The sequence below is a fragment of the Cygnus olor genome, chromosome 3 (assembly GCF_009769625.2).
Source record: "Cygnus olor isolate bCygOlo1 chromosome 3, bCygOlo1.pri.v2, whole genome shotgun sequence".
Lineage (NCBI taxonomy): Eukaryota > Metazoa > Chordata > Aves > Anseriformes > Anatidae > Cygnus > Cygnus olor.
In genome coordinates this window covers 60,756,905-60,901,083 of record NC_049171.1, presented here as the reverse complement: position 1 = coordinate 60,901,083, position 144,179 = coordinate 60,756,905, and the positions used below count along the sequence as shown (strand labels likewise).

The window sequence follows — 144,179 nt, the reverse complement described above, 5'->3', positions numbered from 1 at the left end:
CAAAATCTATTTTCCATAACACTTAATCACCACAAATGCCTAGACTATTTGTGAGAAAAACTTCCTTGTTCATTTTTAATATTCTTATCTTTCTTCTCAGGCTTGAGGGAGCTCAAAACACAAGGAGGACTGCTAACAAGGGAAAGTCTGATCTATAAAAGCAGGAAGAAAACAAAGCAGGCAAAAATTTGCATGAAGTATATGTTCTTTTAAAACAGCAGGGAGAAACATACCATGCCATATTTTTTTATTCTTACAGAACATGTTGTACAGCAATACTCAGAGCCTCCATTACAAATGATAATAGCAACAATATTAACATGGGTCCTTATCTGAGACCTACTGCAGTCAGTTAAGGACTTCCATTGATTGCAGTGGATACTAGATCAGGCCCTTTCAGAACACATTCTGGTCAACTCTTGTCCAACCGTTATTTCATATGAGAGAAATGGGTTTTATCTCCTTTGTGCACTCCGGGCTTCTATCAGTAGAGTGACATCCAAGCGAGCGATCCAAGCCCAGGAGAAGCCCAGGCTGTTCCGCTAGTGAAGTGTGGAGGGAGTGGCAGCTTTTAGGGAGCATCAACATGACACGCGAGAGAGAAAGGGAGGGGAGACAGAAAGAGCGGGGGAAAATAAATCACAGAAGGAGACTGGAAGATGAGGAGGTAGAGAGGTATGAAAGCAGTTCTTCAGTTTTTCTAAAATAAAAATAGTCCAGTCATGTTAAGACCTGAGCAGGTGGGAAAGTACAGCTTCACAGCTTTAAAATTTTGTATTGTTATTCAGCTGTAACACAAAAGAGAGTTTGAAAAAAGTGAAAAATGTTCCAGCAAGTTTCAGAACAGGAAGAAGGCCATGCCAAATTACTGCTGATGTTCAGCCTTTACAGGTGTGCTGTCTTCCTCACCTTGATGGGAAATCCCCACGTTTAATCTCGTAAAAAGTGGCAGAGTGATTGCAAGCAACTTCCTACCTGGTGTCCTTTTCTCCTGTATCCCAGGCTGCAGTGAGGACACAGGAGTGAAGACCCTTCAGGCTGCAGCAGACAGATGAAGTCCCCTCGCCTCGCTCAGCATCAGTGGCAGAGCGTGCGAGAGGCACCGAGTGGGGCAGGGGCCAGTGTAAGCTGCTCCTTGTGGCTCGGTCTTGCCCTGAATACTTTCTCCCATTTCTCTCTTTAGTAGGGAATTGTTGACTGTAAGAGGAATGGGCAATTGCATGGTATTATATTGGAATGAATATGCTTCACAGGGAAAAAATACTTTAAAACTCTATCCTTGCTTGTCCTTTCTCCGTTATACAAGAGGAACTAGATATTAGTATCTCCAATTGCACATTTTGTTGTCCAAAAACCAAAATGACAAAAAAAAATATTGGAAAGGACAAGCTAGAGCCAAATATATCACTTCCTTATGATCCTAATTATTGTATTCCTTCAAAATATCAGGACATTTTTATCAGACAATACCTTTCTGCTGTCAAAATACAAATATTTTACAAGGTATTTTATTTATTTAATAGTTTGAACCTTACCGGCAGTATCAGCTTTTATATGTTATTTCAGTTTTCTTGTGCTATTTCATTTTTACTTCATTCATTTATTTTTTTTTTTAATTTTACATTAGTGCTAATAGGCTGTCTGTATTATGTTTAACAATAAAAGAAAGAATAATAGCACATATTGTCAAACTGACATCACGTAGCAGAAACTCTAATATTTAGTGTTTCAGTACAGTTGTTTTGGTGTTTCTGCAGAAACCTTTTGGAATTTGTTTTATACAGCAAACCTCATTATTTTGACTATTAGCCCCAGATTTAGAAATGCAATTTCTTTTTACCTGGCAATAAGATGCTAATTTTCTTCTCCATTTTCTTCTCAGTTTTCATGGGGTGCATATGAGATCAGACATGCTTCTTGTCTCATTTTCATTCCTCTTACCCACTCATTTCCATCCTAATGCTACAGCTGTAAAACCAAGATCAGCCCAAGCCTCTTCCCTGTGCAGTTGCTCAACAGTCTGGGATGAGAGTAGAAACATTTTTCTCCTTCTGTAGAAGCTTAGATGCCAGGATACTGATAAAAAACCTAGACGGTTGAAGCAAACCAAGGCCACATCTTATTGATATAATTTTGGTGAGATGGTATCTTATTTATTTATTTTTATGACATATTAGTATGAGGGAAAGAATGGAAGATGAGATTCAATGAGCTCTTGTAGTAATTATGCAAACATACCACAAGAAAATGTATGCTTCACAATGGTTGGTAGCAATGCACATATACATGCTACTCCTGCATATGCAATGAAAACATACAACATATTTCTCTAGCACTGTCATTGGAAAATGTGAGTTGTTGAAGAGCTTTTTCTAAATACAGAGAAAAATTTTAATTTATTTTTCATTATTGTTTTTCACTGTTTTTGCACAGAGTAAATAGAGTATTACAAATGAAGTGTTTGACTAACATGAACTAAACAACAAGTTAGAATAGTCCTTGAGAAAAAAAAAATCAATTATTTTTGATTATTTTATATATCTTGAGATTTTTACTATGATGAAAGATGTAATTATTTTTTCACCAAGGGTCTCATTCAAGGCTTGTGAAAGGTTATAGGTGATATCACAGTTTCATTAAAACTAATTGGCAAGACTCCTCTGTCAGGAGCAGATTTTGAACATGGTAACTTGCTTGAGTTTTGAAAATTCAAGCCTTATATTTTGAGATTGAAATTCCTGTTCATGCAAGTACAGCTTGTAAAAAATAATGAATGGAAAGTTGGGTGGAAATCTTGTAGTGCTTGTTCAATTAAATCAAACTGTTTTCAAATTAAATTTTCCTCCTGTTTAGGAATGAAACAAAATGTTGGCATCTCAGAGCCTCATGGGGTGACAGCACCGTGATGTCCCACTTTCTTTAGTCATATGTCTGGCTTGTCAACAGGTTGTCTTGCTGAACCCAATGGAAATTTTACTATTGAGTGAAATAGGGGGATAGCTAGGAATTTTATTTTCTTTTACTTTTGAATAAACACACACCTTCCTTAGCTGTTCCTTTTACCTCACCATTTCTCTTCCCTGTGCATCTCCACAGACTTCTTGTGTTTCATACAGCCATGGCCTTTTCATACTCGATAGACCATGTGCCAAATGGTGATCAAATTTTCTCACTCCCAGCAAAGGTTGTCTTTTTGTGATGTCTTGTGGACTGCCATCTCTCTGTGATCAAAAAACATCCCTGTTATGTGAATGTAAGCTGATTCTGACCAGCCAGGAGGAAGGACAAAAGAGGAAGGATGCTTGTGTGGTTATGGTGTTAGCCAGAGCCTCTGGGGATGAAGGTGTATTTCCTGCTTCTGCCACAAATGGCTGTAGTGGCCTCGGACAAATTATTTAATATGCTGTACAAGCCCCTAAAATGGTAATTAGGCAAGAGAAAACACTTTAAAAAACACGGCCCTGAAACCCTTGGTTTAGCTGCTTGTGGTCTGAAATTCATCAGGCCCCTAAATTTTTGTTTCTATCTGCTTGTGTAAAAAAATACTGCAGTGTGGACATGACCGAACAGCTCGATGCCTGGCTCGTGCCTGAGCCTGCCTGGCCAAAAAAGCCTTGGCACTTCTCCACTCATCTCCCACTGGGGACGCGGTCTGCTTGGCAGGCTCACCTGCCGCCAGCCCACTGGGCTGAGTCCCCCGTGAGGGGTGCCTGCTGAAGCTCCAAGGGGCTTCAAGTGGCACCCCCACAGCTGAGGTGCTGCTCCAGCCTTTGGGAAGATGAAGTGTGAGGCCCTTTCCTGGGTGTCTCCCCCCATCACCCAGCCCCATGTCCTCTGCTCCTGTTTGTGCTGCAGAGTGTCCCGGGAGCGCATGAGCTGGGTTTTTCGTTCCAGGTGGAAGCAACCTGGGTGCGTGCAGCAGGAGCACACCTAATGCACTGCTGTGCTGAGGACCTTTCGTGTGTGGTGCCAGACTACATACAGCTGCTCTCGATTAAATCCTTCTGAAACGCTCACCGGTTGGACATGGGGTCCCCACCTTCAACTTTCTCACGCAGTTAATTCATTCCCATTGAGCTGCTCTGCTTGCTAACGTAGATATGGAGTGGGAATTAGGTGCTTAGATGCTCAGCTATGTCCCTTTTTGTACCCAACCTTAGAGTGCTCTGTATCTCAGCTCTCCATCCAGAAAGGAGGATGACAATACTTTTTTACCTTTTGAGTGTGTAGTTACTGGATTTCACCAGTGGTTGTAAGTCAGGTGCTACCTTGCTTTAGAAAAGATTTCATGAAAGTAAGAAAATATGTTTTTTCTCCTACAAAGATAAATGTTAGGTCAATTCTGTACTTATTTAAATACATTGAGCAACCAAGGTCTTGGAGTTCTCTTCCTCTACTTAAACCTTCGCGGAGTCAGATAACCTGTTATTTCTTCCCTGATTTTCTTTACTAAAAGGCAGGCAAACACTGTTTTTCTTTTTTTTTTTTTTTTTTTTAAGACGATGGCTGAGGAAGGATGGGAGCTCTACAATCTGTTTTCAGTGTTTTATGGACTTTTACATTTCCCCAGTGTTTCTTAAGTGAACTATTCTCCACACCTCCTTTTTCACAGGTGTAATTAACTGATGTACATTTGACCTCTTTGCTTATCTCTCTTTGCACTTTGCCACTATCAGGTGGTTAGTCTAACTTCTCCAAAACTGTCTTTCTGTCTGTATCATTAAAATCTTTTATTTTCATATCCTGAATCTCCTAGTAATAACATAAAAAAAGGAAAAAAAAAACAGCCTTTCTTTTATTAAAAAAGGGATAAATTTCAACCCATGCTAATTAATCTTTGATAAAATCTTGAGGAAGACAAGACAATTGGAGTGTTTAAGCCCTTTTAGCCAGTGAGGAGGAGCTAGGGATTTTAACAGAGCTGTACATTCAAAAACAGTTTAAGATGTTTTGAGTATTTAAATCTTATGAAGTAAGTCTTTGACAGAGATTAAAACTGAGGTAGAAGTCTGGCATCAGAACACTTGAATGGCTGGTATCCAAGTGACGCTGGTTTTCCAGATATTTTTAAGCTCCAGAAAGTCCAAAAAAATTCAAAAAAGAAATAGGTACACTTCCTAGATACCAGTCAAAATGATTGCAGTAGGTTCCTTGGGCACTTGTTGACTGCCTGAGAAAGATTAAAATTATACTTTCCTTGGTTTTGGGATTGTAGCATAGATCATGAATGAACTGGATTAAAAACAGCCTTCACTTTTTTGTGTGTATCTATTCCTTTTTAGAGAAGACAAGGTCTGTATACTCAGTAACTAGGCAGGTGCATAGAAAAGCAATGTATAGTTTCAATATGAAAATGACCATCTCTCTGCAGCAGCACCCTGTAATATATGCTCTATATTACATGATCCGGAATATGTTGTGATTGTCACTTCCACAGACTTCAGAGTTGTACCAGCCTACTGTGCCCTTCAGTAAATTTTGGATCAGGTCCTTGGTTTCCTTTTCTGAACTAAGCACTGTCTCACTTAAAATCCTTGAACAAGGCACTTGGGGAAATCTTTTTCTAAAAAGTCCCCCACATTTTGGGTTCTTCTTTTTTTAGATAGCCTAATTTAGACACCTGCTGGTAAGTGTTTAAAGCCAGACAACCGTAAACAGAGGCATGCAAAGTCAGTGAATACTTTTGAGCCCTTTCAGCCTTACCTCTATATGGCTGATTAATTTCTGGTATGATTTGGGAGGCCCAGATGAGTTACATCAGGGCTGAATTGTAAAATACAAGTTAACAATTAGAAAAAAATATTGATTTTTTTTTAAGCTGATCAAGGTTTTTAAACTGTAAGGACTACAGGTAAATGCACTCAAATGCACTCGTCTATCTGCCTATGAAATATGGCCTGCTTGGATGAGGTTCTGTGGCTCTGTTGACCACAGATGAACAAGACACGTTTATTAGCTTCCATAACTTTAGGCACTTCAGTTAAAGACTGAAGGCAACCTTATGACTTACGACTTATCACTTATGACTGTTATTACCAACAAGGAGTCCTGAATTGCAACTTAAATTGAAATTACTAGGGATGATATAATGAGAAGAAAGCATATTTGGTTGTTACTGATTTTCAGTGCTAAGCTCATCATTGTCACATGGAATTAAAAGCAAAATCAAGAAATAAAATATTGAAAACAGAAATCCACAAGAAAAAGAATCTGACTCATGAAAGGGATGCCCTTACTTTCCCTGTTGGTAAAAATGAATCACTTCTGTGTGTGAGCTAGGTGAAAAAAAAGATCAACTGTAAATATTGCTTTCTTTTTCCCCCCTTTAATCCTGTTCTTGCACATACAAGCTGTGGTTGCTATGAAAAATAAATGACATTTGCTGAAGTGATATCCACAGAGGCAGAGTCCCAGTGATACTCAGCCAGCTAACATGGAAGTTAATCTACCTTCCCTTATTTTGTTCAGTCATCCAGGGTTTAGGCCAGATAGCATGAGACTAATTTTTAAGATTCAGTTGATCTGTGTTTGAATTTAAAGACAGTATCTTGCTATTTGGAAAGGTTTGTACTCAGCTAAGATGTAGGTGTGTTTTGCCTGAGCAGGCTTTTGAATCTTTGATGCAGAAACTTTGTGCTTACCATTTGAGTTTATTATGTTTGATCAATCTTTATGGCACCTTGGTGTCCATGAATAAGCCTCGTCTTTTTCTGTATAATCTGTAAGAGTAAAATAAAGAGATGCAGAACTAAATGTAATTTGACTGTGAAGTTGACAAAAAGCATGGGTAAGTGCTTAATGGAGATCCTGCCTCTCAGCTTGACTTCAGTAGATGTTGGTCTGATATAAAGCCCTAAGAATGGGATATGTACCAATGTTTGGTAAAAACCAAAACCAAAACCAACTCTATTGATTAACAGTTGTTTTTTTTTTTTTAAATTTTAATTTTACTTTTTTCGATAAAAGATGACATATAAAGCAGAAATGTGTATTTTTCTCTTTTTTTTAAGAGACAATAAAACTCAAAAATACTCCAAACAGAATATCACCAACAATTCTGACTAACAATACTCACATACTACTGACTGTCATATTAACACTTGAACAGTTTGGGGCCAAACCACAAACCAGCTTATAAATCTGGCAAACTTATTTTTCTCAAGCAGGGTTATAGATATTTTTCCCTCTCCGAGCATCTGGACTACTGTTTCTAAACTAACAGAGGGTAAATGAATGATGGAAGCGTGGTGCCATCCCCAAAAGTCTATTGTCAGTGAAGTAGAAACAAGTGTAGTTGTCAGATTATTGTCCAACCTGCTCTTGAAATACACCCATTACTCTGGCAGTGAAGTGACTAAAGTCTTCTGGAATATGCCCAAAAGACTTTACCATCCATCTTCGTACCAGCACATAATCACATGTATTAACTGAAGTGGCCTTTAAGTCAGATCTGTAGCATTTGTCAACTTCACAATACAATATGCCTCATCAAACCTCTCCAGCACAGGCAATATCCTTCAACCTCTTATTTAACAAGAGAAGCAGGATGGCTCCCAGGATTTGCAGGAGGATTGAGACAGACAATACATCTACTGTGTGCTCTGGATGTGACTAAGATACTTTTGGGAGCCCATAATATAAACACAGATAGGGCACTGTCAGAAGTCTCCCTAGCAGAGAGTAAACCAAGATTTGCTTTCTGTCCTAGCCATGTGATGTTGTTGTCTCTCCTCCAGTTTCTGGTCTGCCACACTGCCAAGACAGTTCCTCCTTTTGTGTTTGTGGTGTTCTGCTTCTGTGTAGCATTGGGCAGGTTTCTTGTTTGAATTTTGGTTCACTAAATTTTCACCATTCTTCCCATTTAAAAAGATTAGTGTGAGTTGTGATCCTACTTGTGGCTGCCCACAAATTTCTTTAGGTTGGATTTCCTTTATACTGCGCATGTCATTATGGAAATATTAAATACATCTAGATTTGGAAGAACCATGGCAGAATATACTTGAGATACTTTCTTTCTGTGCTGGGGAATTGCTGGTAACTAGATTTGAAACTAATTTTTCAGCCAATCTTATCTACCTGATGGTCACTGTATCTAGATTCTACTTCCGTATGAAAACACCACATAGACAATGACAAAACTATTGTGGTTGAGATACAGCATATCTTCTCTCTCTCCCCTATGTGCTAGGTCTGTTAACCTATCAAAGAAATAATTTACTTTGGTTTGAAGTGAGCTGTTCTTGACACACCCTCGTTGCCTGTTTTTATCACTTTATTATCTTCAAGGCACTTGACATGGATTGTTTAGTAATTTGTTCCAGGATTTTTATAGACTGATTAGTTCATAATGCCTTGCATCTTCACATCTTCCTTTTCCCTTCTTTAAAAGGTGTATGTCCTTTCTCATTTTCTGGAGCCTCCTTTGTCCTCCCCAGGTTCTCAAAGGAAATCACTCATATCTGGGAAAGTGTCTTTGTTAGTTCCAATATCAGCTAGCCTGGTTACTTCCAAGTTTTGCTAGTTTTCTTCTAGAGTAATTTTCATCTTGCTCTGCCAGCTAGAATGCAAGTCACTTATCTAAATCTTCTTTGGAAAGAATAAACTTGCTCTTTCTGTGCTCTGCCCAGTATTTTTCTGTCTTTGTTAAAATATATTTTCAGACAAATGTCTTGATTGCAACTTATTTTCTGTGTCTGTGTGTGTGTGAAGGCAATGGATCTATGCATTGTTTTCCTCTTTTTCTAATACATTCATAGCTACTTCTTTTCTTCTTTTTTTTTTTTCTTGCCTTTTATGCCTCATGATAATTTAAATCTCTATTTCATCTGAGGTTTTCTGATTTTTTCCCCCCACGAACATGCTTAGTAAATATATTTGTAAAATAATATGCCTCTCAAGACTGCTTGCTGTAACTGTGGAAATCCTAACCTGAAGGCCAGGAAATACAAGTTTAAGTACTACTTACCTTGCAAAATAAAGCTTCAAAATCAATGAGAATGAAAGCAAATAAGAAACAGACTACAATCACTGTTCAAAAAGAAAGTGACCTCTTCATCTGACTCAAAGCCGAAAAACAGTAACTATATGTTATATGGCATTATGAACTGACTCAAAGATATTGGATAAAATATATATATATTTTATATATATATATTGCATGTGTCTTCTAATATAAGGAAATTCTACAAAAAAATAGTGACTGATTTTATTAGGAAAATTGTGTTAAGTGTATAGTGTGTGTTTATATATATATGTATATATATACTATTGTGTTTTTTGTTTTTTTTTTTCTTCTTTTCAGTAGAAGATCATATTGTAGATTTGACAGGGGAATACCATAGCTATATTATGAGATGGGTTGTACTGATCATGTAGCTGACCTAAAATGTTTGGAAAATATCATATATACTTCACAAATAGCTTCTGTGAATACATATTGTCCCTTGCATGATCATGCACCTTTCTCTCTTGTCTTTAGAAGCCTGTGTTTTTCTAAAGAGGATGTGTTTTCTTTTAAAAGCTGCTGTGATATGCCTTTGAGCATGTTTCATTTGCTGTTTTGACTGGCTTGACTTCTCACTTCAACAATGCAGCTGAACTACAAGTCTTGCATTAATTTTAATTCATCCTTTTGATAACATTAATAAAAAGAAGTCACTCTTATCAGGGATGAGGATCAAGGAGGATTAAGAAGCTGAAGCTTGTGGGATAGAATAGTGTGTGAATCAAGTTTGCCAGATGGGAAATGAAAAGATGAAGAGAGAGGAGTAGGGGGAGGCTCATGAAATAGAGGAGGAGGAGGAGGAAATTGGGCGTAGAGTGTTACTGTGAAACTTCAGGCTTTGTGGGAATTGATGGTTATCAGACTTGACTTCAAATATCCCAGACTTTTCTTAGGAGCACTATGATTATAGACAGTACAGTTCTGACACTGATTGCAACAGAGGAAGGTGGCTAGCCTCGTTATTGTACTGCATGAAGATGGGAGTGGGTCACATGCGGCTGCTGTGGTGAGATCATGCGATATGAGTCTGTGCAGGGGTGTGAATCGCTAAGTACTCCAGGATGCCTAGAGTAAAAGGCAGAGGAGGTTCAGACGCAAGCTGCCCAATGACCCAGCTCCAAACCCTTTCCCACCCATTCCACAGGGCAGTGGTGGGGCATCTGAAGGAAAAGTTGCTTTACCTCTCACCTGTCACCACATCCTCCCCCAGTATCCCTCTGCCTGTTCTCTGGAGATACATACTGAGTTTTCTTGCTCTTGGCCACACGCAGATTATTTTAAGTCACCTGAAGGAGCAAGAAAATTGACTGCAATGGATGGGTATCAGGAAAGCCAGGGAGCAGACTGGTTATGAATTAGTGAACACAGTTGTGGCCACATTAATTTAAAATAGAGACAGAGTTATTAGCATGTTACTATTCATAAAAGAATTTGCAAAACATTGAAGGGCAGTTGGTGCCTAGTCTGCGGTGAAAGTCAATGATGGCTAGACACCTGACTCTCTTCCTTCTGAATCACTTATAAGGGCTGAGAGAAAATAAAATTAGGGAAGAGGTAGCCTAAGGAGTGTTGCAGGGGTGACTGGAAATGAAAAGAGAGAGAAAAGGAACAACAAAACTTACCCACAGTTTGGGTTTAAAGGAGTAATATCTTGACAGGGATTGGCAATTGGCAATGTGTAGTATGTGAGGCAGGAAAACACATCTGCATGCATCTGCAGAGAGAAGTATTTTTATTTTTATTTTTTTAACAAAAGAGTATTTCATGTAATTGCAGGTTTCATGTTAAAATAAGTTGTTGCTTCATTAGAGCATTTTCAGTGTGGCTGGTCAATTTGTAGATATATATAGACATCCTCTGGAGTCCAAGAACCTTTTCTCTGTCTTTCAATGCTATGTTTAAAATAGCTCTATGGCTGTTACTATAACACAGCTTTATCATGTGCACTATTCAGTCTGCCAAAATAAATGGGGATGTAAAGGAAAGAGAGGGACAGTGGCTGACTGAGTAATGTTCAAACTGTCAAATTCCTTATGAACAAATTAGCTGATCTTAATCTAGTTGACATTGGGAAACTGTCCAGGATTTTTTTATTATTATTATTATTATTATTATTATTATTATTATTTTTACATATAAGATGACATTTTATTGGAACTGAAACAACTGCTTCCTTGGCTTTGATTACATCCTTCCTCATCAGAGTGCTTGGAATGGCTATCAGAGAGAAGTCTTATTCCTTGTCTTATGCATCTTGCATGTACATCAGTACAACAGGTTGGGGAAGCGGATAAGGCGAACCTCTTTGCTGAAGGCAGCCCGGAGAAGAAAGCCTACAGCAGTAGAGGTGAGAATGCCAAAGGGTTGCTAGAAGGCTAAGCCAGAACTGAGCCGTTCCACCATACAACACCAAGCAGGACTTTGTCATGGTCTTTCTCAAATGGGGCCTTTCCTTATCCATCAGCTTGGAATAATTATGTACTCATATTTTTCTTCTCCTTGAGCCTGTTGGAATCAAACCTGACAACAAATGCAAAGACGTGAAAGACTTCTGTTGTTGAGTTATGTGGGTGAACTGTGCCAGTTTTCAGAGTTGTCATGGGAAATCTCTCGGTGTGCATATGATGTGCTTAAATGTGGTGCTTGGGAAAGCTCTTCAGAAGTCTGTTCTCCAAGTTTTGTTCCAGTTCCAGCAGGCTGGTCCACAAGCTCAGCTTTCTGCTTGAAGAATGAACAATTTGTTACTTCAAATACCTTTGGGTTATAGATTAAAAGTGAGGTTTGGCTAAGTATCAGTGGATGTTTGCTGGATGCTGGGGAACTAAAAGGCCACAACCAGAGGGAAGAGAAGGAACCTCACGTCTTCTGTTCAGAGACAAAGACAGAGGAAAAGAAAACCCTTGAAAGGGGAAAATTAAGAGTTACAGCAACCACATATTAGAGCTAATTGCCCGGACACTTTACGAAATTTGATTTCAGTGTGGGGGGAACTTAATTTGCTCTTGGCAACAGGGTAGAATGCTTAATTCAACTTAACAAAAATACGTTTTTTGAAAGAGGAAACGAGACTGACAGAAATTTGGCATGTCAACAAAAGGCAAGAATACAAAAAGAAAAGGATTAGTGAAAATGAAGATCAAGAAGGGATCAAAAATATATTGGCTAGAGTCCAGGAAACATTTGTTACATTTTATAAGCAGCGCTATTCTTCCCAAGTGTGTAGAACAGAGGAACTAGCTGATCTTTACCTAAAGCGATATTGGCCACCCTGCGTGCTAATGAACAGATGTCCCCATAGGAATCAGAAAAGCGTTGATCTCCATACTGTAACTGAAATGGAATAAACTGCCAGGTCCACGCGCATTAAAAGCAAATGGCAAATTCAGAAGGGACTTGCACTATTATATTGATTTACAAGTAAATATTAATGTCTAATACATTAAATATGACACAACACACTGGTTTTACACTTTGTAAAAGCTTTTCTTGACTTTTATTTCTATTTCTTACAACACAAGGACTAGAGCCACTCTGTAAAATTATCTGTAGAATTATCAGGCAACAGGTTTAAGTGAAGGAGCATATTTTTTCCAGGTGATACCCAAGTGCCATAGGATACCAAGGTGTCCAAAGTATAGATGACTTAAAAGAGATCATATAGATCCATATAGAATGTGCCCCTCAGGAGGTTTCAGCTTTCACCAAAACTGCTGATTGCTGATAAACACCAGCATCACTCAGTACTTGGCCTTGTTCCTTATGTTCTCCCCTTAGCATTTTTGCTGGTGGCTGACACACAGGTCCAATACTGAACTAGATCAGTCTTAGGTCTGATCCAATATGCATATTCTTACAGTCTACAGTCTAGACTTGCATTCCTATGACCTGATCATATTTCTGCCCTATTTTTCTAACAAACAATTTAGAGAAAATTGACACCCAGCTGAGATTCCCAGGTGAGACTTGGTAACCAATATGTAAGCACTCCTTTAAGAAGTTGAGTGGATTAGCTCAAATGAAGCTGAGAGTGTTCAGTTAGCCTCTCTGAAATGGACTAGGAGATGGACTAGGATGGACCATCTCTCATATGGTGAGAAACGATGTCTCAATGCAGTGCTCAAAGAATAACCCAAGACCAGCTTTTATTTCATGTGGTTGCAATCACTGATGTATGCCTTGGAGTAGAACGAAAATTTGGAGCAGAATTACTGGAAGAATTATCTGACTATTGATGTTTCCCATCCCAAATTTTCATATTTTTTCTGTGTAATAAGGTGCAATGGAATGAATAGACTGGAGAAATTCTTCCTGCGGTCTCAACTAGGAAGTGTGTCATTTATTTTATTCAAATAATTTATCTGCAAAGCAGATTTAACTTGAATGACTTTCCAAAACTATTCAAAGCTATTCCAAAACTGTATAATGTCAATTTTCAAACCTGTTGCCTGCACAATTTGTCTGGGTACTGTGAGACTGTGCCTAAATTCCAATCAAGAGAGGAAAGAAAAGGTTTAGGACGGAATGCTGTGAGGACTGTCAGACGGACTAATAATATTAGAGCTGAGTCTTTCACTGCTAAACCCTGTCTAAATGGACTTTGCTGTATGTGTCGACTTACTTTGATTTAGCTAGACTCAAACAACCCACAACTGTCTTTTTCTGATATGGAAAAACTTTTTTTTTTTTTTTTTCAGTTTATGTTATGTCATTTGGAAAGGGATTCATGCTTGACTGGAAGAAACGTTCTCATACCTGACAGAACGTCCATGGTTCTATTTTTATCTGTGCAATGATACTGGTGTGAGCAAGTGATTAAACATTCCTGCATAAATAAGGTATGAGTCACTGGCTCAAACAGAGGCCATGTTAGCAACCAAAAGATAGAATCAGATGGCATTCCAGTGGTCTCCAACCATGAGCCCTATTCCCAGTTCCTAGGAAATGACCATAACCACCAGAAGTAAAAGTAATTTATAGTGGGAGTTGGAGCAGTCAAGTTCTAAATGTACCACACTAGAAATGGCCTTCCAAGAGTTGAGGAACAAGAAATGTAAGCAATCTTAACCTAATACAACCCTAATATGCTTGTTTTGGGGCTTACAAAGATGCAGGCTTGTGACATGAAAAGCTGTCCAAGCCATTTGTTTGAAAAAAACGTTTTTGGAAACAACTAGAGATTGTTATCAGAGCTTTTAAAAAATGGCAATGAATCATCAGAAGTCATTTGCAATGACTCATAATGTGGTCAGAGTTTTCATATGTCAAGCAGGTATTTTTCTTAAATAATACCTTTTGGTGTTTCTTTTTTATTTTCAGTTATTCAGGATATTACTTAGTATTTAATCTACAGCAGTTCATACTATTAGGACATTTGGTTCAGACTGCCAGACTAGCTCATCATGCAACACTACCTTCTGTACCCCTTTCAGTTCAACTCTTACATGCTTTGAATAGTCAAAACAAAGAGAGCTGAACTCACCTTTGGGTTCCATTTATTTGAGAGAGAAATCTATTGGTAGGTACCCAAGATTGTGGACTGCCACAAGATGGGTTTCATGGGCTTCTTCTCTTCCAAGGCCCTTAGTGCAGCTTTTGTGCAACTGGGACCTAATCCAAAGCCCACTGAAAGCCCATTCATGTTTGACTTCACTGAGCTTTGGATCTGGATTCTTGCTTAGAGCTAGCAGCAATATTGTTCATCGACATTACTGCCTGTCATATTGCCAGGATGATTTAGCTGTCTGCTGGAGCAGTGCTTAAAACTCTCAAAGCAGAGGGATGCAGTTGAGCTCCAGACTTCCTTCTTAACTCCTGTCTTGTTAAGCACCTGTGCAATAACAGTTCTTAGAGGTTCAACAGCAGCTAGGTGGGTAGGATTTCATTTTCCTGTAATGCATGATTTAGTGTGGTACTCTACTACTTCCTTCAGGATACTAGCCTAAAACCACTCCACCCCAATTTCAATAACACCTGTTAATTATTCAGTAGAATTTTTTATTTTGACTGTACTCAGTCTCTGGGGAAGATTTGTGCTGCTGATTTTAAAGGTGATTTTCCATTTGGCTTGTTATTTAATCTTCTTTTCTCTATTGTACGTGACATACTTATCTTAGGAATTTTTCATTATTTTAACAATTAGTGCAGAACTGTAGCTAATAATTATGATCTATAAATGTTATTGCTTATACCTGCAGTCACATCAGAAAGATGTGAACATATGTAATAAAAGTACTAGAGTTTCCCCACATTTATTTCTTTAGAAATCAAAATAAAAACAAATGCATGTGTAAAGTTGGTGTACATAATCTTAAAGTCATCCATTGTGTGTTAATTTAGAGGTAATTACTTCATTTTAGAGCGTTTGTTGATCCAGGCAGAAATATTCTTCACCAGTAAAATACATTTTTTTTATATACAGGGATGGATTCTTTATGCAGGTTCAAATTAAAATCAGTAAGATTAAATCTGTAATGCAGTTTTGCCAGTAGTAGCCCCCACACTTCTCCCTCCTGGCATTCTCGGAGTGAAATCCAAGCGTTTGCTGTAGGTGGAATAAGAACATCTTGGGGAACAGTTCCTGGGACACCAATACATCTCCGCTGGGCAGAGCAGCTGGGATCATAGGCTAATCTGCAGCAGTGTCCAAGCTGACTGCCTACTGCCCTTGTTAATGCTAATCTTGTTTGCAGACAGTTTTGCCCTTTTGTCCAACTCACCAAGGCTTGCACCGAGTGGCGCGTGGCTGGATTTGACGAAGCAGTCATTTTGATTCTCCTCTTCTGGCATACTCGAATAAAGCTGTGGAGGCATGTGTGAAGTAGTGTGGTCTACGAATGTGTTATCTCCTTTCTGTTGTTTGACAAACTTTTGATCCCCTGCTGACTCATAAAAAGAAGAGCTGGCAGAGAAGCCACGGTGGGCCATGTGCCCCACTGGTGATAGCAATAAAAAAACAATGTCTTGGACTGGAAGTTTTTTTCAGTCTTTGTTTCAGAAGATACCTTTCATTATCAGCCTTTACTTTGAAACATATATTCTTTCAATTAATTATATTCAGTTTTGGTCTTGTAGCAGTTTTAAAATTGTTGCTTTGGCAAATAAATAAATGTATATACAGCATACTAAAATACTTTGGGATAGTTACTGTTTTTTAATTTGACTTGAGATTTTTGTCACTAGTCTTTGGAGAAAATTGATAGTGTTAATCAAACTGAAATAATAATCAAATTTTCTGGGTGCCTATATTACAACAGTTGTAATTGTACATTGTATTTGTATATTCAAGTAAGCATTTGAATGTTTAGAATTGGTGCATAAACATATAAAATATGCCTCAGCTATTTTGTACACATATTTAATTGCATTTAAAGATGCATTTGGGGTACTTCTTCATGAATATGCTTATTGAAAAGCCTACTGCATACTGAATATTTCTGGTGATTGCAAAGAGTTTTTGTATGCGTAATTAATAGGTGGTTCTATCAGCAGAGGAATTACTGTCTTTTTACAGATTTGAATCCTTTGTTCCTTAACCCTTTCCACCACAATAGTCCCTCCTCTACAATAGTTCCCTCAGTACCTCAAGAGGGAAGGAGATGTTGATACTGTGGTTGACTTGGAGGCATTGCTGTGCTTAGTGGCCAGCCACTATGAGTGGGTACATTGGCCAATGAGGCAAATATTTTTTGTATCTGCCAAGTTCTCCTCCCCTGTGCTCTATTGCAGTATTTATGTGGGATGCTATTCCACCTAGAAGCTGAATTCCATGAAACACTTAAAATCATAATTATCATTAAGATACTTATCACGCTTAAAAGTTTGTAGAAACTGGTCAGTGAAATCAGAAGATATTGGGCAGGAGGCATACAAAAAAAGGGACAGAAAGACCTCTGGACAGATAGCACAATCAAATCCTCATTACATTAGGAAACCAAGCTAAAAATAAACTGAAAAAATTAGGGCATCAGACTCAGAGTATTTTCCCCAACTATTCATTAATTCTGGGAGTGAGTTTGCCACAGACAACCCTATAGTTGTCCTGAAACTAAGTTTTCACTGAAAAAGTGAAAAAGCTAAAACAACAACAAAGTGTTGCATGGTCTTACTGTTGTAAGCACAGTCTTCCAAATAAACAGCAGTAAATAATTTTCCTACTTTATTCCATAAAGTCTGGAGTAGGGAAATAGAGTAGGTAAATAGAGTAGGGAAATTGTACAATCACATGAAGATAAGGGCTATAAATATAATGTTCTTGCACTGTGTTTCCTCTGGTCTAGCTAGAATGACCTATAATTCTCTTGGTTTGGGTTCTTTTTGTCTCAGAAACAATTGTTAAAACTTTTGGTGCTTTTGTATCCTCTTGGCTTAACTTTAGTGTTTCTTTCTTTTTTTTTTTCTTTTTTTTTTTTCTTGCTCCTAGTCTTCAAGGTCTCTTAGCACCTGTTGACTGTCTCATTTCCCACACTTTGTGTCATCATGTGATAACACCAGCTGAAGGGCTTCTTCTAAAACAACAACCACAGAGGCAGTCTGTGGTTTTGAGAAAGGCACATCTTGCAGAGGGTGATATCCAACACTGTTGTGATGCCACCTGCATCTGTGTTTGAAGTAGTCTCAAAAGTAATGTGAATCATGTGTGACTGTATGAGTTCCAGAGGTCCAGTGTAGGACCTTGAAAATAAAATTAACTAGCTTTAGAGAAGTTAGTAACTAGCTAGCAAAAATGAACAAATTTTAAGCATTGAAGTCAACTACCTCCATTAAGGTAATTTGGGGCCCTAGTTATCTCCTCACATGCCACAACTCCTATTCCTTAGCTCTTTCCCAGAAACTATGGCTCCAGTCTCTGTACCACATTCCCATCCCACCTTGAGATCCCAATAGAAGCTGTATCCATAGAAGGTCTTTTTTATTCGAACTGCCCCTGATTCAAGGGCTGTGAACATCTCCTTTCCTAAGATCTCATTCCCTGCCTTCAGACATATTGAGTGAAGAAGGAAGTAACATCTCCTGCTTATCTGAAAAGAAAACTCACCACTATCATGACAGAATTATGATTGGACAAGAACAGTCAGGAACTCCCTCCTTCCTCCACAAACAGACAGATAAAACTAGGATGGTATCAGTAGCTGCCTCTCAATATTCAAGCACCTCAGCTTGGAGGGTTGGGCTTTCTCACGTCATTAGTTTTCACTAGAGTATATGATGCTTTCTGAAAGATAGGTACTGCCAAAAAGAATACCAAACCATGAGAAATACTGACAAAAAACAATAGGGTATATGATGACTATTTAGAAATTTCAACTACTTCACTAGCCCCCAGAATGAATGGGAACCTGAACCTGTGGAGAAAATTCAATGCTGTAAAGATTAACAGTGTACTCAAATTCATATTGAAAGATCGTCTATGTAATAAATCCTGACTTCTCCTCTCACAGTCTACAATTGTGGTTGATTTTAAGACAGTCTCAGAAGACAACTGTATAGAGTTATGATTAGTTTGTTTCCTTTACATTCATCTTTCCGTAAGTCCTCAGATTTTTCAGTTATCAGTTTTTTAAAGATTTCTATCCGTCTTGTTGTTTTATTACATTCAACAAGATCTTATCATTGTATACATCAAAGCTGTAACTTTTCCCTCACACATTGTTTTCATTTGGATAAAACCAACGTACCGTCAATCAAGATGGCTACCTCCTCCACATTTTCTCAGCAACTACGGTCAGGTTTCCATAGCTAAGGCAACTGCTCCATCCCACTGCTTTCAGCTAGCCATTAGCCTGTTGTAGAGGATAGCTATTACATCACATTTTTATCTGGGGGAACAAACAGGAAACAAAATATGCAAGAACTGGGATGCAGGTTGAAACTGCAAGAGCACTCATCTCGGAGACCCTGAGGCCCCCAAACTGTGGTAGGGTGTAGCAGATAAGGTTTTTAGACACATAAAAGTCAAGACAAATAGAAGGGAGGAGTGAAGGGATCATGACACAGAGAATTGCATAAATGACAAAGAAGTACACTGCAGATGGAGAAACCTAAGAGAAGAATGCTGCAAGCTTAGATAAAGGTCACTGAGCTCTTTTATCCTTGTAAATAAAACAGGGTTCAGGCTCATACTCATGCACCCTTCTGGAGTTGCTGATACTTTACAGTTTTATCACACTTCCTAGCATGGTTTTGACCCTAGACAATTAGCACTAACCTGGAAAATGTGTGGGTATTACTAATTGGACAGCACGTTATATGAACGTTTCCCTTTAGGATGTTTGGATAAAATGGGTCTGTCTGAGATTTTCAGACCTGGATTGAAGCCACATTATGTCTACGGTTTTCAGGGCAGCCTCCAATCTGTTTTTCTTAGTTGTAGCCTGTAAGACCTGTCTCAAAAATGGAGGTAGAACAAAGTGGCCAGGGATTTTTTGATGCAGGCCTTAACCTTTTTTCTCTGATTTTGAAGCATTTATTCATGAGATTATGATAAAATAATACAGTCTAAAAGTCATGCACCAATTCATGGAAGAACTCATTCAGATAGTTAATGTAGGAGGTCAGATTATGTGATAACAGCAGTCTCCTCCTGATTGATAACCTGTAAAATGATCAGTATTCCCGGAGAAGACAGAAAAGAAGTTTGTCAGAAAAGAATAATAAACCTGCAGAGAAAACATGTACAGGTGAGTTTAACTAACTTGAGGATGATAGCTGCCTCAAGTTTAAATATAGTTCTATTAGTACAGAATGGAAGAGATGAGTAGAAAATCAACAGAAACTTACGTGTGGGTCATAAAACGTAACATGAACATAAAATATTGTCTTCTAGCTCTCACTGATGTTACCAGGAAAATCTCACAGTCTTCACCAGCTAGTGGATGAAACACAAATAAATGAAATATTTCCAGTTATATATTAGTTTTATATATTATTCTTGATAGATTACTTTCTGTCTTTTGTACACAGATCAGAGATTTAATTAATAGTTTTGTAAATGTTCTCTCGCTTTTATGCAGATCACTGTTTCCTTTTAGGAATTTTTCAGGGGAGAGCTTTTGATTTTTCAGAATCAGGTGGGTTGTGAGAGCAGAGATGGAAATAGTGAAATCATCTCATTTTTGTTTCTCAGTGGGAGGCCCACAGGGAACAGTAAAAACAAGTTTCCTCAGCCCAGACAAGTTTAGCAAGATAATGTGAGGTGAGGGTTGAAATATATTCTCTGATCATCTGCAGGCCATGGATTTGATGAGCATAGAGACCTTATTGTTGATGCTGTACAAATCCACCAAGAATCGTCACACTCAAATTGCATAACCAACCATTCAGTGTTGAGTGTAACAAATTTACATTAATGAATGGGGAAACTCTGAGAAATATTGTTATGTGAATTCTCACGTCCATGAATCAAGCAGCTAAAAAAATGTTTCTTATGTATAGCTAATTTTTTTGACTGATAGTGGCTTAGCTGTAATTCCTTATCAGAAGGGAACGCCATAAGTCATGATTGCATGGTTAAGACTGTGGTCTTACACAGCTGCCTGCAGATCACTCCCAGACCCACTAAGACCAGTGTCTGACCCTAGCTTCTTCCCCCAATCTCCTTTGACTCCCATGCTAGTGTCACCACCGTTTTCGTTCTACCTTCAACCACCTCACCACTTGAAAAGCTCTGTGCTGGCTTCACTTCCTGGTTTTCCGTGCTAAGTTTAGTTCATGAGAAGCTGCTGAACTGCTGTACACAGGTAACATGGAGCTGGGGTTCACCACAATTGCTAAGGGTGAAGCCAAGGTCACCAAGAAACAGGAAATCATGAGCTGAAGGAGCAAACACCATTGACAGAAGAGCTATTTGTTCATCATCTAGGAATGTACCTGTAGATGTGTGTGTTCACAGAGGCCGGATCCCACTTCTCCAGCCCACACAGTGCATTCCCCAGCAGGAGCACTGCACTCCAGCCTGCCTCACCGCTAACCTGCACTGCCCTGGCACAGTATGAGCCTTCTTCCAGCTGAAGACATCCAACTTGTACCAGCAGAAAGCCTAATGAAGAGCAATTTGAAGCTAATACTTGCACACACTGACAATAGTGCTCTATGGTTTGAAATATGTACTCTGCACATCTGCTGAGCTGTGGTTATACAAATCCCTCTGCATTTTTTTATTAGACATTTAACCCTCTTCTAAAGTCAAGAAGGGGAATAGCATAAAGAGTAAACAAATGCAGGCTACATATGGACTGCAGAGAACTGGTAGAAATTATCGATTTTTCAGTAGTGTTTAATTGGCTGGCTTTCCAAAGGTCATTATTTAAAGATTTGGAATCTCTGTTATTACAAATGTCCCTTTTCCTTGAAGATTTTGTCGTGGGGAACATGAATATAGAAGAATCCATTATTCCCTCCTTCCCTGGGGCTGCAATTATAATCTTAGTCCAGATAGTACCTATTACCTGCCTGCTTCCTGTTATTTTTGGAAGGATCTTCAACAGGGTGAAAGTGCTTATTCAGGGTGTGGGAATAGGAAGGTTTTATTTCACTTCGAATATAAACTCGGTATTGAGCCAGTATTTTACATGACAAGCTAAGGACCAAAAACCATTGAATTTTATGTGAGTCTTACAATAACATCAAATAGATTTGGAAGACACCCTGAAATAATAGGAATACACATCCTGTGAGGATCTGGAGACGATGTTGCATTATCATTCTCAGCAAATGCTGTACACCATGTGTCAGTGCTTGCAAACAGCATTTTTTTCACATAACCTCACAGAGTACTATTCACACAGTTAAGCGTGTTAGGTCTGTATCAGGCTTGCACTATAAATAATCACATTTGCTTATACCTTGAACAGATTGTTTGTTTGAGCATTCTCATAGGAATAAAACTTGTTACATCGAAGCAACACTTTCATCCATTCACCAACTAAAATAGTGTAACTTTCTCCTCAACCTTGCTGATGCAAAGAGATCAATTTTAAACTGTATTAAAACTCTGTCTGTGTTTTACCTCCTGCTACTTTTATAAAGTGCTACAAATGGCAGCTTTAGCTAACAGTCAGAGAGACAGGATAGCAGAAAGACTAGCAATTTGTTTGGGTAAAACTTACGTACGCCTAGTTTTACATATTTTGCCTTTTCTGAAGGAAATATATGCAACCATTTTGACTTTCCTCAATTTTTATTTTCCTTTCTTGATATATACACCTCTTTTGTGGCAATTATTTTGCCTTCCATTTTCATTTGTTTGAGTTATGTCCCTGGTTATCCCCAAAAGACTCCAAGACCTGATTTTGTAATTTGGAATAGACCATAATCAGTGTGATTAATTAAGGCTTCTTTAACTTCCTTTGGTGAGCAATATGGTTTTCTACCATTTCACATGTAGCTTTGGATACTTCTAAAAATGAATGCATGATGTAGAAGACAGGAAAATCAATTTATCTGGGCCTATACGTAAATAGGATTTATTTATTTATTTATTTTTAAAGCATGTTTCTTGCATCCAGGTTATCAAATGGAATCCTGCAAATTTAATGTGCAAGCACATTAAAGGTGTCTGTAAATTCATTAAATGATTCTCATTTGAACAACGTTAATATATTTCAGGGACTTACATAATTCATGTATCTCATACAAATGAAAAACTACTCTAAGATCAGAACAGGATTCTCAATACAATCTATTGGTACTTGGTCATAAATTTGTATGTGTTGATATCTGCATTTGAAATACCACTGTTATATCACTATTACTTTTGTGGGCCAGACTTCGAAAAGGAGCACATTGTACTCACCAGGGTACAAATACAGAAAAAAGTAAAGATGATCCTTTTTCCAAAGTGTTTATAACCCAAGACAAGCATTCTTTCTGGTTGAGGAATAGTTAGTTACCTTTCAACATAAGTTATTTTAAAAAAACTTCAAATCAATGGATCACAAACAATCTCTTTTTCCTCTTCTGTTTGAGAAGTGATCATTTTTCATGATATGCACTCAAAGATAATGTGTCAAGTCTGCTTTAAAATACTGGAAAGTGTCATGTCTTTATTCCAAGGTGAAGGAAGTCTTGTACAAGCACACAGTACAAAAGCTAAGCTCCTATATTTTTGTAAACTGGCAGGCTCCCTCACGAGCCAGGGAAAAAATCCGGCACCACACCCAAGCCTCTTTACGGCCCTTCCCTCAGGCACAGTTTATTATCTGAAATGCAAACTTTACCAAGCAGCACGACACAAGGTTATTTCCCCTGACTAAAACTACCCCCAAGGGCCCCTGCAACCAGGAGTCAACGGATCCAAACGAGTTTCTCGGGCCTTAGGAGGCCTCACTTGATGCCTTCCCTTGGGTCAAATAACTGCTCAGGACAGGCTGGTTCCAGTGCTCCTCTCCCACCCTTCTCTGACTCAAAGGGGCAGCCACAGTTATTCGCCTCCTCTTTGCTACGTTCTACTCTTTTTTTTTTTTTTTTTTTACTCAATCTTGTGTTTTCACAGATAACATCCATTGACATTTTCTCACTGCCTGAGAACACAGATAAGAAATTTTCTATACCTATTATTATCTTTTGTTGCTCAGCTCATGGTTCCTCTAGCAGTAATAGGGTGCCTCTCTAAAACAATTTACTCCACTGGAACTCGAAGTACAATTTTGCAGTTTTGTTCTACCCAAATCCTCTCCTTTATATGTTTTATTGGTCTGGTTAATGTCAAATTGATTCATGAAAGCCAATGCAATTGTCTCCATTGACTTTCATGAGGTTTGGACCAGGCCCCAAATGCATTTCTATAAAAAGATGACCAGAACCTTCTAGCTGGAGAGTATTAGAATTCTGCTGTGGCATTTATTGAGAATGAAATGTGGATTTCCACATGAGCACAGCTGAATTGAAATGAAGTAGGAATATCTTTTGTTTCTTTTGATAATAATCCTTGTACTGATCCTGTTTGTAACATTTTAAATCATTCTAAACTTTCTTTTAACAAAGCTAAGTGACCAATACAGGATACTGACATTGCATCACAGCTGTAAATTCTGATGTCAAAATTATGGCCTGTAATCCAGCAAAGCACTGATGCATCTGTCTAATGTTTCACCAGAATAAGGTTTCTGAATGGCAAGTAGATACTAAAATTTATTACTACGGGTTAAATTCATTCCTGATTAAATTTCATTGAAGTCACTTTTACCTGCCTTGCCAAATAAATTACACTGATTTAATTCATCTACTTTTAATACTGCTGAGTATCAATTATTAAACACTGAATAGAAGTAATTTCATTATCTCCTGAATATCCTACCATCAACTTAAGTAATGTGGATAGTCTGTGACTATTTATGTTAAATACTTCAGACTCCAGGAACAGTTTCTGCCAAAAGAGACAGGCTGTTCAGCAAACTGCAAAGTGATGAAACCCGGATTCTTCTGCACAGTAACTGTTGCACCCCAGATGCCCTTCACAAATGAAACCACGTCTGTCTCTGCATCTCTGTGACACTATCACTGGGCCCATGAAATGGCTGACTTAAAACCTGGTACATGCAGGACATGCAATTGTTCAGTTTTGGATGTTTTTTCTGTCTCAGTGAGCACTAATTTGCCTCCTTCTCTTGTATCTATCTCACCACCGAATTTATGACAACTTATGAATATATGACAACCATTTATCCATAGGAATGTCTTCTACAGAAGCTTGTGAAAAAAAATCAAACAACAACAGCAGAAAACAACCAATCAACCAAACAAAAAACAACCCACAACCACCCAGATTACTGATGTAGAAAGAAAAAAGAACTTCATTATTGATTTCCGAGAGTGAAGAGCAAAGAGAGGGATCAGCTTCAGGGACCAGCTCTGTTCATACATGATGTTGTTGTTATCGGAGCTCAGATGTGTTAGCCTCTTCAAGGGTTGTCTGCAGGAATGATTTGTGCAAGGTTCACTTGATTCAGCATGAAGTCTTGTGGGAAATGATTTTATCCAGAATCACAGAATCACAGAATCGTCTAGGTTGGAAGAGACCTCCAAGATCACCAAGTCCAACCTCTGACCTAACACTAACAAGTCCACCACTAAACCCTATCACTAAGCTCTAAATCTAAACGTCTTTTAAGGACCTCCAGGGATGGTGACTCCACCACTTCCCTGGGCAGCCCATTCCAATGCCCAACAACCCTTTCAGTAAAGAAGTTCTTCCTAATATCCTACCTAAACCTCCCCTGATGCAATAAAAGAGGGATAGAAAGAACTATTTCTTTCCATTGTGTACACTTTTTTTTTTTTTTTTTTGGGGGGGGGGGGAATGACTAGCTTTTATGGAAATCTAGCTTACACTACAACATTGTTATCTTTTTCAGTAAATTTACTGCATGAATACAAATATTAAAAAGATGTGGACTTCAATGCAAAGGCAAACATTGACACATCCAATCAACAATAAAATAATGTAAAGCATGTTATAATTTTAAGTATATTAAGCAAAATTTATGTGTAGTTAACCTATACTCAGAAATAGCTTAGAAAGTGAGAAAATAACGTTTCAGAACAGGGTACTTTGGAGGTAGAACAAGCTATATCAGTTAAGCTTTTGACACCATTGTTAAAACATTGATTCATAAAGCCTAAACCATGTTTGTTTTTATAAACAGTGTGAGTATGAAGACTGGGCAGATGAGTTAGGTACCTGCAGTTAAACTGCCATTGCACACGAGGTAGCTGCTGCAGCACCATAAAACCAAAAGTTTAATGTTCATTTTTGTAATATACGGTGTACAGACTAGAGAACTTTGGGCTGGTACTGTTGTTTTTAATTGGTGTTTCTCCTTTACACTCTGTGGCTAATGTTTTCCTATTATCAAGGTCTTGCATATTTTCTGCACCCACCCAACTCTGTGGTATTATATGTATTTTTTAAAGGTCTGAGTGACAAGTACATTGATATAAGTGAATCATCATTTTGCAGGCATAAAATTTTATCAGATTGGTTTTCAAGTAGATTTATACATTTAAGAAAGTGCATCTGCCATACAAGATTAGCACATGGAAGATAGGACATTTGTTCTAATAGCAAGTGATAGAATTTTATATTTTATACATGTGAAACAAACTAGATAGTAAGTTAGCATCTTGTTAAGTACTTCCTGGTTATCAGATACATTAACCAAAGCTGAACTAAAAGGATATTACTGTGCAAGATTAGGCCAAGTTTCCATTCCCTGCTTTATGCTCCAGGACTCCATTCGACCCTGGGATAAACAACATATCCTAGGTTGATAACCTAATGACAAAACAAGAAAAGAAAAATAAAAGAACATCTGAAGTGCAGTATTTTCTTTAATTGTATGATGAATTAGCAATACCTGCTATGGGATTCTTTAGTCTGCAGTACATGAGAATTAATCAAGGGGAAAAAAGGGATTTGACAATTTCATGTAGAGATACCCCTTTAAAATGAAGATTCTGGGGGAAAGAAAGTGAAGACTTTAGTCAAAGACAGACTACAATGTCAGTCAGAATGACTTACTCATCTAGTGATGCTCCCTGTCACACTTCATAATACCATGTAATGCTTTTCATCCTGACATATCCAAATTATAAAGATTTTGCAATGTGGACACATGTCAATGCTCCATGGTGTGGAGGGCAGCAGGCCATGCAAGCCCTGCCATGCTCACTGCTCCATGCTGCCAGTAAGGGTGTACTTGAAATGAGCCTAAAAACCACTGTATAGCTGAGATTTTTTCTCTTTCAGGTTACCCTATGACTTGCCTAGAGCCTTAGTGTGAGTCTGCACTTCAAGTAAAACCAATACAGATTCACTGAGTTTGCCAGAGCCACAATTAATATATGACTATCAAATGACGATTCTTCTGGATGTCTTCTGGCAGTCTGAATTTATTTTTCCTCTGGGAGTCGTTGTGATGTTTTCCATGTATTAGCCATGTATTGTTTGTTTGTTTGTTTAGGGCAATAGAGAGAAAGGGCAAAAATTAAGTCCCAGCGAGACTAGTACATGCAGTTTCCTTGACAACACATCCAGTCCAGTCTGCCCGGCTTATAGTTTATATAGTTGGGTTTGCCGAAGGCATGTCCCAAAAATTCTAAAGTGTAGGACATAGAAAACAAATTCAGAGTAATTATGAGATAATATTCTAGAGTTTAACAAGCTGCCTTCCAACAATTTAGCTATAATTATGCTTCCCTCAAGCATACGTGTGTCAGCATTTCTTTTTAATTTAAGGCCTATATGTCTATATGAAGAGTGTTGATATATATGTCTATATCAACAGTGGAATGTCCTGGTAAGATTTGCATGATGAATGACTCTAACCAGCAAAGTGAGGGACTTTTCAAACCATGTTAGTCCTGCTTTGATTTGCACCTATGTTGCTTAAAAGATATTTTCCAGAATATAAGTTCTGTTTTTCTGCTGAGTAAATAGAGTAAGATCCCAGTGGTGTTACTGGAAACTTGACTGAATCCCTATGTTTAAGAAATGTATTGCACCACAGATGTATTGGTGAAGACATACAGTTTATGATAGTAGCAAGGATCCATGACAAACTTGTGACTGCTAAGTTAATGTACACAATCACGTACAAGAGAATGGTGCTACAACATAAGTGCGTGAGTCATTATAATATGCTTTAGCACAGGCACGTGCATCTTGTTTAACTCTGAATCATAATGACAGCCTCATGTTTTGTCTCTTCCTTATGGCTGTAGCTCTCAATAATTTATTCTGTCAGTTACCTGTAACAATTAAAAGTGGACTGAATTGTTTACATGAAGATTTCAAACCCTTCCAAAACTTTTATACACATTTTTAAATATTTGCTGTGAACATGTTTAAATATTCTCATCATCTACACAAGTATCTAAACTTTTTGAACCCTGCTAAGTTTTTGACCTTGATATTTCTTCTGGAAGTGAATTTTACAGTCCAATTCTGTGTTGAATGAAAATTGTTTGCTTTTATCAGTTTAAATTTGGCCTCCTTTCAGTCTTGAGTAATCCCCTCTTTTACTATGAGTGGAAGAAACAAAAAAAAGAAACAAAAAATAAACAACCAATGGCTATTTCTGAGCCATTCCCTAGCATATGTTTTGGTCATGTCCCATTTTCTACATCTCCTCTGTAAGACAAAGTCTTAATCGTTTTAATCTGCATGTAAGAAATTTCCCATGCCTATGATGATTCTCATCACTTATCTCACCCTATATCAACTGTACACTTCATAAACCAATTAGAAGTGAATGCAACTCTCCATTGTAATCATGTCATATCTCAACTTTTCATTTGCATTCAATGGTAAAAACAATTGATCTAAGATTTTCAGTGAGTGCTTTACTGTGGCTATGTTTACCATGTTTTCAGCAACTGTCCTTGAATTCAAACTCCTGCTTTTGTAGCTGTGTGGTTCAACAAAAGCCTCCCTCCTTGCAGAGGAGCTGAGCTTCCCTTTCTGGACCATCATTTGGTTCATTCCACATGAGAATTAGACTGAGAGCCACCTGGGAGACAGTAGGATAACAGGAAAATTTGGGCTTGAGCCCAAAGTGGTCAGGGAAATACAGACGTAGTGAAAGTCTCTCAAATCCTTACAACACTAAGCTTATGACTTGTGAGGAACACAAAATGGTCCACATTAAACCATCCAAGTAGGCAAATTTTCCACATCGGATTGCCATTTTATTACCTACTCATCTAACTTATTTGGATCCTGTTGAAATTGTGTAAGGTCTAGACTAATGCAAATCACTTTAACTCACACAAAAAACTTGCTGTTCTGCAGATTGATCCATTCTCAAAGAAATAAAAATATATTCAACAAGCTCATTCATGCTGTAGAAAATTGGAAACACTTGCTAAGCTACCATATGTACAAAATGATCATTTATTAATACTATTTGCCTTCTGACTCTTAATCAACTTTTGATATAGATGGTTTCATTTTAAACAAAAACAGACATTTAATTGGCTGCAGTTCTTTTGATCTAGTAGGATCATTTATCAGCTGGAAGAGTACCTAGTGACATAGATAATATCTGTATTTTAAAACTTAACACACATAATGCATAGTATGGTATGACATCTGGAATTATGCTGCTCTTTTCCAAACCATGTCTTGCTTAACTTTGGTTCAAAAAGAAACAATATTGAAATAGGCTGAATATTTTTTTTAACGAATAATGTTATAACTGCTAAAAAGCTGGCTAACTTCATAACTTCACATCAAGAAAAAGTAACACCATTGAAAGGATTCTCTCCTTAGCTAAACAAATGATTAAATATTAAAATTACTTTATTCTGGATTATTAAATATTGTATTAGTTGTTTCTCACTGTTAGGAAAAAAAAAAATAGTGGTGTTGGGGATAGGATTGCTCAGAGACTGCTGAAAAAAAACAGATTACCAGTACTGCCGCCACCTGGATTGAGTCTAGTGGTCTTGGTACACTTCCTAATGAACACGCTTTAAAATAATATATAATCTCAGTGGGCAGGAAGGAAATAAATGTTCATAGTGCTTACCAGAAGTGACCTCGTTAGTCATTCCTCAGAACTGCTGGAGGCAGACTGACACGGTTCTCTGCTGGAGCTGTAATTGCTGCTGAAGGAGTAATGTGTAGTCAGACTGCTTTGCTACGTGGTGAATACCTTCCATGAACCTTGCATCCACTTACAAATAGCACTAACTGAGCTATAGCTAGGGATTGAAAACTAAAGCTCATTATTTCCTGAACATTTCAGCACCTCATCACCTTCCATAAAATTAGAGTGAAGGAAAGGCAAGGGATGATCACAATGTATTTATGACTCTGATGATACTGCTGTACTATGAAATAACTACACTTCTGTATGAAATTCTTGTTCTTGTTTTGCTTTGCAGATCTTTATTTGCTATAAATTACTATACTTTAAATGAAGAAAAATAGCCACCTCCAAGTTTACAGTTAATGTTGTGGAAAGACGATATAGTATGTTGTCTCCTACACTGGGCTTAGATAATCTTTGTATTTTTTAATGCTATGATCTTTTTTTCTTCTTTTAAATATTAATTTTGAAATCTTGAAAGCAATGTTACATTTGAATATCAAGCAAATGAAATGTGGGTTGTATCTGCAGGGGTCACCGTCACTGAAAATCAAGAGCGATAACATGCTGAATGTGAGCATAAAATTCAAACATGAAAAGATGATTAGTTGATAAGCAGCTGGTGATTTGTGTAAAAAGTGTGATTAGAAAGGATAAAAGAAACATCTTTGGAATATGATGGTCAGGTTTCAAATGAGAAATGTTACTACTTGAAAGAGAAAAAAATTCTAAATTTACATGAGTAACATTTATTGGACATTTAACATTTGAAAAATGGAATCAAAGTAATTTTGGAGGCTGAAGAAGCTGCTATTTCCAAGTTAGAGCTGTTGGAGGCAGACTGGGAGGATGTTGTGAGGGTAGTAGTGCTACAAGATCTTAAGTTACCTTACTAAAGGCTCAGATAGTACATGCTGGAATCATTTTTTGAATTTGGAAGTGTGTCACTCAACAGGGGATACTGCCACAGCTCTACACACTGTTACACAAACCTTTAAAGGATGTGGCCTCACATTTTAGAATTTTCTACAAACATTCCCATTGCAAACTTATTTTGAACGTATCAGTCTGCTCATCTAGTTGTTGACTTCCGCTGCTATCAGCAGCAATGGGAAAGAGCTGTTTAGAAATTTCACACATTTCTGCTGGGAATCACTACTGTTACAAATGGTTTTAGTAAATTTTTGTAAATAGCCTTAATCCTTTAAAAACAGGATTTGAAAACACTCAAGACCTCCCAAAGGATGTTTTGTACCATGTAGAACTTAACATACAGCAAGAGTGTAATGTTAAATCATAATGTATGGTGGCAATTCTTCACTTCAGTATCTTTGACCCATATCAAGAGATTGGGACTGATAGTGATTAACACAACTTCTGTCAAACCTCTGCTGTAGAGAACATTTGTGTCACCGAAGGTCATCAGTACAACAACAGTAATTAGAAATTTTTATTTCCACGTCCCCTTTAATCTTAGCACCATGTGAAAGACGTTGTACAGATCATAAGTTTGTGCAGCTGCATGTGCTGTTCTGTACAAATTAATTAGAAATATGCAAATAACACAAGGAAACAATCTGCACATTTGCATACAATTTGTATATGAACACAAACTTTGGCTTATGTTTAACACACCCTGCCTCCGGCGGTGACAGGGAAGGATGTGGAGCAGATAGTGACAGTTTTGGCTTGTGGGAGGGGACAAGACGATAGCTGGGTGCTGGCTGGAAAAGCAGGGTCTGCGTGCTTGTGGGGATGTGTGTCTGGAAGGTGGGATATCTGGGGACATCTAGGCCATGCAAGTGGCTGGAGGAGGCCGGATTTGTGGCAGTGTCTGAGGAGGACAAGAAAATGGTAAATAAAGTATTAGAGGTCTCAATTGGAAGGTAGAGACATCTGACTTGAGAAATATTGGTGGGATCGCCTGCCTAGCAGCGTGTGAGCATGTGGGTGAGTGCAGGTATCCGGGGAACAGCTGAGCCACGGAGAGGAGAAGCAGCAGAGGCTGTCAAGCTGGAGCTCAGCAGAGGCACACCTGTGCTACTGAGGCCTGGGAGCACCAGTGGGCTTGCGACCTCCCTGTGCTGCTGCGGCTGTAGGCGTGTGCCTGCACTACCAGGTCTAACTGGCTTTTAGGTGGTGCCTGTCATCACATGGCAATGAAGTCAGACCAAGAACACCACGGAACCCAACTCCTCAAAGTATTGGCATTTAATGCTGCCAATAGCAATGCTAAACAATGCAGCCTGCATTTACCTACAGCCACCAGTTTAAGCTGGTCAGCTGCTGGGCCGCAATGGGTGGCCAAGAGGCCTTTCAGGCCTGTAACCACACTTGCAGCACGTGTCTAAGCCTCTCCAACCCCACAGTACACAATGATGGAGACAGTGTTTTGAGTGTGTTCAAACGAGCGTTCCCTCCAGAGAATTCATGCCAATCCAGAATACTGAGCTGTCTTCACAGATGCAACTGTTTCGGATTTCAGTGACCTTAAATATAAATGCTTATAAATATGAATGCTTATACACGCACAGTTCCAGCAGTTTATCACCTTTGTGCTTAATGAATAATGTCATAGACACGCTTCAAATGTCAAAACAGTGGGGTCGGATGGCTGAGTGCTGATGGGCAGCATGTGAGGGGAGCAGCCCCCTTCCCTTCCCTTCCCTCCCCTCCCCTCCCCTCCCCTCCCCTCTCCTCCCCTCCACTCTGCTGACCTGCCCTCCCCTTCCCTCCCCTTCCCTTTCCCTTCCCTCCCCTTCCCTTCACCCCCCCCCCCGTTGCCAGCCGTGCAGCGCCCGTGACAGGCGGGGGGGTAGAAGCATCGCGCATGCGCGAGGGCTCGCCGCGGGCGGAAGCGGCCTGGACGCGCATGCGCAGGATGATTCGTCCCGGCCCGGCGGAGACCAAGATGGCGCCCTAGTCCCACCGTGCCAGCGCCAGCGCGGGCGAGCGAGGCGCCCGCTGCCATCATGTCCCGGCACAGGAACGTCCGAGGCTACAACTACGACGAAGGTAGTGGCGGGCAGCGGCCGCCGGCGGAGCTGCGGGGGCCTCCCCCCTCCTCGGACGTCGTCCCCGCCCCGTCCCCGTGGGGTCGTGGCAGCCTCCGCGGCGGGGCCGGGCCCGGTGCCGGGGGGCGCCGGGGGTCTGCTGGGGCGGTGGGAGGGCAGAGGCCCCCTCCCCTCTCCTCCCCTCCCCTCCCCTCTCCTCCCCTCCCCTCCCCTCTCCTCCCCTCCCCTCCCCTCCCCTTCTCGCGCGGGGGTTGGGCGAGGCTCCGGGCGAAGCCTCGCACCCCGGCCGGGGACAGCACGGCTCCGGCGCGCTGGGCCGAGGCGCGGCGGGGTGATTTGCCTGCCGCCCGGCAGCGACCGCCTCCCGGAGGCGTGGGAGTGGTTTGAAAGCCGGCCCAGGTGTAACCGAGCCGGCCCCTCTGCGGGCTTGGGAAGGTTTGTGGTCCTGGGCCGGCTCAGGCAATGGAGTGCTGATATTCGGCCAGAACATAGAGGTGGTGTCCTAAAGATGGAGCTGAGCGTCTGAGGAAGAGCTACCTTCTGTCATGTTTCACTCGACAGCTCATTCGTTCCCTGCAAACTTACGTTAGAGTTTGGTTCTTATCTGCAGGCTTTCTTTGTTTCCCGTCCCATTAATTTAGGCAAACTGTCAATTGCGCCCTTCACTCAAAGGTTTTGTTTGTGTTGGCTCTGGGTGTGGAAAAATGGACCTACTTCCACTTGATACTGTTTCAGATAGCACCTTGGTATGGGAGCAGCTATTTTGTTGCCACTCGGTCAGATACAAAACATTGCACCTGTCCTCTGAACATTTCTTGCAAAGTGCATAGTTGGGTTTTGTGCCGTGTTTTTGCAACTTTGGGGCAAGTCATTTAAATCTGTGTGAACCATTACCATTGCACGGCCTGCCTTGCAGGTTATACTAGTGCAAGTATACCTAATAAATTACCAAATAATTCTGTGTTTCTTTTGGATGGATGTGATGTTTGTAATGTCCCAGCTCAGTGGTTGTTAAGTTGATATCAGAGTACAGAATTTCTTTTTAGCTGCTAGCTTTTCCCTTCCACTCTTTAAAAAAAAAACACAACTCAAAAATAAACAAAAATACACGTTATCAGTTAACCCATCAAGCATGTGCAATAACATCCTTAAAAATGTTCTTCATGTATTTCATTCCTACTTAGTGACAAGTGCAAATTTATTTTCAAGACTTACATAATATTAGAATAATTTATTTTTTATTTGGAAATAATTTACTTTCTCATTGTGATTCCTGATTAATAATTCTAGATATGATTTTTATTTTCTTAATTGAGAGAGTATATGTCTATGTGTAGGTAGTTGAATAGGATTCTTCCTCTTTGGTTGAGACAATTTTGCGTAGTCAAAGGGAATTGTGAATTGCAGTTTTGCCTTGCTGAACTTGAGTTAACAGGTGGGTGACCATGAGGATAGACCAGAGAAGAAAGGTGAGAAGTTGATAAGTATGGAGTAGAAATACCAACGTGAGTTACTGAAGTAGGGATCTCTCTGTGGTTAGACTACTGAGATGTCAAACAAAAATATCAAGAGAAGTGCTATGGTTAAAAGCCTGTAGAACTGTAGAAAGTTGAGTTTGGCTTATGAGGGCTGTCTTCCAAAGGAGATGATGAAGGAGGAGGTGTGAAGCATTGCAACTTTTAAAAATTTTCAGCTAAGGAATAGAGTATTAAATGCTTAATTCTGTTCTCTAAAGAGAAAACCAATTCTGTTGTTGCAGTGTAGAATTTCTTACCTAGGCAAATTAACAGTACTTCTGAAATACTTAATACCTTACATGAAAACTGCGATTTGAACCAATGCATGAAATACTTGGAAATTGTGCAGACTAATCTTAATGGTTTTGCTTCATAGATTTTGAAGATGATGATGTGTATGGCCAATCAGTAGAAGATGACTATTGCATTTCTCCTTCAACAGGTTAGTTCCAATAATTACATACAAGTACTGTCTACGTGTTCAATCATGCCATTTTATTATCTTGGATAATGGATGGTCAGAAACCTGGTTTATGGGGATGCGTTGATGGTCTTAAAACATATGGTGTCTTTAAAAAGTGTCAGTAGGACTTGGCTGGGCTTGGCAGCTGTGATTTTGCTCCTGGTATTTGACATCTCATACACAACTTTGAATAAACGTTTGGCAAGGAGTCGTACTGTGGGATGCACCGCTGGTCCTCAGTTGCTTCTGTTCTCATGCAAGATTGCGTGGTGTTAAAAAGTCTCTGAGCTTTGGGAACATCGCAAAATAGGAGCAAATATAGTGATGCTACGTGCTTGAGTAGGGTGTGATTGGAGTGGCTGAGTCTAGGTGACTGTAAAACCATGAGGTTGTGTTCATCACACAATTCTCTGAAAGATTATTCAGGGTTTCCCCAGATTTGGCAGTGTTTCTAGAGCTGAGTAAGCCCCAAAAAATAGTATAGCTGATGTTGATGTGAAGCTGTGCTACTGCGGGTAACTTGACTGGATCTAAACCCACTGCATTTGTGATGTAGTCTGTGGCCTCTGGCCACAGGTACTTGATTTAATTAGGTCTTTAAAGGTCTGTTCCTCTGTCATCCTGTTCTTTTTAGATAAGCTAATCAAGGTGTGTATTCTTGTTATTTGTAGTCACGCTTCCTGATTTAAATTACGATGGTCTCATATTCAATTTCTAAGTTTAGCTGCTAGGATTTTGCAGATGTTTTCTAAGAAATAAGATTTTATATTAATAAGTTTTATATTTGGTGATGAACTCTTGTAATGTATAAACTGCTAAATCGCAAAATTAATTCTGGTGTTTGTGCACTATAATTTTCTTAAGGATTCTTTCTATGTAATTCTCTGTATACAGAATATAGTAGTCTATTAAAAGACTACTATATTAAAATAGTAGTCTTTTAATGTTAATAGTTGCTTCAGTTATGGTGATTGAATATGCAATAGTATGTGTTTGGGGAACAGTTGCTAAGGTAATACTACTTCTGGATATTGCATGTGGTTTCAGTAAGTATTTCTGAGCGTGGTAGAATATTAAATTTACAAGGACATTGGAAACATAAGGACACCAGTTGATGTTATGCTTTGTACATTTCTTAGAGTATGTCACGAGCTCATGTTCAGCACGAGCTGTATATATATATATATATGTCTGTATATATGTTAATGTGCTGTTAAATCAGAATGGAATTATGCACCTGTTAAAAATTTGGTATGAATGTACATTCTAACTCATGACCTGTGTTTCCAATGAAATTCCACAAAAAGAAGAATGTGCTCAACTGAGGTAAACTGTTATCAATAGTTTGGCAGTGCAATACTGTAAAAGCAGCATTTATTTTCATGCTATTTTTTTTTGCTGGCACTGAGTTAAAAAGGAAAAAAAAAGTGGAGTAAGGTTATGAAGATGTTAGGCCATTGGTGATAATTCAGTATGAAAAATAGTTTTTTCATATCTGGAATATATTTTTCTATTTGTGTACTGAACTTTGTAGAATAATTGCGTTACATAGACAGATACAAGGGTATTGCCCAGCCTGTCTTTTCACTTGGGTGAAAACTGGTCAGCATCCTAACTTTTTTTCTTGTAGATAGGTTTAGTTTTTGAAGGAAGAAATAATTGAATTGTTTTAATACTTTGTGTTTTTTTTGTTTTTTTTTTTACCTAATATAGCCGCTCAGTTTATCTACTCAAGACGAGACAAACCAGCAACATGTGCTGAGCCATTAGAAGAAGAATATGGCTACGAAGGTACAGAAGATACTGCTGGTTATTTTGCATCCAATCATCAGTTGGATGAAGTTGATAGAGGTAATTATAGAAAAATAATAGTTCTCAGAAGAATCTCTTTTATGACTTAAAGACTAACTAAAATAATCCTAGGTCAGTGTTTGTTACATGAAAGACTCATGTTCACTATTTTGTAATCCGGTACTAGAATAGCATTATTTTGTAAGCTGGTGTTAGAGCAGCACACTTCATGAACAATAGCATTGGTGGTGGTTCTTCAAATTCGTAACTACCTTTTGTGTTCCACTTGTAACTTGCTTGCATACAGTGAAATATGGTCTTAGTTTATAATTGGAAATGATGAGATTTGATATGAAATTCAAACATAAGAACAGCTGTATTGTTTCAGACATCTAGCTCAATATTTTGACTCTAAAAATGGATGACTAGGGGAAAGTATGAAAAACAGAGTATTTATAGAATAGTCTCTTGCTTCTATTACATTCCAAATTATTGCAGTTAGGAGTATTTGACAGATTTTCTAAATCATGCATTTCCTTGAAACAATGTCTCTAGATTCCTGTATCCTCTAATTAGTCTTATCTAATATTGTTTTGAACCCACTGGACCTTGGTTTCCATTCAGTCCTGCAGCTGTGAGCTCCAGGTTCCAAGCAAAGTTCCACGCTGATTGACGTGGGAAAAAATACTTGCTTTTGTTTTTTAAACCTGCTAGCTGATAGCTTAATTAAATGTTCTGTGAAAAAAGATTCACAAGTGTCTTTCCTAAGTATTAATAGCTAATTTAGTTCTTAATTTTTTGGGAATATTCAGGATTATTTTTATGATGTTAGTAAGCACAAGGTAAAGTGTATCGGTGAATGAACAGACAATAAAATGTATGAATGAAATTTGTTATTTAAAACAGAACTTGCAGAAAATTCTGTAACAATAGACAAATCTAGATTCAATATCAAGTAAATTGGTAAAACCTATGATAATATGCAGACATATAGGTAAATCTGTTAAATTGGGGTGTAGTAAACACGTTTTTGCAGCAGGAATTAATGCTGCATAGGGTAACTTAAAAAAGAGTCAGTCAGTCTGTGGATAAAGGTAGTTTAGACAACACAGTAGACTGGGTTTTTGAGACCAGATGGGGGGGGGAGAATCACTTTCCTCACCCTGCTGGCCACGCTTCTTTTGATGTAGCTCAGGGTTTGGTTGGCTTTCTGGGCTGCAAGTGCACCTTGCCAGCTCATGTTGAGCTTCTCATCAACCAACACCCCAGGTCCTTCTCCTCAGGGCTGCTCTCAATCCATTCTCTGCCCAGCCTGTATTTGTGCTTAGGATTGCCCTGACCCAGATGCAGGATCTTGCACTTGGCGTTGTTGAACTTCATGAGGTTTACAAAGGCCCATCTCTCAAGCCTGTTCCGGTGCCTCTGGATGGCATCCCATGCCTCCAGCGTGCAACTTGGTGTCATCAGCAAACTTGCTGAGGGTGCACTCAATCCCACTGTACATGTTACCGATGTTAAACAGCACTGGTCTCAGCAGTGACCCCTGAGGAACGCCACTTGTTACCAATCTCCACCTGGACATTGAGCTGTTGACCACAACTCTTTGAGTGCAACCATCCAGCTGATTCTTTACCCAACGAGTGGTCCATCTGTCAAGTCCATGTCTCTCCAATTTAGGGACAAGGATGTCATAGGGGACGGTGTCAAATGCTTTTCACAAGTCCAGGTAGATGATGTTAGTTGCTCTTTCCCTATTCACCAGTGCTGTAACCATGTCGTAGAAGGTCACCAAACTTGTCAGGCGTGATCTGCCCGTAGTGAAGCCATGCTGGTTGTCACCAGTCACCTCCTTATTTTCCACGTGCCTTACCATAGTTTCCAGGAGGATCTGCTCCATGACCTTACCAGGCACAAAGGTGAAACTGACTGGTCTGCAGTTCTCTGGGTCTTCCTGTTTTCCCTTTTTTAAAATGGGGGTTATGTTTCCCCTCTTCCAGTCAGAAGGAACTTCACTGGACTGCCACAACTTCTCAAATATGACGGGATAGCAGCTTAGGAACTATAATCCGCAAGTTCCCTCAGGACCTGCAAAATGGCCAGCGAACACATTGTCCAGGGCTATGCCCGTACTTGTTTTGAAGAGCAAATGCAGGGAAGCATAGACTTGCTGTTTGCATTATGGATCAAGGCAGCTGATTTAAGTAACCTCGTGGAAGCTGGAATTCTGTGGTGTTGCATTTGTTCAGCAGAGTTCTTTAATCCTCCCCATCTTTGAGGAGGTGTTCAAATAAAGAACCTGCAGTTTTCTTCCTGTTGTTTAGTAGTCTTCCTGAAATCCGAACAACTGGCAGAAGATATTCATGATTTTCAAGATTTTCTTCTGTTGTGTTTGTACCTGATAAGAACACTACTTCCAGTGAATGGCAGCCTCATGAATATTCAGTCTTCAGTTGTGTGGAAAGTCAAGACATAATAAGGTTTATTTTAGTTGGCAATTTTACTGTCTACTTTAACTTAAAGTTTGCTTACCAAGTTGTATACTTTCTTGCATTGTGAGCTATGCTCAAATTCTGAAAATTGAAAATAGCTTCTATATATTTTTTCACTTTAAGATTTGATTATTTAAGTTTTGTTTTAATTTCCCTTTACGTTCTGTGACATTTTTTCATAAAATCTCATTTTATCTGTACCATATTTCTGTATTCCTACGTAGAAATATGGTGCAGATAAAATGAGATTTTATGATCCAAAAGATGTTTTACAGTTTTAAGAAAGGTAAAGGTTGCTGGTAATTTGAAAGAGCTGACATGTTGATCCAGGGATGCTAGTATTTATTTATTTCTTGTTAGGGCCTGAGGGTCCCAAAAATGCTGTTTTATTTTAGATCTAAATTATAGCACCTGTAAACACTTAAAATGTGCTGTTAAAATTATTCAAAGTCATTTAGTAAGTCAATGCGGAATCCCATTTAAGGTGATTATTTGTATTTCTTCTCTGCAGTCAATTGTACGTTAAGATTTTTCAATTATGAGACTTTAATGAATATATAGTAGTCAGTAATATGTTCCTTGTAGTAATAGTTGAAATGAGTCAAATATTCTCCAGGGTTTGGGGGTAAAATTTATCATGGTAAGAAATCAGATGCATGGTGTTTGTAGGCTGCTCTATTAAGACTTTATTTTGTGCCAGTTTATAACAGTTATTTGTCTTTTGTAGCCCGTGTTAATTCATGCCTTGATCAAATGAGAGAAGTTTTGGCAGAGTCTGTACCAGAGCAAACAATGGTGCAAGCAGTACTGGATAGTAAATTTGATGTACAGAAGGCCTTGGATCTTGTGCTTTCCCAAGGCAGTAAGCAAAATGTGAAGACCCACAATGAGGATGCTATGGTTGTAGGAAAGACGACAAAAGGTATACTAATATTTAATTGTTTGGATTCAAGATGATTCATTTCTATGTACAATTTAATTTTGGCTTCACAAGCTGTGAAGGTGATTATTGTTGCATTAGTAATTTATTGGAAGTTTTAAAAACACCAACTTCTATTTCTGTGGTCTAAAAAGCATTTAAAGGAAGCAGTAGCTTTTCTTGAGTTGGAAGTCAAAACCTTAGTGTCGGCTTAAATTCTGACTGTAAGCAACCATCTGCATTTCACAGTAAATTTCTGTATTCTAATGTAAGACTTAATTGTGTGAATACATTTCCTAAGTTGTACTTAGTATTTGTTTGGTGAGCTGATATCTCCCATCCCAAATGCCTCCTTTTTTTTTTTTTTTGGTAATGTTTATATAGTAACTATCGTGTTTTTGTTTATACTTTAAATCTTCATAACCTTTGCTGGCATTTCTTTGCTGATTTGTAAAGTTTCTTAAGTATTTCAGTAGATAACCATAATTTAATTGTAGAACAGTGGATATATGTGAGTAACACTTAGTAATTAAATGCCTTTTCATGTTTCTTCTTGATTTTTGTTGCTGCTGTCTACTTAAAAAAAAAAAAAAAAATGGATGTTTCATTGTGACTGCACTTCCATCTGAAAATTGGCTATTGTAAGGTAAGGAGACTTACTTTGTTGTCCAGAAATATTTATTAATAAAGACAGTTTCTCTTGTGCAGTAGAAAATGCTGCTGACAACACCAGCAAACCTGGGCTTGGAAACTTGACAGCCAAAGCTGGTTCAGCTTGTTACTCCTTAGTTGCAAATGACAAAATGCTCCTTAATGTTAAAAAATCCAGCGTACCTTCATCTGAAAAGAAAGGATCAAAATCCTCATCACTTGTTCTGTCTTCTTTCAGTGATGATTTGTGTAAAGGATCACTTTGTGAGCCTGTGAATAATCAGGCAGAGAATCAACTACCAGAAAGTGCTAATGTAATAAGTTTGATTCCTGACAGTGAAGATGTTTGCTTTAGCATAGGAAGTAACCCATCTGGAAATTCTTCCTTTAAGAAGTTCAAAAGCAAGGAGACACAGGACTTAAAATCCTTGCTGATGCAGAATGTGGCTTGTGATTCTCTGAGTCTTCAAGACAGCATTCCTCTTGTTTCCTCAAATGTTTCTGATGGTAATAGTAATGCAAATTTTTATAGTCCTCCTTGTATATCAAGTGCTTTAGGAAAATTGGCTCTTGATAATGAAGTCAGTCATACTGCAGATAGAAAGAATGAACTTCTTGAAAATTTTTCTTCACTTGCGCAAAGTAGAAAACAAGAAAGCCCCTCTTCACAGATGGCTGCTTTGCCGGTGTTAAGGTCTGGAAGTACATCATTGGCTGACTTACTTCAGGAGCACCAGGAAAGTAGTGCAAGCCACTGTTACTCTTTGGCTGATCTTTATACCCAGTCAACAGCAAGTCTCACAGATAGGAGTTTGGGAGCATCATCATTATCACAACTAGTAAGTCAAGCACAGACTTCAGGTGGGATGCCAGAGTTAACAGGATCTTTGTCTTCGCTAGCCCTCTCTACAGTTTCTCCACTGAAGGAAGTTGAGAACTTATCACTCTCTGATTTAATAGCAGAGGCTTTTGAAGTAGATAATACTCAAGAAAAAAAGGACGTCTCCATGCTCAGTGTAACTGATTTGAGGCCCTCTAAAAGAACAAACATTGATTTAAGTGTCCTTTTAAAAAATGCAGATGCATCTGCAGAACAAAATGTAGTAGGACAGTCAAATATCTTAATTCCTGAAACAAAACATTTAAAAGTAAAGCAGGGAAAAAGTTCTGGTTTTGCTAAAACGAATAAAAAGATCAAAAGAGGGCTTACTTCTAAGAGGCAGGACTTGTCTCTTTCATGGGTGAAGGCTCTGTGTGCAAGACCTTCAGCTTTTGCTTTAACCTTATGTCTTCGTTATCCTCCAAAAGGATATAAGCGACACACAACTGGTATGCACAAAGCTTTCCTATACAGTAGACAAGTACAAGATGTAAAACCCAAGGAGATTGCTCCTATAACAGCCATAACACCGTTTGACTTCAAATCAGCATCTCCTGATGATATTGTGAAAGCTAAACAACAAAAAGCATTTACAAGACAGTAGTGCAAAGAAAAGTGAAATAATTGATGTTTATATCTTGGTATATTGGAAAAAAAAATAGGACCTATTTATAATCCAGAATTGAATTTTTAAACTTTTTAATTGACATGGTAATTCTCACTACTAGATTGGTAACAAATTTGTATGTGAACTTTTAAGGTGTTGCACTGAATATTTTTATTTTTGCCTAATTTTCACTGACAATTTAACATTTTTAACTTTTATGAAGTCTTGAACTTTAATATATAGATAATTCATGTACAAAATTTAGTAAACACTCTTAGACTTCTTGAAACACCCTTCTAGGTGTGTGTGTGTGTATATAGTTGGGAAGAACACTGAAGTATTTTTGTAAACAATTTAGTTTTGCTATGTGGTGTATAGTTTGGGAAGTGGGAACCTCAGTTTATATTACAACTGTTCTATTGAATATTCTTAAAGCTAAATATTCTCCTAAGGTATGTTACTGAACTACCACTCGTTACTGATTTATTTCCACTCAATGTCGCTATTCTCTTCTGTCTTTATTGTACTTAAAATATTACAACAGAAATACCTTCAGTTTTTAAAAACGTCACTAACCTCAGGTTTTGATTAATGGTTGTAATAGGACATGTATAGTTTTTGATAGGACCAAATTTGTAGGGGAGCAAGTTAACAAAGTTAAAATTGCGTTCCCCACTCTTTCCACTCTCTAAGCAGCTGTGAAAATGTGATTTTTTTTTGTAGATAAATACCTGGCATGTGTTTCATAAGAAGTTTTAGTAGATTCTACAGTTTATTCTCAAGTATTTCAGAAAAGTATTGGAATAACAATTCTCCTTTCAAATTTAGCATGGAGTCTTTGCTTAATGGAAAAAAAAAACATTTTGGGCAAAACATAGGTGTTGTTTGTATCTGCCTCTTGCATGTTTTGAAGAAAACTCCCATATTAGTGAACGTGTGTTCTTTTCTACTGTTGGCACCCATCACTGTTATTTTAAAGCTTTACACTGAAGATCAGAATCAGGACATTTTGGACTTAATTTTTTAGCTGGTTACCATATTCCGATGCCCTCGTTAGTCAAATTAGTAACTGCATGTATGTATCAATTTTTCTATTAGTATACATTAATTCTTTTAATATACTTCCAGTGTCAATGTCAGTGTTTTAGATCCTGATCAGCAATATGTGCAATAAGGGTACTGCTGCAACTAAAAAAAGAAATAAAATACATTTGTATACTCTACTGCCATACATTTATCCCTACTAAACTCGGCAGCTAGTATGGAACAGGAGATAAAATTTTAATCTATTTTAAATCTAGTTTTCATTCAGCATGTTGTATCAAAAAGAATGCAAAAACTGAGGCTTATTCTTGACTTCAGGTTGCACTATAATTTTCTTTCTAAATCAAAACAAATATGTTCCAGTGCTCTCAGGTACAGATTTCATGTTCTGTATATTTTGATCGTTCATCTAGTCAATACTAGCTGTTGTCTTTTAGGACTATGTTGACTATGTTATGTTGACTTTTAGGACAGTTTGACCTCTGACCTCTTGAATAAAATTGATATTTCTTATCCTTACTAATAAAAGTTTTATCTAATAGCACTGCTGCAGTGTTTATGTTCTAGGTTACATGTTAAATGTAGCTGTCTGTATCTGTACTTAGTTCAAGTGCCTTAAAGCATTGAAGTGTAAGTAATACAATGCAGCATACATACTATGTTCTCATAAGTTCATCAGCAGGAACAGACTTGATATGCTTTCTTCACCTTTTTGTTGAGGATCTCCTTTTCTCCATAAACTAACATCCAAAGAGTTTCTGGAGCCTTCTTGGTTAGTGTCACGTGCCTGTTCAAGATCTGTTGTGGAGGTCTGGCTGCTACAGATTGTACATATACACTATTTGCTTCATTTGTTAGTCTTAACAGCAAATTCTGATTTTTGAACAGCCTTAAATACTTTTTAGCAATCTGTTTATCTGGAGTTAGTCCAACTATTAACTTCATACTGCTATAAAGTTGAAATGTATTTTTCCTGCTGAGGCAAAATGGCTTACTTGGAGAAGTTTAATAATTAAAGTTCAAATTTTCCAAAATGGTTCATGTTTTAAAAAATATAATTTTCCTACTAGAAAAAGTAAAGTATTAGTCCAAAGCTTGATGTAGGCATGTCTGGCTATACAATGAGATGTTTTTGCTTTCTTATGTTCCAAATACTATTTGGGCTCTTATTAAAAAATGCATGTTATTAGAAAACTCTACCTACAAAAATGTTAATTTTATTTTTTCCTTTTAAATCTTCTCTTGTTCTTGTTGAACTTTTCATTGTTGTTGGTCTGTTTTCTCATTCCCTTGACTGCTGTTCTTTGCCTCAGACTTCTTAGCATTTGTAATAACTTCAGAGCCAAATACTGGATATGTACCAAGATGTATGTTACATGGGTTCATTTGGGTTGTATGTACAAGTAGTAGGTAGCAATGTGTAGTACTTGGAAATCAGTTCTGGCATGGGTTTCATGTAGATTAGACTTTGAACAAGTGAGTGAAGCTAAAGGGCATCAGCATTATATGTTTATAGGAGGTCTTACTATGGGATTGATACCTTAGTAAACAACTTTGGATCTTGTTTGGTAGCTAGCTTTTCATATATAAATATTTTTTCATTTGCACGTATCTCAGTGTTGTCAGTGATGTTGAAGAAGCAGTACATGCTGTTCAGTGTATAAGGAGGGGGGAGGGATTTTTTTCTTCAGTTTGTAATACTGAATCCTGAAATGAGCCTTGAATTAGTACAAACCTGCAGGCTGAGCACTGCAAAGCTATGTGATGGATAAACCTGAATTCCAGTGAATTTTCAGCAGAGATTTATTTCAATGTTTGCAAAATTTTATTTTTTTTCAAACCAAAGGTAACATGTTGTTCAAATGAAAAAGGTATTTTAATAATTTCCTTAGTTATTCATTAATTTCCCTGATATTTTCCATAATGAGAACCAGGTTTGTTTTATCAGTGACAGTTTAAATTGTCCTAGAATTACAATACTGCATGATACTATCGTATATGGTATTTTTACATAAGAGCTCTGTTCCGTCTTTGCACTGAAGTGTGTCTGCCTAATGAACATTAGATTTAGTTGTCGGTCTGTCTATTTTGTGCTTAAAATAATAAGCTTATTTTATTGATTTGTGTATATCTATTTTTTCCCACTGTTTTGCAGCTAGTATGTGTTTTTGTCTAATATGAGTTAGCTGTATTATTTGTTTTGGAATTCACGTATTTACATTGTAAAATATTTGTGTCTATGTTGACAAATACAGACATGCAAAAGATAATATTTAAGCTACATAGACCTACTGCTGGTGTTGGACTGTATACTCTTAAGGTATTGTGTACATTAAATTTATTTTGTACGTATTTTTTAATTAAGTGGCTGCTGAATATTTTTTTATATAAATTTGCCTTTTGGATATTGCTTTATGTGCTTAAATAAAATGTATATTCTGAAGTACTGACTTAATTACAATTTCTTGTTCTTCTACCTACTAGAAATGGAGTTGTAATTTAATGTTCTATAATGAGTTTTTCTGTTGTGGAAACAGACTGCAATTCTTATCTAGGTTTGCACAGCGTTATTCTTTTCATGGAGGATTCTTCAGGAGAAAAGGCAAAAACTGGTATATGCTAGTGCATCTTCAGATACTGTATTGGGGCTCCAATTGGCTTTTGGTTACAAATGGGTTTTTGAAGTTAAGATCATCTTAATAGCATTTTCAAACCTTATCAGGGTCTTAGAAAGGAAACGATATCAGTGAAAGAAAGAAAAAAAGCTCTAAAAAGCTCTCTAATACTAGCTCTTTGTTATAGTAGAAAGTCAAGCTACTACAGCTGAATAAAAAAAAAAAAACACAACCTTTCTGAATACATCTTCCATTTTTCTCTTTTAAGTTTCTTTTTCTAGCTGAACTTGTTTTGGAAAGTTAGGGTAAATTGATTTTGATTTCTATCTGAACTTGTTTTGGAAAATCTGGGCAAATTGAAAGTCAAAATAAAATACGAGAAGAGTAGGAAAATAACAGCGCCTGCTGGGATATCAGAAATGATTGCTGCAGTGTATGCTTTGGACTGTGATTTTAATATAGTTAGATTATTTTTAATCACAACAGAAAATGATGTTTTTTTCAAAGTATAGGATATTAGAAGCATAAAATTCAGATTTTAAAACCATGACGTTAAAACTTCACATATCTAGCTTTTATTTGTTATTCAGAAATAGCTATATGAGTAATTTCTCATTGAATTGTTCAGACAATTCTCAGGATCTTAAACTTCAGAAGCAGCCAGGTACTTGAATTTCTGGAACTGTTGTACAATAATATTTCGAAGAGACTAGCTGGTACAGAGAGTTAGTCTGTGTAATTTTGTGTTCTGACTTTTTTACTCTAATCATGTAATTCAAATACATTTTTCAGTAATCAACAATTTCTGAAACTCAAAACGTAAGCAAAAAGTTTCAGAGCAACTACTACTGCTGCAAAAATGAATAGCTATGCGAAATTGTATGAAGATAGGGTATGAATTGTTTTTATGGAGTATAGGTAGTTAATTACAGTACCTTTTACAAGGGCACTAGTCAAATACAGTCTTCTGTGTCTCTGAAATCTTAAGTGTTCAGTTTTGCAAAGTTCTTGTTTAAATATTTTTTATATTAAATGTTGATTATGAGTTGGGGTTGGGAAGGGAAAAAAAGCAAAATTTCATCTCATTATAATTCACTAACTATTGAAAGTGGTTGCTTATCTGGTTTTGTTTCTTTGAGAATTGAGGTAATTTTTAATTGATAACATCCTTTTTTTTTTTTCTGAAATACAGACAGTTGATAAACTCTTAAGTGGATTTTATGTTCAATTCACAATGTTCGATCTTCTGTTTAGATGATGAGGAAATGTCATTACTCCAAATTATCTATACTTCTGTGTGCTAATGTTTTTGACATTACAGGATTTTTCCGTGGGGATGTAAGAGAAGTTTTTTTGTTTGTTTGTTTGTTTTTTTCTGAAATGGGTGTGTTTATTCTCTAGTAGAAAACATGGATGAAACAACAATCAAAGCCACTGGCGATTTATTTACTTTTCAGCAGCTCTCTTGTGCTTCCTAAATCACTGGATATAATGGGACGGTTTAATGAGAATGGGTCTGAATTTTAGTACTGCTGTACTCTACAGCAATTGAGTAATTGCTCCTTTGCGTAGACTTGTCTTTTGAAGTACTTTTTTTTTTTTTTTAATAACCAACAGTTAAAGCTAATTACAATTTGTGAATTAAGGTGATTTTGGGAAATGAATGATTCTTACAAAATGGTCCATAAGTTTCTGGTGTCTGTGTGGCTGCAGAAGTATGTTATCTGGTTTGTGGAAACATTATATTGCATACTTAAAAATGGCCTGCTAGAAACAATAGTCTCTGACTTTAGAGGCATGTCTGTGGTTTGATCAATTAATAGATTTTGATATTTAGTGTTGGTAAGATTCCTTTAGGAAGCAACTCATTGCCCTTCTCTGTTCTGTTAATAAAATGAATGGGAGATGACCAGAACTTGTAAAGTGGTTGTGGGCTTCAGAGATTAAAATAATAGATTTTAAAAGAGAGTTCATGCTTAATGAACAACTTGCTAAAAATTACAGATTTATGAAGACACAGTGCAAACTGTGTATAATGAGAATACGGGTGCTCTAGAGAAGGGTTTTTTTTTTTACTAGTGAGGTATTCATTTATCACGTCAATAGCAGATGAAGATGGACCTTCTCTTCATATTTCAGTTGGCTATCTTGAGTCTCCTTGCATCTATAAAATCAGAGTGAAATCTTAGTGTTTTTTTTTGTTTTGTTTTGTTTTTTAGGTGGTGATGTTCTTCACATACATAGCATTAATCAGGTGTCTGTTTTTTTTCTGAGCAGTGACTGCTTAGTGATATTCAGAGATTCCAACTTGAAGTGCGCTGTTGCAGTATGTTTGCTCTCACTATAGTCAGAGAAGCTGCAAAGTTCAAATTTCTCAAAAATGTTTATGTAAAAATGGTACCTTCTTAGTCAAAAGGATCTGCATTCTGTGCATATTTGTTTAATTTCTGTTTGCTTTTTCTGGCTAAACTACATTTTCATTTCTTTTTACCCATGTTAGTATTTCAGAACAAATACAGATACTGGTGAGTGAGCTAGATTCTATTCCATTTCAGGCACTGTTAACGGAATTGTTAACCACTTTATGACACTAAGATTTTTGGTTTTAGTGATGCATGAGCAAGAAGGAGGTCAGATCTCTGTAAATGTGCCATCCTTGCAGGAAATAAAAAATACTGTGAACTGAGTATGGTTAGTTTGATTGGTGGTAGGTAGCAAGGAATATAGTCTTTTTTTTTTTTTTTTTTTAATGAAGGCATTGTCATAGTTGAACTCTTTGGGGGCGCTAGCTATTTTGTATTATGGTTGTTTCTCAAGACTAGCAGGGGCCTTTATAGGGCTATATGTATAAATACTTGACAAGAAACAAGTTTTGCAGTAAAGAGGCAAAATTGAAAGTAAGGCACCGGAAGTTGAAAAGCCTTACTCATGATGTGCCAGATAATCTAGGAATAGAATGCAGGTCTCAAGCTCAAGACTAGTTTTCTAAATACTGGACTGTACTGCTTTGTGGCTGTTAACAAGTGTGTATTTCTTCACTGGCATTTATTGCTGATTTATGATTTTTATTAATAGTGCAGGTATTCAGATTATTGACGTAGTTATGAAGACGTTCTAGGCAGTTTCAAGAATACAGCCCACAAGCAAAACAACTAGATGCTTAGCTTGCATTTTGTTAACATTGTTTATCTTTCAATTTTCTAGAATTCTTTCTTCGCCTCTCCTGTATAAATATCTTCCTTCACTTTTGCTTTACACCAAAAAAAAAAAAAAAAGAAAAAAAACATGAACGCTACCATAGTGTGTAATTAATGTAATTAGCTTTTTCTTTTCAGTCGGTTGAACTCAGTAAAGTTTGGTTTTGATCCATAATGATGGGGGTTTCTCAGTCCAAGTACAAATACTTGTTTTGTCTTCTGGCTTTATAGCCAGAATATCAGTTGGACATTGATATTAACAGGTAATTTTGGTCACTTCTGCTGTGTTGTTATGGGCAGATGAAGTTGGGGATCTTACTGAAAAAACTCATGAACTGATATTTTTCAATTTTATTTTTAGGGACAATTCCAAAGAAATCTTGGAGGAAAAAAAACATTCTGAAGTTTAATGGTGATGTCCAGTATATTTTCACTAGCCAAGAAGAAACCCTGAGGTTTTACTTCCACTTACCATGCATGAAAATCAGTTGGCTGTGCCCATGTGGCCCAGAAGAATTTTTTTCCCCCAACTTCTATTGGCTTTGCTAACTATTCAGTAATAGCAGTTCTCAAATGCCTGCTAAGCCTATTGTACTTAGTGATACTCAGGTACTGCATGTATTCAGTCTGTCACAAGGAGAATATGTTCTTTACTGAGTGGAAATGTATGAAATCTCACATGACTGCTGATAGATCTTAAATCATGGAAAGTAATGAGAATTTAAGACTTCCGTGTTTTAGGTAAGAAAAATGTATACACAGACTTTAAGAGAAGTTACTGAATCTTGACATAAGGTACTGTGTGGGTTTTAGAAAGGAAGTGGCTTATTTCAGGGAAAAATGTGTCATCAGCAATGAAAAGCTTTTTAAAATCCTTTGAGATACCTCTTTGAGCTTCTCCTTGTATATATTGTACACCTACACTGGAAAAAGTGACACTCCAGGCGTTTTCTGAGTTTTCTTTTATGGTCCTTTAACACTAGCATGGTTTACCTTTTTCAGACAAAGTATACACCAATGCAGAGTTGATCATTTTCACAATTGACTACATCATGTATAAAAGTTGGGTATTTTGGTTGGAAACTGAGAGCTTAGACTAAAAATGGTTGTATCCTTTTTAGAAATTCGTGATTTCAGAAGGACCAGAGATCCTGGGGAAACAGTAGCTCTACTTGTTCTTACAGTGGCCTTCTATTATCAGTCCTTTCAGATTATGGTAAAGATCAACCACCATTTTCTTTTTTTCGGTGTCTCTAGAAGGTAAAGTGAAAAATGTACAAGAATCTCAGATGTGATTGCTGGAGTGCAAGAAAGGTATGGTTGGAGTTACAGTTTTTAAAAATCTTGTTAATTGAAAGTCTGCAAGGTAATGCACTCTTCACTTCCTATTTTAGTAAAACATACATTTTTCTGTCATATACATAACAATTTGTCGTATACGTGAATTTTCTCTGTTAACATGTGAGAACTATATATCTGTAGATTCATTGTTAGTGTTGAAGGGCAGTTTTCTTCTTAAGAAGATCATTGGAAAGTCAATATAGCAGTGGGCGCAGTAAGTTGAAGTTCCTTCTTTCCTTGTATTTCTTTTTATTCTGGGTGGACCATGTGTCTAAAGTTGTTTAATAAACACAGACAGTATTGAATGTCCATTATTAATATGTCAAGGTTTTAAATACTTGGTTTATATAGCATTGGACTGTCATATTTGGATAAATACGGTGCTGAGAACACCAGTCAGTCTAATGCTGGTTCAGCATGAGCATTCTGAATAATCAGAATCATTAGAATATGAGGCAGGCTGTCTTGAGGAATTCATACTACAATGGTTAAAAGATGTAAAAAGTTAGAAAAGAAATAAAAAGTTGTTTTCATCATAGGATTCTGAAGTTCTGAAAAATGGTTGTAGAATTATGTACAACTCATATGAAAACTATATGGTAAATACAGAACCTCGTCTTTGAAAACATAACTTAAGGAAATAGTCTTTCAGAAATTAAGACTACAGAGACATCTCATACAAGGACTAATTTATTATTTTATACATTTTTATCAGGTCATTGATCAGATTTTTGTATTGTCTGTGAGAATTATTTTTTTTCTAATTAATTGAATTGACAGTTAGTGTTCTTCAATAATAGTGAGTGTTCAGCTTTACCGTTCCTAACGAACACTTACCCCACAGCAGGAAACAAAATTCAGGGACACTTGCTTTAATGATCTATTCATTTAAAGGCAGCTTAATTAGATTATTTATATTTTATCCCTCTGTTTTCTGAGGTAGAATACTGTTCTTTAGAGACACTCTTTGCAGCATGTATCATTTAGCAATTCTAGGGATAAATGATTGCTGCTGTAGTGCTGTTGTATTATCAATTTAGAAGTTGTAACTTGCCTGAAGTTTGCATTTGAGTACTCAAAACAAGGGTGTTGACAAGACTTAGACAGTGGTATTTCACAGTTGTACAACAATACATTTCAGCTCTATAGTTAACCTAAACATTAGAAGTATTAGTGTATCAAATCCAAAATTGTCGGAATAAAAGAGGCAGTTTAAAATATAATCAGTTACCAACAAAAAGGAGCTTGAATTCTAATAGGAAGCACGTGTAAAAATTCAGAAATGAAATTAAAGGGCAAAAAAAATCCTGCAAAGATGTTAAAATACAAGCATAAAATACAACATTGCTTTCCAATGTATGTTTTATGCTAGATATCTTTCCCTGCAAAAGCTATCGTTTCTTCCCTGTAAAATTTACGTTATCAATACCCGCTGTATCTCTGTACTGTCTTCTGGATGTGTTTCTGCAGTATCATAGATTTGCTTATTATATGTGGTTCAGTATTGTTACAAAACTTGTTAGTCAAACTCTGCCGTATTATGGCATCAACAGAAATTCTGCCCACTCACTACTTGTGTGCCTCTGGTTTTACCCAAACTGTTTTGTCCTTGGGTGTTAAAATATTACCCCTTTTTAATCATCTTCCTTGTGTATGCTTTCATGATACCATGATTCTTTCATGATGCCTGACACATTTCAGTGTTCAGAGTAGACAGTTACAAATGCTTTCAGTCCCAGGTTCTTCCCTCCCTTCCCGTGACATTTAAAATTTGCAGTCAGAATCTCTGGTAGAAATTTATGCTTAAAAAGCCATAAGCTTGGAAAAGTAGGGTTGTTGGTAACTTTAATATAAAAGATACCTGTGTGTGCAGAACATGTGATGCCCAGTTGACAGAGACTGTAACTTGTTGTTGCTTCAGTTCTTCCATATTTTTACTGCATTTAAAAACTCATGTTAAATGGAAATTTTATATCTAATTAATTCCAGAATATGAGTTGAAGTTGTTTTGGGTACTCCTTGTTTGAGTCCTTGTTAACCCCTTTTTGTGGTTTTAGAATCACATTTTCCTATTTTTAAAGTTTTCCTTTTCCCTATTGCTGGCCTGCGTAAACAGGAAAATGACTAACTTTGCTTGTCAACTAGGCAAGATGGTGAAACTGAGTATACGCAAAGTGCTACTGAATGCGTAAGTTTAAAAAAAAAAAAAAAAAAAAGGAAGAGAATTGCCACTTGAAGATTTTAAGTAAACATTTTTCAAGGCAAAAATGTGATTTGAATTGTATGATTTTAACGCTATTTTTCTGGCAATATACATATGCTAAGAAATATTGTGAGGTTGTGGTTGCTATCTGTATGCACGCAGTTACTACTGTAAGTGTGAAGTGTTTTAACTCCGCTTTCACTGCAACATGGAAGAAGAAGAAAACATTGAAAAAATGAACTTCAGTCCACACAGGTTCCTCTCTGAAGTCCAGGTAGAGTGAAATGCACTTCTTCAGACTGGCAAGTGAACTTTCCTCTTCCCGGTATTCATCTGCATCTGATAAAGCTTACAGAATTTATTTGAAACTATATATTGTGTTGTACTATGTTCAGGTTTTCTTCTAGACTCAGATACACAGCTTTTTATAAATCAGCTTGGGTTTCTGAATAGTTTTAGCAATGAAGAATGGAGCCTCCAATGCTCTGTTTCATGTCACTTTTATATGCAGGGTGTTTTTTCCACATAATGGGTCTCCCTTATTCAGAGTATGGTAACATTCAGTCTCTATTTTTTCTTGACTTAATTAATCAGTTCATCTTTGATAACTCTGGAATCCTGATCTTTGACTTGGGGCAGAGGAATTCATAGGAAACTGTGGAATAGTTAGGAGTTATCAGAGGAATAATGTACATAAATAATGCAAATGTAATATAGATAGGTAATGTAGATAACGTAAAACACTTATAAGGGGAAAAGTTAGTGTAAACAAATGAATTAATTATGCCAAAGAGTAGGGCAATTTTTATAAACTTTTCCTAAATTTTAACGCAAAACAGTGTTTTTTTAACATATCTTTTGCTTCTTAAATGTGTATGTTACTATGTGTGTGTATGTGTGTGTATGTGTGTGTATATATATATATATATATATATATATATATATATATATATAAAGTAGCTTACCTTTTGCCTTGCTTACTTGTACCTTCTTACCTTAGCATGACCAGGGTCTCTGCTTCTTGCAACAGTTTCCCTGATAAATACAATTATTGCCAAATACTAGGATATTATATCAGTTAGTGAAAGCCCTACTGTCAATTTAATCATCTGATTTATGTTAGGTTCACTAAATTCCTAATAATATCCGCTGTTACTGGCAGCATACATAATGTGTTCCCTATGGAATAATGTCTTGTGTATAATCTGTTTTTGCAGCATGTTTGGACAAACAACATGGTGCATAGTGGTGGTCCAGGAAAACTGCCTTTGTAACTTTTTGGATAGCTTAAGATTTGTCTCTAAAGTTGTACTAATAGAAGTTTATATAATAATTGACTGTAGATGAATTCAGTATGCTTGATCAGCCTACTGCACTGATGGAGCTTGTGTTTGTTTTGCAAGTTAGATTCAGAGATCTTTAGCAGTTTCACACCTAGGTTTCAAAGATCCTTTGTCTGTAAATGTGTTGCCACTAACACATTTAAATAACAAAGAACAGTAAAGCTTTTCTTTTTCAATACGCTTTGTATTTTTAATAGCCATTGCTTCCTCCACAATTTTCCTTTTTCCCTTCCTAAGGTTAGACCAGATGATCTTAGAGTTCTTTTCCAACCTAAATGGTTCTATGATTTAAATGTACTCATGAACAGGGCAAGATAGCAGAGTTGTAAACCAATTATGTTTATTTTGGAAATGAGCAGGGTGTCTTAAATTAGAATTAAAGGAAATGGCAAAAGCAGATGCTGAAGCCCGTTGATCTGACAGATGAGACAACAGAAAAAATAACAGTAACTGGAAGAAAATAACTTGGCAGTAAAGTATACCTCAGTAGTTTCAGACTGCTTTATCTAATCGCTTGCTTCTCAATCCATGCGTGGAGAATGTGGTTGTCCTTCCTTAGGAATGTGTTTACTAATGTCTATATTTCTTTGTTAGACAGTTGATGTTGATCTATTGAACTTTAATCTGTGTAGCACTGAGGACAAAACTGAGATTTTACTTTTCTGTCATTTGAAAAAAAAAAAGTTGCTAGGGTTTAGGAGGTACATAAGTTTAAAAAAAAAAAAAAAAAAAAAGTCCTATACAGCACAGGAGTATCTGGAAAATGTACCACCAGAGAGCTCCTAGAGGTGATGTAACTAGTTATATCAGAAGAGTTGGGTCTTGAGCTTTGAATTGTAGTAGTAAGATAGAATACAAATGCTGATTTGCTAGTATAATTATGACCAGTTAAAGGCTTGTCCAGTGGAGAGCTGTCAACATACGAAATAACATCATCTTATCCCCCATTGATTTGTATGTCCTACTGCAAACTGGTAGATAGTTTGGTTTGAAAGGACCCTTAAAGGTTTAATTGATGTTGAATGTCTTCTAAGAGTACTTAAACTGTCCCATCTAAATAGAAAACATTTTAAATTCTAATTTCTTTTTAATTATTCTATGTCAAATTGTATATAAGAAAATCTGTTAAAAAATTAAGTATTGTTTCTGAAATTTCTATAGAAGAAATGTGATGCTGCAGTAATTTTTTTTAAAGCTACTTAAATTAATATATTTTAGTTGAGGAATAATGGCATAACCCTCCCTCCCCCTGTAATCTAAAATCATCAGATAGTAAAGGAGTGGAAGAGCAGATACTTGATCAATATCAGCCTCTTACTGGGATTGAAAAAGAAAAAGCAACACCTTGCTAATTACTTCACTTGGTTTTGATAAGCGTGTGTTTTGCTTCATTACATTTAGTCCTAGTAAAACAAGTACTATAAAAGGTGTATGTTCACTCAGCAAATTTCATTTGAACAGATTTTGTGTGAAATGTTTAACTTTACCTAATTTGCATGTGCAAAGGAGAACAATGCATTTTTAATGTCTTTTGTTTCCCACTTGTCCTTTCTTAACAGTTATTCTTTCTGTTACATTAAGAATGATAAAAAAAAATTGAACCTGCTTAACATTTTACTCTTCAAAATAATTGCTTTATTTATAAGTGACTTTTAAATGTGTGTATTAAACGGACACACAACTTTTTGAGATCATTCAATATATCATTTAACTTTTTACAAGGTTATACATTTCCAGTATCATCTTAGGTTTTGGATATTAAGAGAGTAGTTGGAATTGCAAAAGAGGCAGGATTTTCAAGTTACGGTTCCACCTTTGAGCTATGGTGTTTTTGTAAAACCCTGTAAAATATATCTGAAGTACTTCTACTCTATCCTTATTCTTTCATAATTGGGGGCTTATCAATTATGGATGGGAAGTTCTTTTGTGGTTTGAGATCATCAGCCGTGAGGAATCTTTTGCATCATTCCATCAGCTGTATGATTAGGGGATGACCTTTTTATTCCCATTTCTGTTGGCAAACACCATTTCTACCATCTCTAGCTTTACCTTTAATGAAATTGTAACGAATACTGTCATTTCCTTTCATCTTTGTTATAGGTAAAACTTTCAAAATTGTAGTCTGTTGCTGACGTTTTGTAAAATGGGTAAGTAGAGAACGTCCATCTTTTGCCATTTAAAAGAAAAAACAAACCAGAAGGGGGCGTTTCTGAGGATATATTATTGAATTAGCATAACCTTGCAAGCAGAAATGCAGAATTTCAGTGAGTGTTTCCCTTGTAATCATGCAATTCCTACTAGTGTGATTAAATGCATGTTTCAGTTTGCTGTAGGCTGTGTATATTTGTGTGTATATATAGTTTTCAATAATTGATGTACTGCTTGACCATATCTTTATTTTTTTAATTGTACTTAATCTGTTGAACATTTTAAAAATAATGTCTTATGTTGCTAAACTGCTTTTTTTTTTTAGTAGCTGATGAATTCTTGACTATATGATTAAGTTATTCTTTTGGTCCTTTGAAGCCACGCATCTTTCACTCTGAAATAATGTTAATGTGCCCTTTGCTATGACATTGCAATCTCTACTGTGATCCCTTAAACCACAGAGTGGCACCAGTAAATGTATGTTTCTTATACAGAGCTGACTTTGCAGAGGAATAGAAAAGTGAATGTGTAAAGTTTATTTTTATATATATATATATATGTATGTATGTATATATATATAAGTAAATTTGCCTGACTTTTAAGAAAGCATTGATTAATTTTCACATATAGGTCATGTCTCTGACCCAGACAGGGTCTAGTGTGGTTGTAATGTCACCAGCAGAGTGGGAGAGTTGCGGATTCAGAGAACCGAAATTAAATAAGGTTTTAGCTAATCTTACCTTGGAAGTTCTCACTGCACTAAAAGTTGACAGTCTGGAACTCAAGCTGAAAATACTTGCAGCTTCAACATGCGGAATTGTGCAGGACTACTAAATACATTTTTTTCTTCTGCAACTTTAAAAAGATACATCATTAAGTTTCTGGAAAAAGTATGGAATAGTTGTGGAAGAGCTGAACATTTATAACATGATGCCACTTCTTGTGTACTATCAGTTTGCCAGTATAGTTTTCTTGTATATTATTTTCCATATTTTTAACTTCTTGCTGAGGATTTTAATTTCTTGCTGAGGATATTTTGGTGCATAAATAAAAGTTGTGGGGTGGGAAAGTTTTCTGTTTTTAAGATGACTTGCATTCCTGTAATACAATCAGTGGGAATGTACTTGTGTAGATCTAGTCAGTGTGTGTGTAAAAGGTGTGATGTTTCTGAATTACCTCGAGGATGTGCAGGCAAATAGCACCATCCTCTGGCATTATAATATTTGTTAAGAATTAAACCTGAAATTACTGTCTGTTACTTTTGGAAATTGAATTCTAATTGTAATAGAATGTACATATTGTACTTTCAGTTTTACATACTCATTTTGGGTCAAGCTTTTAACAGAAATTCTGTTAATTTGCATGGGCTGTGTGTATTCTGTTCAATTAAGTGAGCAGCAATGAATATATCTTTTTAGGGTTATCCTGCACAATGTGCTGACTCTGCTCTTTACATGACCATTTATGGTAGGAAGTTGCACTTCAGAAATACTGGACTGAGCTTCTTCTAAATCTGTGAAAGACAAATCACAGTCATTTAAGAAAAATTCGTTGAATTAGAGAACACCACCAACGACTTAATGTTGTGTCTGTGGGGGAGAGTAAAGATGCGTGGTACAGAACAACTGTAAATGTCTAACACAAATTTTACTTTGATTGCAGATTGAGGAGGAACATTATTGGCATTGCTAGAGAGTAGTGCAAAGAAATACACCTCCCACAAATAAGGTTTCGGTAGTTACAGGATGAGTTGTACTGTGTTACGATTACATGAAGGATTGGATTTTAGTCCATTTAACTGTAAGCAATAGGCATGAGAAATACCTCAGGGACATTCTCATCTGACAAGTTCTTGATGGTAAAGTCACTGTTTTGACAGTTGTGAATTTGTATTGGACCTTTAAATGTTTATGTGTCAGAAACATCGAAAGGAGGCAGCTGATATTCGTGTAATCTCTAGAAGATGACTGAGGCTCCCCCCCTGCCCCCCAGGTCTGCCTTTCTGTACCATAGACCTCTGTTCCTTTTACTCCGGAGGTGTGATGCCTTAATGAAACTGGAAATCTTGAAATGAGAGTTTTACTCCAGTGATAGTGCCTTTCTTTCCTCTAGTATAAAAACTGTGAATGTAAACCAGACTAATTATCCGTGTCTGTGGAAAGACTATACCAATGACCTGTATATAGAGCTCAACTAAGGGTTCTGTTGCTGAAGTATATAACTTTAAACATCACTTCTTTGAGGTGGATGCTGGTTAGAATGCCATATTAAGCATCCAGAAATTGGGAGAGAAGAGTTTAATTTGCTAAGGTACTGAATGTTTACAGTTCTGAGAAATTTTCTATGTGAAATATACTACACCATTCTCAGAGACATCAGTTTTTTCTGGGACATCAGGTATTCCAAATTGCTTTCTCGTGTTGGGTAAAGACAGTGTGATTTAAAAAAATGTACTAAAGTGGTGAAAATAAGTTTCTTGTGGAACTTGCAGGTACAGTAGCAATGGGTACAAAAGAAACATTAAAAAATGAATGATTTGGTGTTTTAGAGGAGGGATCGGCTACTGGGAAGCAATAGAAAGATGGGATTGGAGTATTAAGTGAGGGAAAAGAAAATGTTCCCAACTCATTAAATGAAGTCAAAGGACTCATTGTAATAAAGGATCAGAGAAAAAAATAGCTTTAATTGGTAATAATCATTTTGTAATATTTGAGTATTCAAAACCATACAATTAGAAGTCCTGATTGCTAAAAAGTTGCATTGGAAGGTATTTATTTCTGGTAAGAAGAACTAGAGAATTTATCAGTAACTGACTGCTATTTCTGCATCATTTGTATTCAGTTGGAGAGTAAGTATCAGTGGCAAGGGAATGGTGGGACTCCAGCAATTTTGCCTATGTTCCAGACGGAAGAAAGTGTATTGTTGCCTAGTTATAACACTGTCTGCCCCATCCACTTCAACTTGATCTAATTTCAGTGCATGCATCTTTCTCACTTTCTCATTCTCAAATTTATTTAGTCATGGTCAAAGTTTTTCATTTGATTCTTATTTCTGCCTTTAATACTCATGTCACTGAGTTTTTCATTCCATTTCCATTTTTTACACTTCATCTTTCCAGTCTCTGTAGCTAGCCATCCCCACTCTCCCTATCTATTTCCCAGTCATTGAGCTTGATTTTTTTTCCCCACATTCACTTTTTTCTGCCCATAGCTTGTATTGCTTTTCAGTGTTGATCCTCTTCTTCTTCCTTTGTTCATGCTTACCTTCTGTATGTGATCTGTCCCTCAGTATGTGTTCTCTTGCTTTTTCCTTAAACACGTTTTTTCCACAGGTTGTCATTAACATTGTCAATTTTTTTTTCAGCTCTCATCTGCTTTGCGTTATTGATTTTCATTCTTGTAATCCTTGATAATATGCTTGTCTTTCTACTTTCCAGTGCTCACTTGGCCATTGGCTTCTTCTCTTGCCCTGCAGTTGGGTTTATTTTTTATGATTACCCTAGGCAGGTTAATGCCTTTGGTTTACTGATGTGGTAGGAAACCCCAGGAAACGCAGGAGAGGTTGGATTTGCTCTCAGGTGGCAGGACTTAGTCCAGCCTGGCCAAAAATAGCCAGAGCAGTTATATATTTAATGTTGAAGTATTTGGCTGATTTAGTTGTTAAAATTTAGGCCATATGTGCATGGGCAAACTGTTTTCTAAGGCCAAAAAAAAAACAAACAAAAAAAACAAACAAACAAACAAAAACAAAACAAACAAAAAAAAAAAAAAAAAAAAAACAGCCTCAGGCAGGCACTTCACTTGAGCAAATGAGGGTTTTTTTTTGGACAAAAGAGTTCAACTAGCCAAAAGTTGTAAGCATTGAAAGCAAAGCCTGAACAATGACAAGTGCCAGCTAACTCTTAACAGATGAAGCTGCCAGCCTTTCTGACTGTGCCCGCTGCACATCCAGTTGTTGTAGTAGGTTGTAGTGAAGCAAGATGTTCCTGCATCTTGAGTCATGGGGTAGTAAATTGTGGCGGTTGCGTGTTGTGGGGGCTGCAGAGAATTGGCCAATGTTGGAGACACAGCAGGCTATTTTATGATACTCCTGAGCATCTCCTCTAACCCCGTGCTGTATCAAACCTTAAAACCAAAACAAAAAATTCTTGTAGTCAGGTGTAAGTAAGCATTTTTATTTTCAGAATTTTTCAGTGAAAATACCTGCTCCCAGTTTCATGAAAAAAGTTACATTCACCATCTGAAACTTTGCAGAGAAGGTAATAGTTACAACAACAAGACAAAGTTACCTGGAAAACCCCTGACTGTGGTTTCTATTAGGAAATAACCTTTCTTTTAAAAAGAAAAAATTAAGTGTTCTTGTTTGGGGAATTGTTTTCAAGTAAGATCTTTAGAATGGCTGTGAATCAGTATTGGGGGGACGACTTAGCATATTGCCTTTTATTTTTATAGACTTTTATTACTTTTGTAGGTGATGGATGTATCACTTACTACATCAACAGTAGCATCTGTTGTACATTGCAGTTTATAATAGTATAATCTCATACCTTTTCATAAAATCAGTACTTTGAGCTGGTATAGTTTAAATACAGGGGAGTACCATTTTATTTTGAATTTTTCACAAGTGACATTTTTATTAGAGCTAATTGGTGTTTCTTTGTTATGCAGAGTGTTTCTGTGAGTGCTAAAGTTTCTGGGATTACAGAAGAGTAGGAGAGACTTTCCTAAATCATTTTTTTTTTCCTTTCTGTATTATCCTTTATTGCTTATATATTTGCATAAGAAAGGATTTCTGCATGTTGAACTTTACCCACCAAACTGTTGCATGAGAAGGAACTTAAATATTGGGCTATAGGGATGAGTGCATGGCAAATTCTATGGAGGCAGCATGTTAGCAAACTGTAAATCTGGGGTGTTTTACGTTTGGTGATTGTGTTATGTAGCGGTGTTGGGACGTGGCTGAGAGTCCTGGACTTCTGGTGCTATTCCCAGTGCTGTGACATATTGATAATATTAAAACTGTGCACCACCACCGCTGAAGATCCAGTGTGCTCTGGGGCAAACTTAACTAAACTGTGCTGATAGATGCCCCTGTGTTCTAGAGCATTTAATAGAACTTTTGATGTTTTTAAATAATTCAGTTGGGTTATACAAAAAAAAAAAAAACACTTTCAGTACTGTGCATGTCTCTAACTTGACAATTTTTTAGATTTCCTGATATTACTCTTTTCCCTGTGTGCTGTGAAATTTGAAGGGAGAAAAATACGCTGTTTTTAAGTAAAATTAAAGGCTAGGAGCTGTTGAGTTTTATGGTGTATATGGATAGAAACAATATGAAACATGTTAACTGGGGTATGTTAAAAAGATTTAAAAAAAGGTAAAAGGTAAAAAAGATGACTACAGTAATGGATATGTGTATTAAATATTAATATAAACTCACATACATGTGGGCAAATAGACGATAGATGCTTCTGACCATGAGATTATATGTGATGAGGCTAGCATCTCTTCATCTATTGTCTCATAATCCATATTTGGAATATTTTTTGCAATTTTAGGACCTTAAAGTTAGTTTTAAATTGTAACATAGCATATAGGAAGGGAATTATTGTGATATAGGCCTCCGTTATTAAATCTGTTTTTCAGACAGGACTGTGTCTTGTCTGTACTTCTATTGCTAATATACTCAACAGTTGTACTGCCAGTAAGACGTGCAAAAAAATATAAATATTTTTTTTTAATCAGTGAGTCATGAAACACTTGGAAAAAGCTCATGACATGGTAGTATAAAGCGCAAAACCAGTGCCTTGCCTTTTCTCTTTTATGCAGTTGGTGGATGTTGCTGTATAATCAGTTGACAAAGGTTTAAGTGACTTGGTTGTGGTTATATAGAAAGTCTGTAGCAGAGCAAGGGATGCAAACCGTATCTTGTAGATCAGAAGGCATGGTTACATGTATATTTTTCCATGGTACTGCTGGTTTACACAGTACCTAACCCCTTCCCACACCTTTATTATTGCTTTTTTTTTCTTTTTTGCTTGTATTACTTTGTGTGGTTTATTTAGAGTGGAAACACAGCTTAATGCAATTTATTGGGAAGTTTTGCAAAGCAGAATTTCTAGTTTGAGGATGAATACTGGAGTTGAATACACATTTTACTATATGTAATGCTAGAAAAAAAATGTTTAAAAGTAACTTCATACTGAAAAATCATTTTCCGATTCCAGCAGTGGGTTGGTGCTGCACAGAAGGATGAAGATTGGATTATCTGTAGTATTGGAATACATATTTGTGTCACAAAAATGAATATAAATTTATTGGGATTTTTAGGAACATAGTGTTCAGCTCGGGGGGGCACTTAGATTTCAGCACAGAGGTGTCTATCAGAAATAGTAGTTCCAGTAATTTCATTAGGAAAAAAAAAAGCATACAAAAACCTGAGTGGACATTCTTGTTTGAAACCTTGTTACTTGAGATTAAAAAATGCAGGCTGTGAGTAAAAGGTAGAGATTGCATGGATGCTGCATTTATTACATGAATAAACAAATTTCATTTTCAGAATGACCTGCATATAAATGTAACATTTTTGAGCACCATTTAAAAATAGATGACCGAGGGAGGGCCTACTTAAGGTAATGAATTCTGTCTTTTAAGTGTCAGTAGCATCTAGGCTCCCCAGCCACATTCAAAATAGAAATTGTATGCAACTTCTTTCTTTAAATGCTCACACCACCTTTGAAAGCGGAAGAATTAATATGCACCAAGTAGAAAAAATCAGAAGTATGTAAATGGCTTAAAGCTTTAAAGAAAAACATTGATCTGGCCACAATTAGTTAATACATAACTCCTTTGGTGGTGCTCTCCTTTGCCAGTGCTGTCTTTAGTTGCTTGGTATATGTCCTTTCTTTTGGTGGACTGTCCCTTTTCCCTGGTAAAGCTAGGTTCAGAGGTTCCTGTCCCTTGGTGCTTTAGTACTCTTCCAGTTGTAGTAATGCAGCTGTTAAGAAAGGTTTTTCAGAATTGCTGAAATAAAGTTTTAAAAACCCATAAACAAACCAAAGCAAAATTAAAAGTGCAAAGTATTAACTGTTGATGGGTGAGTAGACCTGTATTTGTTTAAAGGAGTTGGCATCTGAGAAGGCATGGGCTTCAGGCATGCCTAACACCATGATATTTTATTCCTTGTGTGTGTGTGTGTGTTTGTTTTGTTTTATTCAGACATAATGAAAATTCTAGTTTATTTTATCGTAAGAAGCGTTCTCTGTGTAATGATAAAGTTGGGTTTAGAGTTTCAGTGCCATTATATAATTTAATGAGGGGAAACCAAGTTGTGAGGACCAGTCCCTTGTGCTTAGGAGTTGAAAATGATGACATTGTTTCATTGTCATCTGAACTAAGACAGCGTGGATTTAGACACCCAATACTAGTGTTCATTTCCCCAAATTTACCAGTATAAACACTTTTTGCTCCCCACTTCACTCAGCATCAACATTTCTTATGTGAGATGGCAGCCGTTTAGCAGACTTGTGGTGTTTTTCTGCACCTCTGATTTACCTGGGAACAGAGTAGACCAATAATCGACTGTTCTATGTACTGAAAAATAACTCCTCCATACCCCCAACAGAGTTAAAGACCAGTTCTTACCTTCCTGTTACTTTCAATGTAAGTAAACAAACAAAAACTGAAAAAAACTTCTCAAGCCCATTATATGTGATAAAGAAGCTGAAATAATCTGTTGGTTTGTTTGTTTAAATCTTTTACAGGTAATCCTTACAACCATTTTTTTTTACAAAGGAAGCCCAAAATTTGGGGAGTTGCTTGTGGTAAAGGAAGATGGTTGACTTTATCCACACGCTTTTGCTTTTCTACCGTGAACGTCCAGAGAGACTATTTTCATTTTTAAGGACTGTTCTGGTGTTTCACTTGGTTCCTGTATATATGTATCTGCCTCCTGTTTTTCAGACTGCAAATACTTTATTTTGCCATCAGATTTCAGGGTTGTACTTTTAATTGCAGTTGCAATAGTTGTCACTTTTAGTTTGAAGTTGCAGAGGGTGCCACTAGTAAAATTTTTTGACCAAATCAGAAGGATCTTCAGTTGGAAGACCACAGAGCAGCCACAGGAAAGGGAGAAGCAAAGAGAGGAAAGATGGTCATTGATAAGTTGTCACACACTGCCATAGTTATACTGGAGTAACTTCAGCGGAGGTCTTTGTTACCTTTTGTATTAAGCTCATCCTCATTTGACAGTGAGGCAAAGTACATCAATGCATATTGTGCTTTGCGTTACTGTTTTGACTCGTAGCTACAGTATACAGGTGCAGCGATGTCAATGTAGTCTTCAACAGCAAGTATCTGTCTGAAAACTACTTTGCTTAAAATATTAAAATAGACTGGAAGTTTTGTTTTTTAATCATTTTGAATTGTGGTAACTATCATACTGACAAGCCTTTATATTTTTGTAATTTATGAATGATTCACTCTAATTTTTGCTTTTTGTAAAACTAAAGTGAAGCATAGCAAGGAGGTATTGGGGATTCTTTAGGAGTTTATTAAAGATGCAAAAGTCAGTATCTCTCCATTTCTTATGCACTCTTGGTGTAGGAAACATTGACATTTAGTTGCTTACGTTTGCACTTACGAAGGTCCAAATTGCACAGGGCATGAAGAATGTTTATCAAGACTTTCTAGGCAAGTTTATATCCTTTCCCCTCAGAGGCTGATTTTCTTGCAGCTGCTCTTTTCCTAATCAGATTGGAATTACCACCCCTATATTTTTTCCAGGGTTGTAGCAGACCTCAGTTGCTATAGGGTACTCTGCTTGCTTATTCAGAAGTGTTTCTCTTAAGAATTGTATCAGCATTGTGCATTGACTTCCTTTTAGTTCCAAGGTGCAATTTAAGGATTTGCTTTTGATCTGTTAAGTGTTGAATAGTTTTTGCTTTGTCTGCTAAAGCAGATAAGCATTTATCATGCAGTTTTCTCCAGTGCCCTATAGATTAGATAGTAAAGTATACTCCTTTCCTGGGCTTCTGTCCTTCGTACTGAAGCCCATAATTATTAATCTTTAATGGCACCTGCAGTACAAAAAACAGGGTTGGTCCTTATCTCAAATGAACTGTTTGATTTTATTGTACTTGGTTATAAAAACACCGGAGTCAAAAAATGATATTTGATGCTTCTGTCAGTAGTATTACTAATGATTTTTGTTTGCAACATGGTTGTTGCATCTGTTTGAGTGCAACCTTTCCACAGTTATCTTCTATGGTTTGGTTTGCCCTTATATGCGATCCTGGTTTGCTTCTTCAGTCCACCTATACTGATATAAGTGTTTTTTTCTTCTTTAGACAGCAACAAACTGTGCTGCCAGTGGACAATTATTTTACTTTTTCTTGGTCTTTGTAATTTTATTTTTTAAATGTTCGTTCACCTTTTAGTGTTGCCTATTTTTTTCCTCTGGTTTTATTCCTTTTTCTCTAGTTTTAGATTTTTGTGATTTCATTTGTCGTGTCGTGTGTTTTAGTCTTCAGTTGTTTCTGCTCAACCCTGTTTTCGTAGCGATGTTAAGTGTTTCACATATGGAACCTTCTCTCCTAACACCATCACTTCATTGATATTCACAAAATATCAATTCACAAAATATTTCTTGAGGGTTCATAATTTAAAATGCTCACTGCAAACTGAAGAATTACATAGTCTTATGACAGAATTGTGCTGTCTCATTAAAACTGCATCACTGAGTCGTCTGGTCTTCTAGATTTTATCTAGAGAGTGAGTAGTGTAGTACTTCTGAAATAGAAGTCAAATTCTAGATTCATTAAATGTATTTCATCTCCTTGTACATTTAGCTTTGGATCAGTCTCAAACACCCCAACAGTTGTACAGATCAAAGCTTAATTTCTGAATTTATAACAGAAGATGTATTTTTTATATCCAGTGACTTTTGATTTTGGATCAAATATAGCAAATTTTGCAAATAGATTGCAAGTCATATGCAAGGTACATGATAACAATTGTTATCTTGTTTTCTTTCAGCTAATCTAATTTCATGTTCGTTATGTTTTTTGCAATTTTTAATTCCTAGCAGCCAGACTCCAAACATGGTATTTTCTGAGAATTAACTGTAATTCAGCTTTCAAATGACTTGTAAAACATTCATGTTTAACTGGTAGTTGAAGGTGATGTCTGCTTGAAAATTGTTAGAATTGAAGTAAGAAAAAAACATACCAAGTTGGCAACAAAAGTAATGACCTTTTTTCTGTAACTCATGTGAGTAACTTCTCATTCAAAAATAGGTAAAGGTGACCTGTGTAGAAGCTTGAATATGAAACAAAATCTTTAACTGGTAGTCCTTGTCCTTTAATGTGAGAATTTTTTATCCTGAATCTTTATTATTTTTTTGACAGTTTTATAATATATAATTGTTGTTAACCATCATTTCTGGTATTGCCTTTATTTCCTTGTTACTGTTTTTCTTTATTTAGTATAATTTGTAAGTAACTATTAATAATATGCATACAAAGTACTTCTTCCAGAGATCTCCAGGCAGCATATAACTAAAATAAGTATCAACAGATAAGATAAATGAAGGAGGTGATGACCAAATTAAATAAACTAAAAAAAAGTTGCACAAGATCTTTTTTGGTGTGCTATATATTGTAGACATGTCTCTGGTATTCTGTTTCTGTACCTGAAACATACCTTCAACAGGCTTGACCATAACTTTATATATAACCTGCAAAGCACTATGATCATGAGGTTTTAGAGGTGTAGCTGTCATACTTTAGAGTGCAATAAAGAGTTCATCTGTATGAGTAAGACCAAATGACTCCAACAGTTCATCTTACAGTAGTAATCTAAAATACTTTAAATAAATAAATAAAAATTAACTTGTTCTTCAAAATAAGTCTTCACTTGTTTGTGAGTATTCAGAATCAGGGTATTACTTGAAGAGTATCAGCATTTTTCCAGTTTTCAGATGCGTCTATAGGTAAAGATTTTTTCAAACTTTCAGTTTAATCCTGAATTCAGGTTATTGTTTTTGCTTTTCTGTGTATATAATGTCCTTCAGAACACAAGATACAGTCATTGTCACTCATACTGTATAAAGTTGGAAGTGTTTTGCCATAAAGAAAGGGAGAAGGGAGTTACTTAACATATTAAAGAGGGGGTCATGGAAAGAAAAGAGAGAGTTTACTATTTTTATTTATACTACTCTTCCTCATAGTAAATATATAGCTAGTTTGGGTATTTCTTGGCTTCTTTGATGTAACTTGGTAGGAGACAACTCTGTTCACAGGTCTCAGGGAAGGCCTGGTAGCTTGTGCTGCTGTTAGCAGTACCTCAGGTAGACGAGTGTTGTTGCTTTTTTTTTTTTTTTTTTGGTTTAAACTTGTAGCCTTGAGGCTTGCCAATGTTAAGGCAAAAGAAAAACTGTAAATAAGAATTAGCTTAATCAGCTAGTGAGCAGCTGCAAAGCGTTTCTTCATCCTTGTATTGTATAAAATGCTTCTGGCATTCTGCAGAACTGCTATCAAAATAGCAAAGCTCTTAAATGGTGTGGGTGTCAAGGAGATACTTGGAGATACAGATAAGATTTTCACAATAAATACAAATGTTTGTAGATTAATTTGAATAAATATGTAACAGATAAAAGTAAAAGACTGAAGTGTGAGACTTCATCATTATCGCAGACTGGTATCTTTGGGTTGATGAAAAGGAATGTAACTTGTTAAGCTTTATATTTAACACCTGTTAATCACAACATTAAGTTCAAACTTATTTTTGTCTATTACTAGGAAAATCAAGGGATTCCCAGTCAGCCAGAATGGAATCTGAAATTGTGCCAAAAGTTACCAAAATGACAGTGTCTGGAAAGAAACAGTCTATGGGATTTGAAGTTCCATGGTAAGCCAAAGCCCTCATACATCAAGGTACATCAGCAGCTCTTCTTTCAGACTGATGCACCTGTAGCAAGCTTTCTTCTTCTTTTTTTCTATTTTTACAGCAGTTTTAGTGTCACTCTCCAGAACTAACCATCTCAGCTTCTTGTTTGACTCACAATTACTTTCAGAAGATGGTACCTCACGTTTTGAGTTTAACAAATCCTTTCACTATGAATAGTGCAGAGAGATATCAGCTAGTCAGATTATTTAAACATCCGCTTCATAGAATACTGAACTTTCTTGGGGTTCGTTTATTTTAAATTTAGTTCTCTAAGTGGAATTATGAAATCAATAAATCTTAACTGCAAATGCTTGTTCTTCAAAGGAAGTAATACATTTAAGAATAATTTATGGGGAAAATAATCACTTATAGCTAAACTTTGCCTTCCTCTGCAGCTTTTATTAACTTTAACAGGTGTTCGGGGTACAACTGTTATAGAGAAGAAGTCAGTCCCTCTTACGCTTTAGCTAAAATAGCGTAGTTGAGTAGTAGTTCTAATTTTACCCTAACTTGGAACTGTTGGGGGGATGCTCTTGTAAGAGCATGAAAACAGACATGGTGGATCAGAGTCCATCTACATCAGTAGCCAGCAATGCTTAAATAAATGTATTAAGGACAGGTTAAGCATATTGGGAATACATTCTATGAAACGTCACTGCATGTAGCATTCTGTGCCCCACTGCTTCTTATGGATTGGGCTGGTTTCAACTAACAATGGCTAATGGATTTTTCTTGTTTGGTTGTACTTATTCTGGTTTTGAGCACAATCTTGCTACTGTATGGCAAGAAATTCCATAGTTATGCTCAGGAAAAAAAATTGCAAGCGTGAGCATTGCCACCATCCCTACCTCAGCCTGCACTGCTTACAGTTCTGATCTGGAAAGCATTTTTGGGAGCAAGAGGGATAGCATGGTCTTTACTTTACAGTATCTTGTGCATGTTTGGTGAAACTATGTGGAAAGCATTATGATGCATCTACATAGTCTCTTCAGTGCATTTAATACAAGGATGTAAGACTGACGTCATTATTTCCTTAAAACTTCTAAATGCAATTGCTGAATGACAGTGATGTCTCTTAGCTACTTAGATGCAATAAACTAAGTGAAGAATTCCTGGGACTTTCAAAATTCTTTCTGTGCTATTTGAGATCTGAAATGCACATAGGGAGCACAATGTGTTTTTTTTTGTTTGTTTTTTTGTTTGTTTGTTTTTCCCCCTCCTCATCTCTGCTAATTAGTGACTCTAGGTGTAACAACTGGACTTGATCATTAAATTTCTATTAACTTAATGGAATCTTCATCTTTTGTGTTCCTATTACACCTCTTACAAATTGGAGTTTTTTATGGTGACTTGTGTGGATTACAATGATTTAGGTAAAATTTTATAAAAAGAAAGGAGTCATAAAGGGAGTGAAAAGGATCTGCCAGTTAGTCCTTCAGAAGATCACTGGGGATGATATTGATTACATTTTTTTAGCTGTAATAATGACTATTTAAGATATTTATATAAAGTCCAAAATTTTGTATCTCTGTTATTATTTAGTGACTGCCACACCGTGTGTGTGTGTGTGTGTAAGCTCCATAGGGAAGGATGAAATGAGAAGAATGCTTTTTCATTTGCAGACTGGAATAATTCCTGGATATACTAATGGTGACTCAGTCTTTGAGGGAAAACAGTTGCTTCTAACATGGCTCTCAGCAACTCTACTTCTCTTTATGGACCTAGAAATAGTTTGTATCATGCTCGCTTCCATTATATTGACACAGTGTTTTTTTGTGACAAAAAAACAAACAAACAAACAAACACCTCTCCAGGACTTGCTGATAATCTCTTGGTTTAAATCCTTGACACTATGAAAGTGTTTAATTCTCCTCGCTTGTTTCAGCAGTACTGCTAAGTAAGAAGAAACCTCTTTTCTTGTAGAAGTTGTAGGGACATTAGGCATTTGGTTTTAAGCTAGAACAAATAGGAATGGAGTGGTTTGGAAAAGAAGAGAATGAGATTTGGAGTACAACCAATCAGTGACTAGGAAAGAAAGCCCAGTTGAAATTGTGAAATTATCTGCATGTCTAAAGACCCATGCTTCAAGGAAACTGTTACGGTCTCCTTTCTTCTATTGATTATAGGCTGCCAGAGGCACTGTCAAGTCACTAGGACTTTGACATGAAGAACTGGGGGAGGAAGCCTTGACCATGCTTATGTCTTATTTTTCCTTCTCTGCTCCAGGACAGTGTAATTTGCTCTGTCTGATTCTTTTCCTAACAGATGAAATTTGACTAGCTCCTGTCCAGTTTATGCATGAAGTCTGTCCTAAATATATTGAAGTTATGTGAAGCACTAGCATTGTGTTGCAAGCCTGTAATGGCTTTATAGCTTTTATTCATCCACTTCTAAACTTGAAGGAAACAAATAAGGGGGGTGGGGGGGATGATATTTTTCCCTGCCCGAATTCCATGAGTATCAGTGTTGTGTTTTTTTCTTCTGGATTATTGACAGTTTACACGAGGATGAGTTGTCAGGGAACACAGTGAATTTGTTTATTAATGCCTAAGAGACACTCTTTCTCTTAATTCTTTTCAAACTCTCTTTATGTTACTTATGCATTGAGAAGTATACTGCAGAGGGTTTGTAATAATACAGATTTCTAAGTACATAGTTTTGTTTCACTGACCAAAAGCACAGTGTTCATAGTGGTTTTGATAAAATCTAAATTGTAAAACACCTGTAATTTATCAGCCTTTGCAGTTTATGCCCCCTGCTCGCACTCCTGAATGTTTATGTGGTGTTGGTGCAGACACCATTGAAGGTGATTGTATAGCATGTATGAATTAGTTTTTGTTGTCACCTGTTACAGGATCTTAAACATGATTCTTGGACCATGTTTTTAAAAACCCCTGGCCTAGCATTAACAAAAGTAACCATTCTTTGGCTATCTACTCAGTCTTTATGGTTAAATCTTGTTATGAGGCATGATCTCATTTTAATGAAGGTTCCCTTATTATTATGTAAACGGATTATTAGAAGTCATGAATTGCTTTGAGCATTGATTGCTTCTGCCATGTGTTCTTAATAGAATTGTCTCTGGAAAATGGAGTTTGCTCGTTTCTGACAAGCTGCCTTTCTGGTGCTCTAGCAAAACTAATTACCTGGCTTTTTCTTCTTGTTAAATCAAGAAGGAAACAAGAAAAGGTTGTGAGCAAAAAGGGGTGATTATTTTAACCAGCCTGACCAATATTGTGTAATTAATAATTTTGAAAGGGGAAATAAATGTAGACATTCCTGTAATGACTATAAGTACTCCGAAAGAGTCGGTTGTATAAAAATAATTCACTAAGCATCCAGACTAGAAGATTGAAAATAATGTTTAAAACCTAAATTATGCAGAGTTAATCTTCAGAAGATAAACTTTCAGGTTCTTCTTTGAATGCCCGGTAGTGTGAACCTCAGTAAACACAGTTGTATGAGGATTAGAGTCTTTTAACATGTCTTTTAACAGCATATGTTGTATTTCAGTATTTCTTACTGTTTCCAGAAAACAATGTAACCATAATATTTTACTCAGTTTACCCTTACTGTCTGTCTTGGCAAGACAACATAGGATGTTTCTAGCCTGGCAGTTCTAATTTCAGCTAAATAGTAGTTCTTGCCAGGCTTCTGTATGTCTTCTGATTTGCTAACAAAAAGCTTCGGTAAGTGCTTTTGACATCTGTGACTGAATTGCTGGTGGTCAAGCCTGCTGTAGTACGTGAGCTCAGTGTAAGTAGAGGTGCTTAATTGTTCTGTCCTTTCAAAGAAGTCCAGAGTTAATCAGTTCAATGGCTCCACATTAGTGAGCTAGTAGTGGTGTAGCAGAAGGGCACGGATGTTGGCGAACCAAATCTGCTCTTGGCAGTTTGAACAAGTTCTTATACAAAGATGCAAGCAATTGGCTAGGAATTGCTCCTCCTCCAAGTAGAAATTATTCCCGATGTGGTGGTTCAACATAATTCAGACCACACTGGAACTTGGCTACCAAAGATGTTTGCTAATACATTTGACCATTATTTTATACCATCAACTGCCTACAGTAGCAACGTATCACGTACTAGAGCGCTCTCTTATATGCTCTGTCTTTTGACAAATTTTCAATTAACTAATTATGAAAAATCTCAATGGGAAAGACTGAAAAGAATTTTCAATATCATTCATTCCTTAGACCGTTAGAGATGAAGCTCCTTAGCATTTTTCTGATCTTCTGTTAGTTGTTATCAAGCTTTCAATAAATTACATATCTAGTTGCCATATCAAAGTCTTTTTTCCTGCATCTAACTGCATGTGCTTCTGTTAGATGTGAATTGTACGTTTCACCTGTGCATCTTCCTGTTCAGGTACCTGGTAACAAACTCCCTCTCCTTTTCCCTGACACAGCTCAGCAGAAAGATGAGATGGTGTATAAGTACATCATACACTCTCTCCATTCTGATGTTTCTCTTCTGAAACAGTGAGTCTTGCATTAGCATGGAACAGGTTGTTTTCAGGTTTCTAGAACATGGTGATATCTGAAACCTGTAGAAGTCTAAATGGAGCGGTCTACTAACAGTTTCAAATATTATACCATTGAAATAGTAGCAAGGCCTAATGTCATGACAGCTAGAGTCATGTTTCACTCATTATTTTACTGGTATGTCTAGCACTTTCTTTGAACCACCCAAATGCAAACTATTTGACAGCATTTAGCAGTGGTAGTCACACCAGAAGGTACTTGTTAGTGAGAGAATAGTTGTTTCATCAGGCCTTGTTTCTTTGAGGTCCTGTAATTAGTTTGAATGTTGCCATTCAATGTCTATTGTGTTTTTTTGGAATCCTTCCTGACCTAGGCTTTGACTTACAGGAAGATCTGAGTGTCTGAGACTAGAAAAAAAAATATTAGTTAAACAAATATAATTTAGAAGCTTGCTGATAACCTGTCTTTCAAAATACATTTTCATCTTTTAATAGGCTTGATGTGACAGTCTTTAATGTATTTTGGAAAGCTATAGGGAAAACGTGGCTTTGGGTTACATTATTTGCAGTTTCATCTAAATGTCTTCCTTTTAATTTTTTTCATTTTTAAAAATTTGGTTTTAAAATTAATGCAGACATTGAAAAGGAGAGAAGGGACTGGCAAATGCAAAGGCTTTTTTGATATTGCTTCTTATACAGATACTTCTCTCTAGAACTTAAAATGTTGGAATTTCAAGGAAAAATAATTGATATCGATATAAAATATCATATTTGTATTACAGTATGACTTTTGCATATAACCAGTAGTGTTTCAGTGTGAAAGAGTGTTTCAGTGTGAAAGTGATAGATGTTATGCTGACAGTGAACTGAAGTTTGTCTGGAAAAAAAAAATGAGTCAATGTTGATGGAAAACTTCAATCACAACTGGGAAGACTTCTAACACAACTGAATTTTAAATATATTAGGTTCTCTTAATACATGGTTCAGGCCAAACTGGTCTGGTGTGCTATATATAATGTAGGTGCTTTTAAATATGTTGCTAGAATATGTAGAAAGCTCTGTCACTGCAATTCTATGCATATTGCTTTCTATCAACTTGATTGTTTTCAGTCAGTTTTTATGAAGTAAAATGTCTGTGAAGAAACATTGGATAAAATAGTTGTCGTGCCATTCCACAGTAGATTTTTAGCTTGAACTTAATGGAATTTAAAAAAGAGACTTCTGTTCAGACTGATAGAAATGCACTTTTCTTTTTCCAGTAAAAGAAAGCATGAGCAACTAGTGACTATTTTCCTTGGAATAGCTCATGTGTAATTGCCTTTTTCTCATAACTGCATGTAAGACAATGATGAGTCACTGATTTGGGAAGTTTAGGAAATTAATTGTATCCTCTTATAAAGTGCATTCAGCTTGTCGATGTACGATGTTATATACCGGAGCTCGTCAAAGGCTATGCTTGATGACACAGTACAACTGGTTTCTGAGTGTCAAATCAAAAGTGTCATGACTGTGTGACCAAAGGTGTAGATTGATATTGACTTTTTTTCCCTTAAAAGGCTTAGAAAATGTTGATAGGGTAACTTTATGTAAATAAACTTTAAACAGAATTGTGCATCCACTATGCAGCAGCACAGGTACTATCCATCCCCTGCAACCATCATGGCTGGCACTAATTAAGTTTGATGTGTAGCTAATTTAAGAAAATTGTGGTTGTATGTCCACCCTTGATGCAAGATCCCAACCTTGGATTGTGGAACTGTAGCCAAGAAACAAGTGTTCACATTTCTGGTTTGGGGTCTCACAATCTAGAGCAAAAACTTGGGTTTGGGCATAACAAAAAAGATGTCGAAACTAATCATTCTGCCACAGTACCAGATACTTAGGTAGGTCCTGAAACTGAGTTAAAAAAGGGAGGCCTTATAAAATGACCAGCATTGGTTACTGGTGGTAGAGAGGCTAAATTTGCATTCAATCTGAATATTTCCTGGGTTTAATGTTCTAGATTATAACTCATGAACTGCTTTGTTCAGTAGGCTAACATGGCTGGACTCCTTTGTTTCCTGAGATTCAGGAAATGGAAAGGGACTAATACAATGCAAATATTCCTGTGAAAGCTGATACAATGCAACATTACTACTCGCTTTCTGTCTGTATTATCAAATGAAGATTCTGTGAGATGGGATTCTGAAGTACCAAAATAAGTAGTTTTGGTTATAAAAATTGAAAAGAGGAAAATTGTGAAGTTAACTGTGGTATGTAAATGAAAAGCGGAGAGTGAAAAATTCACTCTGGACATGAAGACAGTTCTGTTTCCTTTTGGTAGCTCTCTGAAAGACTGCTTGAATCAGTTCCATAGAAAGTAGCCTGCACCACAGTGGTACTGCATTGAAAAGGGTTCCAGTTTTCCAGAGGAGGAAGTTTTTTTTTTTTTTTTTTGTAGAAGGCTTCTTGTAGAAGAATTTTTAGAGAAACTTTCAAAATACTGGAATGGCCAGTGGTTTGTGTGTTGAAGCTTGCCATAACATGTTCTGATGCCTGTAGTAGCTGCTTCTGTTTCTGTCTTGCTGTATATATTAATGACTCACCATGGAGCTCTGTCAGCCAGGAAGAAAGCTTTTGCTGTCTTGAGGATGTTATTTAGGTTTTGCTTTTAGTGGTCATCTTTGCCATAACAGCTTAAAAAGAAAATCAAATATATCCTCAGAACATGTATGTGAATTATGAAAATAACCTTATTTATAAATGGGAGAGAAAGAGTGTGAGAATAATAGGAGAATAATGTATTCAAGATACTTAGTTAATAGGAGAATAATACATTCAAGATATTTAGTATTAGCGTTAGTATAGTAATTTGTGGTAGAACAGGGTGGAAGAGAAGGTGAGTTGGGAAATCCAAATATCTGTAGTTCTAGATGCCTTGTTTTGTACATAAAACAGGTTTTCTCAGTGTTGATACGTGGCATATCTGTTATGGCTGTATGCAAACATTGCTTGTTAAGTTTCAGCTCAGATACACTTAGTATCTACTCTTTGTATTGCTGGTGTTCGCTCAGTAGAATATCACTGCATTCAGCTGCAGTACTTTTAATTTAAGTGAAAGCTGTTTTAGGATGCTTCAAAGCTGACTTGGGCTCTTACTTCAGAGAAGACCATGTCTATGGCAGTTTGTCATTTCCCTCCCTGCCAAAAGAAGTGGCTGTGAGAAGCTTTTGTTTATATGAGTTTCATGAATTTTACAAGATTATTTCTTATCTTGCTTCTGTACACAGTATGTCTCTTGCAAGATGTTCAGAGCTGGTATCTGTGTAGTTTGCATCCAGTTGCTTATCACTTCCACCTTAATGGGCTTGTTTCTACTTATCAGATAATATTTGTCTGGGGCTTTTGTGATAGTGTAGGGAGAACTCCATTTCTCTCCTGTATTTCTGCAGCTTCTTTGACATTTGCATTCACTGTTCCTTTGTTTTATTTTCCCAGCATGATTGCTGAAGAAAATGGCCATGCTAACACACCTCAAAAAGGACTGCTAAATGAAGATGCTAGCATAACTTCTGGGGTAATTGAGGCAGTCTCAAAATCTGCTCTTTCACCCCAAGTAGCGCAGGTTTCAGAAGAGCAGAATGCCGTGCCTACTCCAGTAAAAAAGACGAGCAAGACAAAACCACAAATAGATGTGAAAGCAGAGTTGGAGAAGAGACAAGGAGGAAAGCAACTACTAAATTTGGTGGTAATAGGTAATACAGTTAATTACATATTAGGCATAGAGATTTAAAAACTCCGTTGATTGAATCTGGAAGTGATAAAGAAACAAAATTAGCCTCTCTTTAGGAAAGAGAAATCTTATACTGTTTTCAGTTCCATCTGTTTGACCATTGTTATGTGGAGGGTGCACATTCAGACTTCCTTGACTAGACTGTGAGGTTGACTTAGCTTGGTTTTGACAGACTACAAAAATGTACTTTGGTTTGATTTCATTCCTACAGTTCTTTTTAGTATGGATTTGGATGTGGTACATGGCTGTCACACTAATTACTTGTTTCAGTAAACTGTCAGTGAGTCAAAATCTTATGGATTGCATGAGTGTTATTGGTGCATGTGATTTGCATATTTTTTTTTCATGTTGTGCATTTAAAATTTGTAAATTAGTAAAAATTGATATAATGTTGATTTTCCTCCATAGGACATGTTGATGCAGGTAAAAGTACTTTAATGGGTCATCTACTCTACCTTTTGGGAAATGTGAACAAAAGAACTATGCACAAATACGAACAGGAATCTAAGAAGGCTGGCAAAGCTTCGTTTGCTTATGCATGGGTCTTGGATGAAACTGGGGAAGAAAGAGAAAGGTAGAAATATATTTAATGGGAATTAACCACTGTTCTTCTGAAAGAAAAACATATCCACTAATAATGCTTTGGTAAAAATATTCGAAATGCATGAAGATATTTACACAATACTTACTAGCAATTATTTTGCTTTGTCTGAGTTACCAAAAGAAAAATAATATCCTGGTTTGATTACAAAAATGTGTACAAGAAATTGAGTATTTCTTCACATATTTCTGTGCTGGGGAGTGCAGAGAAGGACTACAATGTACAAATGCTTGTAGTAGCCACGTTCATTTAAAGCTGCCTTACCAGTTTATTTCTGCCAACTTTTTCTCATCATGGTTATTGCTGTATGGGAAAGATCTATATTAAATTGTTTGTATAAAGAGGTGTCAGAAGTGTAAATTAAGCACTGAAATTTTGGTTCACACATGACTTGGATTATATTGAATATCAAATTTATCCTAATAAATTATAAATTATTTTATTTACTTGAAGATCCAGAGGCAACTAAACACAGTCTTTAGAAGTAGCCTGATATCAGTTAAGGCATGTAATTAATTATTGGTATTTTATTAATTATTGGTGGTGGTGTTTGTGGAAATACTGTGATGAGCCTTAAAACTTGCATCCAGTCATCTATGATTTTTTTTAATATCCGTTAATTACGCATTTAAGATCCAGACTTCACTTCAGAAGATAAATTGTCATTTTTATGGGAAAAAGTCTCTGAGTTGGTATTTTTGCTTGATTTTTTTGTTTCTTTGTGACTAGAGTTACTCAAAACAGCTCTAGAGGTCTTTTCCAGCAAGCAAGTTTCTTTCAGTATTTTCAGTGCAGGCTGAATCAAATGAAAGCTGTTACATGTATAATTTCATGATTGTGTTTATCATAGCTTAATTTATATTTCCGAAGCTTTCAAAACAGTACTAATGGTGTTATGTGTGTATGCTTTGTTTAAGGGGAGTAACAATGGATGTGGGCATGACCAAATTTGAGACAAAGACTAAAGTAATTACATTGATGGATGCTCCAGGCCACAAAGACTTCATTCCAAATATGATCACAGGAGCTGCCCAGGTAGAGAGAGTCTAAAACTCCCTTTCCAATGGTGTTAATTACATTTTTTTTTCTTAAATTGGCTTTCTTCTTCTTTTAAATTCTAAGATAAAACGGAATCATTGATGGTGCTAAAATATCTTTTATAGGTTTTTGTGAGCTTACTAAACTTTAGAATTAATATATTTGTTTAACTTTAAAGGTAGTTACTTCTTTTTGGTAAGCTACCTATTTGGAGGAGAGTTATTAGGGAAGTAGTTTGAATACTAAGTTGCAGTTTGATGAAATCAGTTGAGCTTTTAAAACTATTCAAATCAAATGTGTCATATGCCTACTCAAGAATTTATTTGAACCTGGCTTTGTAGGTAAAGATTTTTAGTGGTTTTGAGCTTAAAGAAAAAAAAAAAAGATTTATTAGGTTAAACAAGGCATTATTCTATTTAATATATTTTATAAGGAATAACTAAACATAACACAGATAACAGAGTTCACACACAATGCATCTGTATTCTTCAGTAGGACTGCATGCCACCATTGCTTTGGGAATGGTAGGTAAAATCAAAAGCATTGGGCACTACACATTGAATTTAGTATGGCACCTATATTCTCATATAGGTCAATTATTTAATTTATGGTAATAATAACTGAAATAAGGGAGGATAGCACGTTGTTAAATGACAAAATGTGTGATTTTTTTTTTCCACTTAAAAAGGCACCCTTTTTTAAAATGGTAGAATGAATTCTCTGAAGTTGAAAAGTTGGTGTGTTGTGACAGATTTTCTTTTCTAAGTTACCATGTGGAGGCTTTTGTGCATGCTGTTATTACAATCTAAAAAGTGAGAGTGTTATCTTAAAATCTCAGAATAGATACTGTTACTGTAGTTTTACAGAGAGAGGGACTATGCTATAGGAAGACTGGTTTGCCCCAAACCATGTGCTAGCTCTGTAGCAAAGCCTGGGTAAGAGTTCAGATGTTGTGACTCAGGGTTAGGCCACAGGGTAGTCAGAAGTTCTCAAATTATGGTGTAGGGTATGTGTAGTAACCTATATTGTGGAGCATACATTGCAGGAAGGTCAGGATTTTTACAATTAAAATAGACTTTTTAGTTTCAGAAGCGGAAAATGATGACTCAGCCTCATTATTTTCTTTACAATTATTTAAGTTGGTCTGTCTTTTTTGAAAAAAAGTAATACAGCCAGCAAGTGTTATGATGCAGCTTGCAGATCCACCAGCAGTTGCATCAATTCAGCAGAAGATGAGGCTGGCCAACTAAGACGTGATGTATCTCTGTTCCCTCAGCTCTCAGGATTGTGAAGGGCCAGTCTATTCTGAAACCTATCGAGGAAATCACAGAAACTGCACGTTTCTGGTGCCAATTAGAGTAGCCTCAGCACTGAAGAAATGGATGGAAAGAAGCAAATATGGAAATGTCCCTGTGCCTTTGTATCATGGGGAATTCTGTTACACTGTGAATCCCCAACTGCTGTTAAACTAAATGCAAATCAGCCTTATCAGGGCCAGGCTTTGGTTTTTGATGCATACAGTTAATTCACTTAAGTCCCTAGGTATGGGACTTTTTTTTTTATGATTTAGAAAATACAGGATGCCTTTTTCTTGTGGGAGAAGTTTACCACAATGCAATTCTGAGGTTCAGAGCTGTGGGAAAATCATCCCTTGCTGTTTCACCGTTTTCACACATGCACAGCCTCTCTGTATAATATGAGGTGTGGGGAATTTATATCTAGGTCAGTAGGAGGAGGACTCAGGACTAGGACAACATGCTATCTTTGTTCCTTCTTCTGGTGCCCTCAAGCTTATCTGTGTAAGAAAAGAGAGAGAGCATGGCTTTTTCTCTTCTCTTTCCATTATGTCTAATTCAACTATCCTGTGAAATTGATTGTCATACAGCTGTTTTGACAGCAATACCTTTATTATTCACATCTGTTGCTGTTGCTTCGTGCATGGTGATGGTCTAACTGGCTGTTACTTACCAAAGCATGAAGTGTTTTTTTGTTTTTTTTAGCAAACATATACATATTACATAGCAGCATTTATACTGACAGCAAAATCCCCTTCTTTTTTTTTCACCTGTGCTTACATGCTGACTTTTCTATAGCACCGTAGACTGTATGTTACCTCTTTGTTTTTAATGTCACGACAGAGATGATAAAACATGTAATAGGCTACTTTGTCTTTTCTGCCTTCTGAGTTTGGCACGTTGCAGTGTGTTGAGTAGATTGTGAAATATCAACATCTAACATGCAGCAGACTGCGTGTCCCAATTGTCTGAGGTGATTTATCTGTTACTTCTGCAGCTTCTCAGTATGAGTGTGTCCAGACTCAGGCAGAGTTTTGGGCTTACCCAGCAGTGAAAACTGGTCATTGTGCTCCTACATGTTCTTAAACCTCTGGAGTATGGTCCACTTTTGTTAAGTAGAGGTCTGTGCAGCACAGAAGGTACTCTGAAGAAGACAGGTTCCCCACACGAAGTATTGGCTTGTGTTTAATGTAAAGTAGTGGTGTATGACACGAGATGACATAGTGCCGTAACACCTCACCAAAGTAGGCATGAGATAGAATTAAACAATCTATTTCAATTGCATTTGAAGCGCATCAGTATTGCTTCTGTGTAAAGTGCACTGTGTGTGGAGTATTGCTGATTGACATGTTTACTTGAATTGTTACCACCTGTTACACAGTTTTAATTGTGCGTTTGTTTTTTTATTATTATTTTATATATTTAATCTAGGCTGATGTAGCTATTTTGGTTGTGGATGCCAGCAGAGGAGAGTTTGAAGCTGGGTTTGAGACAGGTGGACAAACTCGAGAACATGGATTATTAGTGCGTTCTCTTGGAGTGACACAGCTAGCTGTTGCAGTCAATAAAATGGACCAGGTACTTACTTATTTTTTTCATTTAATTGAAGGACTTTCACGTAGGCTTGTGTACCATAAGTGTAAGGATCAGTATTGTGAAACTAATAATATTTTGTTTTTCTTTCTTTGATTCTCAGCTCTTAGTCTCTTTTGTATAGATTTTTCAATGCTTTTCTTCATATTTATATTTTCAAAGCATGCAAGGATAGTTTAGGCCCTAAAATGAGTAGGGAGATTCCCTCTCATAGGTGTGAAAATTTGTTATAAGCTACTAAGCCACCGACATCTGCAAGGGCATTGTGGAGGTCGTTCAGGTCAAGTCCAAGAACTTTATATAAACCTGTGAAGTGTGTTAAATATTACTGGTTGCATTTTAGATTGTTACTCTGTCATATATGATATTGTCGAATCTGAATGTTCTGTTTTGTATAAGTATTAAAACAAAACAAACAAAAAAAGCTCTTTAAGGACAAATCAAACTAAAGGGGCTTGCAAGTTAGTTGGTGTGTTGATTGCTGTCATTAATTGTTAATGCATATGTTCTTACCTATTCAACTGTCAGCCCACCTGGAAATCTCATATTTACAGCATCATGGATCCTGTGTGTGAGAACACCTACTGGTACTACAGACTTGATGACATGCAACTGCTGTTTAAGTTGTCATTAGAAATCTAGTTTTATTGTCATGAACTATTTTCTATTTTAGGTCAATTGGCAGCAAGAAAGATTTCAGGAAATTACCAGTAAGCTTGGCCAATTTCTTAAACAAGCTGGCTTTAAGGTAATGTAAATTTGAGGTCTTTGTTCAGGCCTTTGAGTAGAATGAGCTGTTGTCGTGGTTGGGTTATTTTGGGTCACTTTCCTGCTGTTACTATGTGCAGGTAGTATAACAGATTCCTTTTCTTACTGGTAAGGTGCTTGCTGAGCCTTGGATAAGTCAGTTCTTTACTGCTCATTCTGTCATCATTTTTGTTAGGCCTGTTGAATCTTTGGGGTAATTCACATCATTCGTAGTCTCTTGGGATTGTTTTCTGCAAAGCAGGACAGACCAAGGATTGCTTATCTCAATGTTCAGGATTACATGAATGGCAGTAGATGGTTTTATATTGGAGCAGGTCTTGGTGTGGATTATGAACTAACAAGAACTTTGTCCATTTGCCATTCTTGATTTTACTTCTCATGTTTCCTCAGTTCAAACCATTTAGACTGATGACAGCCTCCCTGAAATCATTATGCATAAAATAGCAATTCAAACTGAAGCAGGCTTGTCAGATACATAGTTGGAGCTTGTTACTCAAACCTCAGTTTCTAGTTGTTAATGTTGCTGTCATCATGTTTAAAATATCTCTTAGCTCCTTGCTGGAGCATTGTGATCAGGAACAAGATGAACAGAGAGGAAACGTATCCACCAAGTAATCTGCCTTCTCCAGGGGAAGTGGAAAATATGCTAACTGATCTTTTAGTATCTTAGAAATGTAATACTGAAAAATGCACCCCTTGCTTTTGCTAGAAGATGCTGTTAACAATGTGTAAATAACTTCTGTTTATTTTCATAATTAGGAATCTGATGTGGCTTATATTCCAACAAGTGGTCTTGGTGGTGAAAATCTAGTCACAAGAAGTCAGTCAAGTGACCTTACAAAGTGGTATACAGGAAAGTGTTTGTTAGAGCAAATTGGTGAGTACAATTTAAAAACAAATACATCTTAGTCCTGTGTGTACCAAAATATATATATTTTGGGGAAGATGTGGGGAAAAGTTTCTGGAATGCAATATGGTTGATTTATCCTGAAGTAATATGTTTATGAGAGAGTACTTTAAATACAGAAATTCTAAAAGGTCTTATCAATTTCTTTGCAGATTCTTTCAAGCCACCACAAAGATCAGTGGATAAACCATTTAGGTTGTGTGTTGCTGACGTTTTTAAAGGTTGGTTGTTTTTCTAATGTTTTCAGCATGTCATTATTATTTAACACACAAAAGTTGAAAAATGATATAAAAATATGGCTTAAATAGGAGCTTTATGGCTATCAGTAGACTTGAACAGGAATAGTAATTTTTTAAGCACTGTTGTTTTTGGAATTTTAGGTGGTAACACTGAAGGAGAAACACATTTGTGTGTTTAAAAAAAAACCAACAAACTTCCTAATTGGTTATGTAATAAGTTGGTGATTCTGTGTACAAGATTTTGAAGTTCTTCTTTCCCAAACTGTTTCTTTTTAACTGGACTAATGTTTCTCTGAATTTTTGCAGGTGCAACTTTGAGGTATTTTACCCTCCAGTCCTAGATTTAAAAAAAAAAAAAAAAAAAGGTTGACTTGTTCCTTTTAGGTTCATTTTTATAACTGTTTAATAAGACTTTATACCCAGCCAAGGAAAAAATGGAAGGCTGTTAGCTATTCTCTAGCACAGATATAAATATGGACAACCAGTAACTAACTATAACCTATTTTTATGTCCGTTGTCCGGAGAAAATAGAATGCCTTGACCAATTAAGGTTTTTCATAGTAGACTTGATATTTTCTGAGTTAAATGCACCGATCTCGTTAGAAACTTTCTGCAGGTACCTTGAGAAATGTTGCAAACCAAATGACAGACAGGCATGATATGAAATGTTGTAAATACATTTAATCAAATAATATTATTGAAATCAGTATTTTTAAAGAAATTTGACTTTATGTATAGGGTGTTTATAGGGGAAGTACAAACAAACCAGATCAAAATACTGATTGTAATTGGAAAAATCATTTCCGTGATGTTCTGATTGGGGTCTTTGAGAAAGTACTACACGTTATGCATGCCTTGGGATATAGCTTCCTTAGCATACTGAACCCATAATGGTAAATACTGAAACATTACGTGAGAATTTACCCTATTGTGTTACACTAATTTTGTCATTAAAGCTGTCATTGTATTTGTGAGCTGTGGGAAACTGTGTTGGGATTGTTGATTGAGATCTTTCAAAATAATATCACAACTCCTTTGTTGCAATAATCATTTTTGTGTTGAGTTAAGTTTCACAAAATGAGCAATTTTGATTAAATCTGCACTCTGGAAAAATTTTTTTTTTTTTGCTAAAGCAAGCAAACAAATATTGGCTTTGGAAAGAAACTCAATTTACAGATAAAGGGTTCATCACTAAATGTGGCCTTTTAGGTACTTTTTTTTTTTTTTCTTAGCTTGTGATCTCAAAACTTAATTAACTTGGATGCTACCAGAGGAAGTAGCTACAGGTACAACTATATGAAGCAACAGTTGTTCTCAGCTCTATTCCAGTGTGTTCATAGTCAGAAGTATTCCATAGAAGTGTGTAAAAAGTGAGAGTGCTGAGTTTGCTTTGTAGTTTGGAAAATTCTTTTTTTTTTTTTTATTAAGGTTATCACGGGCACAATTCATCTACCTTGGCCTGGTTTTGGCTGCTGTCCACCATAGCTCTCCTAATATTCTCTCCAGGCAAATTATCTCCTGACCCAAGAAGTATCTGTAAATTCATTTGCCTTGAATCCCCACTTAGCTCATTATATAGTGCTGTCTAGGATGTGACTTGACATGACTTTAGAAAGCATTGCCAAGTATCCCGAACAATAAATATGTCCTGGCAGCACCCATATATCATGGTGTGTAGAAATCAGGCCTTTTTTAGGCCCTGACTCTGTCAGCCATTATGCATTTTTTACTTGCATTGATCTCCTGGGGAGGTGAAGGAAGTTGGCACTCTGCAAGAAGCAATCAGCATGTGCGAGGGCAAGGCTTCAAGTAACACGTTGATTTACCAAGCCAGAGCTGGTGGTAGTGTGACAGAGGAATTGGTTCTCGATTGTGCTTGGGGATGGTTGGGAACCGGGAACCAGGAACCAGTTCATGATTCTGGTTGCCTGCATATGCTTGTAGAGCCAGCTTCAGGTTCTTCTGTGTACTGTATTGAGGTGGCACATGTACCATGATCTGTGGATTCTTTCTTTATCTACTTCTCCAGTTTTCTGTTCTTTTGACATCCTATGTCATTTGTAAATTGACTACATTCGTCTTGTTTTCTGGAATGAATAGAGGAAGATTAGCTCACAGGCATACTGGTAATATTTTTACAGCTCGATAGATGGAAATGTTAATCAATAATAGCGATAAATGGAAAAGAAAGAGCTGGTGGTATGAGACTCAAGATTAATAGGACACACTAAAAAACTGAGACGCTTGCTGATCACTGACTTCTAATATTTGACAAAAGATATATTTGCTTTTTGCATTGATACTGAAAATGTCTGCAGAATCACTGCAGAGGATTCTTTTTAAACACACCCACAAACATGCTACATGGACGGGGAATTTCTTAAGGTGTATATGTATAAATGTGGATGTGTAGCACACCTTTTAAAAATAACTGATTAATTGCTGATCAATGAACATATTGGTAAGGTATGTGGACATTCGAGAAGAAAAACAAATTGCAGATCTTTTACTTAGAAGTGCATAAGTCATCCACAGATACAACTACTGTTAAATAGGACAGGATAAGACAGGATCTTTCTTTTTTTTTTTTATTTTCTAGGAGTAAAAGAAACATGCAGACAGAGCATGTAGGATTCTGACTCAGTTAAAGAGTAAATGACATAGGAAGTTGCACCTGTATGCATGAGAATTTTTATGACTGTGGTGTATTTTTTTAAATCTGGACTTATAGTGAGGAAATCCTGAATTAAACAAAATCCCTAGAAATTAAGGGGCTTAATCTAATATTGAAAAACTAAAAAATATTTCTTCATGTTCCTACATCTGTTTAACGAAGGATATTTCTCCCTTAGTTCTCAAAAACATAAGATCTAGAGGTTTTGAATTTAATGTTTCATTTTCACTATGATGCACAGCTGGCTAACTTGCAAGTACTGAACTCTTTACAGTGGAAAAAAAAACCTTCGTTATATTAAAAACTTATCTATGCATTTCTCAAGGGCTAGCTTGTGATGGGAAATTGACCTTACGAAGTTGTTTCAAATTATTACTGTGTTTATTGCAGACCAAGGATCAGGATTTTGTGTGACTGGAAAAATAGAAGCAGGCTATATTCAAGTTGGAGAACGACTTCTGGCAATGCCTCCTAATGAAACTTGCACTGCAAAAGGTACAGTCTTCAGAAGCGTGTTTACTTTCAGGTCAATACTGGGCTAGAAGCAGTTACTGAAATGGTAACAGACTGTCAAACTGATACTAACTGTCAAACATAAAATGTGAAAGCATAAAACGAATTTCTTTAGATGTGACTGTGTCTGTATAAATATGTCTATGAAGAGTATGCAAAGTCTTGCATGTTTTTTTACCTTTTTTTTTTTGCCATAACAGATATTCCAGATGTTATGGCCTTATAATTTTGACATTGTTTTATGAGAAAACTTTAAAAACTTCTGAATTCCAGCAATATCTGTAATAAATAAATGCAGTACAGGAATCATTAATATTCAGCTTTGCTGTGCAGTGTTACTGCTGCTAGGAAGTGTGAAGATACTGAACAACCTTTAGAAATGAATCTTATAAATTAGATCTGGAAAAGCATGAGAATTAATTTTATGCTGTTTGTTCTATGCAGTTTGTCACTAATCCTTTCATTAATATACAAACTTTCAGGATATAATTGTCCTGAGCAACAACAAAAGAGAACGAAATTGGATTTAAATTTTAATACATTTGATTTCTGAAAAGAGAAATAGCTAAGTCAAGATACTGAGTATTCACCTGTTTTTAGCTTTCTGTCTTCGTGCTGCAAAGCTGTTTTTGTTCCATATGCAAACAGAAGGATAAAATTACGGTTTTCCTACATGGATCAATGAATAAAAAATGAAGCCCTTAAAATAAATGAATAGGTAACTATTTGCCTGAATTCAGCAGTGTGCTGTTGTCACTATTCTGCTCTGTTCCAGAACCAGCTTGCTTAGTGTTAATCTGAGCAGCTCTTCAGTGTGCCTGTTTATACTGTTGTACGCGTGTTGTTTGCAATGCACAGGAACGTTACAGTGGTGTGTATAAGAATAGGTGTTGCACTGCTATATTCACCCATCAGTTTTGGGAATGGGGGAAGTGGTATGGAAAAATTTTTGGGGGAGATCATATTTGGTCTGAGAATCCCCAATGGTACAAGTCTATGGTTTTCTTGTGTTCCGCTCTCTCATATGGCTGAAACATGGGTGAAGATAAGGAGTGTTAGTTCATTAAGCATGTATTATCTATATTTATTGTAAAGAAGAGAGAATTTAATTTATTGTAATATATTAATGTAGTGTGCACATTAGAATCTCAGTTTTTCATTTTCAAGAAACTGAACTTCGTTTATCATTCTGTGAGAATGACGCATATATGTGAAATAATTATCAACGCTGTTTAAAAAGCAGTGCTTAACATGCTTGTAGTTGAATGATGCTTTCTGGCATGGCTTTGACAAGTGGTTTTGGAAACATTTGCAAATAAATAAATACAGTCTGTAGTGAAATAGAACCAGATCCTATAAAATGTATGCAGTAATTATGAAGTGTTTTTTGCTGAGAAATATCAATCTTGGTGTCTACCAAAAACCTCAGAATTTTTAATCGGGAACAATTAGTTTTATCTTCACCTACCAGCCAGGGTATCTTTTAAAGTATTTAAAATACATAGAAGTCAGAATAAAATGACTTTTAATGATGCTTTCTAATAGATGCGATGTTGTGAACGAAAGGCATGTTACGCTTTTTTATGAAAGAGTCAGCAAACCCACTTAAGGTAAATGAAAGTTGACATAGTACCATTAAAGTATATGAAAGATGCGGTCTAGGGTGTGCATGTGCCTCAAAGGAAGGGTGGGGCAGACACGGAGATATTAGTACTACGGCATTTTCAGGACTGCGTCATCTGCGCTGTGTGACAAGTGCCAGGTCCCCTCTTCTGGCTTAAATAAAGCCATGTTATTGTGCAGGGTGGGGTGAGAGAATAGTGAGTCCTCACCAAGGAAGAAAAAATGCTTCCTCAGTGTTCTCAGTTAAAAAGCTTTTACTCTCAACCCATTCATACTGAAAATTGATGAGTAATGGTTGATGAAGCACAAATGGCCCGAACAGAGCTGTTTGTTTGTAGCCCAGAACCTAGGTACTTCACTGTGAGGTTCTGTTCTTACTCATTTCCAGGAATCACACTGCATGATGAACCAGTTGATTGGGCTGCAGCAGGAGATCACGTTAGTCTCACTTTGACCGGCATGGATATCATCAAAATCAAGTGAGCAAAACGGAGTTTCAGTCTAAGTAACGGTTTGTTTTTAATGAAAAGCTTTATAACTATTACACTTAACAATCAGCGGTTTACTTGAAGAATGATGTGGCTACCAGGATATTTAAAACCGAAGTGATACATATCACCTGGCTTGCATGTACAAACGTTGGAAACATCTGCTATATGTACAACGGCAACCTCAGAAGAATACTGTTAGCTGTCGTATGTCGTGCTGACACTGGCAACCTTCAGAGCCTTTTTCCTTAAGACGTCTCCTTGGATATCTGAAGTGCTGAATTAAATAAATCCGTATTACTAAATGAAAGAAAAGATTTTTGAAGAGCTTATAAAATCATAAATCATTCTAAAAAACACATCCAAACAATTGTCATTGCATACCAATAGGCAAAACTGCAGAAGCAAAGTTGGTGCTAAACTTTGTTCAACACATTCAGCTGCTTTTTCTTTTGGTTGAACTTTTTTTTCCTCGGACATATTTAATGAGACATAGCAAATCATTTTGTGTCTATTCCAGTCTGTAGGTTTTGTGCTAAGCCTTGAACATTTAGGTAAGTGACAATTGTTATTCAGGCTAGATAATTGGAACCATAATTTGTATAGGTTTTTTACGTTCCTGTTGGACTTCAAACATGAAACTTTCAAGCTACTGTTTGGAAAACACCTTGTCTTGATAGTTTGCAAATTTGTGCTCTTTTTTTTTTTTTTTTTCTATTTCACAATGGTGTGTGATTCTCGTTGGTAAATGGAGAAAAAAAATCTACTTAATTGAATCAAGCCTTCATTCAATTCTTTGATGTCATTTCTCTTCTGGAGATGTAATAGATTTGTCAAGAAGAGCTACAAGTTTTTAAGTCCTCTTGATTTTGATGAAAATAGATTACATCTGATATGTAGGTTTAATCATGCAGCTCACTATCTGTGTGGGATTAATTTTTCTTTCATTTTAGATGGTTAAAATTTACTGCTCTGAAAAAGCTGTGTCTAGTCTACCTTAACGAGCCTTCTTGTGCTCGAAGGCATCAGCCTTCTTGTGACTCAGTTTATTAGAAGTAAAGCTCTTTGGAAGTGAGTGCTGCTGGGAGAGCTTAAGTTTTGAGAGTCCTGATCATGATGTTCATTTATCCACAAAATAGTTAAATTACAGGCGGCAGCACTGCAGTTTTGGGCACCCGGCAGTATTTCATGCTGTTGATCTGGAACAATTAGTCTCTGAATGAAAGTCTAATTCTTAAAAGTACCTACACACAGGAAACGGTGACATTTTTAGAAACTGATTAGCAATGGATGTAATTGTTCATTGAACTAGACAGACCTCTTCATGCATGCCCACAAAACAGCATAGACATTGTATAGAAATTAATTAGGTTACAGTTTTTAATAAGGTGTTCCTGATTATTTTTTTCAAGCTACTGTTAAAATGTTGGTGTCTTTGCTTTGTTTGTTTTCCTTCCAGTGAAGCAATTAATATTTTAAAATCAAGATATATATGTCAAGTTTTGTTCTCATTTCTTGTAGTGTTGGCTGTGTATTTTGTGATCCCAAGGAGCCCATTAAAGTTTGCACTCGATTCAGAGCTCGGATTCTCATTTTTAATATTGAGGTTCCAATCACTAAAGGATTCCCTGTAAGTCTCTTTGAAAATTCTTACTTTCATTACAGGTTGCTCAGGGCTTTTCCTCTCCACATTCTTTCCCACACCCCCTAATACAAAGAGTCATTTATTGTCCATATGTGCTTCCCTCCCTCCAGCAGAAACTGATTTTTCTGCAATTTGAAGAGGATGTAAGGTGCTTTAGGATTGCTCATGCACATTCTTACTGACTTCTGATACCTAGCTAAACATTTCGGGGAACACGTTGTTCCACCATTGAGCCAGGCTAGACTGTTCTTTTGAAAGCACGTACCCTATAGGACTATAATGATGCACTTGATTATAAGATACCTTCGGGGTAAGGGGGTGGGGAATCAGTTCATGCTACAGAACTGCAATGACATGACACAAAAAAAACACTGAAGAATGAAAAATGTAGTTATGATGAACTAGTACATGACCTTTTTGTCATATTGGCAGAGAACACACAGTTTAATAAATTGAATCAGTTCCTGAATACAGTAACTCCTCCTGTGAGAGGATTTTTATAAGATTTTGTTTTAAAGATCACTCTTAAAGAAACTTGATATTTTCAAGTATTAACACCTAGGATTTCTGATTATTTTATAATATTTAACAATTGAAAAAATATTTTTAGGTGCTTTTACACTATCAAACCGTAAGTGAACCTGCTACTATTAGAAGATTATTGAGTGTCCTGCACAAAAGCACTGGTGAAGTGACAAAGAAAAAGCCTAAGTAAGTGTTTTAAATAGTTAATGATTACACAAGAAATGGGCTGATTTTTAGTTAAAATATTGGTAGCAAGAAGGTTGGTTCTATTAAGAAGCAATAATATGTTTATAAGGACATAAAAATATGCTTTCATTGTTATAGTTGGTTCATGTTTAGATTTCAGAGTGGTTTTCAAAGTGAAAAACTGTATTTCCACTTAATGAGTGCTGAGCACCAGAGAAGTAAAATGACATGCATTATCTCTTTTCTTCCTGAAACAGTGTGGGAACCTTGGTGCAATTCTGGAGATGGGTTACTGTCTAAAGTAACTTCTAATACACAGTCAATCAGAGAAAAACAAAGAATCTTCCCATACAAGTTAAACTATGGGAACGTCACTCTTGTTATTTAAAGCTGTATTTGGACAGAGGTGTTATTTGATATATGCAACATTATCAGAATAATAATTTTCCAGAAATTGCATGGCTCAGACTGTTACTGAAAGGTAATGAGAAGAAAAGTCATGACTTCCACAGAATAATGAATTGGATCTTCAGTGTTAGGATTGAGGTTTAAAACAAGACTGATTTCTCCTGCTTGTAAAAACCAGGTGCTAATGGGATAATTATATCCTAAATAATTTTCTAAATGTTGCGGTGGATGCCCTTCTCTGGAAGCTTTTAAATTAAAATCAGATGCTTTTTTAAAAGGTGTGCTCCAGGTGAATGAGTTTTCAGTCTGGTGCCTTGGGTTACACTTGAAATCAAGCTTGATCATTATACTTTTGGCTTTACAAGTTTATTTTTTTCCATTTACTCACTGTTCTAGTTTTCATTTATACATGCATATATTTCTAATAGTTTTCTGCTTATTTACTTTCAGGTTCCTGACTAAAGGCCAGAATGCTTTAATAGAACTGCAGACTCAAAGGCCTGTTGCTCTAGAGTTGTATAAAGATTTTAAAGAGCTTGGGAGGTTTATGTTACGCTACAGTGGTTCTACTATTGCTGCAGGAGTTATCACAGAGGTATGTTGTTGTTATAGTGGAATTTCTATACTCTAAAGGAATAGTGTTGACTTCATTTAGCATTTATTTTTTATGATTACGACAAAGTTGATTTTATACCCTTTAGCTTTTAAAAAGTGAATTTATTTTGCTGAAAAAGAGGCCATGCTTCAGAAAGGTATAAGGACAGCTTGCCACAGTTCTGTTCAATTTATTAAGAAGCAAAAATTTATCTGTTTCTAACTTTTGAATCTTGTATGTTTTTTTCCTCTCTCACTAGTTAAAAATAGCTCTTCACAGTTTTAGTATACATTAGTCTTTATCCAATCATGTGTAAGTGGGAGGAAGCTGTGGGGCTAAATAAAAATGCTTTACCTTGTATTAGGAGCAAAAAATAAAAATATCCCTTTATCTGTCATGTGAAAAAAAATATCGCTATGATCTTTTAATTAGAATTTAAATTCTAATTCTAGACCAGAGGGAGAGAAATTTAGTTACATTAACTAAGTTCTGGTACTGAGACTTAAAGCTAAGTCACTTAATGTTAAAATGTGCAATTAGAGCTTGAAAATTTCAGGCTTCTCTCTGGTCTACCAGAGGCTCGGTGCTTTAATGGTATCTGGTTTTAAGTAGGATCCAGAATGAGGGCTTTGATCTTGCACTTCTCTCTCTCCCCCCTCCCTCCCTCTCTCTCTCTCCCTCCTTCCCTCTCTCTCTCTCTTTTTTTTTTTTTTAACTAAACGTAATTTGCAGTGAGTGGGGTGATATTTAGGTGATATTTAGATCTATGATGTCTGATATTTGTGGAACTGGAGACTAAACTGTTGTTTAGGTGTTACTATTTTAGTCCTTGTAAACTTGTTCCAGAGAATTTCAGAGCAAAAGGAATTATTTTTCCCATGTTTAACAGTACCATGTTAAAAAGAGGTGATCATTTTACAATTAGTACTTCATTTTTCACCAGTTTTTCTTCCTTTTGCTCCTATTTTTAGATTAAAGAATGACAGTGGTGCCAGAACTTCCATAATCCAACCAAAATGCAATCAGATAACCAAACATCTGTTTAAGAATCCAGTTACTTCAGCTGAAGGAACAAGTGCAATTAATTTGGGGATAGAAGATGGTGACGAAAGTTACTTTGTATTAGACTTCTGGGGAGCCCTTCATCAGTCTCTCCCACTACAGAACAAGATGCCAACTGACAAGAAGTTGCTAATGTTGCACTTAGTGATCACAAGAGTCTGTGTATTACTCCATGTGGAATTTACCCCTTAAAGAGCTTGATGGAAAAATCTTAGAAAGTTGAATTAGAGAAAAAAAGAGGTGAATCATCGCGAAACAAACTGCTTACTTCCAGACATAAATTGTTTACATATTTTCTTTGATTTGCTTTTTTTGCTGCACATTAATTCAGTAAAGTAACTTTATTGGTCTAATATATTTTGAGGTTTGAATTGAATGCATATTCAGGGAAAAAAGAACTATCTACTCTGGTTCCAAGAGACTGGCATGTAGTGTTGTCCCAGGATTGTTTTTCCTGTCCCAAAACTTATTTAAAAAAAAAAAGTTTCTTTTGCTGTGTAGTGGAAGCTGTGCCAACATTGGCTAATTTTATTTTTTAAAATGTAAAATTAATAAAATAACTTAGAGCATAATTTTGACTCTTTGATTTTTTTCTTACTTAAGCACTTCTAAATTCTTTTAAATCTTTCTTTGCTTTCCATAATTCATAAATTTCAGTGTAAACTTGCAAACTAAAATGCAAAACTGGCAAGTGGCTTGTCTTTCTCTGGAAATAATTTCTGCTTTTCTCCCGCTGCTGCTTAGTGCAGCTACTGTGCGTATACATCCTTTTCACCCAGATGTAGTACTCTTTTGAACAAAAGCTGGGAGTTTAATCTCGAGATATATGCTGAAGCCAGATTGTTTTGGTTACTGAAGCCTGTAACTCTGTCCCGCTTTTCAGGCAGAGGGCAGGTGAAGCCACCCAACTGACGAGAGTTCTGTAGGGTTCTTCTGCCATCTCCAGAATAAACTCAGGGCAACTCCCCTTTACCACAGTTTGGAAGGTGTGTGGGTTTTTTTTTTGTGAGAGGTCCTCAGGAACTCCAGGAAATGTACACAGGTGCAGCACGGAGAGAACTCTGGTTTGATCACAGCGTGGGGGAAAGAACTAGAGTACTCAGCTGAATGCATCAGTCACTTGGTTTAACTGAAGCTTGTAAAGCTGTGTTCTGCATAGTAAACACAAGAAACCTATGATTGTTATTTTGTTCAAAGTCATGCATTTGTGCTGGTTCATGCCTACTCTTTCCACACAAATGAAAGGTAGCCTGTTTTTTAATTGCACGCTTTAGCCCCAGTTCAGCAGGTATTTGTTATACTTGACCACATATATAAATTTTACTCCTTGCTGCATGCAAGGAGATGCTTTATGTGGAAATGAATAATGCCACATCCTATGAATACGTGAAAGCTGTTATTGCCAAAACTGAAGCTTATGATATATCACTATTTAGTACATCTTCTCATAGTCCAGAAATTGCATTTAAATATGTAGCAGTTTCAACATGCCAATCATGAATGTTTCAGTGCACTTGTAAGATTCCAGAAGTGCATACTGACAAGCTCCTGTTTTGAACTTGTTCCATTTGAACTTGTGTTCAGTCCTAGAAAATGTTAAGGTTGATTTTATGTTGGGGGCCTTCTGAGGTGCTGCAAGCAGAAGAATATGTCTTCAGTTTTAAGACTTTGGTAAGTTCCTTGCTGCTTGTAGACGAGGAAGTGTGATATGGAATGAACCTCTGATAACCCTTCTCACATGTAGTTGCCATAAATTTTGGTACTCTGTATTCTGTGACTGCAGAAAAGCTAGGACATGCTTTCCCCCTGTGTAGCTTGGGAGATCCAGAGATATTACCTAATCCAGTTTCAACATGACGGCGCTACCTTTCGACACTGAATTGAACCCTTCCCCAGAGGCTCCAATTGGTTGATGAATAAAAGATCTGTTGTTGGGCAACAGAGTCATATCACCTTTATTCAATCATGATTTGTGTTGATCCAAGAGAAATTTTATGGCTTGGCAGTGGTCTAGGTTTCAAAAACTTTCTAGGCTGCTGATTGAGATGTCCACAATCTCCTGGTGATCATAGAATGGCTTGTGTTGGGAGAGACCTTAAAGATTGCTTAGTTCCATCCCCCCCTGCCATGGGGGGCATCCACAACTTCTCTGGGCAACCCGTTCCAGTGCCTCTCCTCCCTCTGAGTGAACCTTCCTCCTAACCTCTAATCTAAAGCTCCCCTCTTGTAGTTGAAAACCAATCTCCCTTGTCCTGTCATTGTCTGCCCAAGCAAAAAGTTGCTCTTCATCTTTTTTATAAGCCCCCATTAAGTATTGAAAAGCTGCAGTAAGGTCATCCAAGAGCCTTCCCTTCTCCAGGCTGAACATCTCCAGCTCTCTGAGCCTTTCTTTATAGAAGAAATAGGCATTCTGCTCTTCAATATGGATGTAGCAGTTTGAGTAAGTGTGGAGTGCAAAGAGATGGCATACAATATTAGAGCCATTTGATAGTCTAAGCGTTCTTTCTTGGAGAAAAATATGTTTTAGACAGCGGTTACTGGGAAGTTGAGGTTCTTGGGAAGTTGAAGCAAAACTTAATTTTATATAATAGGCTTCTCTATAGTAAGATACTTTCCACTGGAATAGCTAGGAAAGACAAAATATGAAAGCAGGTGTCTTGTTCTTTTTTAAAGAGTGGATTTCTGACAACATGCCACAAAGTGTACCAGGCAGGATTGTGCATCTCAACAGTTTTTAACTGAAGTGTCACTCGTTTGTATTGCTTAGTTTGAGGAAAATATTGAGTTTCTTATGTTTAAAATCTGTTATCTTAGCAGAACAATTGTTTTGGAGGTTACAAGCACAAGCGCTGATGATAAAGCAGTAAACGTGAGCTGCAGACAAGCTAGTACAAGTGTCCTTTCTCTGTGTTTACTGATGGGAAGGAGTAGGTCCCTGGCTAAGTATTTGAATCTTGAATTATTTTGTATAGCTGTTGCAGAAGGACTTTCTGCAGACTGTAGCTTGAAAAACAGGGAGAAATTTTCCTGTGAGCAATTTTTTTTCTCCCCTTCTTCAGTGCTTTTTTCTCGTAAAGAGAAAGGAACTCTCTTCATAGATCTTAATCTGATCCTGCCTCCCTGCTTCAGCTCCCAGGGTGGGGGAAGTCACAGAAATAGTAATTTCCCCCCTTCACTCTTTGTTTCTGTTGTTGCCGGAGTTTCATCTGACTTATGAACGAGCAATGCAGGGAAGACGGAGAGAGAGGGGAGGAGTTCAAACTTGCTGTGCAAATACTTACAGAACTACAAATCTAAATTGACACCTCTTAGGAAAAAATCGCTGATGAAGCAAGCAGCTAACAATGGCTCACTCAAAGGCTCTCTTAGTGCTGGAAAACTTTATAGCTGGCAAATTTGTTCCTTGTTCCTCCTACATAGACTCCTATAATCCATCCACGGGAGATGTCTATTGCAGGGTGCCAGACAGTGGCAAGGAAGAGGTGAGTACTATCCAAGGGCACAGAGAAGTAGAGATGTTAAATGCGTATCGTGAGTGGGAGAAGTTGGAAGGTGAGAGATCAAAAAAATAAATACTGAAGACTTTAAGGTTTAAATGAGTAAGTTCTTGATTGTGTTGTAACACTGTAATTTATTGCTGTGGCAGCAAATACTTTTTTTTTTTTTTCATTTTGCTATTAAAAAGTTACAGGCTAGAACCTAAGCCAATGTAAACAAACTTAGAGGCACTGTATACAGTGTTCTACATTTGTGCCTTGATCATTTGCAGTTGTCATTTAAAAGGATTTTGGCATTCTGGCTCTTCCCCTGAGGTGTCATAAAAAAAAAAAAAAAAGCTGCAGCGAGTGTACATTTCCTTATGAAGCAATCTGTCCTCTGCATCAACATAATGCTTCCTAGACCTGTGCTCTCTGGTGGGATGAATGTCTCTGGGTACCTTGAATGTATTCTAGTGTAGAAGGGTAACATAACGTTCATCGGGCGAGCTGCAGTGTTATTGCTGCTGCTTTATTTGGGACCTAGAAGTGTCTACCATATTGCTTCAGGTTTGGCATGGAGAGAAACAACTGGAAAAGGTAACATAATGCAAAAGGCTCGAAGGCTTGGAAAACAGTCACTAGTAGTGTACTGCATTTTCATTTTCAAAACAGTTATTTTTAAAAAAAACAAACTGCTACTGTGTGTACTGTTCCTTCCACTTGCATTTCAGCCCTGTTGACATCTTGCTTCTTTCAGCAGAAACCTTTGCACTGTAATTTCAATTGAGTAAATATTTGCTAGATGCTGATGACCAAGGGTTAAAGTGTAACAGGCTGGGTTTGCTAGAATACATCTGTGTAAGTTCACTCTAACCTTTAACTATGCCTGAAAAGACTTCTCTTTGATGTGCAGGTGCAAATCTTCCTGTTTGCAGAATCATAAAAACAAGAGAGATGTGAGAATGCCAGAGCAACTTAACAAAACTAGGCTACTGGCCATGCTGGAGCTGTAGTTCAAATATATGTGAAGAACAATGGTGTTTCTCTTTCAGCTTGGGGATCGTGCATAGTGTTTGGGTCCTGTGAAGTCAGCAAGCGCTTTACTCCTGCTGTTAGACAGCTATATAAAAAGATTGGGCTTTGCAGAGCTGGCATCCACTGGTGACTAGTGGAATGTGCTGGAGGAGAAAGTGCAATCACAGACTGCTTAGAGGATATCTAGAGATTTCAAAATAAGCATCTAAGTCCAGGTTCAATGAAGAATTTGTGTTTCTCTCGCAAGGCTCAACATCTTGTTGGAGATTTTCTGGTTGGTTTTAGTGGAAAGTTAGGACAGAGAATGGAGACAGAGGGGAAACCCATTGCTGGCCATGGTATTCAACACCAGGTCAGCTGCAGGGGTCAGGTTAGCTGGTTTCTGCCAAAACCATGATGCAGGCTGAACAGATGCCCTTCATCTCCAAAAGACAGGGTGATGATTGCTAATTAGGCCTGGCAAAAATCTCTTAAAAAAAAAAAAATCTCTTTAAAGAATCTTGCTCCTATGCATCTTCCCACAGGGAAAGCACGCATAATGTCTTCCCCAGGGCAGTTTTGGGTATTTTGATGTGAACCTTTTATGATAGCTTTAAAGTGTGTTCTTTCTGCCCCTTTCTTGTGTGGGAGAGGAAAGCAGAAGGAAGTGTTTCAGACACGAGTTCATAGCTGAATTCTTATGCGTGTCTTCTTTATGGCTTGACTTTCTTCACTTTTTGCTAGTCAAACTAGTTAACTGTTTAACCTGTGCTCCCTCTTACTACTTCTGTATGAGCCTTATTTTTTTTCTCTGTTGCTTTTTTAGACTAGTCTATTGTCACTTCATTCTTTCCTTAGCTAATTTTATCTTCTGCTGTCCGTGAAAATGTGACTTCTTCCTTTTAAACTTGCTGGAGGGTTAAAAAATGCAGATAGTCTTCCCCTCACATCAGCCCTCTCTTGGAGCATTGCAGCACCAGGTGGAAAAGACAGCAGAGGAGAGGACAGATGAGAAGCAGCACCACAATGGCACCTAATGACAGAAGGGTGGAAGAACAAGTTAATTAGTGAAGGTGGTATCGTTTCACAGAGGATGAACCTTTTCAGGGTAGCCTGCCTTCCACACCTGACTCACTCCAGAAGCTGCAGTTCCCCTTTCCCAGGCCTGCTTTGGCCGTACTCCAGAAGCTTGGTGGTTGACCTACAATCGAAAGGGTAGAGTCTGGGTTTGTGGGCTTGGCCAATGATCTGTATGACCTTGTCTGAGCTGGTTTATCTCCCAGTCTGGCCTCCAGACCACTAACATCCTGTCCCTCAAACTCTGTCTCTTATTTCGAGGAAGACTGTAATTTCTCCTGTTCATGTCCAATGCTGTGACAACATTAGCAGAGGCCAGAATCATCTAATTTATATTACATCGACATCCTCCTGGTTAATTACTTGGTTAGGTTACACAAAGCTGAAGAAATTTTTGAGCAAAAATTACGGGAAATCAACTAAGCTTTAGCTAAAAGCCCACCTTGATGCATATGCTAGGCAGTAGAAGCAATTAAGTGATATATAATCAAAAATTATGAAATAGTGCATTTAATTAAAATATGGAAGGGTGTTGGTAGCCATTTTAGCAGTCTGGGAGACTGGTAAACAGCATCCGGATGGACCCATTTATAAATCAATAGACCCAGGTAACTACTTTAAGTGCCCAGAGAAAAAGATTGATGGGGGAGAGAGCTTTCTGTTGAATTTTAATTGTTTGAAGCCTGTTCTACTTTAGAAAAGTGCTGGTATCCTGCCAGTATTCAGCAAAGTCAGGCTGAAGGACCATGCAGAAACTATGTACATCTCGGGGAAAACACCAGCAAAACAGCCGCTATTGTTTTATATTTAAATATAAATATAGTGTTTATATAATAAAAACGATAATATATGTAACTTTTGTTTCATTATAATTGTAAAATATTATGTGTTTATAATAAAATAATATATTTATATTTATAAAGTGCCTATCACCATATTGATGTACGCTGTTTGGAACCACTCTGATTGCAGGGGTAAGAACAGGAGTAGGCTCGTTAGTGCCTCAGCATTTCTGCTTTCAACTGATTTAAACAACAACAAAAAAGCCACAGGGCTTTGCTGCCAGCCTGGCTGGCTGGTGTTTAGTATTGCTACTCCATCAGGGTTGGAGGGAGACCTATTGTGAATGTGTTTGTGCTGTGCCTCCTCCAGCCGTGCTGCAGAGCAGTGTCACAGAAGGGCAGTGGGACGTGAAGCTCAGGCCTGCTGCCAGCCAAAACACCTCAGCAGCAGGGAACTGCTCCTAGGCAATAGCAAACTAACTTTGTGCACAAAGCTCTTGCTCCCTGTGCCTAAGGCTGAGTCAGTGAACCTTCTGGACTCTTCCCAAATTTCACAGGATCAGCAGACAGAAATACGTGTCAGTTATAAATGTATTAAGCTAGTTGGGGGAGCAAATTTAGAATGGGTAAATGGAAGAGAGAAAGGAAGAAGACATTTCACATTTCCAGTACTGCAAACCACAGTTTTGACCTCACACAGTAAGTCACTGGTCCTTTTTGGTAGTCTTAGCTAGCTTATGTCTAACATCAATATAAATGCATATAATGATTTTTTTTTTTCACATCTGTAGCCTTCACTAGGTATTTAATGAGAGAAATAACTAAAACACAAGTGTTTAAAAAAATAATAATAAATAATGCTCCTTTCTAATGTGGGGACACTATTGAGTTTCCAGCTGTGATCAGGTAAGAATAAGTTTTTTCTCTGAGTGGCTCTTCCATAGGCATGTTCTCAGTCCATGCTTGAACCAACTGGGGAAAAGGGAGAGGAAATCAGAGGTTAGCAGAGCATGCAGTCTTTTCCTTCCACAACCCCTTGCTTTCATTGCTCATGTCCTGTGTTGCAAGGCCAAACTGTGGATATTCAAACTGAGGCTGCATTTGCTCCAGGAAACTCTTGTACCTTCCTCCATGAGAAACCAGATTCTGCATGCGTTGGACCAGTGGCGCTTGCTGGTGCCAGGTGACTGGCCTGACACTTCCTCCAGTCCTGGAGGGTTGCCCACAAGTTTAGAGAAAAGCCAGAGTTAGAGTGAAATGCTGTATCAAGAAAAGAAACTGTCAATAGCATTTTTTGAGTTATGGAATAGTGTCTTGAGAAAATGGAAGTGGAGAAGCTATCAATTGTCACAACTCTGAAGAGATGCAGTGTTCCCAGCAATGTGATTTGTATTATTAACCTCTCAAATATGAGCAGGTCTGATTGATTGATATTCTCTCTAAGGCCTTTCATTAATATTCACCACTGCTCTTTTGCTTTTTTTAGGTGGAAGCTGCTGTCAGTGCTGCCAAAGATGCCTTCCCAGTTTGGTCCTCAAAAAGTCCATTGGAAAGATCTCAGATCATGAACAAATTGGCAGACCTGATTGAACATGACCTGGAAGAATTTGCCCAAGCAGAGTCAAAGGATCAGGGTAAAAATGTGATCTGTTGATCTTAAATACAGTGTCTTGATGAGTACTGAAATAGAGGACATGGTCCAGATTTTTAGTATATGTGAGCTGTTGGTGCAAACTGGTGTAGATGCGCATGAATTTTGTAGAAGTTCCTGATTTTGGGTTCCTGTGGCATTTGAAGGTTTGCTTCTTTGACTTGCAAAGCGTTGACTTGAGCTGTTACATATTACAGGGGAGCTCTTATTGATGATGATTATGCTGTGTCGGGGATTACTTGGGTGCAGGACAAAAGGCATTTCCCCCCAGAACATGTAAACCACTGTTTTCAGAGCACAGTTTAAAGCTCAATGGTGTTTAGAGTAGCTATTTTCTGCTCGTGATAACACAGCAATGTTCTTGGTTTTGTTTCAGGAAAAACTATTATGTTTGCTAGAACGGTGGACATCCCCCGGGCCGTGTACAACCTCCGGTTCTTTGCCTCATCTATCCTCCATCACACCACAGAGTGCACCGAGATGGCAAGCCTGGGCTGTGTGCATTACACCTCACGGGAGCCAGTGGGAGTTGGTGCGGTGCTCCTGAAACCCCCAAAACTGGGCAGTGCCTGCCTCAGACAACCGGGACTTTTTTCCCAAAGATAGCATTTATTGTTTCCTGGCTGCATGCTAAACGTGACTAGGCTGCTAAATCCTGAGCCACTCCATGTAAATTCAGTTATGATACTTTGCCATTGAAATAAAGCAGCAGCAGCTCACAACGCCACATCTCAGTCGGGGCACGGGTGGGCTTCGAGCCGGGGAGCTGCTCTGCTGGGCCACTAGATGATGCTCTTGCTTCACAAAGTGCCTGGGCCCACTTTACGAGCGATGGAGTGGCGAGGACTCCATTATTAATTTTATATAAATAGGTATAAATGTTCCAAATTCACGTTTAAATTGCTTAAAAAAAAAAAAAAAGCGGCTAAGCTAGGGGACTCTTTATAAAATTTACGTGAGCAATGGAGAACAAAAGTACTTCTGGTGAAATTGCTCATAAAATTCACTCCTTCTTAAGCCCTACATCTACTCAGTCAAACAGCGAGGAATCCTGTGGCTTTTATGAGCAGTCACACCTAACAATTACAGATTTTTTTTTCCTTCCATTTTCTATTAATATGTAAAGTAGAAGTATTCCCAGAGGCAGTTACTGGAAAAAATATCTGGTAATTCAGCAATTTGTGGAAACAGCAGTTAGCACATTGATAAACTTTGGCACTCATAAGCTAGGCCAAAATTTATCAGGAAAATATGTGCTGTGTTTTAAAAAAAAAAAAAAAAAAGAAAGAAAAGAAAAAGAAAGAAAAAGAAAAAGTCTCCAAAGAGTAGCATAAAGCAAGAGTGATCTAGGCTAACACAAAATGTTACTACGGACCAGTTGACGTAAATAGTTTTTATGGCTTTGCCTTAATGTTCCTAGAAAACCCTGAAAAGCAGTTGTGAATATGATTCTGTCCCAAATAAGCAGCAAAACTCAGAGTCTGGTTGATCACCTTTAGGATCATTTGCACAGATCTTTTAAAATTATCTGCCTGTGAGGCTTTATTGTGCAATTGTCTGGAAATGCAAGCCATAGCTAAATTCCCTTCATAAATCTGAACTGGTTTATAACTGCTTGAGGTTACAGGATCAAGTTTTGTATCCCATTAGACTGAACTCCTGCTTTTTCTTTTTTTTTTTTTTTTTTTTTTTTTTTTTCTTGTAGCTGGTTTAATCAGCCCTTGGAATTTGCCACTGTATTTGTTGACCTGGAAAATAGCTCCTGCCATTGCGTGTGGAAATACTGTAGTTGCCAAACCAAGCGAGATGACATCTGTTACAGCTTGGATGATGTGCAAACTCTTGGAGAAAGCAGGTAAATCCCTTAATGTGTTAGGCTGGATGAATTGTGTGGACCTGCTGCACCATTTCTGTTGCAGAAATCAGAGTGCTTAAAAAATTTGGGAAAGATGTTTTACTGCAACTGGTTATTGCACTGGAGAGTGAAAAGCTCTCCCTGTGATCATACTACTCCATCTCTCCACCCCAGCTATTTCCCTATTTTTTTCCACTATCTTCTCATGAAGAAGTCTTCCCATGTCTCCCTCTCCACTCCTGCTCTCCCCTTGAGAATTTCCTATGTCCATGATGCCAGCAGAGGAACCACAAGAGCGGAAGACAATGAGAATCAGCACTTGGTGATTCTCATGGTTGCATTTGGTGTGCTTTTAAGAAAAAAACTGGGAGGAAAACTGCTTCTTCCCTACTACAGAATAACTGAAAATTGGGTCACTGATGATGGATGTCAGGCAAGCTGATGAGTGGAATGGCTTTTATTGTTTAACCCATGACCATGCATGTCAGCTGCTGCCTAAGTTGAGGGTCATTCTTTGTCTTTAGTAATTTTTGAACTCCAAGGACAAAACATAGACAACAGAAACCTACAGAGCAAGGGAAAGGGTGTGATCACTTTGTGCCTCTCTTCTCACGAGGGATGCCCCACGGGGTAGTGAACGTGGTGTTTGGAACGGGCGCCAAGGCGGGAGAAGCCCTCGTCTGCCATCCCGACATCCCCCTCATCTCCTTCACGGGAAGCACACTCACAGCCCAGCGGATCACGGAGAAGAGCGCCCCACACTGCAAAAAGCTTTCTCTGGAGCTGGGAGGCAAAAACCCCGCAATTGTCTTCGATGATGCCGACTTGAGCCAATGCATCCCCACAACCCTGCGGTCCAGCTTCGCCAACCAGGTGCCTCTCACCTCTGTACTCTGCATTTGCAGCAGGAGGTTTACATGTGTCTGAGAGTGTGCACATATGTCCATACCTTTGAATCCAAATCCTAATTTGTCAAGGGCTTTTTCCGGATTCTGTGTTATGAGCAAACCCCAAGTGGAAAAATATGAAAATATTTTCATTATTCCAGAAACAGGGAAACAAAATAAAAGGTGCTCTTCCTAGGGCTCTCCATAAGAGGTAACAAAGTGGCCTTACCCCTCTCAAAATAGATATATTGTTTATCCTCCCAGGAAGCAGTTGCTTTAAATTCCTTCCTGCAAGTTAAGTGGAAAACTTTTGTTGGAATTTAATTAGGAGACTCCCCTCAGATTCTACCAGTGTTCCCGTTTCTTCTTCACCAGCCTCAGGAGAGATCACCAAAGCCATGAAATCACATCAGGGCTAGCATTCAGAAAAAAATAGCCTGGCATCAGGAAGGCATTTTCAGGGAAGGAAGAGAAAGATCATTCAGAAATGGAAATCACATTTTCTATGAAAAATGTTGGGGAAGATGGCATGTAATCAATGAAAAAATCAGATCTGCTTGGGTTAGTAAGTGACTGAACAATCCTGTTATTACTGTACTGTCTTTTTTTTTTTTTTTTCTCTTCCTTTTTGATCTGGGAAAAATCCTGCTTTGCAGTGTTGGTGATTGTAGTTTGCACTCCTGAGGCTGCAGGGACCCAAGTCTTATTCTGGGAAGTAACTTCTAAAACCTGTGAGTTATACAATGTAATATGAACTGATTTTGTTTGCTTGTTTTGATAGGGTGAGATCTGTCTCTGCACCTCCAGGATCTTTGTTCAGAGGGGTATATACAGTGAGTTTGTGAAGAGGTTTGTAGCAGAGGCCAAGAAGTGGAAGGTTGGGAGCCCCTCAGATCCTACAGTCGACATGGGAGCACTAATAAGTAAAGAGCATCTAGAAAAGGTGATGTTACATGGAGTTTACCTGATCTTGTTTCATTTTTTAGTGGATTACAGAAGGTGCTTTTAGAGGTGTATGCCATGTCCTCTCCAAGATTAGATGCAAGGGATTAGGATTCAAAGCCAATATAAGGTATTTGTTTGGTAAAGTTTCTGTTGCCTGTGGCCTGGGATAACGTGATTACTCTGGAAAAATCAACTGCATGGGGAAAATAAAATAACAAATTTTCCCATTTGATGTGAAATAAGTCAAAACGGGTATGTCTAAGTCATGAATTTATACTGACCAATGTTACAGCTCAGCAACATTTTCATGTATTTTAATAGTGCATTTGCTGAGATCACTTATTTGCCTCAGCAGTTAATGACTGAGGTAAAAGTCTTATTTTTATATCACTCTGCACATTCTGGCGGCTACAAGCGCAGGTGCCTAGGAATGCCAGCAGGAATTTGGAATTGCATGGGTGTAGAGAGCTGAGAGTGCACAGTTAAATGTTGTCTGCTTCAGTGGCTTACATAAGATGACTTTTTGTGGTCTCAGACAGAGTTCAGGACAGCAGATGCTCATGTCCCCAAACTATCTGACACGATCAGTATAAACAAGAAGCTTCCAGAAAACCGCAGACTGAGAGAGAAAGCCAAACCTCTTCCTGAGGCCTCGGCACGTTCACCAGCCTATTGTGAAGTAGAGTGGTAGGAACGCCCACTGCTTGAGATCCTCTGTCTGTGGTACCACAGAGGACTTCCGAGTCTAACCTACAAAGGTGCTTAAGAGAAGAAAAAGAGAAAGAAGTGCAGCGGTATCTCTGTGGTTTTCTATAGGGAGATAAATAAGAAAATGATTTTGGACCAGAAGATGATCAACAGCATGACCAATGTATACCATATGATAACAACAGTCATGGAAATAACTTTATTGATGAGATTTTCTGTAGACTTCATCATGGTTTCACCATTCTATTGGCGTGTAAACATTTAATAAGCTGGCCAGTGAAGTCAAAAAATATTACAGATCACTCAAAGTAAATGAGTGAACCACGGCACAATTGCCCAAGCTCCTGGAAAAAGGAAGGGATGTTCTGGGACCACTTGTATTTTCACCATGGGTCCTACCTTTTTGAGAATACTTACTGAGAAGGGCTGACAGTGATGCCTGCTAGGTTTATATAGGAACATAACAACAAAAACTGGGGAATAACCCTCTGTTATTAGAAAGGAAGTAATGGCAGTGTGATACCATTGGATATATTCCTGGACTCCTGTTGATTCATCCAGACTGGAGAGGTGGACTCTGAGAATGTTGTATTCTTTAGGAATGATGTTTTCCTGCTGCTTCCTCAGGTAAGGAGCTATGTGAAGAAAGCTCAGGCCGAAGGGGCTAGAATCCTCTGTGGAGAGGGAGTGGATTCCTTGGATCTCCCAGCAGGCAACCAGAAAGGCTATTTCATGTTGCCCACCATTATTACAGAAGTCAAGGATGAATCTTGTTGCATGCAAGAAGAGATCTTTGGTCCTGTGACATGTGTGGTAGCATTTGATACAGAAGAGGAAGTGGTTGAAAGAGCCAATGGTGTGAAATATGGCCTTGCAGCTACTGTGTGGTCCAGCAATGTAGGACGCGTTCATCGGGTGGCACGAAGGCTACAGTCCGGATTGGTGTGGACCAACTGCTGGCTTGTTAGAGACCTGAACTTGCCATTTGGTGGGATGAAAGCTTCAGGTATAGGAAGGGAGGGAGCAAAAGATTCCTATGAATTCTTCACTGAGGTCAAAACCATCACAATAAAGCACTGATGTATGTCAATGGAAGAATTTTAAGGTAAAATACATGACAGTAATTAGTGTTACCTTACATGGTTTTCTGGAATACAGACTGCTGTTGTGGCCATCTTTTTCTTGAAATTTGTTCAAGAAACATCAATGACAGCTGAAAATAACCACCCCAAATGGTAATGTTGAATGTGGTCTTTCATGATAGGTGAGATGATTGGTGTGGACTCCACAATCAACCCATCCTAAAACAGATTGCTTGGTTATCTTACTGAACTTAAAGTAAGATTTTTTTTTTAGAGTAACCATGTCTCAGAAATCTTTCCCTCTAAGGCAGACTGAAGAAAAATGATCTGTAACTGTACCTGTGTCTGGTGAATTACATTGAGGGACAAAGAGACAAGTACATTGTGAGGTTGCTATTGTAATGAGAATGAGCCCATTTCCACTATAAATAGTACATTCCACGTACCAATCCATTTTACACTTCACTGATGTCAGACAAGGATTAATGCTATAGCACACTGAATGCCTGAGGCAGTACCTTTAACCTATTAAGTGGTATGAAATCATGCGGTCATGATATTCTCATGATATACAGAGGCAATAAACTTTTTAATTATAACCTGTTTTACATTACATTGTTGAAGCATCCTAATACTTGTTCTCTAACTGTTCTGAAATTACAGCTTTTTGTCAGTTCTTGGTCTCAGTGGTGATGTTTTCACATCCCTGAACACTGATTTGTCTAGAACGGACAGCGTAATTCTTCATTAGTAGAGGCTGGAAGTGACTTCTGTGAACCAGCTGTTGGAAATATTTGTCACAAATACATAAAACCACTGGAAAATTTCCCCATTCATTTACAGAGCTTTTTAAAATTAAGTATCTCATAAACTTGTTCACATTCCATAAAAAAAGAATAAATTACAATGTATGTTTTTCCCTGCTGAGATGACTGTGTTGCTATTGAATTTTCTACAGCAGCCTTTTGTGATTTGTTTTCCAAGTTTTGAGCTGAGTTTTACAGCACACAATACTGCATGGAGTTTCATAAACTCCTGTATTCTGAGAAGAGATAACTATGCATTGCAATATTTTTCCAGAGCTGTTGGGAAAGAAATGCTCCTCTAAAATACAAAAGAAATGATGAAAATTACTAGTAATGAGACATGGGAGAATGGAGTAGCAAATTACTCTGCTGTTCATCTACACCTCAAAGAGAAAATACAGGAAGACATTTGGGGTTCATAGGACATGCAATTTAGTTATACTGTCTATAATATTTTTAGAGTTATGGAGTTATGATATGCAGGGCAGTAATGGCTTGTAAAGGTGGTTTCGATCAGTCTAGAGTACGATCTAGACCTTTGATGCTAATCCATTCCTTTATTTTGATGTTTCTTCATAGAACTTTTTCTTTATAGTGTACCTTTCAAAAGCATGTTTTCCAGAGAGGATGTATTTTTTCTTTCCAAGAGTTTGGCCAAGCTAAAGCAAAGATTTGCACTTTTCTTAGTAACAGCCAAAATGCCAATAAGGTGTTTTAAATTACCTCTGTGGTATGCGCTTACTTCTTGCTCTCTGTAAGTGCGTGATGGTGAGAAGAGTCACTGGCATAACAGCCATGCCATTGCCCTGTCTTTGTGCAAGCCATGGCAGGGACTGTTCTGAAGGTCTTAGTGTGGCAGTGGGTCTCGCCTCCTCTTTCAAGTTTCACTCCAGAGTGAGTCACTCACTGGATATGTGGGCCCTGAGATGGCTGAAAAGCTAGTTTTAGATTTCAAGAGGGTTTTTGAAAATAGTGTGTACCTTAGTGCTGACACCCATGTGCATGATGAATCATGAAATCTCTGGATTCAGCTCAGCTCCAGTGCAGACCTACCAGGCAGGCTGGGAACTTAATCATATCATGGGCTTCGTACAAGTACCCTCAACTGGAGGAAGCACATAAAAATGATAAGCTTAATGAATCAATGTATTCTGAAGAAGCATAAACATTTCTATTTTAAAACTCTGTCTACATGTATCCATGACCATACGGTGGCAGCAAAACCCCTGCTTTATTGTTTTAGTCCCTCAGTCACTCATATTGCTACGAGGTGAATGAACAACTATATAAGCGCATGTTTCACTCTGATTTATTTATTTTTAAAATTTTTAGCTCTATTTACAAATTCTGTTTGAAAGAACAAAAGAAACTGTGAAGCACTTCATTAGTTTGGGGAGACAGGAGTTTTCAGCAAGAGCAAAAAGATATTCCACAATATGTAGAATTAAATGAATTCCTTCACTCACCTGGGTCTGGTCTGGGTTCACTTTTAATGAGCTGACTTTTCTTTCAGGTGATAATTTTGGTTTAGTGTTAGATGAAATAGGAGCTATCCATACATATTTTTTGTCTATAGGAGACAAAGGCCTGTGTATCATGTGTGTGTTTCTGGCCCAAGATGACTTGAGGTATTTTACAGTGAGGTGGAGCAGTAGGTGGGGAGGCAACAGAGCTCTACAGGACCTCCGAGTGAGGGGTATGGAGGTGGTGGCTCCGTGTCCAGCATGGCTCTGTGAGTTTCCCCGAGGTGAACCTGTGTGAGGATGTAAGGTTCTCTCTCTATATATATATATTTTCTGCCTGCAATGGACTCCTTCCTCCTCCAGTTAAGGTGCAGTTTAAGTGCTTTGCTAATTCTCCTACTTGCCTCTTTAGGAGAGTAGGTTCACACAGGTATATACACACATGTATTACCTGGTGGGGAGATTTCTTTTCCTGCTTGTAGTAATGGGTGATTCTTGCATTTCAAATAGCCACCTCCAGCTTCAGGGCCCTTGCCCACAAGAGCGCTACTGGTGCTTGTGGCTGGGAACATGAGTGACACCAGAAATGTTACTTGCTTGTACCAGGCAGCTCTCTGTGGGGATGCTGATTTCTCCCTACATATGAAATTTTATGAACTTTCCCATATTTTCTTTATTCAGACAGACTTCTAGCATAGCAAGGTGTGAAGGTGTGTGGATAACTCTTTTCCATCCTACAGATGAAGTAGTCAAATAACTTTTTCCCGATTAAGGCAACTACTGCAGCTGTTGTGCTTCTGGGTTGTCTGCCCTCAGTCCCAGTGTGCAGTGAGGAGGATATCCTGAAGGACAAGGCAGGCTGATCCAAGGCTCGTGGAGCTGTCTGGGCTGCACAACCTGGAATTTTCCAACCCAGCAGCGAAGCTTTTTTTTTTTTTTTTTTTGTATACTGCCCTGGCTTGTGTGTGAAATCATGTGGCTGTTGTGAGGATTTGTTTAATTACTGTTACGTAAAGCCTGAAGAGTTGCTCCATCTGTTAATTGTTACAGACCGAGAGAGTACAGTTCTTTTTAGCACCAGAACATTATCTCATTGGTGTGAGATGATTGCTTTACATGGGTAGCTAGTAATATATTTCCTGAAATGTACATCTCTCAATTAGCATAGTGATTTTTGCTGTTGTTGTTGCTGTCTTTTTCTTAGCATGTTTATATCTGTATCCAGCTATTGTATAATGCTTGAAAACAGCTTTGCTTAGGGAGACTATTGGCGTGCTCTGGAGAGGAGACAGATCAGTTCTAATGTTTATATTCAAATCAAATTATGTCCCTGTTCCCACAGTGTTTGTAACTTTTACAAATACTTCTTGTTTTGCCTAACTCCTAGTGATGAAAATGGAATTCAGACTCTTGCCTTATTGGGTCAAACACAGTTGCACGCCTAACTTAACTCAAACATACAGAACTCAAATATAAGCTAGACTAGTTTTAAAACTTTAGCTTTGAATTTCAATGCTTTAAAAAATTATATCTTAAGATTCAGATTCATGGGTAGAGACAGATCTCTTATCTCTTCCAACTAGAAGAAGAAAAAAAAAAGAAAAGAAAAAAAAAGAAAAAAGAAAGGGATGGTGTGATCCTGAGGGAGCTATGAAGACCTTTCTGTCAGGCTATCCTCTTAGCTGAGGTATAATTTTTTGCCCAGACTGACAGGATGCTTGCTCAACACCTGCCTCAGCTATAGAGGGATGTAATCTGAAGTGTCTGAGTACTTGATTTCAAGTTTATCATTAAGCCTGTGGACTTTCTGTGTGGTGAGAGAGTGAAAAATCAAAATTGAATGCGATTTTCCTGGGCTGGGGGAAGACCTGGGTCCCACTTTCCACCTCAGTTAGTAGTTAAGTATGCTATAAAAAGCTGAATGTGATGACCAAGGGAGGCTCAGAACAGTCCCAGGAAAGGTGGCCAGGGGATTTTCTTGGTTGAATTATTTTTCCCTTCTTTTCAAGCATTTGCTTTTGCAACCGGAGGGTGCAGCTTGTGCTTAGAGGCCTTGATGCACTAGCTTTGTTGATCTAGAATATATAAAATCCCCACTGGTGACACCTGTAGACTAAGTGGAGAGTGTTGAATAATGAGAAAAGAGGGAAGTCCTGATGGATAACTGGTTAAACAGGGTGTATTTTATTGCAGCTTAATTTGAACTTATGCATCCAGAAACTGTGTGTACAACACTGCCTCCTGAAAAGGAGCAGTTAAAAAGGGTTTGGAGGTCACGAGGGAAAGCACAATCAGTATGAAAACACCAGCCCAGGCGAATCAAAAAAGGAGAACCCAACGTGAGCTCTGCTACAGCAGTGCAGCTAATGGGGGAGACAACATGGTCCTGGAGAAGATAAACAGAGTGTGCTGAAACAGCAAATAATCTTCACTTTTGCATGTAGTATTACCGTCACGTCATACATCTATTTCTGATATCTTTTAAAGCATGGGGAGGAAGGCTAATGATTTCCAGTTTTGAAAAAAAATCCTTCTGTGGGATTTAGAGCTTGGTCCATGTGTTGTGACATCCTTTGGCTTTAAAAGCATCTGCTTTACTAAGTCTAGGGGGATCAGATGAAGGGAAGCAATTACAGGGATCAGTGATGAGTCCAGAGGGGAGGATGCACACTGCTGGGCTTGTACTTGGAAGAGCAAATTTTGTCTTCTAGAACAGGGGAGGTGGTGGAGCATATCTGGCAGACTTCCTCTCTCTTGAGCAAGTGAGTTAACCAGAGCAGATCCTGGCCTAACGGTGCCTCCCTCTGGCACAAGGTGTCCTTAATCGTCTCCTAGAAAACATAATGCTCCCATGGAAAGGAGCATGAGGGTGTCTCAGCTTCAAATACTCTATGGCCTGTTGTTAAAAGTTTGCTGCTTAGGGAAAGCGAGAGATGTGGAGCTGCGACCTATCAGGTAGGTCTGGCCAAGGTTTCTCACCTGGCTACGGCCACTCTGTGCTGGCCTTGGGAAGATGTGTTGGACCTTGGGAAGATGTGATAGAATTTGCAGCCCCACTCAGGTGAGGGCAGGGTTGCCTGGTCTGAGGAGCCTGCTGGGATGTGGGTAGGTGTGGGACAGATGCTAAACTGCAGTCGAGACTGACACACAAGTATTTGTGCAACTTCACCACAGATGTGTAGGCATGTGGAGCTCTGCACAGTTAGGTGTAAGATGAAATAAGAACGTTTGCCTGTGTATGAGAGGTGTTGTGAAGTGCTCATTTACTATAATGATGGGGCATATATAAGTCCCCACAAGAGCAAAAGGCTTCTTTCAGGATAAGGTTAATAAGAACTATCTCCTAGTTTCAGAAAAATGAAAGTAATTATAGAGCATTTATTATGGAGAAGTAAGGACACATTCATTCATGCAGTGCTAAAATTGTCCAATTAACTCTGGGTTCCTGAAATAATAACATAAAAATTATGCTGCCATTTTAGTAATTGAATTTTCTCCTCCTTTGGGAACAGTACATATTAAAGTGACAGTTTACTCTCTGTTACAGAGAGATTTCTTGTTTTTCTTAAATTTTGGCTCCCTCAACACAAAAGTCAGGCAAAAGTCGCATTTTCTGCAGCTGCAATTTAGCATTTCAAGGGTTTATTTAAAAAAAAAAAAAAGGAAATAAAAGAAACATTTCCTAATCTTGTCTTCAATTTTTAAAATGGCCTTGTTTACGCTGGCTTGACTTGAGTGAATTACTGTGTTTACCTGCTGAAAACTCAAGCTTTTGTCTTCAGGAGGAATGCCAAAATATTTTTTGGTGGAAATGTTGGATGTAAACCTGATATTCTGTTTGGGATTCTTGTGCTAAAATATCCATGTGTTCACATGAGTACTTGTTACGTGCCAATAGACAATTTCAGTCCTGCTTAATGGTTGTATTTCAGTCACCCTTTCCCAAGGAGGTACCGGGGCCAGTTTGCTATGTAGAGGACATTGAGTAGCTATGATAAGATAGTCATGGAAATTTGATTAGGAATTTATCTCCTTCCTGTGCTGTTTTGCTCCCAGAACTGCAATAAACTGTCTAAGAATGGAAAGAATAGTTTTGGAGCTCATAATTACATTTCTGTCATTAATCATTTTTTTCAGAGCTGTCAGCTCTGGCTCTTCAAATGCAGACTGTGGATTTCTTTGTGCATCAGGTACATCTTTGGACTTCTTTTTGTGGCTTTGAATCGTATGGCACAGGTGAAAAAAACAATATTCTGCAACAGCCATGTGCACAAAAGTCTGTCAACTGTTCAAATAGGAATTTGCCCTTAGAGTACTCTGAGATTCTTCTAAATCAATAGACTCCTGTGAGAAGCTTCAGGCTGCTTCTTTTCTTGGTGTAATATCTTGAAACCTATGCTTTGCTTTTAAACAATAAATACATGTATGTGCATAAGCATTCAAGTATGTACTGTTCATAGAGTGGTGCTCCGGCAAGGAGGGTAAGCGGAGGTACTGAGCCACGTGTTACCAAAAAGAATGTGTCTCTGGTCTGAGACCTTGTCTTCCTGTTCAGTTTCTTTCCATGAACAGCCCAAAAGAAAAATAGTTTTGATTCCTGAGCTCTTTAGAGTACAACCTGATGTTTATTTGTAATGCTTAGTACTGTAGATTCATCTAAATAATAAAATTCCTTTATTTTAAGAACAAGGGTTCAGAGGAGGTCACATTCCTCTCAGCTGAGATACACTGATGTCTGCTTCTGATCAGCTGATGGTCCTCTTTTTGCTGTCTTCCTGCCTAAGACTCCCTTTTCTTTTCCTCCCAAGGTCTAATCAATATCACCATCCCTTGTGAGATTAGAACCAAGTCAGCAGGAATGTGAAGTAGTGAAGGTAGGCACAGGCTTTGCTAACCAGTGTGCCCTGCACTTTGCCTGAGAGACGTGGCTTTTCATGTCTAGGCAGAAAAGTACATCTCCAATCACTCTTTCTGAGGTTTGGCTAGGTTACTGCAGCATTTTGGACAGGAAGGTGACAATGTTCTGTCCAAGAAAAAAATTCAACAAGAGGTTGTATCTCTGATTTTTACCTATGCTTAATCATTCTTTCCCTCTTACTTAATATTTGGAAATGAACTTTCATGCACTCAGATTCACTTGTTTTGCTCCTAGATACCATTTCTCACTAGTGTTAGTCAGTGATATAAATTATTTAATGGGCACACTGTGCTTCAGAAAGAGCTTTTTAGCTGGGCTGCTGTGTACTTGGACAGGCACAAAAAAGATCACTTTTGGGAGAAGCTGTCTAAAATATCCTGTATTTAAACATCAAAACTGTAAGCTCTGAATGTTGAAGAAAATGTCACAGTGTTCTAGCAATATTTACTCTAATGTCCCATTTGAATTGCCTGTCAAAGATATGTAGTGAACTCACATTTCCAACTGAGATACAGCTTGGAAATACGAGTTTCTAAAGAATCCCTGAGGCTTCAAGCAAAACTTTGATGAATAATCCTATGACTGGACATTTTTTCTGGCATATATTTTCTCTGCAACATCTATCTGCTTTTTATATTTTTATACCAGAAAAGATGGATACTGGTTATCCGTTTTTAGAACTTCATTCGGAGGTCTTCTCAACTTCAAAGCACTATATCAAATTTAGCTAATTAAGCCTCCTTGCAGATCTTACATCTAGAAGTGTGAAACATATTTCACTTTGCTGCTGAGGCAATTTGTGTGCAGAATATAATCTAATACCTGCAAGAAATTTTCTTCAAAGGCTGTCAAGGGTGTTTGTTTTTTTTTTTTTTTTTTTTTTTTTTTAATTTTTTGTAGTCATGACCTGCAAAGAAGAAAGTCTCTTTGGAAAGGGGAGGCAGAATGTTCCTGGCTGGAATTGTCTTGTTTATTCCTTCCTTTGGTTATAATGTGGTTTACGAGTTCTCCAGGCACCCTGGAAAATGCTCACTGCTGAAACGTAGGGAAAAAGACATTGTCTGTTGTGTATCCTGGCTGCTGTGCATCTGGTGGGGATGAGCTGGAGCATAGATGAGATGGGAAAAGAGGGAAAGCATTCAGTATATATTACTCAGAGGACCGACTGCTTTAATTCAGGCTATGTCTGGGTAGTATTTATTTCACTGTGGGTGGCTCTTGTAGATCCATTTATATACCTCTAAACCATAAAGTACTAGTAGATGGTATTTATACCACAAGAGAGTTCATAGATGAAAAGATGCCAGAATTTAAGTGAGAGAGACTCCAGTGAAGGTCAGGAGAAAAAAAAAAAAAGTTTTACAGGTGTTGGTAATTCTTGCCTTTGAAAGTACTCAGATCATGCAGTACAGTATTACCTAACACAGACAAAAAGTGACAGCTGGCTCACATGCATGCACAAGACAGGAAAATCTCTCAAATTCTACAGCAATATTCTGAGCTGTATTGAATTTTCACTTGGATTTCACTACCATTAGTTGTGTAAGAGCTCAGCTTATTTCAGATTAAGCAAGCAGCCACTAAGGGCTGGACTTGTACTTTGTGGGTGTCATTGGAACTGTCAGATTTTGACAGCTTTTGAAAAAGCTCTGTTCCCTGAAGCTAAATCAGATCATTTTGGAGATTAATTCACAGCATTATGCTACTTAGCTATTCTCCTGGCTAAATTTAAGAAATGAGATTGTCTTCAAAGCAGTGACTGTGCATAGACTAAGCCTTGCCTGGCCAGAGCAGCAGGAGCATTAGGCAGGCCAAATCAGAGTTGTGCTGTCTTATCTAACCTGGAAGTTGTTCAGGTTTTCACAAACCTTGTCTAAAATCTTTTTGTATGTGGCCCTGAACAGTTTGCTGTGCTTTGAACATCTACAGGCCTCATTTCTGAGCCTGCAGGCCTCTGTCTGAAACATCAGGAATGGGAGTAACTCTTATTTCTCTGTAGGGGAGACTGATCCATATCTACGTGTTGTTAATGGCAAAGTGTGAATGAGGAAAATGCTCTCCAGTCCTAGAGGGGACTTTGAATGCAATGTTTTCTTCTTCCAACATAAATGGATGTATCTCTACTGCCAAGGGCAGCTCTGCTCTGCTTGGGGGACCACAGTTCTGGAGCCCCGCAGAGCTGGGGATGCTCAGCCCATCCCCATTACTTAGCCTCGGCTCATCACAATAGGGATTTGGCTGAGCATTAGTTAAATCTGCAGGCCTGTCTCTTAGCTTTCCACTCAGAGGCACAATTCTCCACAGGAGACAGCCATGAGATGGTGTGCCCAAAGTATCGTTTAAAGGTGACTGTATACCCTGGATCAGCGTCTGTCTCATTTTCCCCCTTTGCCTCCACAATCCCCCAAAAGGTTAATACAGTTCATGTTTTCAGACAGCATCCAGAAAGCGCGGCACTGCACCCTTTCCTCAGGATGTATCCAGTGCAGGGTAATCTTTATAAAGACTGTGTCCTGAACTGGGAGGTGAGGGTCATGTTGCCACACATGGAAATGAGAAATTTTTCCCCGCACTTCTTGTAAACGTCAAAACTAAGTGATGAGCTCTGTGAGAGGTGAGGGGAATCTCCCCACCCCATCCACGGACCTTTTGGCACCACATTGTGCAGCGTGAAGTCCGCTCCGCCTCGTATGATAAAAGGATATTTCTGCCTCTTGGCACTGCTGTCCCCCTGCCACAGGTTTGCAGTGATAAAAGGGCTGTCAGGTCCTTAGGCTGGGTGGTTGTGGCCAAGGCTGCACTTTGTCCTATTGTTGTAATGCAGAGCTTGCAGTCCGGGAATGAGGAGTGGCTCTGCTTGGTAGCAACCTATTCATGATACATTCCCATCTGTTCTCGAGAAGAAATACAGGCAGGGTCATACACTCCTTCCTCAACAACACCCTTATTACCTTGAAATTACAATTTCCAAAGGGGCACTACTCTTGCTCTGTGTAATTTAAAAATTATGGCTCCACGCTCTTTTTAGGGTGGTACTTTTTTCTACTGTAAAATGTTTGCGTGCAGGCTTGCTTCCTCCACCCATAATTCTGAGAAAAATAGGGTGAAGTTATGAATAAAAGCAAGCAGATTTAACATCCCAGGAGACCTAAATGTGCTCCTCTGCAAATTGAGGAAGATCAGGCAACAACTTCAGCAGTAGGGCCTCCTCTCTGCCCTGCTATGGCTTAAGAGAAAAACTCATTCTCAGCATGGACAGAAACTGCCAGGAAAAGTGCCAGCAGTCGATCTTGTTGCCAAGAATCATATCTAACTCATCCACTTTGTGCTGCTCGGCTAAAAGGCATCAGGCAGCACCAGCTTTTGGGCTATGACCCTGCTGTGATCTATGGCTGAACCACGAGCCTGGCCTACAGAAGGCCCTGCAGCCTGTGGCTGGCTCCGAGGTATCTGGGAAGAGGCAGCAAACTTGTTTTTGTCACTGTGACAGGAAGATGTGCACACACATGTACACATAGAAACAATTGTTCTATATAGTGAAATTGCACCAGGATCTTTGTAGTCTCCCTTCTGACAAGGAATCTCGTTTAGCACCTGAAGTGGCAGCATATCTTTTGCCAGGGCCTGATACAGTGGTTAGGCACTGAGGTGTGTATATAAACACATGTACTCTTCCTCAAATCCCATTATCTTACAATTTTTCAGAGTAGCCTAGACCTTGTTTCATGCTGCTTTAGCTCCTATTGGAGTTCAGAGAGAGCAGCTGAGCATGAAAATAAAATCCCCGATTTTTTTCTACCCTACTGAGGAGCTCCCTGGGAGCACAAAACCATGCAAGCATATTTTTCCTGTAATCAATCTTGAAAACAGCAAATATGGTTGCGTTGCTATTAACCCATCATATTTTCCCTTATTCTGTCCCTGTCTACCTCCAGTCATGTTTGGGGTGGTTGAGTTTGATCCGTAGCTGGTATCCATGCAGGATCTTTTGGCAGAGTTTCCTTGGTTTATACTGGTTGGCACTTTGTCCTTGTTCCTTGGGGTAGCTCAGAAGGGACACTAAAAGGACACAAATACTCTGGAGTGTCTTTTAAAAAGAGTCCTTAGTCTTTTGTGCCTGCAAGAACTCGTGAAGCTGCATGGGCTTACAGGGCCAGATTCACCAAAGGCTTTAGGTGGACAAGGCAAGACCTCAGTGCTATTTAGACAGTGACTTTTCATGTCACCATTTCTCAAGCCCCTGCTTAGAGACCATGTAAAACTGCAGTCTCCAACGGTCTGTTGTCCTCTCTGCATTTAACATCAAAATTTAATTTACAAACCTTCCTTAGAGGTAACTTGCAACAGAGCAGGAGAGCTGAGTACACAAAACTTTCATTTTCTTGTTTCCTGTCCAATTTATCTAATGAAACTTAAATGCAGTTTTTAATAGAAATGTCTGTGGTTGTCAGAGTGGGAACACAGACTAGCTTTTCCCCTGTGCTGAGTGCTTGTGTTCTCTTTCTCTAGGCTATTTATGCATGCCCAGGACTACAGATTTTACTTAGGGAACAGGCACCTAAAAGTTTGGTGTTACTATGTCTAAATTGCACAGGGCTGTTGGTCTTTGCGTGACTTCTTGAATGTTTTTGAAAGGTTAAAGATGAAAGGAGAAAATGGTGTCATTATCGAGGGAAAGGAAGATCACACTTTTCCTATCACTGTGTATCTGATTGCCTGCTCTCTCCTTCCTCTGCCCAGCCCAGGCTATGAATAGGGAGTTCGGAGGTGTTTCCTGCAGGCCAGCTGCAGCATCGCTGCTGGAAAGCCTCAGCCACAACTGAGGAACACAGGCCAGATTGAAAGCGACATCTTACTGGTGACTGATCTCAGCTGATGTGGGAAAAAATGACTCCTCGGTGAACTGGGGTAGCTCCCAGAAAAAGAATCCACCGCTTTGGAAAAGAGATTAATGAAGGACATTCAGCCGCTCTGCTGGCCAGTGGACAGCAGTTTGCACTGCAGCCACCGGATTAGGCGTTTCATTGTGTCACTGTGTGATTGTTTATATCTTCCGTTGACTAGCACATTCGCTTCCCTAAAGCAGAGTGGGTGTATGATTTGCTATTTTTTATTCTTTATTAAGTTCTAAATATAAATCAACCCTGAAGGGCATGCAGAGCTGACTGATTTCTATGGGATGGGAGGAGGCTGGGGAACTCCCCCAGCCCACAGAGGTCTCCTCTCCATCCCAGCTTTCACAGACTTCTGAGCCTAGCCATGAGTTTCCTTTCTGCCTAGCTGCTGTTTATTCGAGGATCAGTTTCCCTTAGTCTGCAGAATTAAGACCATTTGATTTCTCTTCTCTCAAATGCCACAGAGAATTTTACCCATAAAATCATTTGCAGTGTTGCATGTGTTCCTGATTTTTGCTTGTGCAAGCATACGTTCTGATATTTATAAGCCTCTTTGTTAGTAAGTGGCTGGGAAAGCTAAGATTATGGGGTATTTTAGTAGTGTTGAACTGCAAAGTGAAACCTTCTTGAACAAAAGTTGTTGATAAATGTAATGCTTATATATATAGACATATATTATATATAATGTTTACATATGTATATAAAGAGAATGGATGGAGCAGTTCTGCTACTTCTGGAAAACATTTTGAATAATGTCAAAACAAAAGGGAATATTAAGTTCTCATAGTGGTAACATATACCCATGTATAGCATGCAAAGTGTGTGGCTGGAGGGCCCCATTAATTTTGAGCAGGAGATCTAGTGTCTGCGAAGAATGATTTCCTGAGGCTTTCCTGTGCCACTATCAAAGATGTTTTCCCACCAGGGAATTCTTTAGCTTACCTCTGGACAAGGAAGAGATACTGGTTTTCATCTCATAGCCCATTGATCTTTATCAGACCACTGATAACATGTCCATTGTTAAAGACAGTGAAATACAACGTTTTAAATTCATAAATAAGAATTTAGAATAAGTAGCTGCCTGAAGCTCACCGATTTGTTGAAACAGATTTTGTTTCAGATATGTTCCTCTAGTCTAAATTTCACCTCTAGTGACAAATTATAATTTTATTATGGGCTGTTTGTTTTTTTTTTTTCAACCTCCCTTGGCTAGGATGAGACTTAAGCTAGTGTCTTTTAAGTGGAAGGGTATCTGATATTCAGAGTTATATAAGACCTGACTAATATTGCAAATTAGACTATGGCCATCAGGCTTACATGTCGGCTGGAGTAAGCCAAGCTCAGTTAAAGTGAATGAAGAAACACAGCAGTATTAAAGAAGTATGTGGAGAAAATTAGTAAACATTTTATCTGCTGAAAACAGGGAAAGACTAGGGTATACAACTGATTTAATGAGATGTTCCTGACAAGACCAAAAATGGGTAGCAGAACCAAAAGAATTTTCCACCTTATGTGTTCCCATTTCACTGCAAAGTAGCACTTACTAACATGGTTCAGTCTTTTTACTTAATTACTTTCTTTCATTAGCAAGTTACTTTTCTTTTACATGAAAATTGCCCAAATAAATACTAATTCATTTTGAAATATACTGTGGAAAGTACCTACTGTGTTTTTTTGTTGTAGTTTTTTTTTTGTTTGTTTGTTTGTTTTGTTTTGTTTTCCAGCTATACTCTTGGAGACTTAGTGTAGGCCTCTTGTTGTCAGAGGTGTTTGAATTGGATTTCAGGGATGTTGTTGGTACTGTACTTTTAAAAGGTCATCAGAGACACCCTCAGGACCTCACTGCTTCTGTTCATGTCTTTCGTAGCAATCTGCATTCAGATACAAATCCTGTATGCTTTTGTGGTGATATCAACACCCTGGGTAGGAATGGTCCTAAACTGATGTCAAGGAAAGAGATCTGACATTTTTCTGCTGGGCATGGTCACTGAAAAGGCAGATAGGATAACTGTAAGTTGCAAAATCTTGACTACACTTCAGCTCAGTAATGGGGACACTCTACTGGGGAACCGAGTTTTCCTTCCAGAATTCCAAAAATGTAGTCCAGAACCAGCCTTCATAGTGTCTCCTAAAGCAAGCAATTTAGGAGGTCTGAGGTTTCTCAACACAGCAAAATAATTTCAAAAATTTGTATAAACTTACATGTGACCTTCAAGCCAGACAATAATTTCTCTATTCTGTCCTCATCAATACTTTATTTATTCTTTCCCACATATCTATTTTTGATTCTGGCTAGTTGCGGGTATTTCTCTGCTTACACTGAATAAGATGATGCTATATTTGTTCTTTGCTCTACAGGGCTCTGACTGAAACTGAACTCATATTTTGCACACAGTAAACTATGGGCTTATGATGATGAATTGGATATCCCCTTTTATACCTCCTTCAGTCATGATTAGCATTTGCATAATGCAGTCTATTAGGTGTTAAATTTTGAGGAGGAAGAGGTTTCTTTAGCAAGGTAAAGATGGTTCCCTTGTAGATTAAGTATCTGTTCTACAATGTCATCTTTGGGCTGGTGTACAGGGAGGCAATTTCTTGTTTATTCTGCAGTACTAAGCTGTCTCTTAGAGCATGCTGTAGAATTGTTGACTTGGTGCAGCTTATCAGAGCTAATAAAGACTTGCTGTGGTTTGTTGAGCAAACAGGAGGGACATTAGCTATTAATTAAACATTTTAATTCTGAAGCTTTGAATCTTCGTTTAACGACCAAAGCACACTGCCTTTTACCACAAGCACTGTTCTACCAATTGTTGTCATAGCAGTTATATTGTATTGGAAAAATAAAAGTCATTATACAGAGTTAACCACAGATTTATTTTTAAACATATGCAATTCTGGCTGACCTCAGAGGAAAACTTCCATGCTTAAATTTAAGTATATGCTTAAATATCTTACTGAAATCAAAGAAGTCTCAGAGATACTATTATGCCTTAAGACAAAATCTTAAATTTAGTCAAGTGGAGGTGCCTCTTAATAGTCAGGGTGGCAATGAATAATGGAAAACAAATCTGGCATTCAGAGGTAATAACCTGAAGTTAATGATTGCTTATTTCAGTATTATATTGTATTTAGAAACAATGGAAAATCAGGAGCTGTGCTAGGGTAGAAATATAAGGACATAATTACCAAATAATATGAGAAATAGCAAACTTATTGCACTATTCAAGCAAGAGCATTACTGTTGTTTTCAGTGGAAAGTTGTCTTTGCTTGTCCCTATCATGAACATATGAATAGCTTCACCATCGTAAGTCAAACTGTCCTGAGTCTAAGTCATTGGTGGTTAAAAGTGGCTTGAGCCTGGGCTTTTGATGTCCATAGTTTCAGATGGACTTCTCATTTCATCTTGGCCTTGTCTTCAAGTTGAACTGGATAAACTTTGCTTCATTAGCTCCTGGCATACGGGTGCCTTCTTCCTGCTTAGTTAGCTCAAATTCAACATCGTCTTCAAAAGTGTGTTAAATAGGAAAATGTCATTGTTACTTCTAGGATAAGAGTGTTAAATATAATCATTACTACATGCAATACCCTGTGGCAGCTAGGTCTTTACCATCCCCTTTACCCCTGAGCAGAGCTGATTTCTGTTGGGCAGTAGCTGATACAAGGCTTGTCCTTGTCAATGAGTAAGTTGCCTTAAAGCTGATGGTGTACTGACTACCTTGCCCATCATGCTAAGTATAAGGAACGTTTAAATGCTCCTGTATGTAATGAAAACTGCCTATGGATGTACAAAAGGGCAACAGAGTTTTTTGGAAAGTGTTGGGTAAGTGATTTCCCTTGGGACAGGATGCAAACAGAAGTAAAGGTACCTATAGGAGGGTGTCAGTTGTGTTGGTAAGAGTCAGACAACCTGGAGACAAAGTGGGAAAATATGAGCTGATCCCATTCCTGCTGAGGCTGCTGGGAGAGTCATTAATTAATTTCAGCAAGGGAAGTCACACTGGATAACAGTGCTTATCTAGAAATAAAAACCAGTTCTCCCAGTAATTTTCTGAATTCTGTTGGAGGTCCAATAAGTGGGAATTCATTTCTAAAATGAGGTTTGATATATCTGCTATGATCTCATTTAATAACGTGGGGATATGCAAAGCACCCTAAAAATGTGAATGAACTAATCGCCCAGCAGACTTCTGGGGTGAGAAAAATATGATCTCTGTGTTACAAACGGGAAACTGGGGCACAGAGAAGATCAAAGATTTAGATAGGCCCTTTGGTTCTCTTCATAATTAATACATGTACCATGTATAAAATTAGCCAGTTAAAAAAAGAAAGTTATGTGAAACTGCTAGCTACAGAAGTCAGAGAAACTGGTTTATTAAGCAGAGTTATATAAAAAATATACTGATCTCCAAACCTTCCACCAGTGAGTATAAAGCATGATTTAGGGGCATCAAATCAGCTTATTTTTCTCCTGGCTAATGTTATTTTCCATCCTGTTACACTCCTCAGGTGCCAAGATAATTAGGTGATGATACTGTTTTAGTTATAAAACCCAGAATAGAACAGAACAAAGAAACTAATATGGGTATAAAAAATATCTTGAAATTTCTGTGTGTTACACTAAAATCTATTAGATTAAGGATCCTATACACCATCTTTATGGGCATTACAGCAGCACAATTCCACAGCCTTTAGCTTAGTGGAATCTGATTTAGACTAGTGTGCGTGAAATTGGGCTGTACTTGTAATTTGATTCTGTGTTTGCAGTTGGAAGGAAGCTCATTTTTTTCTAGGCTAGAATTTTAGTATCAGAGGCTCATATAGCAATGAAGAACCTCATGAACTTGTCTAGGCTTTGCTTCTGCTTAAGGCCAGAGCAATTATTCTATATGTTTATTAAATTTGTCCTTAAAGAACTCTGATGATAGTGAGTCCACAGCTTCTCAGGTATCCTATTGCAGTGTTGCTACCCATACAGCTAAAATGCTGTTTGCTAGCATCCAATCTGAATTCTCCTAACTACAAATGAAGGTCTTACAACTTCCTCCCATCCATGGTGGACAGGAAGACCTTATTACTTCTTTATTCTTTTCAGTACCTTTTTATATAGTGTTAGATGATTTTACAACATGCAAGCCTTCCTTGTGTGTCATATTTTCTAGATCACTCTTGTTCACTGCTTTCAGCTGGATTTCTTCATACCCTTCATGAAGGTGACACTGAATACTGGCTGCTACAATCCAAGTGGGAGCTTTCCAGGATGGAATAGGGCAAAGGATGACTTTGTGTGCCTCATGTAATCTGTAGTCTGTAGGTACTTATAGTATGATATTTGTCTTTTTGACAATTACATGACAGCACTGAACAAAGATTGGATCTGAAATATTTCAGCCCCCAGGATCAGTTCCTCTATTGTTAAAGAAGCCCTTTCCCCACTGTTTTCAACAGACCTTTCACATTCCATATGACCATGCAGTTATTATGGCCCAGTACAAAAACTATAATTTTCCAGAAAGTATTTCCAGTTGAAGGAAAAAAAAAAAAAAAAAAAAAAAACCTAGCTCAAACACAAATGTACACTAGTTCCTATCTGGTTCTGTATCAACAGTTTGACTTGTGCTGGGCTATGTTTTCATTTTTCACTAAAAGAACATGGGAGAACAGTTACTGCTAATCCTTGCACAAATGTGTTTCTTCCTTACCAGCACTCTCTTTACTACAATGAGAGAGAAAAGCATGTCCCTGTCGGAGACCTCCCTCCCCAGTATGAGGTTAATCCTGAAGTCCTAACACAGTAAAAATGCATTAACATTCCTGGAATGTTTTCCTAAGGCTTTGAGGAAAGCCTGAGGATCCATGTTTTGAGTTTGAAAGAAGTCTTTCCTCCTTCATTTACACTGGTGCTGTATTAGCAAGTTCTAGTAATGGTTAAGTTCTATACTTTGACTTTCAACATGAAACATGGCTATTAAGGTGATAAAGAAAGGTACTACTGGTGTTCTGAAATACCCTCAATGGTCTTGAAGGTTAATATATTGCTGAACGTTCAGTATTTTAGTGCTCTCACATTAATTTTTATCTCTGAACATAAAACTAATCCTTTCTGATGTGAATCGTGAAATTGTTGGCAAGGATATTATATGCTCTTTTAAACAGTAATTTTCAGTTTGTGTGCAGTTGTCAGGAAAATTCTGTTACTCATTTTTGGTTTCATAGTACTATTAGACAAGCTATGATAAAGACAGTGCTATTTGGAATGGTACATTCAGCACAGCACCTGAGCAAAAATAAAACAATCCTGTGCAGATCTTGATTGCATCCAACCCTCTGACTCCTGAGGAATGGCAGTTCTTCATGTGCTTGCTGCTTGCTGATCACATATTCGTCGTGGGATGCAGTGACTGACAGGACCAGTTCTCCTCCACGTCTTCTGTTATTTACAGCTGGAAATCCACAAGGAAGGTCTAGTTTGATATTTCTTGAATTCCAAGTAGGTAGGAACACCCTGGTTAAAGGTATGTACTTTACCCAAGCTATTTTTTAATACATATTATATCTATCTAGTGTATCAGTTATCTATACTCCTGATTTGCTGGTGGAGCCACTCATTTGCCATGGGAGGCACAGCTGCCTGCCAGGCTTCAAACCAGTTTAGGATCTCAATGTCCTGATTGTTGTTTGTTTCCTTATTCCCTTGACTGGCTGACTTTTCATTCTGGTCCTTGTTTTCCCTATCTGTAAAAGAAGACAATATTATTAACTTCTCTCATCTCACAGGCAGAGCTGCCATGAGATAGCAGGCATCAAACCATCCGTGCAAAGCAGAAGTCCACATTAGGAATTTGTAGACTTGGAATTTGTCTATATTCTTTGCTGATAGTCCTCACCATTTTTTTAGAAGTTTACTTACTTCAATTTCAACATTAAGCACTTTGACCCAGACAAAACAAAAACGACCTAAAACAGTGCGCACACACACAAAAAAGCCCACCAGACCTGGACTGCTGTGCTGTAGTGATCCTTGCCTCCTTGAGCCTTCTAGTCTCTTGCTCTGGTCTCTCCTAGATGCTATGGGCTTTCTTTGTGGGAGAACGGGGAACAAGGGAAGAGGAAGGGTATGATTTACTTTTGGGTTGTACCTCAGAGCAAGGACTGGATGTTGCCAAAGAGTCCATTCAGAGTAGAAGTTTCGCAGCACTCCTGCACCTCCTGTGCCCAGGGAAACACAGGGTCACTGTGCTCTAAGGTGGGGTAGGAGTTGTGTTTGGCACTCCCAAGTCCCAAGCTGGTGGGCTAGTATTCCTCTTAGTCATTTTGCTTTTGGTTAGCAATGAAGAAGATGAAGCACGGATTTACTGCTGACGGAGAGGTAGTAGTCCTCATCCACGTCTGCTGACACAGTGGTTGTCACATATTGATGTTGAGGCCATGTGGCTGTCCCCCAGCCCCACCTGTATGAGCAGCTTGCAGTGGTCTCCTGGTCTGGGGCAGCAATGCAGCAGTGAAAAGGGGTGGGTTTCTTCAGGCCAAATGGAAGCAGAAACAGAAATATGTGGTCTTCACCAGTACCCAGCCTGGTACTTTGTTCATGAGAACATGTGGCTTCTGGACAGCACCAACACCTGAATCACAGCTCACAAGGACAGGGATAAATCAGCTTTTAAGTAACTGTCAGCATCAAGAGATCACTGTATGCTCCTGGAGTTGCCTCTGCTGAGCAGTTTTGGTTTTACTTTTCTCTTAAAATAAGAAAGTTCCTTCTCAGTTTTGTAGTTTTCCACACTTGTAAAATAAGTCTTTCAGAATAAAATACCTCTTTGATATATTTATTTGAGATAGGCAAGCTCCAGTATTGCAAAGCTGATGTTAAAAATCAGGATAGTTGGCAGTATTAGATATTATTCTCCAGGACTTTGGAATCGTACAGTAACATTTGAATCATTGTTTGTTGTTGATGTTTTAAAAAGATTTCCTTGGTTTCCGTGTTTCTTCTTTGTTTGTTTGTTTGTTTTTTAAAGCAAATAAACCAAGCAAACCTGTTCTCATGACTGGTCAGAAAAACACTGACATCATGAACAAATTGAACACCAAGGCACCAGAGGTCTAGAAGGCAAAGAGTAAGCTCAGACGCTACTCACAGAAAAAGCTCATGTCTTCAAGCCCAGCTGACAGCCCGAGAGGCAGTGGGTGGGCAGTGGGGAGGGAAGAGGGTCCCTTAAAAGGACCCTGCTTCATGGTGGCAGCGCTGCTGCTGGCGCTGAGCTGCAGCATTTCTCCATGTTCACACAGGCACCAGCTCTTAACAGTGCTGACGTATCGCTGCCTCTTGGGAGCTGTTATTTAGTACAGCAGCAGCTAATTAACCCCTGGGAAGCAAAGTGCTGGTTAAGTGAACCTCAGCTACATCTGCCGAAGATGCACTGCCTTTTACACGGGCCTTGGGGACCCTTAAATTTACTTAAAAAAAAAAAAAAAACAAACAAAAAAACGTGTCCTTACATGCTGGCTTGCCTGAAGCTGGCAAACCAATGGTGAGATCAGTTGCCCACCAGGCCTCAGTGTCCCAGGCCTGGCACTGAAGCCCGAGGTTGCTCCCTGGTCCCTGTCCCCGCAGAGGGTGGTGGAGAGGGCAATGGCTTTCATCCCAAACCTCCCCAGCAGCTGTTGCCCGCTCACCCCACACCCTGCTGTGGGAACAGGCTGCTTGCCAGCCTCTTTCCCCTACCCTGAGATGTAATTTAGGGTTTTCTTAGCTGAAGGTGTAATTTAGTGGGTTTTTAATTTTTTTTTTCTTTTTTTTTTTCCTTGAGGGAAGGACTCGCTAGATGGCACTGTGTCACTGCGGGACATGCCACCTCCTTCTGTCTCGGATGGATGAAAGACATCATTGCCTACGTCTTTATTTTCAGCTCTCTGCTTTCAGTCTTTACGAACAGTGTGTGTGTGTGTGTTGTGGGGTGCCTAAGTCTCTGTTAATAAACCTGTGCTTTAGCACAGTTTCCCGTTCTAGCTTCAGTAGCCCCAGATCATTTGCCTGTAGGACTTCTTGTTAGAATAATAGACTGTATATGACCTGATTTTCTACTTTATTCTTTCAACCTGTTTCCCTCCCTCTGTTAATGCCAATGCAACAGGCTTGGAAGACATGGTGAAAAAATGGGACTGGAAATTTAGTTTTAAACTGAACTGCCTCAAATGTGGGTGTTTGGGAATGCTGGTCCCCAGCTAGACTTATAAATTTGGGAAAATGAACAAACAAAAATAATAAAGGTATGTGCTTGGCTACATGTACATAAATGGCTAACAGACAGCCATCCACTGACACATGAGCACAGATAACATTGTTCACCAAGCTGTAGTTTCAATAAATATTGCTTCTATGTGCTGAAAATGTTTTGGTAGAAATACCTTTAATTAGGGGCTTGACCAAAATTAACTTTAGCCACCAAGCCTACAACATTGGGCTGAAAGGCTCACAACTACGGAGTTGCTTGGAGTAGTTCAGTATTTCTATACCTTGTTGGGATCCATAAATTCATTGCTTGGCAGAAAAGGGGGATACGTTGATGAAAAAAGCATTAAAAATGCATAAAATGTTTACTTTGGTCTGAAGCCTGAATGAGAAGCTTATGGTCATTTCCTATTGGCTCAATGAACCTTAATATACTACTGTTTCTTTCTGCAAGAAACATTGCCAAGTAGAAGCACTTGGAAGGAGTGGGTGTCGGAGCTCTTTGCAATGTCAGGGAATCATTCTCACTACTGTGCTGTTTTGATTAGTAGCTGATGTGGCTGCAGCACAATTACCAGGGACAGAAATTCCATTGCTGGTGGAGAGACCAACTTATTTACAAAATTTGTGAGAAACAGCACTGCTCACAAAAATGTGATTCATGGATTAATGCTGCTTTAATTTAAAAAAAAATTTTTTTTTTTTGGTTGCAACACCATTAAAACAAAAAGTGTTTGAGTTTTTAAACTGAAAGGCTTAAAAGAAAAGGTGCCCAGTTTTCCCTCTTTTATTAAGGGAGTTCGTTATGAAGGGGGTCTTATGATAATTATCGTCCTACAGGTAATGAAGGATGATATATGAGATTTGTCAGATAATTCACGTTTGCCAGCAATCACTAGACACAGGTTTTAAAAGTTATTTTATTGTATTTCCCCATTAAATTCACAAATAGACATTTAATTCTGTGAGGTCTTGCTGCAACTGGAGGATGTGGTACTTCTGCATTCTCCTGTCTCTCTCCATAGCAACTGTAAATGGGTCAAGTACTGGTGCAGCTGAGCACACAACAGCTGTGGGAAGGCAGCTACAGGAGTCGCCCCTTGCAAAGCCCTGTGTTACCTTCTCCTGGAGCTCCCACATATGTTGCCTCTTGGGACAGTGGAGTGCTGCAACCAAGAGGTGTTGAGGACAATGTTGCTTGTTGGTCACTAAACATTGAGAATCCTCTGGCTATGCTATGGATTTTATTAGAGGCAACTTGTTTAGACATCATGATTTTAGGCTCTATCTGGTGTTGCACAGACCCATATTCCAGGTCCATGTAATTATTGTGGGTACTTTCCCACACCAGTGTGGAACTTGTTTAAAGCCATGTTCTAGACACACAACCATGAGAGCCTGGGCCTAGGCAGCATGAGGGAAGCACTGGGAGGAAAGAGCAGATGGTGGTGACACTGTCATGTTGTGGAGAACACACTGAGGGTAGAGACACTCAGGGAAGCAGCATGTGAAGGAAGGGTATCAGTCATGTTAGGCAACCCCATTCGGATCCCATGTTATATGGCTTGTGAGGCTACTTACCTTCCGTGTGGATAAGCAATTATGTGGTTTGAAGTTAACGTGATTCAGTTCTGCAGCTAGAATGGACAAGATGAAACAAGAATCGGAAATGACCCAACTCTGCCATATCATGAGAGTAATTCCAGATCGATTGTTGAGGGAGAAAACCCAAAGATGTTTAGCCATAAAATAGAGTAGTGCTAAACAGATGAAACGGAGACACACATTAGGGTTTTGTAACTCAGGGACATTGAGGGCAATTCTCAAGGCGAAAATGCAATTTACATTTCTGAACATCTGCCTGTGGAAACTTGGGTGGGGAACTGTAAACCTAATCTCTGGTGCCTGTAAGTCTTATTAGGATCTTTTCGTTCTCATGGCAGTCTTGATCATTGAGCAGTGGGAATGGAGTCATTGTCCTTCTCTGCTGATCTGTGACAAGAGGTGTTACATTTTCTGAATAGTTTCTATCATGCAATATGATCATAAAATCACAAAAAAAAAAAAAAAACCTTCTGAACAACCATTTCCATTGTCAGAGGAAGGTGTAATCTTGTCAGTATGTTCTTTGTTAGTAGTGGTCTCTGCCAGGGAAACTGACACACTGCTAGTAGACCACATCAATTGAATCTTTTTCAGGTATACATTTGCTATGAAACAGGGACATTGATTATGATTTCATTAAAGTATAAATGAGTTTCTATCCATCTTTGAAAATAAAACAAAATGACAACAACAACAACAAAAACAACGGCAATCACAGACCTGGTGGAGCTATTAATACACAGCCTTCACTGGGAGAAATAATGTTTTTGTCTCTTGCATATTGACATAAGCAAAAACTCTGTGCAGCATCAGCAGATCAGTGCACTGAGGTAGATGGATCACCAGCTGATATATCAAAGTTATTGATGGTTTGGATATTTTACTGTGGACTAGATTTAATCTGGCCTCTGATATCCCCATCTCATACACGGTTCGGGGCTGTCTGAGCAGTCACCAATCCAGTCACTTACTGTCTCCATTATTGACTGGGATGAGCTTGGTACACAGGTGGATGGAGGAAAGCTTTTGGATGAGTTTCCTCCTCAGAGAATCTAGTTTGAATATCCTAAGGCCACTTTGTGAACCAGACTGCCAGATGGTAAAATGGGATTGGCAGGGGCTTCACTTCTTCACTGTGCTACTGCTGTGAACCAGAAAAGCAGTGTGAGCACAACACAGTGAACCCTGGGTTTTGGGGTCAGACACTTCTGGAGTCTAAGTGGAGACTGTTTTGTTTTCAAGTCATTAAGAACTCAGCAAGGAACAAGTTCCTTTGTCTGCAATATTGTCTAATGATCACTTAGCTCACCATGGCAGTAAATTTTTTTTTTTTCTCTTTCTAAAATACATGTCATGACACAATTCTTAGATCATATGCCCTCAGGATGTTCTTCATACTGTTCTTCTAACCTGTTAGCACAAACCCCCTTCTCTTTTGAGTCTTTAAACACACAGGTGAACTTGTCTGAGTCATGCATGCTTGCTTGTTCTTCAGCATCATGTGGTGATTTTAGTTATTCTTTAATTTAAGGACAGATAATGACCATGCTTTCAAGTGCATACATTCCCTTTGGGTGCTGAAAATGAGATACACAGGAGCTGATTTGGAGGGGTGTGGGGCAGTACCAAGTTGATTCAAATCACTGAAATTGTACTGCTATAGTCCTTATGAATATTATTGACTATTCCAAAGGAAGCAGCTCTGTTTTTTAAAAAAATTTAGATGTGCAAATGAAGAAATGGCTCTAGATGTTCTTCAGCAAGCCTCACCATCACACAGTCTGTGGATGTCTGAGTTTAATTAAATTAAATTGTATCATTACTGGCGGTGGAAAATGACTAAAAATGAACAGCAGGTGAAGAGTTCAATATCAGTATTTTCTGTTCAGGCTGCTGCTTTCTGTCCCTTGCTACCACCATGTCATCTTTTTCACAGTTTGTTCAGCCTTCATCTTAAACCTAGCTGGATTTCTTCTCCCCAGTTTATCCAGAGTTATTTGAACTTTCTAGGACTTCACTGATTTGCTGGTTAGATAACTTTTGTTTTCCAGGTTAAATTTATTCAAGGCCCTTTATTCTTTGCCAACACATAAGCTTTATGGTCATCCTGTGATTAACTGAAACATCTAGGACTTCAATTTTGTCAGTTGTTCTCAGATATTGTTTCCCCTCTGTGACAGCAAATCTGCAAGTGTTTAGTTTGTTTATATTTGTTCTATTACTTACCCAGCTTACTTCTCTGGTCATCACAGAATCTCTCTGTGATGATATTCTTGGCCTCTACTTCATTAACACTGTCTCCCAGCTTTGTCAGCAGTAAATTTCTTTTTGGTATCAAGGTCAGTGAAAAAAATAATAAGGAAAGATTTATCAAAGATCAGAGACTGAATTAGAAACTCTCCTCTGACTCAACATGTCTGGTCTGTGCTGGCTTTTGGCACATACCAGCTCCTTATCAGTGTAGTTATTCTTCTCTTCTCCAGCTGAAACACTAATCTCTTGGGTAGTACTGTATCACATACTTTTCTAAATTAAATCTGATACTTTTATACGTAATCACGGAGTTGCTGGGGTAGGAAGGAACCTCTGAAGACTGTCTAGTCCAAAGCCCTGTTCAGTGCAGGGTCATCCAGACAATCAGATAAAAATGGTTGGGTTAGTCTAGCCTGACGTGCACTTGACAAATGCAAGTTGCACTTCATCCAGGTTTAGTTTAATCTTTCCATCTTTAACAGGTTTCTGATTGGTAATATATTTTAGGACCTTTACCTTGGTTAGGCAAATGTGATGAAATTCCTTGTTGTGTGTGCATTTGTTAGGGAAAGAAATCTCTACTTGTGAGTAGGAGGGAATTCTAGGAGGCTGCTGTTTCATCTGAGCTGTGGAATATGGTTCAGCTGATAAGAACCTGTAGTGCCTTTCTGGATTTATTTTTTCCCCCAATATTATCATCAATAATAACATTTCAAATAAAATGTCTTTCTGAGCCTGCAACTTAGCTTGCTAATCCTCACCTTTGCAATTGAGGTTGTTTCTGAGAAGAAGGACTATATTTTCATTTAGAAAGCATCTATAATGTAAAATATATATAGTTTGGGTGCATGAATATCCAGAACTTTCTTCTAGACTTTCTACCCTTATTTCAATTTGTTCTGGGTCCACATAAAAGGTTTTGCAATGAATAACAAACAAGCATAATATCCTCTTGTCTGCTTGGGGAAATTTAACATAAAAGCATCTGTAAGAAGGAAATGACATAAAATGAGATAGAAATAATGGAGATTTAGATGAGGGAAAATCAGCTCTCATTATGAGGTAATAAGATTGCTTATTTGGCTGTGTATTAGAACAGATTTCATGAATGAGATTTCTGGTGGTGAAGCTAGATAATGGAAAGAATATAATTTTCTTGCCTTTGGAGTTGGTAATTGCTATCCTTAGTGAGTGTATTACTTGTGTGTTTCCAAAAATTATGCATATCATAAATAACACCCATATGGAATTCAGTAAAGCAAGCATGATGGATGTGAACATAAAGAAAAACAAAGTCCTTTCCATTAAATGAATTAAATCCTGACCAAAAAACAAAGCAGATGACTAGAGTAATGGGGGGTCAGACAAGCAAATCTTAAGGAAGAGTTTGTGGCAATTATGTATCCTGAGATGCAGGAGTTACCAGCAAGATAGATTGGCCATAGTGTAGTACAGTCTTAAATACAATTCTCTGACAATTTTATGAACTGTGTTGAGAAAAGCTAACTAAGGTGACAGTCTTTGATACTACATATGCTTATGGATGAATTTGACTTTAAACATTGGTTTCTACTAAAGTCAGAGCTAAGAACTGCCTACTTAATAAGGTCAAAATGCATCCAAGTATTTGTGGGATGAGGGGGTAGCTTTTCTTCATTGACACTAAATCTTTATACTGTCCATTAGTGGTCAATGGAAAAAATTACTTATATTTTTGATGACTGGCATCATTTCCAATATACACATTTTTATTTTATTTTATTTTATTTTATTTTATTTTATTTTATTTTATTTTATTTTAATTTTAATTTTATTTTATTATTTCCTTTTTACTGCAAATTATAGCTCTGCACATACAGATCTGGAAGATACCCCATAGTACACTCTTGGCAGTCCAGTCTTGATGTAAAAACTTCAAGTCAGTAGGTAACATACCCAGGAGGCAGCATGGGATACACTCTTCTCTTGGATGCTCTGGCTCCCACTGATCCCATGGGTGTACTTTAGGGTGTTCTTTCTGACACTAAATAGGTTGGGAGTGGAGCCACATTTCCAAAGCTGAGCACTTCTCTTGGTTCCTCTTCCTATAAAAGAAAAGGGAGGGGAGAGTGGGTAGGGAGTTGTCTGCCATAATACTGAAATTCACATTCTTTTGTTTGACCCAGGCTGAACTTGTTGAAAATGGGGTTTCCAGGCTTGGCTGTAAGGGAACCACTACTCAAGGCATCAGGGCAGCCAGCTTTCAGGGCAGCCTGCACGTCCTTGCTTCCTAAACCAGTACTCCACTCCCACCCACCTTTCCTTCCCAACCTTAAACTCTTTACTTCTACACACCCTTTTTAAGCCACAGTTCACTCCCTGGCTCCTATTTCCTCCTCCTCCTTTCCTATATGTCAAAATGAGGACTCCAGTCCTATCCCTTTTCCTTCTTAATTGCTCTTCTCCTTTAACCCCTGGCGTAAACATGATCCCAGGACTCTTTTTTTTTTTTTTTTTTTTTTTTTTTTTCAATTCAAGACCAGTGATCTCTAACTCATTCTACAAAGTTCCTGCTGTTTTTGTTGGAGTTATGTGTATGGTTGTGTTGGGTGTTCCTGATTGCACTCTGGAAACCATAGGAGATTTACCCAGCACCTTTTGTGGAAACCTCCATGCAGCCATTGTCAAGTACAGCTGCTGCCACCCACCCCATAAATTCACATGGATGAGTTTTCCATACACCTTGTGGCATGCAGACCATAGATCAGGAATATCAGATCTTGACATGGGACTTGTGGTGCTGCCAAGAAAACTGAAGGACTGGGTTTTTAGGTGTGACAGGTAAATGTTGTGAGTATACAATTGGGAGAGAGGAGGGAAGGAGAGTCTGTACATAATCTGCAGGAATGTGAACTGGGCATCCATAGTACTTTAGTGCCTCTAATGTTTTGTCCCATAATCTCTAACATTATATGAAGCATTAACTTCTGCTTAAAATTAAATTAGTGCACAAAATAAGTTGTCACTAAAGCCAATTCAATCATTTACAGCTTTGTGAGTCTGTGGCTTGAAGTGATTGCTTTTTGTCAGTATCAACCTTTATGATAGCTTTATATCTGCTTTCCAGTTTTCACAACATAGGTGTGTTGCTTTTTTTCCTTCTAAAATATTTGAATAAGAATGGTATTTCTGACAGATTCCAAGTAGCTGGCAATTGCTCATATAGTTTACTGAGACTGGTTTAAGAAAGTCAATCCAGTTGAGGGGAAAAAAAAAAAAAAGAAGTGTCTAAATGTTAAATATAGGCTCATGCACATTTGAGAAACTCACCGTGCTTTGTATTTAGACTATACTTAAAATGAAGGGGTCAATTAAACAACCAGGGGACATTTAAATAAACAGTAAATCGATGGTGAGATCACTGTTGATTCTGTTATGTTAGCATGTTCTTTATAGCCATTGCCTATGCCCACATATAAAACTTACTGCTAATGCGTTTCTAATGCTCAGGAGGCATGTTCCCTGATACGTCAATCCTATATAAACAAAGCAGTGTGTATCATGCAGAAAATTGATTGAAACTTGTTGCCTGTTATAGCATAAGATCCAGTGGGATGGCTTTCAGATGCACTATTGCAGCATGCCCAAGTAGCAGGGAAACAGGATTTTTCAGAGCTCTCAGAAGCTTTGTCAGTATGTATTCACAGAGCTATTAATGAGGATGTATCTGTGCCTGGAATCCTTATCTGTAACCATATTTTAAAGGTAAGTAGTTTTATTCTCCCACTGGGAGCATCATTTTTAGCAGGTTTGAAAAAAAGAGTCAGAGGCTCTCTAGGATATCCAGCTGAGTGATCCAGGCAGCTGGGGTCATGTAGGCATTGACCTAGGAACAAGTTGCATTAAGCTCATCTCTTGTCTCTGCCATTGTCACCCTGAAAGATGGGAAGAACATCTATTCCTGCTCTTGGTTTTCCTTCTTTGTCAGTATTGTCTATTCAGACTGTTGCATCTTTGGGATAGAGAGGTTCAAGCCCAATCCATCAAGATCTCAGTTGACTCTCAGAGGGGTAGGTCTTCTTTTCATCCACTATATCTTTCTAGAGTGAATATAAAGTAAATCTAACTTGGATGACAAAGTCAATATTCAAGTTTGCTTGAGCTGGATAGTCAGTTGCTATGTATGGAGTACGCCACAGCTGGACTCTCTAAGAATATTTGTAACAGAAATGATCATTATGCCTGGAAGTGTCACTGTCTTACCTCCTAGGATATATGCTGGATTTACTGTATTTTAGACCTTACTGTTGATTAAAGGTTTTAGATGATATAAATACACTTATTCAAAAGCCATCTGCACATAGTCCTTGGAAGCCAGATCTACATAACCCTGCTTGAGCAGGGGGATTGGACAAAATCAACTCTAGAGGTCCTTTCCAAACTCAACCATTATGTGATTCTGTGAAATACAACTGAAAATTAAAGAAGACCATGTAGAAGAGGAAAAGAAAAAGAAAACCTATTGATAGAGTGATGGGATAGCTAGGAGCAGTTGCTGCTTGTTCATGAAGACATTTGCTTTGAGGTGAATGCAAAACGAATACTTTAGGCATTTGGTCAGATTGAGCAAACAGGTTTGCAGAGGTATATCAAACAGATATACCTCTAGTATATCAAACAGAGGTATGTCAAAGAGATATACCTCTGTGGCGAAGTGGCAATGGGAATGAACTCAGCTCATTTTGCTTTTGGGTGGAAAAAATGTAGGCAACAGCTTGAGCCTTTACTATTTGAGTATATTGGTTCTGAAGTGGAATCTCTCCCTCACTTTATGCCATACTTGCCCTTTTTTATGCACTTTGTGAGCCTGACACTGAAACTGAGAAAACATTATCTTACTCTAATGATACATGCCTTAGGGTAGCTGTAAGTGATAGCAGCGCTTTTTACAATTTTTAATCTGTTTGTTAGTCTAGGATAAAAATCTATGGAACCAAACCACTATCTGGGACAACTTCCACTCCTTTGGATCAACCTAACCAGTTAATTTCCTTACTTAACTTTTATGCCTTTCAAATAATTTAAGACTTATAGTCACCTCCCATTTCAGAGGCTGTTTGGCCAAGCTAAACACATTTAATGATTTTAATCTTTCTGAGTAAATCAATCTCTCATACTGTATACTGTGGTTATATCAGTTGGACGAGGTGAAGGAAGCTAATGTCACAGATTAACATTCCCACCCTATGTGTGTTCATCTTGTTGCCAGATGGCTGAAAAAAAGTGATTTTTAATATATTCCTGGATAAAAACAATTTTGGTTGGTCAGGACAGGAATACTTATCTCCTTCCAGAAATCTATGTGGCCCAGCAATGAGGGTAGTCCAGCAGCTAGAACATTGGAATTTATGAATAAATGCAGGAATGCCTGAACTTCAGTCCCGTCTTCACCTACTTCCACCCTTTTTCCACTACAGTTGTCAAAGTACTCAGGACCAAACACCCAGAGCACCTAGGTATTTTCCTCTGCACTGGAAGACCTGATTCCTATATGGTCACTCCAAGAAAAGTGCAGGCTTCCCATGCCATGCATAGAAGCAGCCACTGCCAGAGAAGCAGCTGTGGGGAAATGCACAGGGAAGGTTTAGGTGCCAGCTTAGCAGGCCTCGTCAGAAGTGAGTACTTATATCACAGGATTCTTATCTGTGAACACTTTCCTCTGAAAGGGTTTAATTTCTCAAATGGTGTGTTTTTGAACCAGATTCACCAGTAGCTGCATGGAAAACATCCAAGATGCCAGAGAGAGGGATTCATTGCTTTACTCTGCTTAATTGGGATCAATGGCCTTCCTCATCCCAGGGAGGTACCATGGTCACAAATGGTGCTTCCCATCCCCTTTGCTGGGGCAGATATCACTTGGATTTCTGGTTGCTTAGGGCTTAGCTCCTGTGTAATTGCCAGGGACTGCCAGGGCTCAAACAGTGCCTTGGGAGTATCCTCAGAGCCCTGTGGCCCAGGTAGTTTGGTGAGAGCTTGAATGAGGACAAGCGACACCCAAGGCAGGCATGGGGTTATGCAGTTGCTGAGCAGCAATTTTGAACCTTTCCTTGCAGCCTGCCGGGGGGCTCAGGCACACCACTTGGCAGAAGGCAGAAGGGGTGAAGGACCAGCTCCTCTGCCTCAGCTCACCTGGCAGATGGGGATAACAGTGCTCATCTGGCACTTGGGGTGCTGTAAGGATAAATAGATTAAAAGATTGTGTGGTGCTTGGAGGTGTGTGATGGTGGCTTTGGAAGAAGTTGAGATCAATAAACGCTCAGCAGTAGAATAAATGGTCTCCTAAGGTTTAAACACTGCAATATTCTTGCTGTCCTGAAAAGAGGATCTATTTCTTTCTAACTGAAAAAAAAATATCCTTTTTGTTTTGCAGTTTTTGTAAAAGAAACATTTCCATTTAGATAAAATGCCTCCTCTCCCCTTTCCTCCCCTCTTTTTCTTCTCTTTTTAATGGCAATCCTGTATTCAAATGTTGGGATTATAAAATTCTAATTTCTCTCTTTTTTAGGGGACAAAAGCAAATCTGTATTGGTCAGCTTTTGAAATAAAATTCCAATGTATATATATATATTTTCACACTTATATTCCTTTCTAGTGTGGAAAGTGTTCAATTTTTACTTGATGCCACCTGATAAATCAGTAGGAGTTGGCTTAACAGCTTTGGTTTGTATCTTTCAGTTTCACATCTTAGCAACTGACCTAAGGAGAGCTATTGCAATCCATAGAAAGCTTAATGATATGCTTGTGATCTCTCTGTTTTATAGAGCATTGCTGTTATGAAGTGTATAGTTCTTATTGTGTCATAGCTATATCTATGGTAAAGTGTACTAACAGTTAAAATCCTTTCTTGGTTCCAGGATGATTACATTGATTCTCTTTCTCCCTCTCTCTCTCTCTCTCTCTTTTTTTTTTTTTTTTTTAATATATATATATATATATATCAACACTCTAGAAGAGGAATTAAGAAATAATATTAGCAATACAAAGTGCATAGTTAAGTACAGTTGCCAATTTTTGATTAAGATCAAAATCTGGACTTCTTTTTCTCTGGTGTAATCTAAAAGCAATTAAGAATGCTGAAGCCCTCTCTGTTTTTCCTAGTGCTCTCCCTTGTGACATTTATTTATTCTAATTCTCAGGACCTCAAAGACTTTTGTTTGTTCTCTGTCACTCATTAGCATGTGTGGGATTGGAATCTGTGGGATTTCTCTGTTTAAAAACACAATGTTTTCTTCTCCAGAGATGTCAAGCTCATGAAAGTTTTGTTTTATTTTAATGGCATACGTTGAAGGAGATGGATGATGAACATTACTCTTTTCTTTTCAGATTAATGATCAATTACACAGACGTCATTTATATGCTCTGTGTTTGCTCTGTTTCATCTGTGGTGCCCAAGCATGGTACCACTTGCATTTACTGGCTCTCTGCTGGTAGGGCACTCGGTAGTTTAATTTTCATGGTACAAGTCACATTCAATTTAACTTGTTCTTTTTAACCCTGAGGTGATATCTTCAAATGCTTCTAACTAATTCTCATTCTGTTTCTTTTTTTTTTTTTCTTTTTTTTTTTTTTTCAACAGCATGTCTAACAAATAGAGCTTGTTTGCCTTAAGAGTACATGACATGACTGTGTGGTTTTATTTCACCCAGCATATTGCACATCACATTTTAATTTCTGTCTAGAGAAGCAGAACTTGTCTCTGCAGATCTTTGTAACAATGATTACACTGGCATAAGGCAAAATGAAAAGTGTGCTCAATGTTTGTGCTGTGCTGTCTTGGGAGGCAACTTGCTCCCAAGTAGAAAGGTTCCTGCTTGATGCATATTGTGGTGTCTCTGTTAGTTTATCAACATAGTTTGTTCTTAAAAATGAAAAGCAGACCTGAAAAAGTGATGTGTAGTATAAAATAAGTTGAGCTGGTCATTGAGGCTACCTCTGTAGAGTAGTGTATGGGGAAATAGATAGAGAAGGAAAAATTGAGAGGGAACTGGGAGCTTAGGCTTCCAAATCAATGGCAAGGAGACAGATCTTGAGATCTGGTGGATGAGTTGGTGTTTATTATGGTAGAATGCCCTAGAAACGGATGCTGGAATCTTTAACATCTTTAGATGCCCAGCAGGAGAAGTGACAGGACAGCAGTCAAGTTCCTGACAATTTCCTGTCTTTAACTACAACTTGGTCAAAAAATCTTGGTTTTGGCCAGTTAATAGCTTCCAATGAAATTCTGTTTTATTTGGAAATTCCCCAGTGAGTGTAATAAAATCCATATTTAATTGTATAGAGGATGATATATAAGACAGTAATAACGTGCTGAAAAGGATGAAAGGACAGAGAACATCTAGAAAAGGCTCCACTCAACTCCATTGTTCATTTGATGTATGGCCTGAAGAATATCAGTATTATTATTAAAGACTTGCTGACTTGAATTGAATGTAGCTCTGTTGAATGATTCTGCCCAAATGTCTTCATAATCTTTCCTGTTGCTTTCCCTTTGTTTTTAATTACACATTAATTACACATTTAATTTTCATGAAGAATGGGTTTTGCCTGTGAGTTCATCTGCTTCTCTTTTTGGCCACTGGCTGAACTCCTAGTCCCCTGAGACATCATTGTGTTCCTCATTTCAGCTGTCACCCACTGGGATCGGAATGTCTTTCATTTGTCTTCTCTGGATCAGACAGAGTGGAAGGGTGCTACAGTTCCACTACAGAATCTGCTTTTTAACTGAAGTGACATTTGACATGTGTCCTCATATATGTATATGGTATATAAGTATGTATTTATCAGAAGTTCAAACATTATGTACTGCTAGTAGAGACTGATTCTTAAAAAGAAAGAGATTCAAAGAATTTAATCATCAAATCATTTATTTCTAGGTTCTTCCTCCCCTGACCAGGCAGAAAGTAAGAAGTGCTAGTTTAAGGGATGTTAAAAGGATGTGTAAAGATCAGGTGACATAAGATATCTTTGCCATGTCATCTTAATTCTCATAATAAGGCACCTGGGACTTATAGAGTCTTATTAAGACATGCCAAGCAGCTCCTGATTTCCTGCATGGTAGAAACCTGGAGCTGCCTAAGGAACTCTCAATTAGATTGGCTGTGTAAAAATATCAGAAAAGAATCTAATATGGGAGATATTGGCTTATTACAACTTTTGCTTTAGTATTTTTGTTTGTTTGTTTGAGTGGGTTATAATTATTATTAATAATAATAATTAATAATAATAATAATAATAATAATAATAATTTTTCCTGGTGACTTCCCTGGGTACATAGAGGACTGAGAAAGAAGCATAAGCTTAAACTCTGACTAGACTTGTATCTTTCCAAGGAGACGATGGCCACAGCTTTTCCTCCTCCCTCCTCTGCACCAAATGGAGTTTGGGACTGGGCAATTTTCAGAGATGCTGCAATTTAAAGCAGAAGAATCTGTTATTTCAGACCTGTAATGCGATTTTCAGTTGTATAGCTCTGAAAGAGGAGAGATTTCAGGTACTGCAGGTGTCAAATGAACTTTCCAAGAGGTAGAAATCAAGTCAGCAGAGGTGTTAGGCACAACTACGGCACAACTGGTGACTTCGAAAAGTTGCTGGTGCAAAAGAACCTGTTAAGGAGGTTTTAAAACTCACCTCTTGAGTTATTCAACATATGGTGCTCAGAAGAGCTTAAAAGGTTAAGAGTTACCCAAATAAAATATTCACTGTCCAGTAGCCCTGGAGCTCATTACCGATAAATACTGCAGTGTTTATAGGCATGCTGGGGGGGCAAAAGAGATGAAATGTAATTCTACTTTCAGAAGGGGAATTAATGTAATAGCATTCATTCCTTTTATAGAGAATACTGCTATTTAGGAAGTCCTAAAGTACATGATGTCTTTACTGATTAAATTTCCTGTATAAGCAAAGTGTTCATAAAGTTACGTAACTGCATTTTTCTTCCTACCTCATTGCTGGCAGCAGCAGTACAGGCTTCTGGAGTGTCATAAGCCTTGCTTTGCCTCCACCTCTAAGAGATCTAATATCAAGGAGAAAAAAGCAGAGGGAGAGCAGGGGAATTGAGAGAGAAAGAGTGGTGCTGTTGCTGTAAAGCCTTCATTCACTCCCGTGTACTTTTCTTCCTGTCTTCCTCTTGCATCTCTTAACAGATCTAGGCTCCCTGTGGCCTGATGTTTCCCACCTCAGGCTATTAATGCAGTCCTGACCCAACAAAGTGGTTGAAGTAATTTGCTTCTTTTCCCTAGTGAGCTGAACCAAGAAACTGAGACCACCTGTCTCAATGGGCTCAAGTCTGCTAGGCAGCTTGCTCCCTCCCCCTTTCACTGCACAGTCCCTTTTCCTGCACTGTGAGGTCCTTTTCCCACTCTGTAACTTTTAGGTGATCGGTGAGTGAAGAGTGTCAAGTTGCAGGACAGATACATGACGAGAGGACAACAGACAGGCATCTTCTGCAACATCTTCTGCAGTGAGAACAACAGAAATGATTGTAGTGGGGAGCATTTTGGGCGTGCCCTCGAAGGGGAAAAATTACAGTGGGTAATTTTACTGGCTCTAAAATGGTTCTTACTGGATTCTAAAATGGTTCTAATCTGACTTTTGCATTGCCTTGCAGTAGAGCAGTCCTTTGCTCTGTTTTTAAGTCAACTTAAAGAGTGAATCTGGCCAAATGGAATCTATTTTAAAGTTTCCATACTAATTATTATGAATCAAAGTAAAATGAGTATAAGATCAGTAGTTTTGCTTAAGTAGCACTGTCCAATCTGTTTAATAAATACCCTTCTGCTGACCTCAAAACTTCTTCAAGATAAGAACCAAAAAATGTACTGACACTTGTGCTGTTCTTGTATTTGTTTATTGTACTTCTGCTCTGGTTTCCTTTTCTGCCAACAGCTTTTAAATAAAAATGAGCAAAACATAGAACAAATTAAAGGAAAGAAAAAATATTTTTCTAGAAAATGGTGGGAGCTCAGCAGTGGAATATATATGAAACCAAAGTTTATTGTGTACAGCTTTGCAATACAGAGATTACCTCTCAACAGATGGATTTTTACTCTGCATGAATAGAGAGAAGATGTCCTCATGGTTGAGCCCCTTAAGAGATCTAGTGTATTTATGTAGGAGAGCTTAAAACATCCTGTGTGGGGTTTAAAAAGTCAAGCCCAAAAGCTGTTAGCAAGGAACATTCAATCTGGAAATTAGAAAGGGAAAAGAACATGCATGATCAGAGGAAGCATCTCTTAAAAAGACACTAAAAACACCTTTGGTTTTCATCAGTATTCTGCTAACAATTTATAATCTTGCATTTCTGAGTCACTTGACATGGGGAGATATGAATCTGATGCATGGTTCTGGGAGCAGCAAGGAGTGACAAGCTTGGCACCCTCTTGCCATTCATTCTGAGTGAGATGCAGCGATACAAGCAACACTGGAAGACCTTTGCCCCAAGAATCAAAGAAAGCCGTTCTTTTGTCCTGTCCTGCCTCTTCAGGAATTGTTAGCAGTCCTCTTTCAGATGATGCATGAAGGAAGGGTCAATCTCCTCCTCTTCAGTCTAAGTCTTTCTCTGTTGTGTAGTTTGTCTTAGTTTTGGCAGCAATCAGCATTCTTGTTCAGTGTATGTGGGACACTTGCCGCAGACAATTTACAAACATCAGGGGAAAGAAGGGAGTTGGTGTTTTTGAATTCCCATAAGCTCTTCTATTTTGTTGCTTCTAATGAGTAGCTGAAAAACAAAATGGGTGTTTTATTCCTGATGAGCGCAAATATTTGTCCAAAATAACTTAAATTGTTTATTAACATGACTCCATTCAAATATTTCTTTTTTAGGCACCATGTGAAAGCTCTTATTTCTTCTATGATGGATATTTGTCATCAGCTCATGTGAATGTTCTGGCGGACCAAAGGATGGATTGTTCTGTTTTGCTTGCTTGGATTGTGAAATAGGAATATCCGTAACATGACAGGGCATGAAAGAGCCTGAAATGAGTTATGTCTATACTTTAATGAATGGGCTTTTCATTTAGTGTATTCGTTATGAACAGCTGTGTTAAATCCACTTTCAGTAAATCCGAAGGATAGATAGTTGACGCATACATTTCATACGGGTGGGCACTAGCAGACTAGAACTAGATGATACACCATTCCAGATGGACTGTTTTTTTTTATTATTTTTTATTTTATTTTATATATATTTTTTTCAGATTAGTCTTTGTGTTATCATATTTCAACACAAAGTACTGCTCTGGTGTAGAGCTAATACAGTATCTACTCTGTTTAATCTGACTATCTCAGCACAAAACTTGGAAAGATGAGAATATTCTCAAGCTGGATACTTCAGGAACCATCCAACCAACGTCGATCACTCAGTCTTCACTGTGAAGGGGGCAGCTTTCTATGTGTAGAATTATTTTCTAAACTGGACTGAAGGTAAATGAACCAAAGGATATTCCTTGCTGAAGATGGAAGTCCTGAGCAGGCATATACAAGTAAATTGTGTGATAATTCCCAGTGCTTCATTCAAAGTTGTGTATTTATTTAGCTGAGGATTCCCTCTGGACAAATGTTGCAGGTGACTGTCTTTCAAGTTTTAAACCGTAAATTAAAATAACTCCTACAATCTATCCTTAAGAGAAAATGGAAGGGATCAAAAGGATCTATATCCAAATGTGAACATGATGGAAAATGTTGTGTCTGTGCGTCTGTTTAAGTATTTGAAAACACTGAATTGTGCCAAGAGAACTGTGCCAAAAATGCAGGTCATTACAAAAAAAAAAAAAAAAAAAAAAGAGCTGAAAGAAAGCACAGGCATTGCGGTAGATCATTTTACTTTACTGATTTATTTATTTATTTATTTTTCCCAGGAAGTACAACATCTGAGCAGACACTTAATATTTGTTGCTTAAAGCTTACTAACACACTTGAAACAGAACCTGATGGACATTTAGTCATCTAATTTCTCATGATGATGCAGGTTTGCTTTCAGATGCATCTAGTGTCAATATGTCCATTTGCATGGGAAGAGTTCAAGGTGACTGGTGCTCTCTGTGTGTTCCTGTTCACTTCAGAGAATGAACCCTAGGGCTGAACCCTATAATCCCAAGTCACAAATAAATATCTGGGATTTCTGATTGCCAACAGGTTCCTCAGAAAGTCCTGTACATCCAGTGCTATCAAACAACTGGGATTCCTGCTTGCCGACAGGTTCTTTAGAAATTCATTTGCCAGTGACTACATAATGCTAGCCTGGATAAATGTTTCTGTGGATTATGTGGCAAGAACATTGTTAATGATATCTGTGCCGTTTGTCAGTGGCTACTTTTT

The 144,179-nt window shown here is 37.9% G+C and overlaps 2 protein-coding genes across 3 annotated transcripts; both read left to right on the top strand.

The window, feature by feature from the left end:
* The first annotated feature begins 31,297 nt into the window (after positions 1 to 31,297).
* On the top strand, positions 31,298 to 92,742 carry HBS1L (HBS1 like translational GTPase). 2 transcript variants are annotated; one of them, XM_040550973.1, is made up of 19 exons: positions 31,298 to 32,607; positions 34,500 to 34,565; positions 36,300 to 36,437; positions 39,594 to 39,788; positions 40,437 to 40,943; positions 67,612 to 67,720; positions 75,719 to 75,975; positions 76,422 to 76,587; positions 77,532 to 77,649; positions 80,379 to 80,525; positions 81,214 to 81,288; positions 82,068 to 82,185; positions 82,368 to 82,436; positions 85,519 to 85,623; positions 87,653 to 87,743; positions 89,274 to 89,382; positions 90,008 to 90,108; positions 90,967 to 91,111; positions 92,083 to 92,742. In XM_040550973.1, the coding sequence occupies exons 1-19, from the start codon at positions 32,565 to 32,567 to the stop codon at positions 92,092 to 92,094; spliced, it is 2,571 nt and encodes an 856-aa protein (XP_040406907.1). In that variant the 5' UTR covers positions 31,298 to 32,564; the 3' UTR covers positions 92,095 to 92,742. The 2 variants fall into 2 exon arrangements, with proteins under 2 accessions (XP_040406907.1, XP_040406908.1); XM_040550974.1 differs by lacking the exon at positions 40,437 to 40,943 and having other exon boundaries at positions 32,432 to 32,607.
* Positions 92,743 to 95,374: 2,632 nt separating this feature from the next.
* On the top strand, positions 95,375 to 106,575 carry ALDH8A1 (aldehyde dehydrogenase 8 family member A1). Its single transcript, XM_040550972.1, has 7 exons — positions 95,375 to 95,655; positions 100,012 to 100,159; positions 100,553 to 100,708; positions 101,882 to 102,031; positions 102,648 to 102,904; positions 103,700 to 103,861; positions 105,199 to 106,575. Exons 1-7 carry the CDS (start codon positions 95,518 to 95,520, stop codon positions 105,649 to 105,651), a joined length of 1,464 nt encoding a protein of 487 aa, XP_040406906.1. The 5' UTR covers positions 95,375 to 95,517; the 3' UTR covers positions 105,652 to 106,575.
* Positions 106,576 to 144,179: the final 37,604 nt, after the last annotated feature.

Bases quoted from the DNA above. Each gene is read 5' to 3' on its own strand.
- HBS1L (XM_040550973.1), top strand. From the start codon at position 32,565: ATGTCCCGGCACAGGAACGTCCGAGGCTACAACTACGACGAAG. The intron at 67,721-75,718 runs GTAAGCCAAAGC...TTATTTTCCCAG, and splicing joins ATGGGATTTGAAGTTCCATG to CATGATTGCTGAAGAAAATG. The intron at 82,437-85,518 runs GTTGGTTGTTTT...TGTTTATTGCAG, and splicing joins TGTTGCTGACGTTTTTAAAG to ACCAAGGATCAGGATTTTGT.
- ALDH8A1 (XM_040550972.1), top strand. From the start codon at position 95,518: ATGGCTCACTCAAAGGCTCTCTTAGTGCTGGAAAACTTTATAGCTGGC. The intron at 95,656-100,011 runs GTGAGTACTATC...TGCTTTTTTTAG, and splicing joins CAGACAGTGGCAAGGAAGAG to GTGGAAGCTGCTGTCAGTGC. The intron at 102,905-103,699 runs GTGCCTCTCACC...TTGTTTTGATAG, and splicing joins GGTCCAGCTTCGCCAACCAG to GGTGAGATCTGTCTCTGCAC.